This window comes from Anser anser, assembly GCF_964211835.1.
Source record: "Anser anser genome assembly, chromosome: 12".
Classification (NCBI taxonomy): Eukaryota; Metazoa; Chordata; class Aves; order Anseriformes; family Anatidae; genus Anser; species Anser anser.
Window position 1 is genome coordinate 13,316,778 of NC_139733.1, and position 119,768 is coordinate 13,436,545.

The window sequence follows — 119,768 nt, forward strand, 5'->3', positions numbered from 1 at the left end:
ATAACCAAGGACAAGATATTTATAATGCACGATGCCCTTCTACTCCCAGTCTGCCATTAGATGGCAGCAACTGAATGTGGAATGAGAGCGTGCAGCTCTGCAAGTCCTACTTACCGCACAGCTTGTGCAGAGATTTCAAGCTTTTCACTTCTAGGTCAATGGTTCAAATCTGGCCCAGGTCAGGAGGGGCCAGAGATCTTCACAATCCGACAGCTGCTCAGCCTCCTCTGCGAGAGCAGTTTGCAGGTTTCTGTTTCTAATCTTGTGGATGAGTGTCTGTCTCATCACTGGTACTAATTGGCACCTCCACTTGACACATAACGAAGAGGCGGAAGATGCTCCAAAAAGACTGAATTCTCCTCCCGTGCTCTAGACAATTCGACAAAGGGATCTTGTGCATCTCGGAGCACAAGCCTACCCTCAGTAACAAAGCCAGAAGAATGCATTGGCTCTGTTCCCTCTGCGAGTAAATAACTGCCCAAAATGATCTCATTCCGGACAGGAGTGTGACAGTTGGGGTCTTTCAGCAGATAAAATTAATTTGTTATTAATTTAGGATATGATATTCAGATAGACTAATGATGGCGCAATGAAATCCCATCAAACATGTTGTAACACACGTTATTTACAGCCTCTATAACTGCAGGGACAAACTCCATCCAGAATTGCCTTACAAGGTGACCTAATTTGGAAAAGAAAACCTAGAGAATTTTCTCACATTAGAAGATACCTCACTGTGACTCCTTCCCTTACAATTTTAAAACCCTGTGAGGGACTGGAGCAACTGATACTCTCCAGAGAAATCCATGAGATAAGAAATGAGCCTAGCGAGCATGTGATTGTGATATAGTTCAAGCCTGCATGTGTATCACTCAGCTCGTTCTGTTAAGATTTGAGAAGCATGTCACTACGTAAATCCCTTTGGGCAGCTGGGCACCCCTCCAATGCGCAGATTTCCCTTGCTGCTAATGAATCAGCCTCTTTTGCTAACTTACCTCCAAAGCTCGTTTACTTGGAAACCAAGGGAGCGTAGGGAACAGAGCCCTCTCCGTGCATAACAATGACCTATTTTAGATACTTCTCCTCACGCGGTCACGGAGAAGGGGCAGCAAGAGAGTGCTTCTATCCAAGAGGCATTTCCTGGAATAGGTCCTAAACAATGTCAGGCCATTTCCATTTTGAGACCTGACATTTCGTGGTGCCAATGCCTCCACACAACAGAAAATGCCAATGAGAGTCAGGGATGGGATCCAGCTGCCTCATTCCAAGAACGCACACCCAGGTCCCTCAGCACACGTGGCTGTTATTCTCACAAACAGCCCCCTTCCATGGAAGCTGATAACACAAGATGGGAACGCTCCCAGTGCAGAATGTCAGAGGAAACTAAGGGTATGTTTTCTACCTCCAGGCATGTTTACATTGCTAGGCTTTCTCAGTCAACATGAGCAATCCAGCATGGGAAACAGACGCATGCATCATGGAATCTGTCCTTTCCCAAGCCCTGTGCTGCTAGACTGTTTCCCGTGGCTGAATTAGCTGGTATAGCTCTGCATGACGCTTCAGGAAAGACATACCTTGTGCCTCAGGAGGGAATGCTTGACCAGAGGAAATGTTTCATGTATCATCTCTTCTCTAAGACGTGGGCAACTGCATATGCCTGGGAAGAAGCAAAATCTTTTGTGGTTTTTCCACAGATAGCTTTCTGAGGGAAAATCAAAAGAAAAAGTACACTGTAACGCATGTGTTTTAACCCAAATCTCACCAGCCTGAGCATAAGGCTCAGATCCCAGGCTAGAACCCACTGGTTTCAGTCCATCTTTGGCTGATTCCTTGGCAGGCCAGAAGGGACTGGCCTTATCCTGTGTGACTCAGCAGGCATGGTACAACTTTAGAACTGCAGCATTTCTGTTACAAAAGTACCTGACCTACATAAAAACAGCCAGTGGTGGAGGAGAATCAGCCACAAGGGTTAAGAACTCATCCAGTGTACATTGCTTTATGAGGCTGAAGTTGTCTGGCTTCAGCTTTTAGCCCCTGGATGCGCTCACATCTTTATTATTAAGTTCTTTTCCAAATTACCCTTTCTCTTCTTGTGGTTCTCCTCAAGTCCCCCACCTTTAGGCAGGCAGATAAGCTCCCAAAAGTTTCCAAACAGCGTACTACTGAATGGGGCTCAATATTGGGCAATAGCACTGAATGTGGATAAAACCGAACCTTTCTGTGCCAGCAGAAGACTCCATCAATCCAGTGACCACTGTAGCCCTTCTGGACCTCTAGAGACCGGCACATTGTTCTGTGAGGTTTCATAACTGAAATGTGCTGTGGTTGCATGTTTGACAGGAGACCAGTGTATCACAGTGCCACTGTCAGCCAGTCAGTAGATTACTGCCTGTAAGCTGTCAACCCTACTGGATACTAGGCTAATTTAAAGGGATTTGTGGTTCTTAAATAAACCTTCACTGCTACTGGTTGCCCTATTATTTTCATTCATGAGTCACCTGTAAGCTCTTCCATTATTTTGACTAATGATACTTCATCAGCTCTCTTAAATGCTGGCACACAGCGCAGCTTTCTTCCCGTTCTCCTGGAACTTCCCAGTTATTTGCTGCTCCCGCAGGGTCCATTTCTTACCACCACTGACAGTTAAGGCTACTGAGTAAGACAAGAAAGAAAAAGAAAAAACAGAGTTTTCCTATCTACCAAGGGGCAGCTACTCAGGCTACATCACCTCCCAAACATTAATGGTGCTAACCAAATATGCTCTGTTCACTTAATGCAATTTTAACTATTAAAAAGGAACATTGTTCCTGACCCCTGAAAATTAGTAGGATATCATGATGAATGACTACTCGTAGCCATCTCAGCATGCTTAGTTTAACATAACTGCATCTACGCCAAGAAACAAGATGGCTGTATTTATGTGGAGCACTCATATCAATTCCCTGTAGTGCACATCAGGACACTGGGCAAAAGCTGGCACTACTCAGTCTTTCTGTGGTTCTTGGTTTGTAGTGACCACTTCGAGATAATTTGCAGAACCATTCAAGAATGTGTGACACCCAAACTGTCTTGATGCAGGACACAGCCCTGTGAGTGGTAAATCTCATCTCTGATTTCTTAGGTGCTTTGAGTATGAGGGAGATGACAGTAGGAGATCTTTCTCTTGGGATGGAACAGCTCCAAAAGTAGGTAATGGGAGCATCATCTCTACCGTTCAGTTCTGCCTGGGAGTGATTTCTTAAAGTAAGGTAGTGATCCTTTTACTGTATTTTTTTATTTTATTTTTTTGTTACTGTTAAAATAAACCACCTTTCAAAAACATAGTCCTGCAGAGAATGTTTGGCACTGCTAAATATATTTGGAGACACGTCATTGCTCCCAAGGAAAAGGAACAAAGCTCTCATCCAGCATCCTTTCCCCACAGATAAATGGCTCTTACTTAAGAGGAATTAAATCTAGATGGTTATTCCTTAGGGCACAGCTGTGCTGAAGTGATTTTATTAAGTGACTCAGAAATGATCATTCTGAAACATCTTTCTGGTTTGCTAGAATATTTTCTTAAGCAGCCATTTCATTCTTGGATTTTGTTGATCTGTGTTCTGAATCTTTGCATTTGACTTCTTAGCTATTTGCTGCTGCAGACAGCAGCTAACATTCCTGTCTGAAAAGCTGCATCTTGGTGGAGAAAGGGTCTGGGGACTCCAAACAATATTGTTTGGCAAAACAGGGTATGCAAACAAAGTGATTTGGCAGGTCTGAATGGCAGAGGAAATTAGTCAAGGAATGAAGAAACCCCTCCACTGCAAAGTTACCAATTATAGTTGTATTCAGAGCATTAATGGCTAGGAGTCATTAGAAGCTAAGGATTGCTTGGCTGCATCTGGAATGAATTGCTGGTCTCAGTCCAGCTCCTGCCTGACAGGTGTTCCAGAGATCACCATGAGAAATGGCCTCAGGCTTGGCCCAAGACTTAACAGAAAACACAGGGCTTGAATGGGATTACGAAGACTGAGCACAGACACGTTTGTTACCAAAAAGCAGCATTTTAAAAGGACGGTTATAGCCATAGGCTTTCAGGGGCACCTTTTCAAGGTCATTGTCTAACAAAGCAGATGCAGTTTTGTGTACCCTGTCTCAAGACTTACCAAATGTGTGTGCAAACTGCACAGTTATTGCACAAATGCATTTTAACCCCCAGACACCCCAATACAAAACTCCCATAAAATAGCATTTAGGCCTTTTGCAAGCCATGGGAGGCACCAAGCTCAACTCAATCCCATGGATTTTGAGATTGACTTAATAGCATGCTTGTACTTCTCAGGCAGGGATGGATCAGAGCACAAACTCAAGCAGAAGCCTTCTTGGAGAGGAATGTGGCTACAGCCTCCCTAACCACAGGACCCCTGCTGCAGCTAGTGAGAGAGCCACTTGTCCCCAGCATACCCCCTGTGCAAGGAGATGTCTCCTTGCTAGTGCCCTGCAAGAAGGCAGCGATGAGGGAAACAGAACGAGGAGGATTTTGCCATTTGCCTATGTCCCTATTACTAGAGCCAAAAGCCGCTGTTCAGTTTCCACCCTCACGCATGTGGCCTTTCTCCTCTCCACTCCATGTCTGAACACGACCAAAGCCACACACCAGTACACCTCTGCTAACACCCCCAAATACTATGTTCTTTGCTCAGCCAGCCCCTGGTCACCTGGGGAGCAATGTGTTGCTATTGCTGAGTGCAGAATTGTTGTAACTTACTACTTACGGGCAGAAACCATTTGTGGGCTGGGTAGCAGGGAAGACGTATTAGTAGAATATAAATAATAGATCAATACTGTAATGCCTTCCATCTAGTTTACGGGCTTCCTCAAGCAGATTATTTGTTAAGTAGAATTCTGGAGAAAAAAAAAAAAGTTATATAAATGTCCCAATTCTGCTGGTATTAGACCCAAAAAAGCAGGTTTGGATCCAAACTCAATCTCCTTCAAACTATGGAATGCTTCAAACCCTGAGTTTTTGTTTGTCCGCATTAATTACCAAGTGCTCCTTCCCTCGCTTACCCAGGCAAAGGCCTACACACCTCTAAATTCTTGCTCGCAGTACCATTTATTTGTGCAAGCCCCAATCTGACAAACTCTCCTCACTGCGAAAACTGCAAGTAACAACTTTTTCCAGCACTTTCAGTTCTATTTCAGTCCTGACTTTTCTCCCACACACCAAGCACCAATTTCCTGCTGTTTTGTTTTTTTTTCCCCCATCAGTGCTATTTTCCTCCACAGGCAGAAGAGGACAAACACAACAGTCCCAGCAGAGCTCATCCTTAGCCCCTGCAGCCCTGCTCAGAGCTTGGCACATCACCCACAGGAAGAGAAGCAAGGGGAAAAACCTGCGTCCCTGCTCCGTGACTGAGCCGCAGCTTGTCAGCTTTTTCACAATGTGGTAAGGAGGCTTACAGCTCTCTGTGACAGCTCTGCAATACAGGCTGATCAGGTTCACTTGGGGCCATGCCAGGCTCTCCTCAAATATATATATTATTTATTTATATCCAACTTGTGAGATGGAAAACTGGTTTCTATATTTAATAGAAAGTGCTCCCAGCAGATTAACCCTGGCAGTGCTGGGCTTTGGGACTTGGTGGGTTCTTTTTGAGTATGTGCTACTACACTTACCTTCCTTCTAGGTCTAATCCAACAGAGAGCTAGTGTCAGATAGCAGGATTATTTACTCTTTAGAGGGGAGCTGATTTATTTTCAACCTTTCAAAAGAACCAGGCTAAGAACCATATAGTTCTGGAAAGAAAGGCAAGAACTTGCAAGGGTTTTTTGAGTCTATTTGAATTTTGAAAAATAAAAGTTGGTTTTGGATGTAACTTTGAAACTGTGCCCTAGATACCACAGGAACCCCTATCCTGTGCTACTTTAGAAAGATCACTTCTGCCTTTTGAAGCCAAACTAAAGGGCACGTTCCCATCCAAACAGCAAGGTTAGAAATGCTGCATCAGCTGTGCTGGGGGATGCACTCTTCAAAGCACATTTGCCTGAGTGCTTCCCATGGCTGGAAAGCCACTAGACACATCCAGCCAGGCGACCCAGTAGCTGTGGTGCCCACGTGCATGGACAGCTGGATGCAGCATACACTTCACCTACAGCTGCTTGTAGAGCAGCCCTGCAAGCACAAGGCAGCATCTCTGGAATCAGTCTTCTGCCACCAGAGCATGAAGGACAAAACACGACAATAGGAAGGCTGTCAAACATGGGTGCAGACTGAAGGAATAAAGAGCAGTACGCTGTTATCCCCTAGCTCCAGCCTGGGTAAATTACATTCTTCAAATCTGCATTTTGACTCCTCCTTCAAAGGTATGCAGTGCCTGATCTCCCTACCCTGTTCTGAACTGCTGTGCCAGGCTGTGAGAAAGCACTGCGGTAACATTCAGTCCCAGACATGGGTACATTCCCGGAGCAGGGGGCACTATTTCTGTGCATTTCCTTCAACCCAGACCAGCTGAGCTTGTTTTGAACCTGACTTTCTATTTGTGAAAGACTTCGGGGATCCTTGGCTAAAAAAAAAAAAGAAAAAAAAAGACAGCTCTCCCTTTACAACTCGGGTTGCATTTCCCTTGTGGTACGTTGAAGGAAACTGAGACACGAGACACTTTAGCTAGCTTATGCAAAGCTACAGAGATACCAGCAGAAGACTCCAAGCAGAAAACCAGCTGTCCTTAATGCTGTAACCACTAGATAGCATCACCTTCCATTACACCCTGATCTCTTCTTGTCCAGACCTTTCTCCCTCTTAACGAGGAGCATTTTTCCAGGCTCAAACTCTAACTTCAAGCATTTGTATTCACCACCATGCAGGGAGATCTTGTCCTGACATAGCAACCACAGCAAAGTAGTTTAAAAATCTGACTGCATGCAAGTGTGTGTATATGTATACATGCATACATATACATATATATTACATATACATACATAAATATATATAAGACATTACAACAGAGACAAGTATCATACTAGGAAATCCTGATTTTTCACTGGCAGGCTGGAGAAGGGGAAAAGACAGCCCGTTATTGCTTGCATGCCACCTCTCATTTTGTGCATGGAAACACTCAGTTCCTGAATGCAAGAAGTGCATGTGTTGTTTTTGCAAGAGCTGGTCCAGAGCCTGCCCATGGGTATACAGCCCACGTGCTGCCTGTGAGTCTCATACCAACATGCTGAGAGTAGCCATCACACGCCTTGGCTTTTCAGGAATCTGTACACTCGGTATTATCCAACCCTCTCTGTGCCTCTGGCCATAAGCAGAGCTATTGCTTCCCTCTATTAGCAGTGAGTGATTTATGTTAGATTCAAAGCCCCGTGGATTCAGAAAGAATAAGAAGTCGTAGCACATGACGCATGCTAAATAGATATTTCATCTGTTTACCAAAACCTTTGATATGACCCAGAAGGATATTGGCAGGTCTGCACACTTCAGAGGCAGCACGGTCTTGCCTTTCAGAAAGGAAGCTTGGAGAAGGCAAGGCAAAGCTTACATCTAGCTTTATGCCATGCACTGCTAGTTTGAGCAGCAATTTAGTCTCTTGTGTCTCCGTCTCATTTATACTATGGAGATAATTACAATTAACATCTGAGCATGGTCTGGGGTAAAGCTTTCTGAAACACTTGGGTGAAAAAAGCTGCAGACACATGAGACATTGCACTTATGGATTTTTATTCCATTAGCAGCTCGCTTCTGCCACAAATAGGACCCAAACCAGCTCTGATATCTTAAGGCAAGATCTATTTATGTATCTGTGTGCTAAGCAGAAAACAGAGTCCTTGAAATGACGGGCAAACAGGCTTCTCTGTTTAGAGGTCTGGGCTAATAACGAGAGCCAACCCGCAGAGCACCTGGGCTTTTAATGCATCCACAAGAGAGGGATCTCAGGAACAGACCCTGGCCTGCCCTGCACCGCCTGGAAACTCGGAGCTGGCAGCAAAGTGGTTCGGAGTAATGAGAACCATAATAGGTACATGGGCCCTGCACTTTCCATATTTGTGATGGTCTGCTTGGAGCCCGCAGCAGCAGCACTAGCAGTGCATTATGTCTTGTGATCTGCTCTGTAATAATAAGCCTGAACAGACGGTGACATTAAGACTGGGGGAAATGTTTTTGCAGCGTGCAGTCGAGGATGAAGGTAATAATTTAATGAGCTTTTGAGGAATTTGCACCCTCACAGAAAATTCTGGCCACGAATGAGGATTAAAACAACTTCCTTTCTATAATACCAGGGGACTATCACTAACTGAACAAATACCAGGTCACAAGGCTAAACAAAAAAAGTCTTTTACAGGTGTAAAAAAGATCTTGCTGGAGTTCTCCCTATTCTCCCTTATATTCTCCTTTCAAATCATTCTGATTGAATACATTTCATTAACTTGAACTGGGTGAGCCCTTAAAAAGTCTTTCGCGGTTTGTTCAAGCAGACCAGCCTAAAAAACCTAAATGCTTCAACCTTACTTCCCCAGACAGAGCAGCCTCCAAAGCACCTCTTTAATATCAGAGACAGCCGTTAACTTGCTGCTGCCAAAATTTAGCTATGTGCTCAAATGTACTACAAGCCTCCCTTCTCCTCTCTCACCCCCTGCAATGTTTTTGGGAAATTTTTGGTTTATTTTGTTGCTCTTTAATACACTAATTGTCTATGCTGAAACACTAACAAGCACCCAAAAAGACATGGGAAACTGGGCTTCAGCTTAAGAAGAGCTTTCAAACTACAGAACAACGAAGCTTTAGGCAGCATGTCTCCAATAGTGGAGATCTGTAAAAGCGCAAACACCTACACGCATGTAGCTACAACAGAGGATGGATGAAATGGCTTTCAGAGTTCCCACCCCCTCAACAATTTACTAACTGTGAGAAATACTGACTAGTTACCGTCTGAAAGTAACAAACTACCAATGCTTGTAGATACATCCTCAGGCGCTTTATAAATTGCAGTTAGCTGCAATTCTCATTCTCAGGCACTCAGCTGAGCTCCTCTGGTTTTCTGAGCATCAGCTCACATCAGCTCAGCTACGTAAATCTTTGCCTTTCACAGATAAAAGGGAAAACGTGAGTGGTGAGCACTATTAAACCAGCGTAACTTTGACTAATGTCTAAAGCCTCTGTCTGAATATGTCAAAATGGAAACAGGCTGGATGCAACCCATTAAACATTAGGCAGGTAAGAGTCAGGCACCTTCAGGGGACAATTCGTTCCATGCATCTTAAACACGTCTCCTCAGATGGGACCCAGCTGAAGAGCTTATCTTTCTCCACTGACTACTGCTACCTTCAACTGGATTTTAAAGGACAGTAAACAGACAACGCAAATCCTACTCTAAGTGTCTCTTAGCAAAAAATCTTCAGCAGTAAACAAAGCCTAACATCACTGCCCCTTTCTGACTGCAGACGTCTCTGCTCATACAATTTTTTTTAGGTTTTTACCACAGAGTGCAGCGACCACAACAGCCGTATGCCTTTGGGGTTCAGCAAAGCCTGTGCCTGTGGATGAAGCTGGGTTTCTTCCCATCTGGTTAACAACTATTTTGGCACAACCACTCATCTCCGCACCGCAGCTGTGCAGGGAGGTTTCCATTTCAGAGCAACACTGGGAGGGCTGGCAGAATCACAGAACGGCTGAGGTGGGAAGGGACCTCTGGAGATCATCTGGTCCCACCCCTTGCCAAGCAGGGTCACCTACAGCACGATGCACAGGATGGCATCCAGGCGGGTTTTAATGTATCTGGAGTAGGAGACTCTACAGCCTCTCTGGGCAGCCTGTTCCAGTGCTGTCACCCCCACAGCAACGAGCTGCTCAGGGGAGATCTGTCCAGGCCAAGTTAAAACCTTAATCCTTAAACTTTGCACAGTAAGTGCCTCTGGCTCACTGGGTCTACTGCATACACCGATGGATATTGTGCATGGAGACACTGAAATCCGAGGGGTAAGCATTCGTTTCCCCACACTCACAATGTTAAATCCAAAGCCCCCTTCAGAGCAAGGGAAAGTAAATCACGCAATGAGATATACTGACACTGCTTAGAAGAGTTTGCCATAGTAAAACGTAGATCACTTACTCTTCCTTGTCCCCTAGCTGTTTTGGTTGCCAGAATCTGCCCAACACCCTGCCCCAGCCCAGGCAGGAGCAAGCTCTCCGTCTACCTGTAAGTACTGGCAGCCCAGCCTCCCCAGAAGTACAGCCACTTTCTTAAAACACTCCTTTTTCAGTGCATTGCATCTTCTCATTGCTTCTTCTATGGCCACAGAAACTAATCCTCAAGCTCTGAATTCATCAGAAGCTACAAACACTGGGAACAGCGTACAGAGCTGGAAAGGGATTAATGAGTTTCAGCGCAGCAGAAGGCAAGCTGGATGTCAAAAGCCAGAGCTGCAGCCCCAGCGAGCATCGTGGCACCGCAACGGGACGCGGCGCGCAGCAGCTCGAGCACAAAGTGCCTCTGGGCAGCAGCTGCTCTGCAGCTGGTGCAGGGCTGGCTCCCAGCTCCGGCTCTCGGCCTTCCCAAGCAGGCAGCAGCTGCGTGTGTTTTTGGCAGGTCTGCGTGGCTGACAGGGGACACGCTATGTTTGGCCGCAGCGCAGGTGCAAGCGAAACAGTGGCGGAGGCAAGAAGCAGCCCTTTTCTTTCTGCCTGCAACCTCTGCGTATCAACATGAAGAAACATATTGCCTTAGTTCAAGACTCCTCAGACAGAAAGCCTAACTTGTCCTCGAGGAGGACAATTCTGCCGGATAAGGCTGGCTGCAGCCAGAGAGAACTGAGACTGGCTCTGTCTGAGGTCTTCACGCAGCCCCGCTAAAGGGCTCCCACCCTCATCTGATCTCACACTTTCCCAAAACACAGAAAGGCTGCTCTCAGAGGTGTATGTCTGTCTACAGAGATAAACATCTTTCAGAGAATAAAATTCATCCCAAGTTTCTAGATATGCTGGGCTAACATGCTAAACCACTTGCAGTGGCAACATCCCATACAGGGGACATATATGCCACAGGGGGAGGAGATGGGGCAGATCATCAAGTTTTCCCCATTGCCTGGGAACAAACCCCAGGCTAAGAGAGTCTGAAGAAAACATTTTTATTTAGCTGTTTCTACTCAAAAATCCTTAGGAAAGGGTACAAACTTCGCAACACTCTCACCTCCTGCCCAACTTTAAGTAAGGAGTTAGGATCGAGTTGTAAATACGATCCTATCTCGAACCTCAAGCATGCACTCCTGGCTCTAACTCCAGCCTCTGGCAATAGTCCAACTGATTCCAGTGAGACCAGGGATTTGCCCCCAGGATGGTCACACCTGGGGTTTTATTCACTCCATGATAAAAATTTGCTAAACTTGGAACCCAATTGTAGATCAGCTTCCAAACAACACCCATGTTCAGGGTGGTTGGAGCTGGAGCTTCAGTGCTGGCCCTTCTCCATGGAACTGAAAGCCAGAAGTATGATGATGACAATAAATATTCAGCACTTCATCTTCAAAGCACTGGGTGGATGTTTCAGTCAGCAGCTAGCTAATCAATGGCACGATATGAACCATGGCATCAATTATTTATGCGATAACCTTGCAAGCTGCATACGAAGATAGTCAGTGGGGTTGACAGGTATAATCATATTTATTTTGCCCTAAAGACTCCATTATTGGTAGATCCCCAAACCACAATAGTGGAAACACTATAAAACTGCTTATAAAGGGTGTTATGACCTTGAGGCAAGTTGGTGGAGAGGTACAAATGGATACTCCTTAAGAGATCACTCATTTGCCTGTGGCTTTCTGAGAAACTCCAGTGTTTCTTTTCCCTTCTGCTAAGGGGTTTGGCTGGAAACATCCTCATCAGCTGCACTGCCTCCTCAGCTGTTGAGATCTTTGCTTTGTGACCAGAAAGTGGCACAGGAATAATTGAACATGAACCCTTTAAAGGTCAGGTTACACTCCCAGTAAATGAGCTATCAGAAAAAACAGGCTTCCAAGCAGTCTGTGGGAGGAATGAGCACTTTGCAAAGCAAGCAGGATATGAACAGAGACGCTGCAGGACCTTACACTCTGGTTGTTTCAAGTCTGAAGCTTCTTGTCCGGAGCATCAAACTAGGTGGAGAGAGAAATGCAGAATCAAGATCAAGAATGCAGAATCCTCAAGATCAAGAGGAAGCTATTCCACCTATATCAGAGCCTGGTTTAGAAGACTTAAAACATCCTCAGTAAACTCTGGCTTAATCCATCTTCTTTCCCTCCTTTCAATGGGCAGTTTTCACTGATTTCTTGAGCTACAGTCAGTTCACAGCCATCTCTTTGAAACTCTGTGTTTATTTTCTGCTTTGACCTCCTCCTCCCAAAACTGTTTGTAGCGTAAAACGGTCATATTATAGTTGAGCCCTGCATACTTTGGCTGGGGACAGAGAGTTATCATGGCTTCAAGGCAATTACTATTATCAGAAAGACTTCTCCATCATTTGTGGTATTTAAATTAAGATTCTTATAACAAATATCCTCATAGCTCCCATACAAATGGAGGATTTGCTCCAGGAATTTTTGGATATGATTCTCTGGCCTGTGTTATGCAGGTCAGAGGATTTGGTCATAATGGTCCCTTCTGGCTTTAACACTTAACGATCTATGATTCATTTTATTTAGTCCCATGATCTAGTCTCTCTTTTCAAAACAAAGGGGCCCATATGCTCTTGCAGAATGGAAAGATGATCATGAAGTAATGAAGAGGCAGTCACAAGCCTGTTATCAGGTACACCTCATCAGGAGAAGATAACTGGTGACTTTTTTTTTTTTTTTTTTTTTACAATATTGAATGAAGTGAATTTATTCAGCATAAGTGCCAGTTTGTAGTTAATGTGGCTTCCTGAAGAGCTGTGACCTTGCAGCAATGTTGGGTTGATCTAAGTGATAGACTTGGAGGAAGCCTGCTGTATACATTTAGGCCTGCAGCTGTGCTTTTTAATAAGACGTCATATATATCACAATTAACTCTGTGGACAGAGTCATGGTTTCTGTTGAGAAATTACAAGGAACAAGAGTTCCCAGGCACACACAGAATTGCTGGAAACTGAAGGAAGAGCTCTATGGGGCTCCTTACCCTGAATGTAAAGTACATCTTGTGTGTATACATACACATTGAGTCTCTTGCTCTAGCACCAATTAATAAAATTCTCCCATGCAGTCCAACATGACTTTTTACCCTTTTAACGGGGTAATTTAAGAAGGCAAAGCCAGTCCTTGTGGGTAATGAAACTGGTCATTGCCCCACAGTACAAAGCATGTCTTCCCTTAGAGATCCTCAGGGGCAAGAAAGTTAGGATTTGAAGCTCAAGTCATACTTCATTCCTGTCTAACACCTGCCTCTTGAGATCCCAACCAGCAAATATTAAGAAATGAAGCTTTACAACACTACCTTAAGGTAGGTCATAATTATCCACAGCTTAAAGGGAAACAAAAGTTCTCACTCTGGACAACAACTTATTTGCTGGTGCTTTCACACACCAAACCTGCAACCCTGCAGTAAAAACACAGAGCGGAGGTGGTTCTGGGCAGGCTCCTGGGCTGCCCACGCTCCTGGACATCCCTTCTCTGGCTGTTCTGTGCCTCATAAAGGGGTTAGGTGTGTCTGTGTCTATGAGCAGAGAGCTGCTCTCGCTCCTCACCCACCTGTGCCACAGGGCAGGGAGTATTAGATCTGGCTCCGCACTCTGCTAATGCACTTCCACGGCACCTGGACCAGAACCAGCTTGTGTCTGGCCAGCTCGGAAACAGGGAAGCAGGACTTGGTTCTGCCTGTTCCCATCTGCATAGATACACCCTGGAAAGATAAGGGAGGAAGCCAAGGATTCTTGGCAAGGATTCTTCTTCACAGAGACTTTGCGATGTGCACATCGTCCCACATGAAACACCTCAGCTCTCCACTGCGTGGAGTGCCCGCCTCTCCCTCCCTGAGCCAGGGAGCAGAAAGAAACATCCACCAGCAAAAGCCCCTAAAGCTGCTCAGCTGCAGGTAATGTCAAAAATCCTGAACAAAAGTCCTAAATCTTGATTGTTCAGGTTGGCTCACAGCTCCAGCCCAGCTCTAGGAAAGTCATGCTTTGCTTACTCCACAGTTATTTCAGAGATGCTCTGCTGTAGGCTGAGGCACTAAAAAGCATGAAATAAGCCTCTTACAAGTGGTAACTCAATTCCGTTTTCATCAGTAACAGGGAATTAATGGCTAATGGTATTTCACCTAACTGTAATTACATATTAAGTATAGTAATGAATGAAGCTGAGAAGCATGAGGGGCTCCTTATTTAAATTATCCAAATTACTCAGCCCTCTTGGCTTGCTAAACACTTGATCAGCAACCTTGAGAAACGGCTTGTAGCACAAGGGATTTCTACATTTTACTGCGTATGCAGATATCCCAAGAAAGGCAACATGTTCTCCCCAGAAGTTCAGGAGTGCATTTGAAGCCAAATTTATCTTTTGCAACTGAACCAGCTGCCTGGGCCAACCGTTAGGATATTCTGTTGTATCAAAGGGTAAGAAACCTGAAGTCTCTCCCTAAGGTTGACTGACAAAAGATAAATTTCATGTTCCACTCGCGTTGTCAAGGTAAATTGAGGTTTAAAGAGAGTGTATATTTTAAGCTCATATTATACTCCATTAGCATTTAAATAAACAGTGGTCGACACAAACAAATTGTTAGGATGAACTGTCTGGCCAGATAATGAGCACCATGTAAAACTGGAAGTGTATTAAGTCCGCAGAACATTAAGTCGGTGTAGCGGTCCTCCTTCTGCTATCCCCATGCAGTCACTGAGAGCAGCCGACCTGTTTTCCTCCTAACCTATTCACCACCTTCTCCTGAAGGTCATAGTGGCAAGATATCATTTCTCTGCTGCCACAATTAATGGGTCTGGGTGCATAACAGGGATATATCCCTTTTCTTGAGAGATTCAGAGGTTTGACATTTACCAACAAACAAGACTATGGCTTCTACCAAGTGCCACAGTGCAATTTGGGAATCCCTCCTTTGCAGAGGCAGCAAATAAGCCCTTGGTAACTCTTCCACCACCACTTTTCTAATAACAAAACATAGCTTTCATCAAAACACAGCTTATTTTCCAGGACCAGCATTGTGGCCCAGAACACAGCTTTACCCACTGTCTCCAGGAATAGCTAGCAGATGGTACAATTAGTAAAAACCCAAGGTGGGTCAGAGGATGGTAAGAAAGCAATTGTGGGTGTTGGTCCCAAGTTCCCAACCTGGTTTGACTGGTAGCATGCACCAGGAAAGCGGAGCTCAGGATGTGGACAGAAAGCAGAGGACAAAGCCTTTCACTGTGTTGGGTAAGGAGCTGCAGCTTGGCACCTCTCATCAGTGCGACTGCAGAACCCAGGAAGCGCCTGGGATCTTTTACAAGCTGCTTCTTGTGGACACAACTTTCCCGTACCACAAGCTACCCTGCTCGCTTCAGGGGCCGCTTTACATCATTTCTCCCAGACCTGCTTGTGCCTGCGTCACACATCCTCCCTCTCTCCCTGTCCTCGTTTCACACCCACTCCTCCATTTCCTTCCACGACTCCTCACTGCCACCCTTTTTTTGCAGCACCATCTGTCTAGGACGGCCTCGCCTGTGCTCTTCCTCATCAAGTCATTCCCAGGAAGCAAGTGCAGGATTTTAGCAGGGCTAAAAACCAAAAATCAAGTTAAGGATAAAAAGAAATGATTCTTCCTTTCTGTCTGCCCCCCATTCAGAGGTTCCACCTGACATCCACTTTCAATGTGCTGCCAGAGGACCCTTTCCTTTCATCCGCTGGATATATTTCACTCCCCGAGCCAGTTACTCCCCAGGTGTCTTTCACACGGGGCCTTCCATGCCAGATCCCAACCTGCTGCCTTCGTGCTACGGAGTGGCACCGGTTCAGGAAGAACAAGCTCGGAAGCTGCAGGATAGGAGGAAAGCAGCAGGGAGGGCTTTGAGATTGGAGGCAACTTGTTTGAATTCCTGCCAGCACGCTCCAAATGTTTCCAATGATGAGGGAGAAAAAGAAAGAAAAAAAAAAAAGATAAATATTCTGCATGCCAGATCCATAGCCAGTGCAAGTCAGCACAGCTCTGCTGCCATCTGGCTGGCTTCACCCACATATCCCCATCCCCTTCCATGGGGAAAGTCCTACAGAGGACAGACCCCCAGGACACTTATCCCAAATGGCGAGCAGAAAAGATCCAAGTGACATTAAAAAAAAACAATGTTTGGCTATAGTACTGCAAGGCCAGCTTGCACCGGCCGACGATTTGCTAACGCAAGCTTAAAGATACAAAGACAAGCCTCAAGAAAGGGAATTTCAGAAGTAAAAAAAAAATGAAGCTGAGTTACAGCCAGCTTCTGAATTCCCTCAGAGCCCTTTACTTAGGCAGCTTTCCAGTTAGTGTCAATGGAAGTTTTGCCTGAGTAGCAACCGAGTAAAAATAGACTCAGAATATCAGGATTTGACCCAGAGCCTTTAATATACAGAAATAGAAAGACACACACACAAACGCACAGAGAGGGTAAACCTCAGGAGTGATAATGAGCTTTGATTTTTCATCAGCCACAAAAATGTGAACTATGCTCCCAGTACATTCCACAATAGAGCAATATTTATATTTGATCTCTGCAATGGTTTCACGCTGCACGTTACATAAGCCACTGATTCCCCATACAGTAATGGAAACAGACGGCACTTGCCACGGTTTATTTTTTGCATCAGGCATTCTTTGGCAGATACTCATGGGAAACAATATGGCAGGGGAATGGCATTAGACTTCCCCTGTGCAAACGCCAGGAAGGCTGTGAACAAGCAGTACAGGACTTTTGCTCTTTTTTTGGAACTGTTGCAAGAGCTAATGGGTCATTTTGTCCCCTTTGCATACCTAGAAGGACTCATGTTATGAGAGCAGATTCACTAACAGAACAAATTTGGCCCCAGTGCCCAGGAAACAACAGTCCCAACAGTGAGCTCCCCTGCTTTTCCAAGGCAGGAGGCCACCAAAGCTGTCGCTGCTCCTGCTGCCTCTGTGATGGGATTCAAACAATCCACAAGGAAAAGTCACACTTCCCACCAGCACCGCTATTTCCCCAGGATCTGTGCTAGAAAACCACCACGCTGCACAGCAGGAGCTCAAAGCTGGGGTTCAGTCCTTAGCTGAGCCTAGGCCCTGAAATAAATTAACTCTCATTTTAGTCTGCCTAATAATGTTATTAAAGAGGACGGAGCAGTTAATATCAACACCAGCACTAACTACTCAGTGACACAGTGCTGCACAGCCTGCCTGAGTCCATCCACCAGCACACTGCGGTCATATAAATGCAAGACTATAGAAGAAAACCTGCATCTGGAGTTGAAATGCCATTACCAGCCTGGTGTCAGCCTTGGTTTTTGACCCATGCCAGTGGAATGGGATGTGGAATTATCCAGCAGCTTTGCTCGGGCTTAGCTTTGTTTGTATTTGTGCTTCAGGTTGAGGTTTGGACAGGTTCTTTCTTTCCTACTGGTAGATATCCTCAGGGGGAGAAACTCAACTATAAAGAACTTGGTGGAAGCTGTAGCATTGTGCAGTCTGTAGGTTCTTCAAGCCCTTTGGAAACAGGCTGAAAGAAGCCACCTAGGTTGTCCCTCCCACACCAAAGCAGGACCACCTCAGCCTGGCTAAAAGCATCCTACCAGATCTGTGCAGCGGGTACTGAACGTCCTGAGTGCCACGGGCAGCACCATGGACCCGGGAGCACTCAGAGTTTGACAGGCTGGGCCCAAAGCTCGTGATTACACGGACCAGCATTGCTCCCTGCATCCCACCCCACACCTGCACAGTGCTGAGAGCCATGCAGAGGGCTTGGCATCCAGGGGACCCCGTGCTCTGCAATTCGCAGGTCCTGCCCAGCGCTGCCCGGGCAGAGCATCAACAGCTGATTCTGCAACGAGGGTCAGTGGAAAAACCGTGACAGAACAGCTAGGAGCATGCCCCCCGATAAGCTAGCAAGAGCTGGATGTAGTCTTTGCATGTTTTATTGCCAGGGATCAGAAGACAGCAACGGGCTTTAAATCTGCCTCTTCTCTCCAAGCCATGGTAAGCTGTTTTTCTGGGTGCATAATTGCCCACAAACTCTGACGGAATGTAATGGCTGGAGTACTAGCATATCTTCTGCTCCCAGCAACCATGCATGATTATTTTTTGCATCCTTGCTGGAAAGAACAGAGCAGACTGTACTCCAGGACTTTGTCACCTTAGGACATATGATAAACATTCGCATGTGTCACACTCAGACTTACGCCAACCTATTAGCAGTGCAGGAATAGTAAAGGCAGCAAGAGATGAGCTGCATTTCCACAACCCTCCAGCTGTCAGAAGCAGAGACTGACAGAAATAAAGCTGCACAGGGGAGACAGGCCAAACCAGAAATAATCCATCATGTGCCACGGTTCCCAGATTCCTCAGGATCTTTTCCGAGGAATCTGATGTCAGGCGTTGAACATGTCAGTACGACTTGCACTTTGGTGATTTTCCATCTGCGGCTGCTGTTTCTGATATTACACGCGGGGTTACCACTGACACGTATCACTTCACGAACAGCTGGAGGAGCAGTGGCCAACCTTCTTTTGCATACTGAAAGTCTCGGGCAGCCAAAGCCCACGAGACACACCATGAATTCTGCAAGCCTGGGAATACGCCACACAGGCAAGGATAGCAGCTCCACTGGGGTCTCGCTGCTCTAACACGTGTTGGCACTGGGCTGTGCATGCAGTGACAGCAAATTCAGCCCCCTCCTGGTTTAATTCCAGATAGATCTGAAGTCCCCAGAGCCCCACAGGCCCCACTGCTGGTTATGGGGCACAGCAAGTGCATGAGAAGTTATACTCAAGAGGCAGCTCTGGTCCAGAGCCACACAACTACCTTATGAAATAGCAAGGGATTAGTGAGGACAGTGAAGAAAGCAGCCAGAAAGGCAGCTCTGTAGCTCCATAGACCTAGTGCAACATCTGGGCCATTTGTGTAGGGAAGAGTTGCTCAGAGTTTTCAATACCTAGTCTGACCAGCAAAATTATAACCCTTGGAGAGAGAATTAGCAAAATGTCCAACGGATAAGGACATCCATCACGCTAGACACGTTCAATAACATGGCAATCACAGTCGTGCATGGACAGACCCTGCTCCTCCTCTCCATCTCTCTCTGTCCCCAGCCTCCCTGCACGGTAGCAAATTCTGCTGGAAGCAAATTCTCCCAATTTTGGGGAGCAACAACGACTAAAAACTAACACAGGTTCCTCCATCAGTATACAGCAGAGACAACACTTCTCTTCTGCCCCAACCGTGGTCATTGGTCTTGTCCTGCTCCTTCATTCTAAGGCAGATGCCAGATTCCTGCAGATCCACCATGGCACTGTCTGGGGCTGCCAGTCCTGGCCAGGTGTAGAAAATAGGAAGGAACCTGGAGCACACCCCTGCCCTGCTGACACCAGTCAACAAAATAGTGCCACAGAAACTGAACTCTGGATCACTCTTAATCCAAGCATGTGCATTTCTCCATCGCTCTCGCACTCACTCTTCATCACCATTTCTATCTATTCATAACCACGTTAGACATTTATACCAGTTACAAGGAGAAGAGGATCCACGTGAAGGAGGTGGTTAAAAGTTAACTGAGTTGCTACAGATAAGATTATTTTGGAAAGCAGCATGTCGTCAGGAAATAATAGTGCTAATGACGAGCCAGCTTCATCTTGTTTCTGTTTGCTGTATCGCTGGAGCTGCAAAGCCACAAGCATTAGAGATGCAAAGATGCAACTCTTCCATGTTCAGAAGTAAAATACGCAAAGTCAGCTGAGTAGCCACTGAACAATACGCTAAAACAAGAAGTTAAAAGGTACCCAACAAATGTCAACTGGCAGAGGAAAACACAGTCACATTTCTCAGCCACATGTCCCAGCTGAACTTTCTGTTCCCTTCTGTCATTTAATCCCAGCTTTTCCCAAGTAATCAAAGGGTGCTTCAAAGGAGACTGCCCACCAGAGTGCCCAGAAGCTGCACAGCGCTCCTGTTCTGAATTCAATACCTCCTGAGCTACTGCCTTTCCTACCATCACAAAAGGGTCTTATGGGCATATTTTAGGTGCTAAGCAATCCTCTGCAGCATTTACAGCAACGGCAAAGTTCACTGCTTCCCCAGTTCTTGCCTTTATCCTTTATCTAGGGAACTTTTTTTCTTTTTTTAATGTTCTTCTCTGATTTCAGTGGTTTTCCTTCCCCTGCCCACTCTGCTACTGATGTTTAATGAACTTCTACAAAGTCATGCCACCCTCTTCTGTTGCTTTTTCCCATTTCCAGGTCAAGCTGCTTTCCTACCATTCTCCTCCTCCCCCCAGGCCTTATATGCTTCTTTTCCGTGTTCTCATTCACTTGTTGCCAGCCAGTTCCTTTAACCCACCAGATTCAATGGGCAGATTCCTGCACGGGGCTGTCCTCAGATCTCTCCCTGCTCAAGTGCGCTGCCTGTTCTCACAAAGAGAATTAGGTCATCTGATAGCCAGGGTACAGAACAAATACTACAGCAACAGCTCTTACAGCAGCACAGAACCACGGGCTGCTCAGCAATCCAGTTTAGCATGACCCGGTTTTGAGTCACTAACTATAACACCAGCGTTCTGAAAAGTAGGGGATGGCTTAAAAAAGGAAAAAAAGCCTGCACATATACAAAGCTCTGTGCAAGGCTATATGGCTGCAGTGCTCACGCAGCTAAAGAGAAGAGCAAAAAGGGCATTTGTGAAGAACAACAACATGCAAAGTTGCAAGTGCTGGCACTGACTTCAAGCCATAATGCTGATGTGTGCCACCTGAGAACAGGCACACTGTGCAATATGACAACAAAAATACAATTGCTCTAGATTGGGGTAGCCAAGTCACGGTATGTGGATCACCAGTGGCTTGTACAGCCCAGTTTCATCACTGTCAGCTACTTGCTGCGGTCATTGGTGCCAAAAGAAAAACGTTTGTGGAAGCCTGAACCAGAGCAGTACAAATTGGTGCAGACTAACCATAGGTGCCACACTGCTCAGCCAGCAAAAGGAGGTTTATGCAAGGTAAAAGTGTCCCATGTTTAAGAGAGTTATCTCATCAGTGCCTCACCTGCTAGCAGAATGAAGGTGACAGTAGGGCCATGACTACAGCAGGACCACTCTTATGGAGGTTATTCAGCTTTTTCTGATACAGTTCTCACACTTCTGACCATAAGAACCGTAGTTTTCTCTGGGCCCTGCAGCAGAAAGCTGCCACTCTCCCTGCCTCGATACCTCTCCCCTAGCAGTGCTGTGCAAGAGCAGGATGGGTCAAGCCCTCCCCATCTTCCATTTATTGTCCCCTGTACCACAAGCCAGCAGAGATGGTCACAGAAGCACAGCCTTCTAGCAAAAGTAAATAGTAGCAGGCTACTCTATCTAGAAGTGGTTTTGCAAACAATTCTTTCACCTCACAAGAAACCCAAACATCCTCTGAATCAGCCCAACTTACTGCTGCTATTCCCAGCTCTGACAAAGGAGCTGAGGTTCGTGTTTCTGATCAAGTCAAACACCAACTTGATTTTTCATAGTGACTCACTTGGACCAAGCAGGGGATCCCAGAGGAGAATCCAAGCGTGGAGATCCCATAACACCAACATCCTTCCTTTTTTTTTTTCTTTTTTTTTATAAAGCATTTTTATTTAACTTTCTCCTGCCCAAACCTTTCTCCTTTTAAAAAACTTTTCAGCAGCCTAATTGCAAAACCAACTCCTTTCTCCATCTCTTACAGGGCCCTTTTGAAAATCTTGGACTTGCCAACATTAGGGATTAGACTGTACATGGCTGTCCTAGCACAGAACAGAGAGAACATCATGTAATTTCCATTTTTCTCCCGGTTGTGCTCTTTCAAAGCCCCACACTACTTACGGTTTCCACGCCACATATTCTTCTGTCCGTTGCCATGGCGCAGCCACTGGTTTGTCATTAATATTGTGGGTAACTTCAGATCCTTGACCTCAGGGCTTTCAGAGCTTTTCATGGTGTATTTTCCTCTTGATTGAATTGCTCTGCATTCCCAAGCACAGCTAAAACAAAAATAAAACGCTGCTGCTTTTGAATGGGGAAAATTCATTTCACGAAGACAGGCTAGAAAAGGCTGGAGACCCATTGAAGAACAGCAGATTAAAAGGAAAACAGCCATTCTCTGCAGACGTAGTGACCATGGCACGGATTTAGATTTACCTACAGCATCTGAATCAAGCCATGGTCCATGCATGAACATAGTATCTGGTGCAGTTCTGACTCTAATTTAAATATGTCACTTCGCTACCAGAGGACCTCAAATTATTTTATAAACTCTCATCCGTGAATTTTCCCAACAGTTTTGAGAAGCGTGGTGTTACTGTTCACAGACTGCAGATGGGAAGACTGAGGTACAGAGATGGTAAGTTACCCCACAGCTAAACCACGGATGTAGCTCACGCTACACTTTCCACGCGTTTGTCCTACCTTGATTTGGGTTCTTGCCTTAGAGGGCTCCAGGGGTATTTCCACATCTAGAGGTACGTTATTTGTACAACACATCTGTGCAAATGCTTTTATGTCCATGATTTTTATTCAGGGGGATTATTACCAAGATGTCAATTGGTAAATGAAATGCTATCTGTCATTCTCTCTATGTTCAAACCTTGGATTTACTGAGAGCAGAAATTCATCTTCACTAATTTTAATGCTAGTGATAATTCTTATTTCAGAAAGCAGTCCATTTCTGAAGTCTGTTAGAAATCAATTGGTTCACATGTACCAGACTGACTCTGTGGTATCCCTGCTCAACAGAATTACAGTTTTTGGTGGTGGTGGTGTTTTTTTTTTGTTTTTTTTTTGTGGACTGAAGAAAAGTAACAGCCATTACCATGGAAAACACGGTAATTGTCACACCAACGGTCAATTGCCAAAGCTAAACTACCCTTCAAAACCTCAAAACCAGGTTTTAAGAACTGCATATACTTAAAGATGTTGCTTCCATATGAGCTTTTCTTGCTAAATGAATTTCCAGAGACATGAATTTGAATTAAAAAGGCCTAAGCCATCACATTTCTGAGGATCAAACCTTGCTGCCCAGTCTGGTAGTATTACATTTGGTGAGGGGTCATTCTGGATATAAAAACCCCAAGGGAACAGCATCAGTCATTTTCCTTCTTTTTACAAATAATACCTTACAAAAAAGGGAAAAATGGATCTATCAAAAGGTAAAAATGCATCTACTAACTATTTTGGGAAGAGGCTTCAGAAGTTGCAAACAAAACGCCTGAGCCTACACGTGACAGTCACTGCACACATCAGGCAGGCAGTTCTGTCCGCATACACACACTTAAAATGCCTAATAGCAGGACTGAGGATGACAAGAACCACTTGATTATTTCTGAATCAATACAAACCCCTGTCTGGAAAAACAAAGAGCATCAAACAGACAGTAAGATGCAAAGCCTAAGGACTTTTCAGCTGACGCTGGCAGACAAAAGAATAAAAGCAGCATGAATGTACATCCTTCCTCCGCAGATCTGGGGCCTGTTCGAGCTCCTGTTGCTAGTGAAGTGATTGTAGGATCGCTCTCAATTCAATTGTGCCTTCCCTAGCCCCCCCAGCCAGAGCCAAGAAAGCCCTGTGCTGAGGAAGGAGTGTAGCCATACCATGCAGACTTTCAGTACAAAACCCTCTCCCTGCTGCGGACACGTCCCTCTTGCCAAAGGCTGAGAGTAAAGCCAATCCCACAACTTCTTCCCAGCAGAATAAGGACCCCCTTTACGATTTGCTCAGTCAAGAGGACACTCCAGCTGGCTTTGCTCCCTCGAGAGGCCTTTGCTTCTGTAAATCTGCTTTGCTAGGCCAGCTACATCAGAGCCGCTCTTTTACTACTGCAGAGAGGGCAAGTTTGTTGTACGATCCCCCAGGCAGCCCATTTGAAAGCCCTTCATTGGGAAGGCCAGTCACATCCCACTTCAGACAAAAACGCTGCCTGACAAACAGCCTTGTTCCTCAGATCCCCAGCTGGAAAAAAGGGGAAAAAAAAAAAAAAAAGTGCTGTGAAATCCCATAGCTCCTCAGGGAAAAGCATTTCTGTGTGCGAGCATGCTATATGGCTTATAGAATGGCCGTACCTGATGTTTATTGTCATAAAAAACATATAGGAGCACAACAAAAATAAGGGAAAATGCCAGATATCCCTTCCTGGGTTAAATCTTTTGAGATGCTGAATGCTACCACCTCCTTATGGATAAGGCACCGAGAACCCTAAGATCATAATTCAGTTTTCCTCGCGTTGTCACCCCACACACCCATTCACAACGCTGTCTGTGGATCTGGGTACTGTCCTACTGCTTCCCTATGTCTGAGTTCCTTTTCAACCCATTTATGAAGAGAATAATGCTGCTAGTAGGATCTCTGCCTGTGTATTGCAAAAAGCCACATCTGTTCCTGTGCAGTGTATCATGCTGGATTAGCCTGATATTTTCTGCTGTAACTCAGACTCAAAGGTACTATGCTTAAAAAGAGTATACCTACTACTTCAGTATACCTACTGAAACCAGGTTGCCCGGTCTTTTCCAGGCCCAAATCCACCCCAGAGCACAGCCAGAGCGATCATGAAGCACACAGGGGCTTTCTCCAGTACTCGAGCTGTGTCAGCGTACGGAACAGGGACCTGACACCACCAAGTCCAACTGAGAACAGGCCTGGACCGAAACCTTCCTTTACTGTACTGACACACCTCAGCAGCTTCGTTGTCTGCTTTTCAACAAACTGACCCAATTACAAGGGATGAATGGAACTGATAGCATCACACGGAACAGTCACTGCAGTTGCCAGTTGACGCCTTCAAGAAGCTGTTCTTCTATCCAGGGTTATGTGCGGCCCTTAAATATAAACAAATGTGAACCTAACATGTATTTCATTTCCACATTGCACACAGTTCTGCTACCACCTCTGCACCAGAGGGGTCAGGATTCATCACGGACATATAACTGCATCTCCTTATCATAGAGGAAAGAGATTAATGAGCTTTGGAACATAATTTTTCACTTGGAAGCATTTCATTAGGCAAGCTTTCTCCCACATGGAGAACATGATGCTAGAATGGAAATAGCTTAACCCATTTTATAAATTGGCATGAGTCAAGGTAAACAGCAGGCGCGGAACAGATTCCAGTCGCAGTGTTTCATGCTTCACTTACTGGATGATGATATAATTTTACCACCGTTGATTAACTAATTTTGTTAGCATCTACAGTAGTCATCTATCAGTGCCTTGAGGTCTGCAATTATTTCTCTACCAAAGCTATGACCTATTTATACATCATCCAATTATCTAAAACAGTGACAATAAAAACGACACCTGGTAGTTAGGCTGCAACACTGAAAGTCAAGAAATGGGAGTTCTGTCCCGGCTCTGTTACTCACTTGCTGTTTGACTGTGGACAATTCACTCAGGACATAGTTTCCTCATATCCACTACCTGGGGGAGTCCTGTTTCAGACATCTGACATCAAAAGGAAACACAGAAAAGCCTTCAGTATCTCCAAAGGATCCCTTAAATGCAACAGAGTCCTAACATTCAAACACGTACAAGTCTAAATATTTAATCAGATACCACAAACCTCACGCACCAGCTGATTCCTGCTGGATGTTTCCCCAAAAGGAGGCCTCAAACACATGCATTCCAGGTCCCCCTCTCCTGATCCATCATCCTATGCATGAAAAGCACTCTGATAACCACCCTGCTACATTGTCTATGCGGAGTCAACAGGAGAGGCCATAGCTTTGCAGTGCTTAGGGTTGGGGCCACATAACAGCCCCCCAAAACCCATGCTCAGATGCATCTGTATGGTGAAGAATGCCACAACGTGCTGCTACCTCACAGCATGGGGAAAAAGAGCTCTGCAAAATGAGGACAATCAGTATGTGTGGCCACCTACCCCAGATTCAGCAAGATCTAGTGAATATAGATTTTAGCTCCTTTACAAAAAGAGCTGCACAACTCTCCACTCTTAACACTGTTCCCTAATGTAACAGAGCAGACACAATGTTTTTACAGGTTGTTTTTAATCCTGCAGCCTGGTTAAAAGGATACACTGTTCCACCAGCAGCTATGTGCCCTGGACAGCGGGTTAAAAGCACAACTTTGTGCTGCAGCAGGAACAAGGTGAATCCTTTGTACGGTGGCACCTACCCACGGTATAACGTTCAAGCATGCAAAATGAAACCAGCTGAGTTCTGCACAAAGCTTTTGTGTGCGTCTGATGAGCTCTGAGAATCTTTTGTCACAACTCAAAGTGCTGTCCCCAGAGAGGGACAATTTTTTCCTTTCCCTCAACTCTGTTTTATGGTTTTCTTCTAATTTTACAACACAGCCTGTGACAGCTGGTCACACGGTGTGTCTGGGTTGAATAAAGCCCAGGGACCCTTTGCCAAGCCTCTACGCAATGTGCTGAGCTTAATGAAATGTGTCAGCTCCACTGTGAATCGTGCATTCATGGAAGTGAATGAATCTGAATTTTCAAGGAAAACTTACGGGATACAAAACTGCACACAGCAAACCCCAGGGGCAGGGGTGGGAAGATGGGGGGAATCCCAGTGAAACACGCAGCAGCTCTCTTAACAGTAAAATAGATCCATATAGATGGAATTCAATCAATCAGTTTGAGGAGTAATTTAAAATGATCAGTCACCTCTGAGGCTCAGGGGAGAACGAGTGCAGTTCAATGGCTAAGTTAAATGCCAGGTGCCAGCAGACTAGGTTATAGCGCAGCTCTGTCACAAACACCCAACAAACCCAAGAAAACTGCATCATTTTCGCACCTTTCTCTCCCAGTCATATAACAGGAATAAAATAACAAAAAAAAAATGCTTCCTCCTGGCTGAGTTTGCTTCTCTTCTCTTGTCTATAGAGGTTATCTGCCCAGGAGAACACTGACTATTCCTGAGCAGAGCGGCCCATCAGTACAAAAGTATCCCCATCGTACCTGGTACTTGACGCTTTTATCACACACGGGACAGGTTAGCCAATCTATATGGCTCCTCCACATGGTGAACGTCCTAAGGTACACAAAGCAAAGTGCACATTAAAAAAGAAAGACCTTGTTTTTTTCCTCCCTCCCACACTGCAGAACAAAGAGAACCCTAATGAACGTGAAAAATGCAATTTTAACAAAAAAGATTTTCAAGATGTTTAAGATTTTCCTGCATCATGTCAATTTGCGAAACTCACAGTCACGTTGCACTTCCCCTTCTTGGGGTTTCTTGCTAGAAGTCAGCCAGTCGGTAAATAAATTAATGTCATGATTCCATTGGACACAAGGAAATGTGAGTGTTCATCATCCTTGAAAATCATGCGGCATATGCTCTGGGAATTTTTGTGACATATGAGAGCCACAGGAGGAATGGGTACATTTTTACCCAAATTGCTGTAAAGAAATTGCTCTTCTTTTTCCTAGTGTTCCCAGTTACCCGTCAGCTGAACTGCACTGAATCTAGACCTGGCTGTATCACCCCTGAGCACTCTGCTACAGAATAGGGAAAATTACAACAGGGCACCTGATGTTGGTGGTTGGGCCCCACTGCAGTTTGCTGTCAAAGTCGATCTGACATCTCTGTATCAGACAAGAAGCCATCTGACCTCGTCACATGAGTTTAACCGGGAAAACAGCAAACAACACTTGCACAAACATTGTAAAACAGGAGAACGGATGCCAAAATGTGGATGTCCTATGGGGTAAGGGTTAACAGTCAAATACTTTTAACAAAGTCCCAGATGTGTGAGCATTGCTGTCAGTTTTCTACCTCTCACCAGCAATTTTTACTTCAGATGTGCTTCACTAGGGAATTAAGCCTTAAAATATCCTTACAAGATAAAAAGAGGTTATTATTCTCTTCTATATTAAGGAAAATGGGAGGTTAAATGACTCCTGCAAACCTTACACCTGTGTTGGGACCAGAAATAAAACCCCAGCTATCTTTCCTCCACTCCTTGGCTTTAGCCCAAGATGACATTTTCCCACCTCCTAACACCAGCCCTGCAGAAACACACTGGAGAAGAAAATCTTCCCCTGCAACCAAGAGCCCCAGGGGCTGGAAACATGGCTCTGAGCTGTGCCAACCTGCCACATGCACTAACTGCCAAAAAGAGTGACAGCCATTTGAGAAGCCCACTTTCGAACATGGCCCAGCACCCACCACCCCGTCTCCAGCTGCCTCCTTTTTGCCCCTGAACCAGCAGCACCATCCTCCTTGACCCTGAACTCTCCTTCTTCTCCACATCTGTTGCTTGCAAATCTTCCTGTCACCACCTCCTTTTTTAAACACTAAGTCCTTGACCGCATCTCCATTCCTTCAGGCCACGACTGCTTCTTGCCATAGAGGATGGTGAAGTCCCCTATTCATGGATCCTCCCCAGCTGCCCATGGCACCGACCTCTCCAGTGCAATTCCCCAGCTTCTTGCCCCATGCAGAAGGTGGAGATGAGGGCTAGCCCCATCCTGGTCAGAGCAGGCACGTAGCTTCAGCTGCATCAGGAACCGGAGACCCCACAAGCTGTAGGATGGAGTCTAGTGCAGTGCTGCTGGGATCCAGGTCCCCCAGCCCCCTGATTTCTCTGATCCAAGACAAGCTTGCCTGCAATATCTTATCTACACCCCACTGTTTCCAGGATCAGTTCAAAAGAACCTTCCGGATTTTCTACTCATCTCTCTCATCCCTCCCCGTTTCCAGTTCCTCTGTCATAATGTAAACGCACTCCTGGTGCAAGACCCTCCCGTTGTCCGGAAAGTCACAAGGTCTTCCTCTCATCTTCTGCTAACGAGTTTGTGAATATTCACATGTATTCTATGTAGTTTTAACCAAAGTTTTATGTAATTACCAAAATCTATTCTCCTCCATGTTATACAGTGCTTTGGAAATGGTTGGGGTTGAGATTTATTGTAGGCCACTGCGGCGTGCTCTTTGCTGAGCCTAATGAAAGCAAGGTTTACCCAAGAGGAGGGATACGTCTCAGTGTCCTGCATCTCAGCAACAGCAATAGTTTTAACTCATGTGCTTGTAGACAAACCAACATATTCAGTTCTAATAACCTGTGCAAGAAATACATTTTTCAAACAAAGTCTCATCTCACCTTTCTTCAGCTTTTCTGGCTGGAAGGGGCTAAGTGAGGTTATGGAGCTCTGAATCCCACATCTTGTTCTGGAAGTGCCCATAATGATGGCTGGGTTCTGAACATGTAGAAGTGTTTTTAATTACTAAGGGGAAAAAAATGAAGTCAAAGCAGAGACAGCTGCCAGAGCTTCCACAGGACTGACTACATTCACAAATCTTGTAATCTTTTTATGTTCATTATGAGAATGCTACAAAAAAAGGGCAATCACATCTTGGCCAACAAATTAAATGCTTATTCGGAGATTAATTCACATCATCTGTACTCCATTAGATGTTCTCTTTTGCCAGGGAATATAATGCAATATTTGCAGGGGGAATAGTTGCTGCTATTGCCAAGAGCTTGCGATTTACTGGCTCTTGCAGCATTGACATGGGAGTCACAGGGCTATGGGCACAGCTAGAGCAGATAATGGAGCAACATACAGTATGAGACATACGGAGCAAATCTGCTTCATTCTGGTGTTAAAAGGTAATGATTATGACTCTGCAATGCAGCCAAGTGACAAGGGGGAAACAAATCCATAAACCAATAAAAGTATATCCTTGTATCATGAAGGGAACAATTTGTTGCTGCTGGGTTTGGGTCTGTCTTTTTCCCCAGTCTACAAATACATTGAGATTTCATTTCAAGATCAGAAGATAAAGCTGAGGGAAGTATAACTTTTAACTTTGGTGTGTCTAACCTAAAACATCATAACACGGCAACCTTTCCAAGAATAAATGCATAACATGGCTAAAGGCAGATCCCCAGAATCATTTTTTTAAAAAAGCTTCCCTAATCAATTTGTGATTCTTCTTGGAATACACAGTGCCAGAAAGCAGTTCTACTATCCTGCCTATTCTTACATTTGCTAAATATTAAGATATTACCTTTTGTTTTTCGAGCAGAACCTCAAAATGGAAGATCACTTTGGGATAAAATGCTAGGTATAGACAATAAGCTAGAACACATTATTTGTAGTAAGTACCCAAATATACCATCAAATATGATGGACTAAATTCTCATGCTTCCCTGGGTAGACCTGTTTATGTGGACTTGGAAGTTAACACTACTTTGAGAAGGAAGTTGGACCAGAAACCTCCAGAGGTCTCCTCCACCCATAGTTACTCTATGAGTCTATGACAATGGTACACATCTGCTCCTTTCTCCATATGTGTCAGGCACAAAGTACTGTAAGGTAGGAAGCCCTGTGGTATCAGTAACACATGAACCAGGTGCAGAGTGCTTTGTTGATAGTGAAGGACAATGCTATTGAGGTTGCATTGTTTGGATGAAGTCCCAAGGCTTTAGGGACAGGCTATCTATCCACTGATCTGTTCTGCAGCTCTGGCTCCTCATGGCCTTAGTACCAAAAGCTGTGGCTACAATAATCCAGTTCTGGTAAAAAGACCTCTTGGCCTTCTCTGAACTCCTGCAAATTATTTAGGAAAAATGGGGTTGCGTCCACATTTTATCACCCCCAAGTTTTCCACCCTAGAGATGAAGACAGAAAAAGCAAGGTGACCATTACAGGTATCCAGCACATTCCCACACATCTCTTTTCTCCTTTGCTGATGTGGAAGAAGTCCCCTTTCCTATTTTACCATCTTCAGGGTCATCCAACAGGCAAGGTGGACCTGAGGAGCCTGCAGATGTAGTATCTGCCTTCATTTACCTGCTACTCTCTTCCCACAGCCCCAAAGGCCAGCTGTGTGCTACCCACCTTTAGGGACTTTACGGGTCCTTATATATTGCATTAGATGAGTGCACATACAAGAGTGAGATTTATGAAAACCACCATGCTCGGTTCAGAATTCCTTACATTAGCTCATAGGAAATGATAATTACTTAGTTTTTGCCCCTTTGGGGTTGTTAATGCTGAATTTAAATAGCTACAAGGAAAATTACACAACACATAGGTATTCGCATCTTTTACTGGATTTAGCTCCCAATCCTTTTTCTGTGCCAAACACTACAGGAGACAACGTCGCAGTAAATACCGCAAAATAGTGGTTAATTATCCAAACCCCATCATCTTTTTTTTTTTTTTTCCACCCAAAGAGCTCAGAGAGGTAAGTCTAAACATTGACAGCATCGAACTCACAAAAAAAGCAAACAGGGCACAACTGAGAGAACAGGTAGAAAATTCCAGCTGACAGGTTGGTACACTGTACCCCAGGTCTAGGTAGATGGTCTTGCTAGTGGAACATGCAGTCCCTTCCAGATGTTCCCAGCTATTTCCAACGCTGCATCCACGGCCATTTTAAACCACCAAAGAGCAGAACTAATGGAAAGTTTGTTTGTTTCCTGCAAGATAGTGGTTGGCTATACGTGATCTAGGCTATACCTGATCTGGGCTACCTAATCAGCCTTTCAAATACAGAATAAATAGTTTCTTCCCAAAGTAGTTTTGCAGAAAATGTTCCTTTCTGCTAGATAAAGGGAGAATTAATCCCTTCTCCCCGCTACAGACTGCTTTGCTTGTTTCTCCCACTGGCCTCTCAGAAGTAAAAGAGGGAAATGCAACTGCTCTGTTTAATGAGCTGCTATTACTCCTATTTTTATTATGATGCCCAATAAATATTAAATTTTTATTTTCCTGAGCTCTTCCCTTCAGGAAATGTCAGCCAAACATAACCCAGCAAAAGCTAGCTTTGTGTTTGCCTTGGCTTCTGGGACTCACCATGGTCCCAGAACAAGGACAGGATGAAATACTGGGGCACACCACCTGGCTTCAAAATCGGGCACTGTCTAGAGCTAGCTTGCACATACTGGGAGCCAAACCTGTATTCTGGGCTTTGCCAAGTCTGGCACTTTTCTGTCATTTTCCCAAGCCTGTGGTAGCCACATCAATACAGAGATTTGAGGAAAGTCTGAGCACATCCAAGGCATTATGCAAATATCCCCTCTTGTGCTCTGCTGCAATACATGTATTGAAATAACCTCTTATAAACTGCATTGTAAAGGCTTTACAAATGTCATCATTTCTGAATTAATTATCAAGCAAATGCCAACAATTTTCCTGCCTTAATATACATTAACATAACCCACTAACAATGTCTAGTTGTCAGGCGATGTCAAGAAGAGGGTGTCATGCCTGGTTTGTGAAAAACAACTTGGACACCACGCTCTCTGGTTTTGGCTCATGTATTGTAAATATGAGGACACCCTTCATACTTCTTCAGATGTGCCCCTGATGGAATGGGTTCATACTATAAATCACTCCAACTTAAATTACATGTTTTTCTTTTCTGCATTAAAGATTCCAGAACATGATTCATCCTCTCATCGCTATATTTTGACATGAATGCAACTCTTCCACAAACAATGAGAGTCACACCAAATTGGGGTACTAAAACAGGCTCTTAGACAACACTGTTTTTACTAAGTCCATCCTTTAAGCAACTTCTACTTTCACTGAGAAGTCCGTGCTGAATTGCAAAATGATTCAATTCATTCCAAAAAAAGTGTTACAGAAAACTAGGGCCACGTGCACTGTCCCATCACAAATGCCAGCCCCACACCAGCACCATGTCCCGCTGATGGATTGGGTCCACTGACAAGTGCCAACAACTGGACAAGACGAGCAGTTTTCCATCGAAAACCAAGTTAACTCTTTCCTTTCTAGAGAGTTCTTAGTTTTGACACTGATGAGAATTAGTATCTGGATACCTCATGTGCTTTTTTCTATAGACTGAGCACCTTTGGAGGACTACAGCTCCCAGCACACTAAAATCTTCTCTCTCACACAGGTGAGTTTTGGCCTTGATGTGCTGTGGGATAAAGTTCTATTCTTTGTTGTCAGTGAGCACATGGTCTTGCACTGATTCTGTCAGTAAACAAGTACTCTTTAAAAGCTTGAAGAGCTACCTGATTTTCTTTCTTTTTGACAGAATTTGCTGCTGCAGTAGTTAAAATTCACATGCTTGTTGTAGACCCTCCGCTAATGCAAGTAAGAAAATCACTGCAACGCCTGTGCCAGAGCAGTTCTCCTGCTCCAATACCTTGGTGTACTGGCAATTAACTCAGGTTAGCTGTCTTCTACTCAGGAAGCTTGTAAGATTATTGGCATAAAGGACTGTGCACTGTTCTGCTGTCCTACTGATGTTGTACTTAGGGAAGCAGTATGATGTTTATTTGTGGAACTCAAAATTCAAGTGTGGATTCCTTGAGACGGTACAAACCCACACATAAAACCAAGCAAACTTCAAACCGGGCACAAATGCTTTCCTAGCCCAAGATTTTCTGTCGTGAATGCAATCTGTAAATGAGGAGGGTTATAAAAAATGTGTCCCCAGCCAGCTTGCTCAAGGGACAAAGAAAACAAAGATTTGATCTTGTGCGCTTGGTTTTCCAATATCTGTTGTTAAAGCAACCCATTCCTACAAATGCTGTGGCTGTTAAAATCAGGATATATTCATTACACCCACAATTTCCAGGATATACAAGCAGAATCTTCTAACCCTCTGTTTATCCCTAACTTAATCAAGGTAACAAAATAGATACTGATATGATAACAAAATGGACGTGATTGCACACACTGCCTTTTCCAAGGGACTCAGCAGTTTCTTGGCCCCATCACTCACTGCTCTATGGGCAGTCCCTTTTCTGAGCTGTTTTCTGAAGACTGTTTCACTGCTTTACCTTTTCTTCTTGCAGCTCTCTGAAAGCCACTCAGATCTGTGCACTTCAAGAAATCTAACTCGGGTCAGGGCTTGAGGGTCTTATTTGGATCTTTCCAAGTGCATGGCCCAGTGTCTACGTACATTATAGCACTACACCAAAAAGCTTTTGGTTTAGTGACTCGTTCCTAGGGAAGAGATCTCCAGTCTTGTGACACCAGACTACTTTTACCATATACCATTTTTAAAAACAGAAATGTTTTAATTGGCACAATACTGACATGAAACACACTGGGACTTTGGAAGGAAAATGTAGGGGGAGAAAAGAAGAGAGGAAAAACAAATCTCATTCCTCTAACAGGTTACCTCACAAGCAGTCAGCTTTCTGTAGCTGCTCAGGACCCTGGCACACTGGGAGCTGTTCTAGGGGAGAGAAGCGGATGCTGAGACCTGCATGCAAAGTGCAGTCCCATCACGCGGCAATGCCGTTCATCATTCACATTCCCCTCCCATACTCTTGGTAACACGCACAGACGCTCAAGTTTATTGGACTTAATCAGCGCATTTCTGTTCCTTACACATGCTACCATCACCAGAGACCTTTGGCAGCAGCTGAAGCTCTGAATACAAAAAAGTACTGATAATCCTGGGCTCTGCAGTTTTTTTCTTGAACAGCTTTGACAAGACTTGTTGAACAGGCAAGAGTCCTGAAACTTTCAAGATGAAAGCAGAAATACAAGAGTAACTGCCCAACTTCATTTAACACCTCCACCACCGTGACCAGAAATACTTCTCCAGAGAAATGCGGTCAGGAGACTAAATATGTAAGTGAAAGACATTGTTCCTGAACTGTACTCCCAGCTCTGCCACTGACTTGCTCAGGGATTTTTGGGATATTAAACTGCTGGTTACAATACTTTCCCTGCTGGTAAGTGAACAAAAGGATAGTGAATTTCCTGGGCAAGGCAAAGTTGATATGATCTTTCATACATTTCTGAGGCAAGCACTGTATTTGTGTAAAACATTCAATATGCTAAGCATACATTCATATCTGCCTTCATTTTTGCTAGTGTTGGCAACTCTGCTATTTATTTCATATGAGAAGCTTCGCATTCCCTTTTTACAGATGCACAAAGTACACTACACATCATGGGAAGCTGCTCCTAACAAATGTCTGTAAACTCACCTCATTCTTGCTTCAAATTCTTAACCACAGTTCTGTCATGATAACCCCCCTAAAACATAACGATGACCAGGCAGGCTAAAATCTTGCTGTATTATGCCAATACCAGCTATGCCTGCGCTACACATGTGACAGCGAGACGTCTGATCCAGCGCTGCGCCACATTCACACGAGCTGGCGTGTTCCTCTGTCACTATATAAGATGATGTGGAGAAAGTAACCTAGGTCCAAGTAAGCAGAGAGCATATTTGAAACAAACCAGAGGAAAAGGTTTTCCACATGGGTTTGAAACAAGCCAGAGGAAAAGGTTTTCCAAGCAACAAACTGAAGGCTTATGACCACATGATAAGAGCTTAAATGGGATTAAACATGTTCAGAGAGTCACAATCTATGAAATCTCCATCTCAGGAGATGGCTAACCTGCAGGTCAGCATTGCTCCAGGGGACAGACCACTCAACACATGCCCTGCTCCCTGATCTCTTTCTTTCAGCCTTCCTTGCCAGTTGCTGTCAAACAGGACGCCAGGCTAGATAAATCTTTGCTATTATCCAGCAGAATATTCCTTACAGTTTTTGGTGCATTAGCAAGATCTGCTTTATTATACAATAATATAGCACAGTATCGTGTTATGTTGCTTCTAGCACTGTAGCAGCCTTCATGGAGCTGGGTGTCCCTGTACACCACCTTGTTACAGCCCTGTGTTTCTTGTCGCCACTTACTCTCTGAAGCATTTTACTTACTGTGCATGGTATACAAAGTGGGGCGCTTGCTTGGTCCTGTGTTTACTGAATGTGACGCTGTATAAATATTAGGCACAGGAGATACTAAGGTAAGCTGTCAGAAAGCCCCCATGGAGGGAAAACATGGAGACCTGACCTCCAGCCCCCTCGATCCAACACACAAGGTTAGCTGATATGATAAACACCGTAAATAGAAATGACTTGTTCTGAGCAATAGCTGTTAAACCAATAAACAGTGAAAACTTCAGAGAAAAAACCACTGTTTTTCCTCATTTATCAAATAAGACTCTGTATCTTTTTTTTTCTCCCCCTTTTTAAACAAGTTCAGTTTGTGAAGATTGAAGAAAAACAAGACGTCCTTTCAAATCCCTCCTCTGGATCAAACCTCATTAGGTTTTGATGTCAATGGTGCATAGAAGGCTGACTGCTGCCAGCAGAAGTATTTGGCAGCCGGGCTGTTACATAATACAATCCTGTCTTTCACAGAAGAGAGATCTCTGTGCTGCTAAATGTGCTAAAATTTAACCCGCTGCTTTGCTCCATCCAGCCAAAACAGCTCTGTGCATTTTCCATAGTACTAACCAATGGTTGTAAAAAAAAAAAAAAAAGTCAACTTTCTGCTTGAAAAATAAAATACCCAAAATACTAAAAACACATATAGATATTTATTTAAGGAAGTACACATTTCCCTTTCCCCACCTCTGACCAAAATCTACTCTGAGAAGGGAGATGTTTGTCCCAGAAAGCAAGAGTAGTATTAAAAAAAACAAAACACACACTTGTACAACTCTCAGAAAAAAATTATGTTAAAGAAAAGAAACAAAGTGTGTTGTTACCCTCGAACTGTGTCACTGCTTCATGGAAACGTTTGGACTCAAAACTCCGGAAATGTAAAATGTTTTCCAAGGTTGTTTACAGTGAGCTTGAATTTTCAGCTCCCACGAGTAGGAACAAAGTGTTTAAACTTCAAAATTTTTTTTCCAGAATGGCTTTTTAGCTGTGCCTGTGTATCCCTTGATGCTAAAAGAAAACAAAAATACAGCTTTGAGTGGTGTAGATCAGGGGCATTTCTGGTCCCACTCCTAGTTTTCATTAACATTTGTCAACAAACTGACCCAGCAATTTATCGTGCCAGATGCTGACAGGTGATATTCCCACTGAACCCAAGTTTTAAAAACCCAACTATCTTCTCTAAGCCCCCATATAAAACCTCCCAGCCATCCCTGGACCAGCCCCAGTAAGTATCTTGTGTTCAGCTAATGAACACCCTCCAGTGACATTGATATTAGAACGTCTTGGAAAGAGAAATTCAATTACAGGTCTGACTGAAACTGGAAGAAAGGCCCTCAGGATTTACCCCAACAGAAACCAAATAGAAAGGGCTCAGGAGGCACAGCTCTCCCCAGTCAGCTCACAGTCACCAGCAATGATCACCCAGTAAGCCTCTCAGAGCTGGAGAAATACTTTGGGGATGCAAATCCATATTCAAGCACAGAGTTAAGGGGAACTGGGGGGTACATCAGAGGGATGGGGTGTGCACCCAACTCCACACCAAAGACGTCTCGCGTGGTGCTACCAGCCACCTCTCTATTCCCTGGCTAACATCAGGCAGACAAAATCCTTCCCCAAAAAGCCTCAGAGTCGGCTGTTGCTGCAAGCAGAGGTTAGTGTTACAGGTATCTCCTTACAGAGCATGGACGCAGGCAGCTATAGACATCCTACACATAGTGCATGCCAGAAACAACCATACCCCCTGTCCTGGGTTCCTACTACAGCGTAGCACGCTTTATTTAACTGACCGTGATGGAGGGAAGGTACTCACCAAGGCGGCTAAGGGCAACAGCTATCCATTCACCCCTCTGGAAGTCAGAAGACAGCAATTTATATACTTGGCACTGTCCACTGAAGGAGCCTCTCCACCCAGAAGACCAGAGATCAGCACACCTGGGTCTTAGGGCTCCAGTTCACCTCTGAAGGCAACCCTACCCCAAATGGCCCCACTTGGCCAACAGGACAAGCAAGGCACTGTCTCCCAGCGGATGCTGGTCACGGTGGCCTGGGGCACTGCAGTGCTCCCATAGTGTCCAGAAAACTTCTCAGTATGGTCTGAAGATCATTCCTTGGTGCTCCTCCAAACCCCAGCTGAGCACATTATGTTTTCAATTGAGCTGCATGTTTCACGGGTGGCTGCTTTATTTATTGTACACAGGGAGGAGTGCACGAGGAGAGAAAGTAGGTGGGAAGAGTTATGCAGTTTTAGGAAAGCTTAGTTTACTTAGAAATTTATCTTTTGATTCCCCAAATCAGGAATTAATTAGCCCACATTGCTCTCTTTGTTTAGATGTTGCGCATTACGCTTTGCTAGGCAAATAAGGGCCTAGAGCAAGCACTGTATAAACAAGCACTTGTTAATTGCGACTTGGAGCATGACAGAAAACCTGGGGATATAAACCAGCTCAGAAGAGAGACAGACCAGTCCCGAGCTGGTGAACAGGCATTACACACGCATCCAAAACCCTCTGTGCTCCCCTTTCATATACCCTGATCCCCAACACCATGGTCCCAAGCGGCAGGTCCTACAGTGCCAACACGGCCTCCCCCGACAGGAGGCTTTGGGGAGAGGGCAGGCCCTGGGAGCCCGAACCCTGGCGCCTTCTGCCGCCTGCCCGATGCCTCCGAGAGATGACAGCAGAAACCTGGCTGCCACCGCCTGCTGTCACAGCCAGCGAGTTCAGAGGTTTCTCTTGGCTCACTGGCCTGCTTGCGTAAGCAGGGCGAGGTGGTGTGGGGAGCACGAAGGATGAGAGGCCAGATCCTGCAGCGCTAGGGGGCGTGGAGCGGAGCTTAGCTGGGTTTTACTGGGTGTGAACAGCATGATCAGCAATTTGAAGTCACTGCGGGTGCTAGGCTAGGCACAAACAGGGACTATATGGAGAGAGCTGGGGTCAGCCTCTGTGGGCAAGGACATGCAGAAAGCTCGATCCAACGACCCCCGTGCTAGTTCCCTTCCTCCTTTACTCAAAATCAGCACCATTCTCCCTCATCGTCAACATTTTACATTGGTTTAAAGGCAGACTCCTTGCATAGGCCCCCATGGGGGCATTATAGGTATTCTGAAAAAACATAATTTCAATGTCATCTTTATTTGGTTTCCTTACAGTCACAGGCAGGAATCAAACTGCCTTTTCTTTTTCTTTAACATGTAGGCATTTGAGTAGATTGAGAGAAAGCGTGCTTGCTCACACAAGGGACACCAGCCTCCTATGACGTGCCTGTCTTTCAGAAACCACACTGCCTGCCACAATTCAGCACTTTTCTGCTGAAACCACAATCTCTATCATCATTTTATTATTACAACAACAGCTCATGCTCACTGTTTATAATGATAGGTACTGAACTGTAATCTTAAAATCGTCCCTTGATACAAATAATCCAGCAGAAGTATAATTGCACATTATTCATGCTTGGATACTATTAAGCTTCCATTATCAGACTAAATCTTCATGACTACACATCTAAAAGGGGAATTAATTCAACTCTACACAATATTTTCTTATGCAGACTCTACAACCTACGTGTACCACACAAGGTTAAAGCATGCTAAAGATTATTCCAAAGTCTTTGGTGTCTAAATTGCTTAAAAATCACTGGATGAAGTGCTTAAGCCTCACTGAAATCTAATGTGTTTCCAAAAGATTTTTTTTCCCTTAATATCTCCCATTTTCCCTGTGGAAAATTCTTCCTCAGAGTTTTTCTTCCTCCTACTGTGTTGTGACTGGCAACAACATCCAGGCTTAATATAAGAAGTCTTCATATCACCTCCTTCGAAAGCTATTCAATTCTGTAAGAAACTGCAGCTTTCACAAATAGACAGGCAATTTATCATACTGTACATAACGTCCAGAGTCCCTGGGCCAAAGCAAGCAGTACGGTGGGGAGAACAGCCTCGGCACCCTGTCCTCCAAGAACCTGTTGCGCACTGTGCAGCTATGGAGTGCAACCACTACATACTGGTGTAGCCTACCGACGTGCCAGGCCCGAACTTCAAGCTATGCCAAGTAAAACTCTGATCCACTTTTGAAAATCTGCGACCACACAAGAGGGCCCTTCTCATGTAAAGCACTGTTTGCTGGCTGAACTCATCAACATCTAAAACCTCTGGTCCACCAACGAAGTCCTCGCTTAGCCACAAACCAGAAAAGATGGCTTGAGTTGCATTTAAAAACCATGAAACGTCTTCGGGACTCACATGGCAACTTAGCTTCCTTCCCATCTGCAATCACACATGAGGTTAAACTCAACAGATTTATTTACGCCCTCTGAATTCACTGTGATTTGGGTTTTGTTGAACACATCAACCTACAGACACATTAGCTGAGCATAAAGGTACCGTATAAGCAACATACTGTTATTATTGGCTGGTATTGTGTTTCCAGGTAAACAACTAGAGAGCAATGACTTGACAAAAGCATTTTTAAAATAGTCTATCATATCATCCAAATACTTCAGAAGCACTTGAATTAACCACTGATTCATTCACTGCATCCTCAAATTTGGATTCCTTTTCTAGGCATATCGCCTTATAATTATATATGCTCTTCTTCTTTCCAGATGGCATATTCAACCATGTCCACACTAAAAACAGATAATCAAATATTAATTCATATCTCAGAAAGCCTGCCCTGAGAGATGGCCTTTGGCTCTATCAGTTCCTTCAAAAATAAGAAATCAGGCTTTTGGCTAGTCCACAGGCACGGTAAGTCACAGGCTACTAGTTTCTTGCCCCTCAGGGCAAGAAAACCTTCACAAATTTTCTCCCCCTCCCTCTCCCCCCCCAAAGAAAATCTGACTTAATTCTAATTTTGTGGGAAAAAAAATCACATAAAAATGAAGCTTAGTATTCAGGACTTCAGACCGGAGGCAGATTCAAACTGTGCGGAGACAGACATTGCTACATAAATCTTAGGTGGAAAGACTGGTAAAACACTCACTTTGACAAACATAGCAGGGATCAAAACAAGATCTTTAGAGCTTAAATCACTAGCCACTATAAATCAGTTTGGAAGTCCAGTTTCTTTGAGCTAGGCCTGTAACAGTCTGCCTCTAGAGACTGAGCAGAGGATGCTACCCTGCACGCCCCATAGATGATGTTCTCCCCATGGCCTGAACCGAGGACCGAAGTGGTGCCAGGACATGGCCTCTCCATCCACGTAGAGAACTCCCCACTCCACCCTCAAAGACAAAAACGTCTCTCTGAAATGATTAGTGCTAAAAATAAATTCAAAATTAAATTAAATTAAAAAAAGGTTACCAGATTGGGACATTTTGTGCTACAATACTACCTAACTACTTTTTTCCATTTTTTCTTTTTCTTCCACCGCCCCCAAACTTCATTTGGCAAAGCAGCCCATTTCCTAACATGGACCAGGCACCCTGGGTTACTTTAGAGAAGATGTAAACAAGCCAAGTTTTTCAGAATTGCAAATTAGCTACTGAACACGTACATGTAGCATTTGCAGAACAATTTCCCAACACGTACATTTGTACAAAGAGTCTTAATGTCCCTATGGCATAGAGTGATTTATAACTGAAGCACGTGTGACAGATTCGTGTTACCCATCCAAAGAGGCTGTGGTATACGCCATACATCAATTCTCAGGCTTGTTTTCTTTTCATTTTCTTTATTAAAAAAATAAAGAAAATGAATCAGGGAATTAAGAAATTCAGCTTGCCAACCTCCCAGATTTTTTCACAGTGGTTTAAATAAATCAAATTGAGATTATAGAGGGCCAAGACCAAGCATAACTATTGCATTAAAGAACACTGTTCTGAATCTGCAGTGACTAACAGGATAGCCTTGTGTCTCGACTCTTTTCTTTGAACTCAAGCTATGCATCAGAAGGCTTCAAGAAATCAGCACAAATAGAGAATTGTCTTCCTGAAAATATATAAAGCACCAACTTTTTTTTTTTTTTTTTTTTAAACATAACAGTTGGGCATTTACAGCTTTGCAAAGACACCACAGTGAGCCAGACTGACTCTGGCCATTACATGGGACAGGCATGTCTTAAAAAAAGAGGACGCAAGGAGATGGCACAAAGACAATCTCAATCCCTCTTGCAAGTTCTGCTTGGGAACATAACCCCAGGGCTCTGCCTACATGGCACATTCATAATCAACTCACACACGTGTACATCCAAGCACTGCATGGTCTCACCAAGGGGAAGCCAGATTTAAACACTCCTGAGTTTTGGGATGGTCTGGATGAAAAAACACATGGCCCAGGTCCAGTTCTCACCGCAGCCAAATGCCCAACTCTGATCTCATTGAAAACAATGGCAAAACTCCTGGAGAACAATCTGGCTCAGAACTGGCCAACTGTCTATCATTTTTCTCACTATATAAGCTCTTATTCCTATTATTATACCTGACTACACGCTCCAAATTGTGGTTTCTTTTCCCACCCTGATCTCACTTGAATGATGTCAGACAGGGATAGGGAGACAAATACAGAAATGCAGTAAATGCCAAAGCTGGAACCAGCAACTCCAAGAAATAAATATAATAAGTACATAGAGTGCCAAGGCTGGATACAGCAGCCGAGGAAAAAGGGAAATGTAAAACTTTCTTGGCAAGGGCACATGGATTCATCTAGCTGAAAGAGGCACATTCCAGCCCACACCATTGTAAGCAATAATCTATGTCTCCCTTGAGAAAATACAGATGTTTGTAATTTTTTTGATTTTTTTAACTGCTCATATGAAATAACCTTGTTGTCTTGAAAAATTCCTCTAGGACTTGGTATTGCAAATGTTACTTCTGTACAAACTGTAAACTGCTGACTCAAACCAAACATACAAACAAAATTGCATTCAGGACAATTTTGAAATGCATTCTAATAATAAAAATGTACTTGAAGATTAACTGAGGCTAATTAATTAAAAACACATTCACAATAGAAAAGATGTTATTAATAAAGAAATTGCAACCATCTTTCCTTGCCCATAACAGCGTCTTCCTCTTTTGCATCATCTATTTCAGAATTTTCTTTGCAGAAATGATACCCATGAAAACTGAAATAATATTCTAACCCTTTTATTTCAGCTGAGCTAATACTGAAGTAACTTCATTGTCCTTTAATCAGATGTTGCTGATTTACAGGAGTGTAAGTGGTTGAAGAGTACAGTCATCACATTCTTAGCGAGGCTTACTGAATTTGGCACCAAGTCCCTCGCTGGCAACTCCTATGATCTGGGGCAAAAAAATATTTTAACTGAAAAGGCCTGATTCTTCTCTGCTTTCCACTATACATCTACATCTGCATACGGTACCTGTCAGGAGCAGCCCTTCAGATTTTAACATCTTGTTGATGTGAACAGCTGTGTGTTCTTGAGCACACTGGCGAAAAAACTTCAATGTGCAAACACATTTTAGAACAGTGAAGACTGAAAATTTGTGTGCTTTCTCTGCATTAACCAGGTCTCTGTTTTGATTGTTCTCTCCACCTCCATTTTCTTTTTCTTCCATTGGCTTACAAGCGCCATAGATTCAACTTCCTGGCTGAAAGTCAGCCTTTACTTTTTCATCTAGGGAAGATGACGAATTGGAGAATTTAAAATACCTCTTCACAGAAGGGCCCAAGAGCACAAGAGTCACCACTCAATCTGTCAGCCTCAGAATTCAACCCCAAGGCAGTCACTGGGGAGATCTGTCAAATCTGCAGCTGCTGTAAATCCTCCTGATGTTGTTGAATACTGCCAATTTACATTAGCAGAGAATCTGGCCCAAAATTTGAAGTAAGTCCAGGATAGACCTAAACGGGCTTATTTTTTTAGTTAGCACATTTAAAGAAGGGCAAGCCTTTGAGCCCTCAGAGATGGTAGATGCCTCCTCAAGATTAGATCATGAACATCAAGAACATGTCAACTTCTGTATGGACATGGATACCGACACTAGTAGCACACACTCCCACTGAGTAGTACGTGCATCCTCTTCCATAAGCATTGACAACAGCTACAAATGAATTCTAGTCCTTTCTTTGAATGAGCCCTAAATGGGCTGAGGTGGCAGGTAATTCTCCAGGTAGCTTGTAGATGCTTTGCATTGTATTCCCTTTTATGTATTTCATATATGTTGTACTTGCAATACATATCTCTTCACCTATAGGGCAAACCAGGAGGACACAGGTGAACAGAGAAATGGTCTTCCTCCTAATGCCCTTCATTATCTTGCTACCTCAAGCAAATTTTAAGTGTTTAATCTTTTCTACTTGAACACTTCTCTGATGAACCCTCAGTGATCTCCTTAGCAAACAACTCTATTTTTTCATTGATCACAGAATCAACATGCTTTTCCAAATTTCTCATTTAAATGTACCTGTGCTTAATTTCAGGATTTAAGTCTTTTCATGCATCACCTGTCTACCTCTGACACCTCCTCCTCCTGGCTTGTTTTTTTTTCCCCCAAACTCTCAATTATTCATATTATGGTCTCACCCCTAAGTCACATAGGAAATTGAAAGTGGCCATTTAAGATACACTATAAAAACAGGACCACTCCTTCCTGCTAAGAGGAGACATGGTTTTATTGTTTCCCAGGCTCTGCTGTGTCAGCAGCTCGAACTGGCAATTATAAAAATGAAGTTGCCAATGTTGGTAAAAAGTCACTTTCTTATGAGTGCCTAATTATCTACCAGTAGGTCTGGGCCCAGCCCTCAGTGCCCATTCCACACATGGGTATTAGCTGTGACAAGTGGAAATTTTCTTATGTCATATTTAAACAGTCTTGCGAATAGAAATGGAGAACAAGTTCGAAAACACAAGGAAAGCAAAAAATTCCGATGCAAACTTTTTTGTTGCCAGAATTCATCCCCTTCAATTTGTTTCACCCCCTAGATCATCCATTACATCTAACAGACTCACTTTTCACATAAACTGCATGTCCCACTGGTGTAAGCCCCATCAACACATCCTCAGCACAGCCATTTTTCTTCTTAAAATTAGGATATATTTAAGAATAGAAGAGATGCAGCTGCTATATTTTGGGTGTATATCCTCGTCCTCCTCTTTGGCCCAACACTGATCCATACCCTGAGCCTCATACCTGGAAAGCAAACACTACCCCTGCCAATTGAGTTCCAGATGCAAGCAGATGACTGGCCCAGTGGTACACAGTTTTTGAAGTATTACAGCCTTGAGGTCCCAAGCTTCAAAATTCTGTGTTTCCAAGACATCACTCACACAATGATTCTAACTTTGAGTGCACTTCTGGGCCCAAACCTCCTCTAACCACCTCCTTCTGAAGTCCAACTCCCCACAGAATGGCAAGGAAATTCTTACCTCTCCTTCCCAGCCTATTTCTCTGCAGTGTCTTACACATGCCTTTCTGACCTCCTCACACTTGTAAGCCCTAAGATGTTCCATTTTACTGGAGTAGGTCTTCAGGGCAAGGCAAGAAAACTAAGGATGAGAAAGTGAACAGACATTTCTGAAATCAGTAACTTTTACCCTTGAAGCATGCAGATATCATAGCTTTGCCAGCCAGAGCAGCAAACACCTCTCTGGTGGATCCCAGAAGAGCCTTCTCCACATCCTTCATGGGTTTAACACTTTCAGACCATGAGTCAATAAATGTTATATATTAAAAAAAAGCAATTATTAAGGTATATAGGGAACCACCGGTAATAGTCACTGGTAATAGTCAGTGCACAGTAATGTAAACTATATTCGAATAAATTGAATAAATTCAGGTAAAGTAACAATGGCTTCTCAGTGCACTGGGAACTCAGATGTTTAACAAACAGGGGCTGTTCTCTATTATGAGTAACTGGCTGGTTGTTAAGACCATTTTTTTTGTTCCTCATCAGCAATGGATTCAAGACAGTTTAGGTCCAAACCCAAGCAATCCTGAAATTCAGGGAGCTTGCATCTAAGATTTAAGTTCAATTCAATCCTGTCTTTTTATTTCCTTATATTTTAGTCTATCTTTAAGCATTACCAGGGCCAGAATAACTATTTCCAGGATCCAATTCAAAAGGGAGCCCTCAAGCTGCTAAGAAAGGGATTTACCATTAAATTACTTCCTCATCTTCTAATTTTGCTGCCGAATGAAATCTGGGCAGCTGTTGGGAGTTTCTTCGGGGTCCTGATTTGTAGAGTTACAAAGTGAACATTGTGTTGCTTGTACACAACTGCTGTAACTGAACGCCTGTCAGACAGTTCTTATTCAAGATCGGTTATCCATCAAAAACTAGAGAGATACTCTCCTTCCTCATTATGAGAAAACTTGTTTTTCTTTTCTGAATTTGTTGCATGAAAAAGCCTGGCCAACAACTGTAAAAACTTAACTCTCCAAGGATGAAGAAAATTGTCTACTTATTACTTTGTAATTATTTGAAAGTTTTGGATGAAAATACCTTCAGTCCACTGTCCACATTTCATCCTGGCTGACAAAGCTGGCAGATGATCCGGTACCAGGAACAGAAGAGTAGGAAACTACTTGGAAACAGGCTAAATCTGGAAGAGAAGCCTTTGAAACCGCAAAGGAGCCCCTGATTAAGTGGTCACTCCGAGTATTCGTGACTGAGTCAGGTTAGAAGAAACAGAACAAAAAGCCACCTCTTTTGGGACTTTTATTGTGGGCTGAACTGAACCCAGGATAGGGAGTTGTCCTCACCCTGAGGGTGCCTTACCAAGTCTGGATCTGTGAGGACAAAGGGGAATGGGAAAGCCAAATAAACAAAAAGTTCTACTATATAGGAAAGAAGAACAGGGAATTTAATCTTACTGTTTTAAATTTACTTCAGTTTATATCCTTGCACCTCCGTATTGAGGCCTCAGAAACTCTGGCTACCACACAGGTGTTTGCATTAATCACATCTCAGCAATCCACTGTGGGTGCAGGAAAAAGGTATGGTGGGTAGGTCACTTGGAGCTAAACTTAAATATTGGTTCCAGACCCTGAATCCAGAAAGTTCTTGAACATCGCCTGGAGTTCAGAAAGGCAGGTCAAGGTCTCCTCATCCTCTCCATTCTTCTTCTCAATGCCATGAGCAGCACTCGGAGAAAAAACTAAACTGTCAAGCCAGGTATGAGCAAGAGGAGCCTTAGGGGCCACAGCTCACCCCCGAGCCCCTTCCCACCGATTAGCACATCTCTCTTTGTCATCAGATGCAGTTTTCCAGTCTCCGTCCAGCTCCCAGTGCAGTTGTATTTCCCCCCCAGTCTGGCAACTTGTCTCAGCAAGTTACACGGACGCCCATCGCAGCTCAAGACAAACACAGAGCAAGCCCACAGCTTGCCCTGGGGACTCTCTCTTCCTTGTTCAGTCGGCAGATTTCTCAGTTTTGTTTTCTCATTCCCCTTTAATCTAATGTTTCCCACGTATCAGCACTCTCACACAAAGCCCTCTCTTTCAACACTCTCCATCCAGGCTCGCTGCCTCTCAGTGCCCACAGGAAGCCTATGACTCAAACCAGATTTTACAGCGATATTTGTCTGGCTCCAGAGAGGGTCTACCTCTGCTCTCCATTTTCTCTTTCAGATGACAGGGACAGCATCTTGTGAAGTGACCCCTAAGTACACTAACATGGAGTATTATAACTAATAGCCCTGAATCCCCCATCCCAGTTCCAGACACACAGATTAGAAGCCAGGCGTTCACACACGTACAAACCCACACTGCCATCTCATTTGAGGAACTATTCTCACTTCTTTGCAAGCCATTAAAGCCCAGCTGCTTCTCCAGCATCTTATTAAATGAATCCAAACTGTTGCTAAATTGTGAAAAACTGAGGGAAATTTGGACTCTCAAAAGTTTCTGCTGGAAATAACACTGAAGTTCTACCCATAGCTTCCTTTCATTCCTCAGGCTGCTGTAGGAATAACCAAAGCAGGGGTAAAAAATGCTATTTTTCATAGAAAAAACATATTATTTTTTTGTGTGTGGCAGAAAAACCTCTTGTTTCAGAATTGAATTGGCCAGTGTCTCCCCGTGACAAAGTAAAAACACATTCATGACATGACATTCATTTATTTTCAAACTGTTCACTTCCAGTTAGTTCCATGGAATATGGATCTCATTGAGCGGAGTGGAAAACAACCCAAGTATCTTTTGGAAAGAATCATTTTATTACAATTATGGGGTTTCAGAACGGACTGAAATCTGATGACTTCCGAGCAAAAGGACACTAAAGCATTTCCCTCCAGGGAATTAGCTTTTGTTTAGGGACATTCCAGGAAAAGAGCCTGAACAGATATATTCTGTTGGCTGTAGCATTTTTGCAGACATAGTTCTGAATGCCACTAATTGAGGGGGCCCCAAAAAAATGAGCCTATTCCACATGAAAAGAGCAGCACACCAGAAGATATGCAACCCAGAGCTCCATGATGAAACTACTATGAGATCCTATTCAGCTCTATTTTGCACCTTCCATATCCACCAAATTTTACCACTGCACAGAAGAGATTTTTTTTCCATGAACCAAGACTAAACTCAAGTCTTGCTCTTTTTTTTTTTTTTTTTTTTTTTTTTAAACTTTCCTTCAGTTACAACACTTGTTTTTCAGAAGTTATTTTGAAGGAAAATCAAACAGGGCCTCAGACCTATTTTAACCCCCCCCCCGCCTCCAAGTGACCAACACACCAAACTTTCTGCATCTCACTACCAGAAAGAGCCCTTGGGGCTGCTGGGTTGACTATTCTTGAAAACATCTGCCTATGGGCCCACAGATGTGCTAACCATAAGGTCTTTGACCCTTTGACACTCAGGAAGAGTAAGTTGTCTCAAAACCTGACTTCACCTTCGTAAGAGGCATTCATCCTTTCTTCCAACGGTACAGAACGTTTCACTCAATGAGTGAAATAGTGAACATTAAAAAAAAATAAATAACAGGTTGTATTCTTTCATCTCTTACAATTTTGCCTTTGCATGCATGAACACCACCTCCACTATGAGGGCTGTGTGTGTGCACGGTTTTGCTGGTGGTTTTGTCAGCAGATGTATCAGTCTGTCAGCTCCGCTGTTAGAGAACAGCTTAGTGCTGCCCTTCATTTCTCACTTTTCAATTTAGGCAAACCAGTTTTACCAGGACTAAAGCTCAGAAGCTTCTTTCTCCCAGTTATTTAACCCAGTTACTGCAGACAAGAAACTGATGTTCCTTATCAGACGTATTGCTTTACCTTTTTAACTAATTTCTTTAGAACTCTATCAGCACACAGAGGGACTTCCCCCACCCAAAAATAAAGTCAATAAAGGAATGCCTGTACCTTGTCACAAATGTTATCACCCCATCCTTCAAATACCTATTATCTTCAAAACGTGTTAGGAAGCTGACCCTAAGTCACCATTAACTGACAGATGGGCTGCATCGCCTCAAGTTCAAGAGCAAGTTTGCAAGCACCAGCATACGCCAGATTCAGGCTTGCCCCAGGCCACGTTTTATTTCACATGGTGGCGGTTTCTCTTTGATTGGACAGCACAATGGGCTCTCTGTACAGCCAATGAGTTCTGCTTTTCTGGAGATAGCTATGTCTCCAATAATTCGAAGAAGAAAAAAAAAGAGCAACAGCTGAAATCCAGATGACTGGAGTACTTTGCAAACAAAGACAGATTGTTGGAGGCCAAATGAGACTGATCCTTCCTAGAAAGATCTACAAACAAGCAAGTGCTGCATGGATAGATGCTAGATTAGGATTCAAATGAGGATTTCTGCATAGAACATAAATCAAACTTTGCAATGCAAAGTGTTCGTAGAAGGGTAAAGCAGATGTGGCATGACTGCCCCAGTGTTCTGCTATGCCCCTCATAGTACAACAGTTCTCCGGTTTGAGTGAAATTTGGAGTTCTTCGGATTGTGCCAGCTCCCAGTCAGCAGGTAACTATGGTGTTTCCTGGAGATCAGTACCTATGAAGGCCCAAAATCTCTCTCTCTATATATATATATTTATTTTTTTAAAAACAAAGTTTAATTACACAAACTCAGCTCCACATCCTAACCTCTGGCTTCAGTCTCCCAAATGACAGGCCTCTGACACAGAATGAAAGGGAAATCTCCCTCATCTCCAGCACTCCCAGGCTCAGCTCTTTGGGCTTCCTAATTCGAAATGTCACATTTGTCTGCCACACCTCAGAAGACTTCCTTTTTCCTTTCCAGCTGCCACTGAACAGTGCTGGGAGTAGGCATTTGACCAGTCCCTGCAGGCAGTGCCTTCAGTTACACACCTGCTGCACTGACTACAGAAAACGCAAGCTTTCTGCTATATTTGGTAATAAAAAGCGCACAGAACCCACTCACCTAGACAGCATTAACAAAGCAACTTTATGCTGAGGTGGCAAAGTTGTTTGTGTGAATCTGATTTGGTCACTTTGTGCACGTACAAAAGAAGCTGGTTTGCTGTCACACGGTCCTACACACCCCTTCCTCAGGAGCCCAGTGTGCAGAGAACAGCTGGAACCCAGCACCTTTGGGGAACTCCACATTCCGGAACTTTCCCCCACCAAGAGCTTCCTTCCACAGGAAGCCACTCATGCAACCCAGAAGTGAGCCTGTGCCCTTTCTTCCTTTCTTACTACATCAGGTAACAGCAGACTTCGAGCACTTGTCCTCAGCTGACACCCTTTGCAGTGAGCCCCTTCGTCCCCTGACTCTGAGAAGCCACGGCCCCAGCAGAGAGGATGGGGCTTATTAGCACCGGCTCAGTCCTGCTGTCACACAGCAACACGTCACCAAGCCAGTTCAGGATGTGGGCACAGCTCACTCTGCTTCCAGCCAAAGATCTGTCGGATGGAGCGTCCAAATTGCTGTCTGCATAAAAATTACAGCTCCTCTGGACTTAGTTTGGGGCTGTAACCACCAGACTAACACCACCAACTTGAACTGATCAACCCACAAAGTAAAGAACACACCATTAATGACCATCCACAAGAAATCTAGTGAGACCTTTTGGGGCAAAGGCTGGCGTAGACTCCAGTGCAGCTGGGTCGTCTTCAGCTGCCTTCTAAGGGCGTCTTCTTGTATCATCTGCACCCCTGGGCCTTGTTCCAGCTCAAAACATACTCCTGCCCCTCTGCCCCAGGGTACAACCAACGTGTGCCTTAAATGAAGCAGAGATCTTACGCAAAGAGAGAGAACTGAACCATGAAAGACATTATTGCATACTTATTCATAAAGTAGCCAAATGGAGCCTTACTGTCCTATAGGGCATACATGCTGTAGATGAGGAATTGTGACTTAAGAAAATTGTCCTTCCTTGAATTTGTCCCCTATATTAGTCAGAAACAGTAAACAGAGATGTAAAATACATATATATATATATATATATATATATATATATATATATGTTTGTGTGCTTCAAGACTAGATTTTGGAAATCTACCAGTAGACCCACTACATCATACAAGTTTGATGGGTCTCCATTTCCACACACACACACAAATAGCCACATATACGGCACTTCTGCGGAGACAAACACATCTTTCTTTTAGTTACTGGAGCCCTCTCAAAAACGCGCCTATAAATCCTCCAGGAGCGGGAAGGAGTTACAATGGAAAGACTGATGGATCTGCAACACTGCAGCGGCTCACACGCTTCGATTGTCATAACAGCTCCTTTGTGGACACAGCGCTCGCCGTGTGGCACCGAGCCTTAAACACACATTTTGAACTGTCATATCCAATACAGTGGGTCCTGGTGGATAGTTAAAGACAAAGGAGAAAAATAAAGCAGAATAGAAACATGATGTGGAAAGACTCACTTCTTGAACAGCAGAATAGGAGCTGTTGTTGAACATGGTGCCTGATGCCTAGTATGCTCTCCTGGCCTTGCGAAGATAAAGGATTTAGTAACACAACCTTTGTAGGTTTACTTAGTTGTATGCTCTGAATGAAGAACCAACATTATTTGGAGGCTCCCCTTCTCCTTTTTTTTTTTTTTTTTTCTTTTTTGTGTTGTCAAGAGTAGAATATTCTCCAGCAATGCAATTTCCAGCTGACCTATCTTGAGGGCACATGGAAACAATAGGGAGAGATTAATGGCCTAGGACACTTTGAAGAGAACAATGCCATGATCTTGGGATGAACTAGAACGCGTAAAATGTAGCAATCTTGGGGAAAAAAAAACAGTTCTGCAAACAGAAACCTTTTCCATGGCTTATTTAGCAACGAGCATAAAGGAAAACGTGTCTGACTGTTTTGATTTAAAATTTGCTGGCTATAAACAATAATTTTGAAATAGCGTGAGTCAATATTATTTTTCTTAAAATGTGACATAAGGTTTAAAAGCCAAGTTCTCCTCTGGATGAGGCTGATACCAGCGTGATCAAGAGCAGAATTTGTGTTGATTGCATTTGGCGCCTGGTGATGCTCACCCATGAGACACAGTGACAAGGGACTGTATGCGGAACTCCATGAATGAACAGTTTTGATCTGCAAACAGCTACGGGTTGTTCCAAGTGGAAACGTGCTTTTATTATCAGTACAGAATTACTCTGCGATAAATAAATCATCTGTATTGCAACTGAAACATTATTCCATCATACATTAAGGAAACATGCAACCTTTCCACTTTTCAGTTTATTTCGTTCTGGTGTATTTTCCAGATTGTTAGGTACCTCTCCAAGGATCTATGAACTAGCAATTGGAGGTTAAAAAAAGGCAAAACAAAAATACCTTGAGATTCATGTTATAAAGAAATCCCTCCAAATCACAGTAAAACAGCTCTCATGGAACACAAAATCTCTAACTAATCAGCTTAAGTCGTGTTCCCTCTATATTCCCCAAAACTCACCCTTACAAAAGTGTCTGTGAAAAAAGGTAAACTTTACAGAAGGCAACCAAACCTAAGCATGGACTACCCAAGAAAACCAATGTTTTCAAGAGTCTGGCAAAAATGCTTCCATAACCTCTGGAACAAGTCATGCACAGCTTTCTATAGCACTGAATCCTGATGGTCGATCACTCAGTGTCACTTCAATCGTTTATGACACTTCTCTAATATCTCTTATAATATCTTCTTATGCAACTTCTGACACCTTTTCAGAGGTGCTACAGACTTTCCTCCTTCCCTGCTTTTCTGAAGCAAGTAAGAAGCCAACAAACACCACCTCTCTGCTGAATGTAGCTGAAATCAACCAAAAGGTTCTGGCAGGAAGAGGAAGCCTGACACACAAAGACAAGTGCTTAAACCATATTGCTTCAGAAACCTAGGTGAAAAACACTATATAAGAGGTTGTATACAAGGTTTCTCAGCATAGATACTTCTGCTTATATTAAACGTGCAGAAATGAGAGAAAAGATCCTGAAGTGTTTTTAAGTTAAGACTGGAAATACTGGAAAGCTCTGAAGTCAGAACAGCTTCTGAGGTTCTGCTGCTCATGTGCTTTGCATCATTTACCATTCAAAGCATTAATGAAGACAACAACAGAGCAAGAGGAGAACCCCAGCAGACACAAAAACATGGGCCAGATGCTGATATCCAGCTGTTGCTGATATCCAGCTGTTGCTGATATCCAGCTGTTGAGGCCTCCTGAAAGCAATTGAAATCCAGACCTAAATGATCAGCACGCTCCCTTCGTCTGGAGCACAGATATCATCGTCCCCTGATCTTCTACTTGCCTCTTCCAAGTCCAACAGACTGCGTCAGCTTTATCTAGATGAAGCATGAGCCAGCTTACCATTAACTAGGTGCTGGAAAGATACCAGGTTTATTCTTCCACTGCACCTGTTGCGTTTGCATAGTGGAGTTCAAGGCTATTTATGCACTTTCCTGCTGGCTTTTTTTACCCATGCTAAGAGACTCCAACTGTCACTCAGAAATGCCTTAGAGTAGTCAGTGGGTTAGGCAGACACACTACCTTCAAGAACTCCCCAGGAGCAATGAATTCCCAAACAACTTCATCCGTTTCTACCATTATACCCTGTGGAACAGAGTTATACTTTTTATACAACCTACCATTCTTGCAAAGGAACTAAAAAGGAGAAATAAAGTAACATTGGGCTTACTTCAGCTCCCAAATCCCTGCCAAGTCTGGGTGCTCACTTCGCTAGCCTCATACACCTCAAGAAACAAATTCCTTTCAGCAGTACTGCAGCTCGACACACAAGTTGCGGGGTGGGCTGCAATTCCTGACCATCCAGCACATGCTGTCCATTTAGGATCTGGAACCAGTAGCAGGAATTAAATAAAGAACATGAACAACAGCAGAGACAACAGACAGAGATCACCCTGCAGTTAGGAAGACAAAGGCAAGGCCGGATCCAGCATATTCCCAGCAACACCCCAGATACTGGCTTACACAGCAGCGAGCACCAACATCCCTTTGGGGCTTTTGGCTTTGGGGACAGTAGAGCCGTGACCAGCAGATGGGTGCTTGCTCAGGGCATGCTGTGATGGAGGGGGAAGCCATGAGGGTGGGTACAGGTTTTGCACTGTGTGGGAAGGTGAGCTTGACGTTGACGCTTGAGAGGAATTTAGTTGGATGCAGAGCCAAGAGGCCACACTGGGTGGAGTGCTAAGTATACAAACTCAACCTGTAGACGAATGCCTTGCCTCATCTGAGGATTACTCTCTCTGGTGCAGAACGGTCCCAGCCCCATCTTCAGCTCCATGCAGCTTCTCCTCTACTCATCCAATGAGCACTGAATTAAACAGCCACACCAGGCAGACACGAGGCCTCAGCATCATACAGCTCTTAAATGAGAAAGCTTGCTTTTAAACAGCACAGTGTGATTACTTCAACATACTTGGCATAAGAAGGAACTAAGTTGAGGCATTTGGTGGTTATGGAGAAACATATGGCCTTATTTCACCATTTTTTTATTTTTATTTTTTTTTAATGGCAAGCTTTTTCCTTCCTTTTGGGGATGTTATGACTGGAATGTACAGATTTCATGAGTTTGTTTTCTTCTTCTGTTCCTTGGACATTCTCCCTCAGCTGCTTTTTCCATCAGAGGACTTGCAGAACAACTTTGAGTGCCTTGTTTTCTATGTGAGTAAATATATCCTCTGGCATCCTGCTTAGCAGAGATGCATGCTCCCTCCAACACCCAGACTTACACACATTTAAAACAATTAAGCCTATTTATCTCCTAAATTGTTGCCGCATTCACTTCCGGCTCGATGCACTTACATGCTTGCAGAGATCAGCTCAACCACATTGGAAATGGATCTTCTCTGCATGTGCTTAGAAAAAAATAAAGTTTAAGTTCAATGAAGATAAGACTTGGCCAGAGCCAAAGGTTCTGTGCCTTCCATTCCATTCCAGCACAGAAAGCAGAAATAAAGGAACACTAATAAGTAAATTGAACATCCTGGCTGCTTTGGTACGTGTGTTCCCTGCTCATTTGCTTTATAGTGCCTTGGCTTGCTACTCTGTCATGTGAACAGTATCGAAGAAAGCCAGATCCTTTTTACTTGGAAATTGATGATGTATGTACCCAAGTGTTGATCCAACTGTCTTCATGGCCCAGGAGTAACATGTTTATCTTTTACCTCCCCTCAAGCTTCTTAATATTAATAGGATGGGTCTGCACAAGACCTGGCATTTATAAATACCTTCAACTCAAGCTTCCTTTTCCAAGGCTGCCACGCATTTGAACATAATCCCAGGCCAACTGTTTCCACATCCAAGCATCCCACCCTATTCTTACTTTTATACCACTTGCACTGCTTATTGTAAGTTTCTCCTGGCTGATTTCCCAGAATATCCTTTGCCTCTGGCAAGATAATTGCACAAGACTAAAATATTGTCGCCACAGACCTTAGCTACATTATATGCTGCTGTCAATACAGCTGGGGAGGGGGGGAAGTCTGTGGGACAGAAGTGCTAGGTCCTGAAGAACTAATTCTTTCATAGTCCAGAAATCACATGGTTTAAAACAGTTGCTCCAAGATTTTGGTTTTGGTGTTTTTTTCCCTCTCTCTCCTGTGTGGGTTTGTGGTTTTTTCTATCGTTTGTTTTTTGCCGCTTGTTTTCATGTTTTTTTCCCCCCTTTTTTTTTCCCCTGGGGGGAAAGTTCAGGTCTCATCTACCAAATGCGAAATAGTGAGCAGGGTAGAGGGGAGTCAGTGTTTTGTCAGCAAGGAAAAAAAGCAGTCTTAAGAGAAGTGGAGATTTTCCCACTCTTCATTTCATCTAGTTCAATATCTACTCATCTCCTGAAAAGGCAGTCAAATGGAAAATTTTACGCTGATGTCTTAAAGTATTTGATCCACTTACACTACACCAGCCGAGAACGAATGTTACCAGCCAAAATGCCAGCTGATGACACAGCAGAGACCAAAACCTCAGGTCAGTGACCTTTCGTGGGCGCCACAAAAAACTTCAGTCTTCCTCCCAAAATTAGAGGGTGGGGATGCTGATAGACAACACAGGCATGCTGGCAGGCAGCATCTGAGAGCTGGGAATTTCAGCCTTTCTTGGAGACAATACATTACCATCAGCCACACCTCTCTGCAAGGTGGCAGCCACCAGCTCCTGTGACTTCTGAACCTTGCCAGAGTCTGGGCTTCACTTTGCCTTCTGCCCTATTAAACACACATGATTCCTCATCTTCTCTGAGGAATCACACTGGTGATGGGGATCGCATTCCCCAGCATAAAGTTAAGCTAGTGGTAGTCCCACAGGCTTCTTTAACTCATGAATTCCTCAACCTACTATTGTGAAAGTCTTTTTATACTGGTGTTGTGCGCTTGTATCTCCCTACCTTCACCATTACAAGATGCTCAAAAGCTGACTCTCCTTCTGCCAGGCTAAAACATGCAAGTCCATCTTCCACAGAAGAAAGTCTGTTGGTTTAGAGCTCCTGGTGATCACAGTTCGGTCTGGTGTTAACGCACTAGAGCTGGGTCACTATCAGCTCTCTGCATCCCTCATCCTGTTATCTCAGAAAACAGACCAAGTTAATTCTGTCACGCACAGATGCGCACACTGGCATTTAAAGGAAAGCACTTCACGTTAAAAGCAGAGTTTAATTGCAGTGGAAAAAGAAGTGGTTTGCTTCAGCAGAAATCTCAAATTTTGAAATACCGAAGAGGAACTTGTTATTCAATGAAAAGATTAAACAAAGAACAGTGATTGCCACACTGCTCAGCAGCTGATCAAATGTGATTGAACTCTGTCCAGGAGGATATTGATTATAACCGCTTGCTATTCACTTTGAAATTAAAGAGGTTGAGTTCTACTCTCAATTACAACACAAGCTTCAGTGAAATCACTTTGAATTTGTACTGCTGTCACAGGACAGGGCTGCACACACCCTGACTCTGTAGTTTTCCTCCCCGGTGTAGCTCCTCTCACGTAGCCCATGGCTGAATCTCCGCTGCTGAGGTTTAACAAGTACTGAATGAAAAAGGCAATTCTTCAAATACACATTCAGGAAAATGTTAAGAAACTAATAAAACATCCAGTAAGTCAGAAGCACAAGCTTTTTGGTGTGTCAGAAAAGCAAGTTTTATTTGGAGCTTGGGAAAGGAAAATATAAAGCAATTCCATCGGTTGGTAGAAACCCAAAGGACAGTTCTATGTTAATACCCAAATCCAGAATTGCAAATTACACTACACAGTCCAGCATTGCTGGCTGGACTGAACAAAGCACAAACAGGAAAAAAAAACTGAGTTAAAACAACTCTCACAAAACCCAACAACCCTTATTCTTGCTTTACTCATCCAACATGAGCAACACAGCTGAGGACAGTATTTCAACAATCTGTGTAATTTTATCTTTCCTGTGTTCTTCTACTTTGGATATTATGTGTCATCTCTGTTTGTACAACAGCCAAGTGCCTGATCCTGCTTTCTTTGCCAGCCATACAGATCATAAATCAGAGAGCACAGCTCATAAATCACGTGCCACTGAATACTGAATCAAACTGAGACACCCAGAGACTCCACTTGGTAGGAACTACAGGACTTTAAGGGGGCTGGGGGCAGCTGGGGTATGCCCTGACATGCAGGAATAGGTGCAAACACAGGTGTCCTCAGCAGCAGGCATCCCCTGGTAGGGGGCCTCAGCCAAGCTGTCTGCAGGGCAGCTGGGGCACATCCCACCCTGCTCCTTCTCCCTGGACCATTTCAAGCCCATTTGTTGTCCCATGCCATGTACATGAACTGGGAATGAGACTTTTCCACTGTGTCCCTATGAGCCACTTCATAAATACCATTAGTGAGGGGAACGGAGCCTGTAAACATTCAGAAATCTGTGACTAACAGCCTTGTGCTTTCAGTGACATGAAGGTTTCTTTCAGTTTTCTTCTAAACCTATACTTGCGTGAAGGCAACTAATTCACAAACAGCCCAGTTCTGCTCAGCAGAGCACTCTAAAAACATCCTCCCCAGGCTGTAACGTGGCCCTCAATGTACCACAGCTGCTCACAACACCCAGCCAGCAGGGCTGCTCATGAGCACTCCTCAGTCCAGGCAAAAATGAGCCAAATCATCTTAAAAATCAAGTCTTTACCACCCTTTCCTTTTCCATCCATGGCCTCTGCAGTGCATAAGGGAGCACCTGTGCAGATGTTGTGCCTCAGCTGGAGAGGACCACGCAACGTGCAGCTACAAAAACCATACACAAGGGCCACCAGGAATGGGCTCAGCATCCAGCCCGCACCCCTTCTTACAGCTCCTTGCAGCAATACATCTCTGGGTGTGGGTGGGGAACATGCTTATGCTTTGGGGAAGAGCAAGCTTGGAGTGACTCAGTGTTGTTTTTGGCTGTTTTTAGAGACATGGGGAGGAGAAGCTAAAAACATCCCCAGTGAGCCGGGAAAGTTTGCATTGTAGGTCTTTCTTAGAGCCTGACCTCTATTGTCCTGAGAAGTGCTGAAATACATGGAAGAAGGTCTCTTAGAGAAGGCCCTACGTGATACTGGATGGTAGGAGAACGAGAACGATTAAAAAGCTGGAGACATGGGCACAAAATCATTTGCAAAAAAAACATTACTTTCTCCCCAGAAACCTTTACCAGGCAATGGACTCCACCATTCCCGTGCACATTCAGCACCACGCACATACACACCCCTTTCTACTTGTGCACCCATACAATGATCTCAAGAGAGCGAGGCAACTACCTCATGGTAGTAACACGGCAATAATTCTTACCACTACAACCACCCCACTCCCTCCACATCCTGACATGAGCTATACAGGGATATTGTACGGACAGGGAAGATGCAAGCTCTGAGTAGTGTCCAGATGTGCACGCTCCCACCATGCTGCCAGGAACAGAGCCCACGTGCCTCAAATCTTCTCATGCCCTGCTCAAACTGCTCTGAACCGTAAGGAAGAAAATTAAAAACAACACACTATAAGGTAAAACATGCCAAATTCCCAGCTGGTGGAGCCCCACTGAAACCTGGGGAGTTATGCAATATCAAAGTGGGCCCAAAACTGAATATAAATAATATTTCCGTAAGTGAAGGCATAATTTTGTTCCCAGTAATCTTTAGTGCTAACCAAGAGCCAGAAAACTCTGTATTTGCTTGTGATTCCTTCCTGCCCTCCCCTCCCTCCCCAAGTTCAGAAGAGTTTGGATCTATGGGCTTGGTTCAGTTCTGAACTCGGATTAGGAAAGTGCTAACATTACCTCAAAGGCTGCCAACAGAGGTAATACTGAAACGCATGCACTGTCCTCAGAAGGTTAATCTCCAATGGTAAGGGAATTAGGCTGAGGCAAAAAATGACTCTACTAGGAAAAGAAGTTCTGCTCCAGCTGTCATACGGAGTTATATATATGAGCAGGCTTACTGTTAATCAGTATTTTATTTGGGGTTTGAAATGGTTGGGCCTTCAAGATTTTTTTTTTTAAAAGTTTTGTTATTTCTTTTCAGAGGCTGAATCAAGCTCTGCTCTGCACCTATCTGTCAGTTACACAAGGGACTCATTTGGAGCTATGCTGGTTCATTACTGGAAACGCAGACCTTCCCTCTGCCGAGGCGGGCTTCAGAACAAGAAGTTGGCTCCCTCGAGATGCACAGAGATACACACGCTTCATCCAAGAGGTTTCAGAACCAATATTCAGAGGCTTGAAGCCCAGCTCCTGCTGGACGCTCAAGGGTGAGAAAGCCCCAAGAACAACTTCTGATTTGACCCCATAACTAAAAAGCCAGGCATAACGGTAATCTTTGGCCCTACCTGGGCCCTTCTCAAAGAGTGGCCAGCTGTGAAGGAAAAGCACAGCGCAGTCTCACTGAAGGACAACACAGCAGCTGAGATCCTCCGGCTTTTGTGGCAGCTCCAGGAAGCACCCCACTGCCTGAAGACCTCTTTGAGCTCCCTCAGCACACAGCACACGAGCTCACCTGCGCCCTGTGATGTCTGACAGACACCTCCTGCAAAGCACTGTGTCTAACCAGCAAACATTTTCGTGCTTTCAGTCAGTAAGCAGAACACCACTGTCACCTTTCTCAGTTTCTCTTGCAATGACTACTGCAGGGCACAGGCCAACCAGAGGCTTTTACATCACATTGTTTTCAGGACGTCACATAGCAGGAGCTACATGGCTAAAGGCCACCACCATGGACAAGAGACACAGAGTGGGGCCTTGCACACTTGAGTTGTGTCCAGCTGAAGTGCCAAGAAGTCATACCCTCTGTGCATGGGTGCTGGCCAATGCATTTGATGGGCTGGCCCCAAGCACTGCAAGACCTGATGTCCAGCTTAGCAGGGGCCCACGTCCCACCTAAACTTTGGTGGGAGTTTTGGAAGCCAGAAGAAAGAGACAGCTGTTTCCCCTCCCCTCAAAACCCCATCATGTTGCATACAATGAGCACAGACATCTATGACAAGCTGCTGAAGGTTTACACAACATTTGGGGTTTTCCCACCTTACATATAGAGACAGCATCTATATCACACGACTTCACTGAACCAAGGTCATTCATTCATTCATTTCCCAACAGCAAGTTAAACTCAGCTGAAGATGATGTTCTGGTGAATTAAGACCAAAAAAAAAAAAAAAGCATGGTTTAGCCACAGTCCATTCATGACACACTCCTGAAGCTGAGTGGGAACAAAACAGAGCCTATAGGATATAGTGTAAGATCTGCAGGTTCTAGAGCATGGGTGAGACCCTTCTCACTCTACAAGTCAAAACACAGTACCCCCAAACACCACCACTCCATTTTCTTATCTCCCTATAAACCGTATAGAAATGAAAATATGATGGTAGCTGATAATCTGCACTGCAAATAAACCTTTTAGAAAACAAACAAATAAAACAGATCAACTGTTTTCTAGGTGCTATGTATCCACATCTCAAGATAGTTCCCAGGAAATAAGGGACCAAGGGAAGGATGAACCAGAGGAACTTAGCTCCTGGAACAGATCAGGATCAGAACAAAGCAGCTAATGAATGGGAGTGGAAAAATGGGAGTAAACTCCTGGTGTAATACCAACACATGCCTGTATCCAGCTTGCTACTTGATTGCAAGGTTTTGCTTTAAACTACTGGTTTATACTGAAGAAATCGTAGAGTGCATACAGTTATTCTGGGTACGTACTGTGTAACTAATTGCTTCCAGTACTGGATAAACACTTCTAGATGCACAGAAGAGATGGCTCTTGCTCCTTACCTTGTTTTTCTTAATTTTTATTATCAGCTAGCTAGTAAGAAAGAACATTAAGTAGTAGCAACAGTACAGTGCTTTCCCGCAACAGTATTCTGAAGATGACACACTCGTAAACAGTTCCATCAAGTGGGGAACAATAATGCAATTTGGCAGAAAGAATCTTAGAAGCCAAGTTACACAGAGAAATTATTGTTAAAATTACATTAATCAAAACCAGTTAGGAAAAGATGAGAGGAAGACTCTGGCAGAACATGTCTGGGATGTTACCAATTAAACTTGTTTTTCTTCCTAAAAGGCAATAGCATTCTTTTTAATTAGCCTCTGTCATTGTAATTCTAACAGTAACCCACAGCACAATTACTATTTGAGCTACTTGAAAACTTAAAGCATGCACCCAGTTTCTTTTAAAGACTCCTAAGTGGACAAGCAGTGTGGCTGTGTAGGGATGAATGAACAATTTACTTTGTCGTTTCTGAAGCTAATTTATAGCACAACGTCTATTTGCTACAAACACACACAAAACTCACATGCTGAGAAGTTGTTCTAGGAATAGCCTAAAGCTATCTACACCATAAGTCACCTAGCTAGGGGTCAGAAATAAATAGAAAGATGTATCTTCCCAGGTTTAGCATTCATGTTCTCTGTGAAGCAGCACAGCGGTGTTTACGAACCAGCAGAGAGCTCTGCACACACTGTGGCATTAGATGAGCTCACACCAGCAAAGGCACACGCTGACACAGCTCCTATTGCTGTTGATGCCATTGGCACTGAAGAAGTTAATGCCTGTAGGCTGCAATGCTAACCCCAGCTTGGCTAATCCTCTGGCATTATTACACTTTGCAACAGGAATGCTCAGCTGAAACGAGATTAGACATCTTAATGGCATTAACGAAAATCTGACCTATAAAAACTGCTGAAGAACACAAACGCTGCATTTTTCAAGTTCTCTGGCTAAAACACTGAGATTCTTCTTTGCTCTACCGATGCAAGTTCCGAACCAGAAGTACAAGACTTCAAACCTTCCAGAAAAATCTGTGATTCTGACAAAGAAGGCTCATTAATAAGTTACATTTTGTCTCACTGAACTATAGAATGAACTAGATTCCAGTCTTCGTAGCTCTTTGCCTTTTCCACCACCAAGGAGGCATCGCTTTATTTGTACTCACTGTGGTATGCGCTGTAGGACACAGGGAGTCGGGGAGAACAGGCAAGGTGACAGTTTGATAAGCGCTGCTCTATACAGCATGTGAAAATCTCCAGTCACAGCTGATAAGACCTGCTGTAGAAACACATTAAAGCAATTATACACTAAAGTTGTGAAATACACCTGTTCTGGCTGATAATTCCTTTTATACCCTCATTCTGGCCTACCCTCTAGGCCAACAAGGAAATCTGCAGTGTTTTCAAGTTTCTTCTTTTCTATGGAAGTAAGTCATTGCTAAAAAGGCTACAGAAAACAGAATGCATGGCACAATGATGTATCTACTCCCCAGCTTTTTCAGTGCTTTTCCTACACCATACAATTAATGCCTTCTCCTTAGAAAAGGTGATCCTCTGAAACCCATTAAGTATCTAAATAAGGCTTTTAAAATCAGCTCTACAATGCAAACGCTCATGGTGGCAGCTTTTGGCTAATTCTTATACTAGGGCAAATTTCCGCATGGTCACTCTTACTTTCCTTCTGTCATTATAGAAGGACAAGACAAACCAAGAACATGGGTAAGAAGAAATGGCAGACACCTCTTTTGCCTTGACAAAATATATCCCCTTCCCTCCCACCAGCGAGATGCCACCTTCCTGCACTCCCAGTACAAAGTACAAGACAAAAGTAAAACAAGTAGTACGAGATATAATGAAGCACATCAGAGGACTGAGAGAAGGATTCAACAGTTCCACAGATGAGAAAGTATCTCCAGTTACACTAAGTAGGGTATGAGAGAACCACCCTCAGGCTCCAGGACACAAGCCAAACTTTAACCACCAGGAATTCAGAGGAAAAATTCTCTAGGTAATGATACCTGTAATTATTTAACAGGATTTTACACCTTGCTCTGAAGCATCTGGTAAAGCATAGCTCTGGGTGGAGTACCTACCTTGACCAACTTGTTCTAAAAGGGTGGGCGTATTAGGCTTTCGCCCTACAAATCAGTAGCATGTTACATACAACACAGGCTGTACCAACCATGCTTTACAGCTTTGCATATTCTAGTCATGTGTCATTTCCATTACACTTTAGTAGGTACGTTAAAGTGTCCCAGCTCTTCTACAGAATACAGTTTTAAAATAGCCCAGCATAAGACTTGTGGTATGCTGGCAAACACTACGTGTTGGCAGCCAGTCTAACATCACTGCTGGCAAAAACAGGACACCTGTTGTCAGTATTCTATCAAACACGATCGTTTTAACACTGGGAACGGTTGGAATGGTTTCATAAAAACCTGTTTGATGTTAAATTAGCATCCCAGCCAACCAGCAACTGAATTAAATCTTCAAAGTGTCGATTGACTAACTTGGTGCAGACATGAAAAATTTAGATAGAGGTGAAACGTATCCCTGTTAAGACTAACTATAAATATTTACTTGTAAAAAAGGCATATGCTGAAAGCAACATTTGAAAGACACCCCAATGCTGCAAAAAGGTATTTCTAGTGAAAACCCCAATGAATGAAAGGGAATCACTAGGAAAGCCTGCTGGAGCAGTCAGAAGAACATTAAAAAAGCCACGTCAGAGATTGAAGTCACAGCCCCAAAGCTCCTGTTACTAATCTGGGCACCAATTAACAAACAAGAGGAGTGGAACAGCCAGAATCCCAACAGCTAGGCTGGTTCTGCCCTTTCATGCTCTCCTAGAGTGCTTTTTTCTATTTCCTTTTGGATACTAGCGCCATGACTGTTTGTCTGTACGAGTCAGCACGATGGTTGCTCAAGAGCAACTTCCAGCTAAAGCCAAAGAAAATGAGTGTGTGAGATGCTCTGGAGAACAGGCACACTTGGCAGAAGTGCCTTGCATCAGCTACTGCAGCGAGAGGACGTTTGAAGGAACGTGGCTCAGGCAGAGCAGGAACACCCTGTGCACCGCACTTTCCATTGCAAGGGATGCCAAAGAAAGCACCATTTATTTATAAGGCTACCCAGTTAGAGATGTCCCCCAATGCCAGCACCTAGAGAACCTGCCTCTTCCAGTACGTACATTGCTGCAAAACCACCTAATGCACTGCTTCCAGAAAGAACCTAAGAAAGGAAACTTCTGATTCAACTGCAGAGGTTGCAAAATACATCACCACTGATGTCATCGTGATCTGTCAGTTATGTGGAACTGCCCAAGACTGCCAATTCTTTCTTAGCATTAGAGTTATATTAAACAAACTCAAAGCCTGTTTTTTATAGGAACTATACTTAAACCCCAAGACTCAGCTCAGACTGAGGATGCAATGAGGTACTCTTGAAAATTAAACCCTTAATGTAAGGAATCTCTCTCACAAAAACAGAATGGTTTTGGAAACGCATGAAAAGAAGAGCAGCAGAAAGAAAAAGCTTCACTATTCATCTTCCCAACCCAATGAAAGCCTCGATAGCATGCCCTTGGTATAGCACCTAGTATCTGATGGGAACGATCACGTTATGTGGCAGAATCAGTTCCAGTTCCTCCAGGCACTGGATGTCACAGGCTAACACTCTTACTGCCATCAGCCTGAGCTGGTACCCTGTGGATAATGGCTTGCAGAAGCAGACTCAGTTAGAGAGGTGTAACCCAGTAATGAGTTCACTCATCTCCACGTTTAGGTTGGCACGGTAAAAGCTAAAATCAGCGCCTTGGAAAGAGCTCAAGAGGAAATACTGTGCAGAAGGGTAAGAGATCTAGAACACAGCAGAAACAGATGGGCACCCAGCACAAAATAAATACAAAAGGAAATTGCTTTCCCGTGCTTTTATTTCATCTCCTTTGTTGTTATGATTTCAGTAGCACCTTCAGGCTCCAGCAGAGATCAAGGTCTCATTTCGTTAAGCACTGTATAGACATGCAGGGTAAAATCCAGGCTCCAGCATCAAATGAAATACAGTTTTATTATTTATGTAGTAGGATTTCTTCCAGAGCAAGAGGCCATCCATGCCCTAAGGTGTTTTTAATTTAAATAAGCAAGACCAGTAAAAGGGAGAAGAAGGAGCAGCAGTCAGAGATAAAGTTCAAAAGTCATGGAGCAGACAGAGCTCTGCAAGTGGGGTAACAGAACCAGAACTTCAAGCCCTGTTTCAGGTGCTACAGCCCAGCATGATACAACAGAAACCCTGCTAGGCTACATGATACCAGCTATAGATAAGATGGGGACAAAACCCTCCCCTTCTGAAGCTAGTACTTTATTTCCAAGACAAATGGCATAAACAGTGTTCTCAAAACAAGAATGAAATTACTACAACTCTGCTATGCTGGTGAAGGCAGCATTAAAGGACAGAGGACACTCTGTCTTTGCACTTTGGGGACTTGCCAGCTCCCTACCTGGAGCCTGATGACCTGCTATGGAAGTATATACATTCAGGAACAAGGCAGGGTGAGCATCATGGAAAAATACACCGCTGTTTATTTTGGATAGGGAAGATCAACATGATTTTCATGCACTTTCATGTGTATCCACAATCCCAAAGTAAAGAGTCTCTTGATCTAAGAACCTGGAATGTGAACACAATCAGCTGTTTAACGTAGGGGGAAGGGAAGGGAAGGGAAGGGAAGGGAAGGGAAGGGAAGGGAAGGGAAGGGAAGGGAAGGGAAGGGAAGGGAAGGGAAGGGAAGGGAAGGGAAGGGAAGGGAAGGGAAGGGAAGGGAAGGGAAGGGAAGGGAAGGGAAGGGAAGGGAAGGGAAGGGAAGGGAAGGGAAGGCTGAAAGATGCTCAAACTCTTTACCTTTTGCAGGCAGCGTTCCCAAGCACCTGATTTAATTCTGGTTTCATTTACACCAGTGAAATACTGCAGCAGTTGACGTTTGCATCTAAAGCAATGCAAGCTTGCGTTCAGGATGTGGATTACAAGATTCCTTTGGAAAACTGTGCAAGTTTTATTAGCGTAGACAAGGAGATGCTGCTCTAGTCTGAGCTTAATCTGGAGATCTTTATAAATTAAACACCATACCCTAGCTTTGTTATAAGAAATCCCATCTTTGCACGTGAATTTTCCACTCCACTGGCTGACCTCCCTCTAAAAAAAAACAGTTCCCCACGTTCTTCTGCCTTTGGTTTGATACTTGCTTACAGATGAAGGGACCTTTCTTGACTTGAATGGCTGAGGCAGGACAACAACTGCTCCACCAGAACCATGCCAGGTCTATTCCAGGGCAACTGCAATCAGAACTTGTTACCAGTCCTGTAGATTATACAAGCAGCCAAAGTAAATAATGGGTCTACAGAAACCAGACGAGCAATGTAGCTGTCTTCTGACACCACAGATGGAGCCTGAGCACACCTGAAGCAACACAAGAGTGACAAAGGGGCAGCTAACGTGAAAGGAACACAAACTGTATCTTTACCCTGATACCCTACAATCAATGAGAATATGCTGGAATTGAGCTCATTCTACAAATACAGCCCTAGGTACACAGGTATCTACACTGATGCCTATCAAATGCTTGCAATTTTGCTGTTATCCCTACTAGGATCTGTAGTGGGCACCCTCACTGCAACCAAGTCTCACCTGCCTCTAGAAGACCAGGTCAGGACCCAGCAACCCACAGCCCTGCAGGGAGGGAAGCAAACGTGCCAGTTCTGGCCAAGTATCAGGGACAGCGCTGAACGTGGGGTCCCGTAGCACTGGGTCTGCTACACCCGACAGCCCCTATGTGTCTCCCCACTGCGCCAAAGGCCCTGGTGATGTGGCTGACCACCACAGGCATAAGGAAGGGGCCTGGATGAGATGCAAGTTTGCCAAACTGGATCCAGAGGTGATGCAGCTCCCCATCAGAAATCAGAATCCCTCACATTGAATCACGTCTCCCAGCTTCTCTCAAAACAGGGAGCCAGGTCTGTGCCTCAGTCACCTGCCCTGAACCACTGAACAGAAGTCTTAAGCTGAGCAAGCCACCGGGATTGTAGCGGTATTCTTTTGGATAGCATTACTTTAGCCTGTATGACCCGCTGATAGGGCAGGGTGAGCGCGCTGCCTGGTGCCCACATCTCAGTGCCATGACAGCGATTTTGCTCAGGCGACGGGAACTCCGACTTTCAGCCCTTAAGTCCCCTCCGTTCAGTCCTCAGACTGCTTGGGAAGATGAAAAGCCCTGCAGATGTATCATCTCTAACTTTTCTTACAGCTGATGACTCTATCAAAGCCAACAGCAGTGCTTGCCAAGTAGAAAAAAACACCGTATGGAAGTGAATAGACTACAATAAGGAAAATGAAGACTCAGGGAGGGGGGGGACACAAGTTAGTAGTAGCGCAATATAAGTGGAAAGAGACTGGGGATATTTCTCTTACACCACTTTTACACCAACAGACTTCAGTTAGTACTGCTCCCTTTGAGCAAAGGTTCAGTTCTGTATATATCAGATTTATCATCAGGCATTTGTTATGTAATGACGAGCCTTTTAAGTAAATAAATTCATTTAACAAGTAACATTATGCCTCTTTGCAGTTTGCTTTTTGCACACTATTGCCTGTTGACATTATCCCTTTAATTCCTATGTTTAAAAACTTTTTACGAGGACAAATACTAGAAGACTGCGCCTAGTTTTACATTTGTGGTGTGAAAGTGAAGGAGAGAAAGGTTTCAGTGACATACAGTGCTGTACTTCTTTCTTTAGATGTATTATGAATAACCAATCCCTTAAACAATTTCTCAGACATTATGTTCCAATTCTTCACACGCTCAAGGGCAAACTACGGCCCAGGTTACCTAAGTTGCTATGGATTTAGACAAACCTGCTGGGGTGCACAGAGTTGTACCACATGCCCACAGCACGATTACTCTCACGATACATTTCTTTGCTTTGTAATGCTCTCAAATATTTCCAGTAAAGCATATGCTCCATTTCACAAGAACAGTTACAGTAACGTATACGTAACACCGAATGGAAGTACTGAAGATAACCTTCCTAATGTCAGGATACACACATTCTACAGATGGATGTTTGACAAAAGGGCTGGTCAGCACATCTTTGTGTTGCCCATAATTTAAAAAACACGCTGAAAGTAGCAAGAGTACCCATGACAATCCATGACACTGATTTACGTCTTCATCTTCTGGCAATCTTCACATAAACCTAGAGTGAAGAGAACTCCTAGAAACACTGCCACACGCTTTGTTTCAAACCAAAACATTATTCAAAAAGTCACTCTCCTCCACTGTGCCCTGCATTTGTTTCCCTTCCCAGTTCCACTGTCAACTTTTTCCACACAAGGTGGAATCAGAGGAGTAGACTGAACTCCTAGCCATTTCCTTGAGCCCAATCCACTGTCCAGTTCTGCCAAAGCTGACCACATTGCCACCATCCTTGGCATTTGGAACTCAGCCCAATTTCAGAGTTGGAGTCATCCTTCCTACACTTACACCGCTGCATATAACATCCTTTTTCTTCCACGGTTTTGGAAGTTCAATCTTGCCCTTTGCCCACCATGAAGCGCTAGATTTGGCAAGCTCAAGTATTTAAGCCTCTTTCCTCCTATTTCTATATAAATGGACAACTCTTCTGTTGCGTTAATGCCCTCTTCAACCTATTTCATTTGCATCCCCTCCCCTTCCCCTCAGCCGAATCCTCTAATTCCCAACCTCTAGCCCATACTTCAGTCTTCAACTTTGTCCAATTCTCATCTCCTCCTCCTCCCGAAAATTAAGGTGTATAGAAAATGTAAATGGTTTTAGAATATGTGTACAGTATGTGCAATGCTTCCTCCCTCCCAGTCTCTTTTTGCTGAGTAACTTTAATTTTGAATAAGGAATTCAAGGACACAACACATCTCACAGGAATTATGATTATTAATGCTACACTGGTTTTACACTGAAATATCACTGACTGGACCAGAGGTGTTCTTGATTAATTTACTAGCATAAGCAGAGATGGAGGATATTAAAAGTACAAGGTCTGATTTTCTTCCCACGTAGGGGCCTGCTCTTTAGCAATGAGAACTACCGGCACGGGAGCCTCCCCCAGCCCTACCGTTAACTCACTCGTTTCAACAGACCGGTCACACCTCTGCAGACTGATGCCAAGGAGAGCTAAGAGACCAAAGAATCATTTGCAAGAGCGTTAGATGGCCAACAGCATGCCAGGGACAATACCTATAATATAACTGTACAGATGATTGAGTTCCCATCTCCGAGAAAAATTCTATCATGCTTTACCTAGAGGTACACCTACGGATTTCAGTGATTTTTCTCCTGCTACCTTGTGTAAGTACAGTACCCATGCAAAATAACAGAGGTAATACCCACTCTGGACTAACAGCTCAGCCACTGCTCTCATAAACAATATATAATGCATATATATAAACCTACATATCGGATATCAAAGATTCTGTACCTTAAAAAGTCATAATAAGAGCTAGACTCATTCACTGCATTTGATATTTTTTCAGATAAATATTGTACTTGGAAGACAACAATTCAAAAGAGCTAGGAGCTGCACACGTCTAGGGAGATTAAAGCTATTAAATATACCCAAGCATACACTGCCCAGCGATGTGCTCGTCTGTGCTCTATAATAAGGCAACTAACCGACTGCTCGGGAAAAGCTTTAACAGCTTGCATGGGACTCAGCTGATATGGATACACTTATGTTGGAGCCAGCTTTTTGTGCTTCTCTGCACAAAAGGTGATATCTATGCAGATAACAGGGTATGTAAAAAAACCTTGGAACACCTCACCTGCCACACCAGGTAACCAGTGACTGAAAACATGCACGGTTCACTTCTAAAGTACCCTCAGAGTATGTGTTTAGGACAGGACTCGAGCAAACTTTTGCACTTCTCTCCTCCATCCCCAAACTATTAATACCAACAGTCAAATGCTGAAGGACAAAATAACAGAATTTGGCTTCAGTCAGACTGGTGAAAATCTGGAGCAACTCAGCTGAGGCCAGCGTAACTGAGATCAGAATTTGGCCCCAGCTCAACAAACAGAGCCAAATTCATTACCACACTCTTTCCCTACATGTCTGCATACTAAAGAGCACGTTTTTGGTTTTGTTGTTTTTTTATTTATTCTTGTGTGCACATCTCAGCCAGTCTAAAAGTACATTCTGTAATTGTGACAAAAATGCCAACTGACGTAAAGAAGTTCCACGGATTTAATAATATTTTGCTTGGAAATGTGTGCAGAAATGCATGCATTTTCAGTGTGCCTTGACTCTGAGCTGTAGGAAACACCTTTCTGAGAAAGAAGAGGGAACTTTTCTTCCACGCAGAAAGCTTCAGCAAAGACCTCAGCAATGACGATTGTTTTTATCAACTTAGACATATGCTTCAGTGTCTGGGTGAAGACAATTTAGTCAAGATGGACAAATGGAAAGCATACAGAAAGATGAGAAGGTTTTGGGCACAATATATGAGAACTTCCTGACATCTTTTATTGTTATCCAGTAAATATTGTGCTAGGCCCCAGACTACTGAGTGTCAAAGCCCTGAATGAAATGAAGTAGTTATCTGTCTTACTCTGATCTTCTTTCAAGAGCAAAAGTGAAAGACTTGCCAAGTTCCCTCCCCTCACACTCCACTAATCAGTCTTTGTCTGGATTCACAAACATGGGCTATAAAAAAAACCTGGGCACAGCTTTGGATCCCAATGAAGCAAGGGAAAGGGGCCACGCTCTATGAGTGTACCAGATGGAGTGCAAAAAGCAATGGTGGAAGGAGGAAAGATGACAATCCCCATTCCTTAGCATCACCCATCCTGGTACAGTGTCATGATCGGATTCTGACCGTCCTGTCAAGTGCTAAGGCAGATCTATACGAGATAGCTGCTGCTGTCTGAATCAAGAATGTCTAAAGTCAGAGTCCAGTTCTCAGAGCCAACATACAGTTTCTCAGCAGCAACAGCATCATTCAGTTTGCCTCTCCAAGAACGAGAGAGGTCATCTATTTCATTTTCTCACGTGGTGTAACGAATTCTGGAGGGGGTGATTGGAGCCTAAGGGAATGTCAGCTGAGGAAGCATTCTGGGAAACCTTCATAAGAATCAGATTTATAGTCAGTCTCTCTCTTGCTTTATTCCTTCAGTTTTTCCCCATTACCTCAAGGCTTCAAGCTTCTTATGCATACGGGACCTATGCTGCAGGAGATTCATCTCTCCTCTCCATACCTCTGTCCCTGCAGAAGCTGCCAACTACTCCGCTCCTCCTACGCATCTTCACGTTCCTCCTTTCCCATCATCAGCTCCCAGTCTGGACTTGCTAAGTTGCTCAAATGGAAACAGAAGGCATCCAGATCTGACAAAGAAGGGAACCCCATCTATGCCAGAGCAGCAGGGAGCACAGGCAGACTGCCAGTTTTGATGTGTGGAGGAAACAAGTGGCAGAAGCACCAAGCCCTCTACCACTCCTTAGTCCCAGCAGCTGCAGAAGGAGACGGATAACCTGCAGCAGCAACCTCTAACTTTTCCTCTGGCTCAAAGACGTGATCTGCTGCTCAGTCCAGCTCCTGAATCTCCTACCCCTGAAGCAAGCCCCGTTGTCCCACCTGAGACCATTAGCACAGCTCACATTCACACTGAGGCGCATTTACACAGCTGTGGCTGCAACATCAGCACTAGCAACTTTTTCACTTTAAGGCTGTTCCTCGCTGCCAGATGTTGCCAAAGTGGCTTTGGAATAAATTAAGTCTGGGCTTAATAAAGCCTATTTATGCTGTCTCATTTAGCACAGCTCATGTTTATGGGGATTTATTAGGCACTTAGCTGCAAGAAAGAGGAAAATATTTGCTTGTAGTTTCAGTTGCTCCGTATGGCTCTCTGACTCAGTGGCCTCTGAAAGCACACAAATATTTTCCAGTAAACAAAGAACTGGTTCAAACTGTTGCCCATTGAAAACAAGACTGAACATAAACATTTGATTCATAAGCCTTTTTTTTTTTTCCAAAAATTGGAAGGGGTCCAGCTTTCTTTTTCCTGTAATGTGACCAGAGTCTTCAATTCGGATGTGTACGAAGGGCAGCGACTCCTTCTCTTCAGTCTTCAAGGAGCAAATGACTTAACAGGATTGTTAGCAGCCAGCCTAATGCTATGATCTCAGAAGTACCACAAGCACAGTCATCATTTTGATCCTTGCTACTACACCAGCTTCATTAAAGTCTGAACCAGAGAGTTCTTGTACGTCAGCATCTTCCAGACTGAATCCAGGTGTAGATTTATTGGCAAGTGATTTGCCTTTGTCGGTCAAATTTATACACACATACACCCACGTGAACAGGACCCAAGGAACTCTCAGTAGCAGAGAGCAACTGGAAACCGTAAAACCAAGCAAGAACTGAATAACTGAGCCATTGTGTCACACTAATGACTAGGCTAAACAGGCAAAAATCACAGTTGAGGGAACTATGCCCACTTGTATCGAGAACAACCTGTCTTGTTATTGTTAAGGTTCCTCGTTTCTTTGGTCAACTGTGACCACAGTAGTTGACTCATCAATTGCTATGGCTTCCAGTTTTCAAGTTGTCCAAAAGCTTTTTAGCACTTTGTCAGCTGGACTGATTTCTCCTATTATTCAAATAAATTCCTAATGGTTCTTGCTTTGTAATGAATTCACATTTGTTTCCCTCTAACTAGAGAACAGCCACACCACAAGCCAAGATGTCCAGCTGCTTGTAGGCTGGCATGCTGAATGGTGCTTTCTCACCAGAGAGACAGAACTTGTGGAATTGAACTGGTATATACAGGTATTCATGATGGACTGTACCTTCTCCCCCACTTTCTGTATATTTTTTTTTATAGACATCCATCTCAACATGCCTTAAATCTTTCATTTAATACCACTGAAACCGGTGGAAAAAAAAGTTCAGAAAGTCAGACTCCATTGTCACTGTTTAATAACCATCTACTTATTTGGGGAGGAATTTCAGTAAGAATCACATGCTAATATACAAACTGAGAGAAGTCTGAAGTGTTAAACTTTATAACAAAGTGGATAGTCTCCGTATACCTAGCAGGTCACAGTACGATACACAGAATTCCTGAACATGGATATACAATAAAGTGACTTGATCATGGGCAATGAGGAAAAAAATATTTAAGAGGGCAAACCCTGCAGAATACCCTTACTTTCAATAGCTACAGTCAAACACACAATTGTTCTCTTCCCAGCCATTTATTTTATTATAGCTTACACAATATTTAGAAAGCCATATATAAACACAGGCACTAGTGCCTGTTGAACAGACTCAGATGTCCCCTAGGAATGGATTTCTGTATCTGCTTGCTCTTAATACCACATGGCATCTGTCCAAAACTGTGTACTGGGAAGAATGTGTACGTTTTTGCATCTCTGATAATTGTGAAAAGTTTTCTAGATGTTAAAATTCCATTTCTAAACTATTTTAATCAATTGGTTCCATTAGTATTTTTCTGGTTCATTTCATTTTTAATAAAGGAATTTTATATTTCATGAAAACCTTGCTCATCCCATAATTAAAGCAAGCTGCCTCTTCCTCTTCTCCCAGATGTTTTCCAATGAGAAACAGGGTCTTTAAGTTGATTTGTGTGAAAGAGTTGTCCATTACAAATGACCTAAACCAGCTTCTGGATCCAGAGCAAAAAAAAAGCTATTTTTTTTTTTAAACAAAAGAATCCCCCCCCCCCCCCCCCCCCCCCAAAAGGAAAATTTCAAAACTCATTGCAGCAGTAATACCATAATGCTGAATGGAGAGAGATCTTATTTCTCTAGAAATACTTTTCTCAGGGGAGGGGATGTTTAGAACAAAATGAGAAATTATATTTAGAAAGAAAACAATGAAATTCCACAACACAGCTTCCCACTCACTTCCATTTAAAACACAAAAGGCAAGTTTCTTTTATATAGTGCTATTTTCTGTTGAGAAATACTGTTTAAGGAAACAAGATTAGCTTCCCACTATGTGACATACATTTAACATTTTCAATACAGAAAACAAGAGTGGCTTAAACATGACCTGCCTGATGAGTGATACAATTGTCCCTGTTCAGAGCTTCTTTAAGCCCAATTTCTTCCCACATCTGTTGATTAGTCAGGCAGCATCGTTACTGGGGAAGCAGAATGGCATCAAGAGACTGTAGGGACTTGCACCTCAGTACATCAGGAGTCATAGCACCTTTCACTTCTAAACTGCATCCATCAAAATATTAGTGTCATACACTCATTTGGATTTCTCACAGGAACACTATTACCAGTAATATTTAAACATGTCCTTGGGTTGTTGTATTATTATTAAGCCTGACCCTGAGCTTTATAGTTTATAAGCCATACAAAGCATTTATTACACATCAGTTTATTAATATAAGTGCCAAGGATGATGTGAAAAGTCTGTGTCAAGATTAAGCATTGCAGACAAACATGAAAGGAGAAGACTGGTATGTGGAGCTCATGGCTGGCACAACCCCATTGTTTCGGGCATTGCCTTTGATTTTAGGGGACCACCACCATAAGGAAGATTCACTCAGTTATTTGTTTCTTCCCCTCCAGAGATTACGACAAATTGGGATCTTTACATCACGGACTATGAATCATAGAAGGCTATGCTACATTCGGGGAAGTCCTTTATCTCATATGAACACAGATAAAGTATTTGAATCCTGCTGAAAGAAGGGAAAAGCGTCCCCTTGCTGCACTGCAAATCTTGTGATTTCATCTGGGGAGCTTGTGATCAGTTCTCAGTCTTGTGATTACCAAAAAGTTCCAGCTTCCACTTTAGAATGCGAGTCTAGTTTTGCTGTTTTCATAGAGAACAACATAATCCTACGATACCTTTAAATCCCATATGGTTCAAAAACTAAGCCACAGGATGCAACATTTAACACTTTGTGGGGGAAAAAGACTTTTGACTGTACTTTGGAAATGAAACATCATCTTCCCTGCTTTATGGGAAAAAAATTAAAAAGTTAAGTTTAGATTTCCTTCAAAACGGTAAGGTATCATAGTACGAAGAAACTGTAACTTTTAGAATACACATTCCTTTATTTAAAAAGATCCACAGATTAATAGGACACACTGATGTGTCACGTGGCATTTCTTTCCCTTTTCTGATGCTTCAAACTTAAATCTTCACTATAAACTATACTTAGAGCTATCAGAATGGACTTATTCTTACTCAAGCAAGTGCATCACTGTGCACTTCACTGACTAGGAATCGCAGGAACAGCCTTGAATGGCATAATGCTTTGGGCTTCCCCTGCTTCCAGAGCAAATAGAATTGGAAATTCTCTTTTCCATTTACAGCCATTGTTTTGAAGACTCAATTTTCTCCCAAAGATAATTTAAAAAAATAATTTGGAACCCTCGCATGAGATATATTTACCTTAATACCGTTCTCTCTACAGGACTTCAGCAAAAGTGACCAGAGCCTTAGAGTTATCTTATGTTCCAAACTGTCACTGTTTAAGGCTTAGATGGCAGAGATAAAATTCTTCCTTCACTTCAAAAAAAAGTTATTTAAGATTCAGTTTAGTAATCAAAGTTGTACATGGAGACTGTTATAAAACCCTAGTAATAATGATTTAAAAAAAAATTTTTTTTAAACTGTATCATACTAGACTGGGGGCAGGAGGGGGATTGCAGTTCTGAACAGGTCCAGATAAGACTAGAATTCCGGGCCTGATGAAAGTACATACACAAGGGAAATTAGATATTAGATACTCGCAGTGAGTAGTCCGGTCTCTAAGCTTGCTCAGTGGATGACTCAGTCAAACGTTGTACAAAACTGTCAGCTTTATACTGCACAGATCAGTTAAAAATCTTTATGCTTATAATAATAGTCTGTGTGCATCTATGCCACGACATTCTTTCTAAAGTGCTTTTGCAAGCCTTCCCCATGCAGGGATTATTCTTCTACCTTTAAAGCAATACAGAGCAGATCATTAACACAGAACAAAAATCCTCTATGGCAGCTTTTACAAGAAAGCAAAGAACACTCAAATCAACCGAAACCATAGAGGGGAATTAAAAATGGTATTATACAAACAACAATCAGGCCAGGGCTCTGGGACTAGACAGAGGGAGAGAGCTCCAAGCCTTCATTCAACTCCTTATCTGCTGATCTCATCATTGCAATTCCTCCCAAGATAGCCTCAAGATATTGCCTTAAAAAAAAAAAAAGAAAAGCAATAATGAGGTCATAGCCAAAATGCATGCTTGTTTCAAAACTCTTAATACAGCCTTTACATAAACAGTTCCTGTAGAGACTACTGGAAATTCCACTTTTACAACCAGGAAGGAAATCTCAATATTGGACTCTCCAATACCGCATCCAGCAGCTTTCAACATCCTCAAAATGTTTTCCCTGACTTCTCAGGACAGAACCATCTTTCTTTCCACATCCTATAGTAAGTGGGAAGTCAACTGAATGAAAATTGAAGTGGCCAAAATAACTCACTCCACCTCCTCAAGAGCAAGTACACTCATTTCAGGATGAAGGAAGCTCTAAGTTAAAGTCTGCTTTCACAATGACCTATGAGTGGCAAGCAGGCCCCTTAGACATGAAGGAAGAGGAGAAAAGTAAAGGAGGGTTCAGAAAAGTATCATTATCACCTTAAAAGTAGCCCCAAGCTGTCTTTAAAGAGATACAGCTGTGGTGAAAGGTGAGGAGGTGAACAGCTTCCATACTCCAAACAATGATATGGTCATTTTCTTCTTTTCTCTTGCTCAGGGCCTAGTATGAAAGGAATGCAGCTGTCTGACATCTAAACAGTCGTTTGGTTTTGCACCACAAAATTTGCCTTTTAAGTTCCTATACCTCTTTTTGTGCTAGACTACTGTCCAGAGTAGCATGCAGAGTAACATACTGTCCAGAGCTGGACTGAAACCTCAGCCAACTCCTTCTTTGCAACTATTCTGAGATGCAACGCAACAGCAGAGAGCACTCTAGCCCTACAGGCTACATTAAACATTCCCAAATCACCATCAGGATCTTTCTTGTGCCATCTGCAAGCCTTCCTCCAAGTTCCACATTGCTAGATGTGCATCTCGAAGGAGAAGGTTTCAACCATCTCTAGTGGAATTAACAGGGGAAACGAGATTCTCATTTCACACAAGCCATCTCCAAAGCTCTGGTCTGCCAAAAGCGCTGGCCTTGTTGTTCCTGGAAAGAGGGGACAAGCAAGTTGAATATCCTGGGAAGATGGTGACAGCCTGATAATACCCACCTTAGAAACCTGAGAGGTTGAACCTAGCAGCCATGACAAGACTCAACACTTTCCTGCATCAAACCTGGCTGTCAACTGAGGCCTGGGGAGGTGCTTTTATATTAATTACAGAGTAAATTCATAACAAGAAGCCGAATGGTTGCCTTTTCAGCATGGTTCCAATTCACCTTCAGGTAAAATTGTCCAGCTTAGTTCTGGTGAAGAATTTTTTTATGAATAAGAAAGATTAAAAAAGCATCTGCTTATGGGTTCTGCGACTTCCAGCCAGATTACTGGAAAATAAAACACACACCCCTCCCAAGGGCCAGCAGTCCTTCCCAGAGAACACCAGTTTTCTTGTCAAACTTATTCAAAGCATGTAACAGGGTTTGGATTTGGTTCAATTTTTTGTTCAGGTCAACAGAACCTTAAAAAACAAGAACTCACATTCAAGCCATGGTTCCACAGACATTGCCACTGCACCCTCCCTCCACCACAGCTGGCCCCTCCACTTTCCCAGTTATGCTGCCACGTCCATGGTCCATCCAGATGAACTAGATGAGGGGAACCCACAAGCATTAGACAGATCAGCATCAGCATGAAGTACTCCCATTTCCCAAGCTGCTCAGCTACACAAGCCAGCCTGAACAGGACAGCCACAGCAGGCACTCGGCATCCACAAGAAAACAGCTCAGTAGGACCCCACACCCTAAATAAGGGAGCTATTTTGAAGACTATTTTGAAGAATATGAATTTATCAGCTGGAAGGGTTTGTGCACTACATACCTAATGTATGTTTAAAAGGATAAAAAAACACCATCTGTCCCCAATTTTGTGGGTCCCATTGTTTACCCAGGTCAGGTACAAGCAGGACCTGCATCCCGAAGCCCCCAGGAACAGGCAAGCACAGCACAGGAACACCCAGCCCCTGGCTGTTGTACCACTATCAACAGGAGGCTTTTTTCTGCTCTTCTTCACAACTTCTTTCTATGCAAGGGCAACATTTGCAACTGCATCCTCAGGCCAGCTTCACATATCAGAAAACTACTGTCCTCACTTTGGGCCTCACTTTGTTTCTGCTACTCCAGTATTTTTTACTCCCCTTTACCAAACTCTGTGCCCAGAGATTTCAAGTCCTCCCTCTGAGCTAGAGCCAAAGGAACCATCTGCCAGCATGAGCATGCACGTGGCAACAACAAACGGTGCTGCAGCCGCTCTACTTCACCCTTTAAAACATGTTCTCTGGGTGGTTGCTGTTACTAAAACTATTCCCAATCATGGGGCACAACTTTACCAGTTTTTGTCTGGCTCATTGTTGCTTTTTTTTTTTTAAAAAAAAAAAGATAGAGGAAGAGAAAGTTGTGCTTAGACTGCATTTTAAGTGCTACAGAGGTTATGGACACTGTCAATAGTAAAGCAAGCAAGGCCTATCTTTCTAAACCTCTTACTTAGCATCAATTTCCTCATAGTCTGACTACTGGCAGATCAAGAGAGAAATAAAGAGTTTAACTTCTTAAGTTTAAAGGGGCATGAATATTTCTTACCACCCTGAGCTTTCCTGTCTTTCCCCTTTTGTTTAGCCCCATATCTGCAGCTGAGCCTGGCTTGAATCATCCTTCCTTTCTCTGCCTCCATTCCCTCTCACAGCTACTCCTGCGTAAAGCAGATTTCTCCTGAATACCTCCTGTTAATCTGACAGCTCAGCAGGGGCTAACCCCATCACTTCCTGCCTAAGGATAAATATCTGCCACGGTATAAAAACTGAACAGAGACAGAAGGGATGCTCTAGGTCTGTAACAGCTACCTTTGCAGTGCTGGGGTGGTAAGGAAGCAGGAGAGTAGAAAATACATCTGCAAATCATCTTTACCACCAAAACGGTAGCTCTGTGGTATGTGCAAGAGGTCAGTCATGACTACCTGGTCCCCTGGAGAGTACCAGAACTGCTCAAGGTGGCGTGCCTCTTGAGACCAGTGTAATCTTCACTATTTAGCTCTTTCAACATTTTTCTTATTAGCCATTATTATTATTCTAATTCACCTATTCAATACAGCATCCAACCAGCTATCACTGAACCTACATTCAATGTCATATATAACCTCTTCTGCCCTACACATAACACCCATTTCCAAGACTAGCAGAAGAGGTTCATGGCCTCATTTCTTTCTTACCTTCCACTCTTGATGAATCTTCCAGGAGGTGAGTTTACAAAGGGTGAAAGCAGGAAGTGAGAAGAGGACACAGTATTTCACAAAACACAAGGGTCAGGGCTTAGCCCCAGCACGTTCATGACCCATGTCACATCAGAGGTACCACACAGTTCACACTTGCATTCAATCTCTTAAAGCTGTCAGCCTGGGGCCATCCAAAGGAAACAAAAGGAAACCCAGGGTTATTATGCTTAGAGTGATCACACTTTAAGGTGAATCATAGCTTGACACATGATTTGGGAACAACAGGAACGGGTACTGTTAAAAATATTTAAAGAAAACAATTGATAGCTCTCAACACCTTCCCTTCTGGGAAGCTGTCTGCATTTGCTGCAAATCCTTCTTCTTTTTCATTCCCCTAGCAGGTAAGGGGAACCCTTATGCTCCAGGGGCATACCCATACCACTGGCTAAGCAACAAGGAGCTAACAACCCCAAATGACAGTGATACCTGGAATAGGCACCCCAAAGTTTCCCAAACCCAAAGTTTCCGGGCTTGCTGTGTGACTTCAGCTTTTTCCCCTCATACTCTGTTCTGGTTCCCAAACCCACAGAGATGCTGAGAAACAGCTGGCCTGGCCTAGAGAGACACAGGAGTTAACAGCAGTAAACAGAACAGTAGCCACAGACAGCGATGGGCCTGCTCATTTACAAGCAAACCCTGAAACCCATCAAAACATGCCTTCACACACAGATGAGGGGTTCCTGGGGGAAGCCGAGCAGAGGTTTAGAAGCTGGGGGACACCTAGTCCCTACCACAGCAGCCTCCAGTGGGCCCTGCCAGCCCACAGGGACAGCCTGAGACCATGTCTCAAAACATGCATTTGTAAAGGCCACACAGCAGGGAGGACTGTGCCAGCTTCAAGTCTGGTTTGAGGACTGAGGAATCCAATGCTTTGTTCCTCTTACCTGGCTTCAGTCTCTCCTTTTCTAAGGTCACATCCTAAAGGGAACAGTCAGCATCTCCCTTTGCTAGAAAAAGATGCTCTGAGTCTACTTCCACTTGCCTGGTTGTTATTCCAAGGCAGCCTACTGTGAAATCGTATCACGTGGAAAAACAGAGCCTCTGAGCTTGGCATCTGAGATAACAGTGGCTACAGGGGAATTGGACTCGGATACATCTCAATAGCAAGCTGATGATTTTGCTATGGCAGTCAGGCTGGACATGGCCATTTGAAGGAGATTACAGTCCTATCTCGGGCTCAAGTTCTCTCCCATCCCCTGGTACTCCAAGACACCGCCAAATATTGTGTAATGCAGCAGCTTCCCACAGAAATCGGGCAACTTCTGCCTATGGATTCCTGTATTGGTTATGGAAGCAGTTGGATTTGTTTAAAACCTTTGCATAACTGCCATGCTGTTATGTTACTGACTGCAAATATAAAAATACAGCAAGGGCCTGTATTGGTTTATCATGAAGTTAGTTTGGCTGGGAAGTTCACATTGTACATCTTCATCTTGGCAAAGCTCATGTGCCTTTGCTACTCAAGAAAGATGGCATAACAATAGCCTCGAGTCCACAGAAACACTGTTTTAACATTCAGTACCATCCGATACTTTTAAGATCTCTCATTTTAGGATTACACCAGGTTTGGGAAGTAAGACAAAGTAGACATTCAACGGGACAGCCTCTTCCCTCTGCCACTCAGCCCACTGCATCCAACAACACAGCCCTGGAAAGACGCTGCTTGGAGGGGGAAAGAGTCTAGTCTGGAAGAAAGATCTAAGCCAGTCTCCTATACTTACGCACTTCCAGACTCTGGAAAAGCTTATTTTTAGATCCCAGCTTCATAACCTGGTCCTAGGTGCGCATCTAGTTTAATCAAGTCCATCTCACCTCTTGGGAAATTCTGACAACCTCAGGGAGTTAACTGCCAGGAACAGCTTCTTGATATCCATGCTTCATTTTCCATTGCTTAATTTAACTGATTCCTCCAGGTTACAGCCTTGATCTTGGCTGCTCCTTGAGCAATCCTTTTCCTCTGTCTGGATGCTAACACCTTTCAGAGAGTCTATAAACAGCTATTAAACATTTCACAATCTCCCTGATCAGATTAGGGCAGTATCCTAGCTGTGTCTGTTTCATTACCTGCTAAGAAGACAGGCAAGGTAGTAGGCATCGAGGCTCTCTGGGGAAATAGAAGTACATACATAGTCAAGACATGGGAATAGAGAATAATGAACGTGGCAGGAAGACCGGATTTGTGTAAGGTAGCACTACTACTTGTGAGCTATTTTGCCATTTTGCTTCACTAGTTTCCTAAATTAGAAGAAGCTAGAAAGGTAACTTGCTAAATTTTAGAATTAGCCAAGAATCAAAGAAAGAATAAAGAGGGGCGAAGGGCACAATACACAAGCTATTACTCAAGCAATTAGAGAGATTTTGCATTTTGGAGTGCTTTGCACACCAGTTCAGTAGAGCAAGCCCTACCTATCTGTGGCTACAAAGGCTCTGCACGCCGCAGCAGTCTGAACAGCAGCCAGCCACGATGCAGACTCACGCACGGAGCTGCCTTTTGGCACAGTTAAGCATCTCTCTCCCCCCTGAACTGCACTAGGCAGGGTAACCCCAGGGAAGTTGCACACGCAACAGAAAGAACAGAAAGTCATCTGCTTCCTCCCTTAATGTGCTCTCATATCACTTTTATCATCTTTACTTTCCCTGCCTCATCTGACACATACATCTCACTTTGGCTAGAAGTAAAGAAATTGAAAGGAGCACTGAAGCAAGCCTCATGACAACCGCAAATAGATCAAAATTACCAAGCAGGAACCAGGAGCTAAACAATTTGACCTTAACAGTATTTGCTTCAGAAGAGTGACATAACTCAGACAGACCCCCAAAGCAACAGGTTAAGCAAACACTGGGTGTGATTTCTCAGCTGTTGGTTACATGTCAGTGTTTGAATTAATTTGCCTGACAAAAGCCACTTTATATACAATAGCAATCGAGCAAGGTCACAGCGACATCTGGCCCTCTCGGAGGGGCTGGTTGCTCCTCTGGCCGCATTGCTCACCGCGCTACACACACCAGCTTTGGTCTCAGGCACTCACATAATCAGCTGAGCTATTCTAAGCTGCAGGGCTTCACATAGAAGCAGAATCTGGCCTCAGACTTAAAAATATACCTGCCGCTGACTGAACGCTAGGATCAAAGGCAAGGAGCACTGCTGGAGCCTACGCTAATCATGGGAAGCTGGAGCATGCAGCCACACACCTCAGCCAAAATTCAGCAGGGTTACAACTCTGTAAGTGTTGTCACAAGTTAAATAACACAGCACAACATAACAAGAACCTTCCTGGTTCACCTCCTAGCACAAACATTGCTTCAGAGCTTGAGATGAACACGAAACCACAATGCACTGAAGGAGCACTGTGGCCATCTCTTTCTGCAGGGCTGAGTTTTCATCAAGTAGAACGAGGGAAGGAGGTTTCTGAGCCAGGACACCCCACAGTCACAAGGACATCAAGGTGGCTGCATACCTGAGCAGGGGCAGGACTAGTTATGCAATTTCATTCTGCTGCTGGTGATTGTAGCATTAAAAACTTGAGAGCAGAGCTTTACGCAGATGAACAAGTGCTTTAATTGCTTCTAACCTCATCTGTACCATACTTTCTCCTATTAGCTTTTACCACCTTCTGGTTGCTTATTAATACCTCAGTTTAATTCTAAAGATTTCAAGTTTTGACCTTTGTGTCATAGACAGAGGTACTTTCCTACTGTGTTGACACAAAGCCGTTCTTGCAGCATGTTTTCCCGTACCTGCCCATCTCAGAAGCGGCAGAACCTCTCAGGCTCTGGGAAAACCAACATCCAACAGGAGATCAATGGGAGAATTGCCAGAAAATCTACATGGGAAAGATGTTTGTATGGGAGAAGAGCGGCCGCTAATCACAGCTATTACAGCACTAAAAGCTATCAGTACAAGTACAAGTGTAATGGAACAAAGTGTTCTTGTACAGTGCACCCTACAATAAGATACCAAGGCCTGATCTGACCCAGTTCCCAGAAGCTGTACCTTCTTAATAAGAGTTACAAACTTCACTGCAATTACTCACACAGACAAGTGTATCCACGGGCAAGTCCTGATGCAGTAACCTCTATAGTTAAGACTGCAGTTCTGGTTATGAGTGTAGTCAACATTATTCAGGATGACTCAGGTCACTCTAAATGTAAGGTAACCATTTTGTCTCACAGCTTAAGAGGTTTTAAAGCTATGTAGAATGATCTCATCATGTACTGCTTTGCATCTTACTACTCTACCATGTATTGCTGAGCAGGACTGTTAGGTAGTCTGCCATACATAGAGCATGCTACATCACCGTACACAAGTACTCAACTCTAATTCCAGCAGCAGCTTGCTATGTAGCTCCTGACGCAGGCAATAAATGACCTTGTCCTTTATGCAATGTGTTCTTCACAGCCCATAGAATGTGAAGAATAATCAATGACAGATGCTACTAAGTAAGTTACCAGCCCATGATCCCAAATAGTGCCAATTTTGAAGTTGCCAGAGAAGCTTCTGGCGTTCGGCACTCAAATGGCCACTAGAAAAACATCCCCCTATCATTTGACATCAGGTGCTTTCATTAATTTCATAGACTCCACCACAGGAATTTGCCCTTTTTTTTTTCTTTTTTTTTTTTTTTAAATAACAACTCTTTGAGAGGAATAAAACACCCTGCATTTTCAAGATGAGTTGAAGTGTCAGAATTACCACTTCAGGTGCCACTGAGTTACACAAACACTTTCTTAAACTGCCTTTGTTGCTGAGGACAGTCCTGCCCTTTGTGCCTGATGTCTCCCTCCCACCCACCCCGAAAGGGCTTTTTTAGCCTAATTCATTCAGTAGTAGTCAGATTTACACTCAGGCCCTACAGACTGTCACTTCGGCACAACCCAGCAAGAGTGAGCTGTAGAAGAGCAGGTATTCCTTGGCTTAGTTTTGCTGATCAAAAAAACAACAACAAAAAAGCATTCTTTCAGAGCTGCTTGGGTGAAGCAGTTACAGTCTAGCAAGCTCCTCTGAGAAAGCCTGGCTCCCACTCAAGACAACACAATTCTTCCAATCCCAGGTTAAACAACCACTAAGTTACGTACTGTCATTTTATTCCTCAAGTAAATCTCAAGTACAATCTACCCAACTCCATAAAAAATTTGTTCCCATATCGATCTCAGCTCAGTCTTCCATTATTTGAAACAGGCCTGTACATCCAAGCAAAGAATTCAGTAGCAATTAGTGATAAAAAGGGTTGCACCTAATGGATTACAATCCAATTCAGTTAACAAATCTTTGCAGACACACTAGAAATAGCATAGATAACAGCCAAGGAGAGAAAGAGAGAGACAGCTTGGGGGAAGGTCTTGCTGGACTTTGCCACAATAGCAGGATACTTCCCCATTTTATTTGGGGAAAAAGATAGGAGAGAAGATATTTGATTATAAATAAGGTATTTGTATATATGTATAGAAGACCAAGTGCACTGGAAGACAGACCATACTCAGAGGTACTCCTCCACCTGCAGATCTGTACACAAAAACTCAGGTGACAGATGTGCCAGCTCCAATGGTGCAGACTGCAACACAGTTTGTGCTATCCCCTTCCCGATCTCTGAGCAGCTTTCTTGGACTACTTTGTCAAGATGTTGTTGTTGTCTTGCGTTATACACAGCCCAAGTAAACTAATATCGGTATCTGATGTTTTACTGACAGTGCCATAACAAGGAGGAATCAGAAAATCTCATCTCTGGTGGTACAAAGTCAACAGATCAAGGGCAATTCTTAACTGCTCTCGCTTTTCCTTAAGAGATCGCTGCTCTTGCTTGTCCAAGACACTTAATCATACTCTGTGAGCAACTGTCTTTAGAGATCAGCACGTAAAGGGCCAGGTACAGCATGCATGCAGCAAATGGGTACAGCGAAGGCAGGCTAGGAACAACAACAACAAAAAAAGACAAGACAAAACAAGCACCCTACACCAATCATCTAGTCCGTGCTTTCGTGAGGATATTTGTTACTTGATAGTAAGTGCTAAATCTTCTGAACAAACAGTTTCTAGCCTGAGGAGACCACAGACTGTTTGCTGCCCTTTATTTGTTCACGGATGGCATTATTTCCTCTCCACAGCTGAGTGGCAATGTTTTTTAAAAAATGATTTACCAGAACGGAGGGCTGCAAATACTTGTCTGGGCACAAATGGCTTTGTTTGCCTGAGAGGGAAGATGTTTATATGAATAACAATCACTCCTGTACAGGCATCATGGAGACAACACGTTCACAAAAGTGCAGCTGAGGTTCCACAGCAGTTCACGAGCAAGCATGAGCATGGGCAGCTCACTGGCCTCCAGTGATGTGAGTTGCACACCTTCTCAGGGTGCATTTCCACCCAGAAACCTGCAGAGAAGTGGCCCATCACCATCCATCTGTCCTACTGTTGTTGCCATTAAATTAATCGTGGTTTGTTTCTTACTTAGTTTACCTCATATTTGTGTGTTACTGGAAGACAGAAGTGTTCTGTTTGGGAAAACGACTCCTGTACGTAGTTTGTAGACTCGTGGTTGGACATAACACACTGTAAGGAAAGCGGATCCAAAGGTCATGGTTCCTAGAAGAACTCACCTCCGTCACCACAGGAGTTGCAATTTGGCAACACAGGCTGGGCTTTTATGATGGCATCTTTTGCAGTCCTGCACAGGGTCCCCTACCTCCTTCCTGCAACAGCTCCCCAGCTGCGGAGACACGTGCCACATGCTCTCACTGCCAACATCTTGCACAATCATCTTGCAAGTCTTTAAGGCAGACTCTGCTGCCTATTCTGGGCTCCTGGAGAGGAAGGGAAAGTGAATGCTCCCGTTTTAGCTTCAGATTATTTAAAACACATGACGACAGACGCTCTGAGTAGGAAGGGCCTTTGGCTGCTTCTGTGGCACAAGTACACGCAGATGCACACACACAGCTCCAGAAGATGGGGAGCAGAGTCAGCACATTTTCTTGCACAGCCAAGTGACCCTGCTGAAGCCCTGCTGAATGGTGACACGTGACAAGTCTCCTAGCTCTAGGTCCCACATTCCTCCCATAAATGCCACACAAGAAAACCATGGAAACAGCCACATATTAACACACAAGTAACCAAGAAGGGAGGGAGCCTTCAGTACATCTCCTTGTCACAATTACTGCCACATACTGGACACAATTTGTCCAGTATGACTGGAAACAAGCAAACACATCCAGTCATACAGCAAAGAGCTATACCATATCCTATCAAGTAAGTGTCACACTTCAGTGGGCCACTGTATTAGAAAGGATTTCCCATAGCTTGGGGATATTGCCTAAGCCTATAATCACCTCTCAACTCATTAGTCACCACTGAGAGTACAGTTATCAGTCTCAGCACAGAATGAGGTTGAAGTTCAGAGCATGAACAGGAATTGTTGGAAACCAGCATTTTTGAAAAAGTCTCAGAGCTACACTGAGATACTCCTGCTGAAATAGGCGTCCACTGGCAACAAGCACAGATGAGAAGATGGATCTTCACAGGCCATGGTCTGATCTCTACCACATGCTCCTAATTTAGGGGCAGTTATAACTGTTCCTCATTGCCTGCACAGATAGCCAGGCATATCCAAATATTATTTCAAAGTTCTTAAATCTGAACCTTAGCACAGGCTGGATCAGCCTGTGCATCCACAATTAGCCCTCACCAGTGACTCAATGAAGACCTAATGTGTAGCACACCCTGCCCACAGCTGGCAGGTGATGACCGTCATACTTGCAGCTATGATATTGCAGACTTCAGCCACTAGTAAACTGGAAGAAAAAAAGAATGCATATAAAAAAGGAAAACTTTTCCTGCTATTTTTGAGGTACGAGTCACCAGAATTTAGGACTCCATATAATAAAACAGCTCTAAAATACAAAGGTCCCATGGTGCTACCAGGAGAAATCTACATAATTCCCAATCTACAGAGCCCTACTAAAAAGCCCGTCTTCCTCACAGCTTTATCCCAGATTCCCCAAGACTTCCTTCAGTCCTTTTCGCAGCTCCAGAAAACATTTTGGGGCATGGACCCTGAGCATACAGTCTCTCTACACCCATGAAATCTGTTTGTCACCTACATAAGACAAGCATATGCTTATTTTTCAAAGCCTCTCACACTGCAGAATGACACTGCCTCCTTGCCTTTAAACATTTCCTTCAGGCAGGCCTTGGGAGGCCCCTCAATTAGCCATCCAAGGTGTCTCCAAAAGACCATTATTTTGCTGATACTACAAGCTTTATTTTGTTGCCATTAAAGATCTGTGCCCATAAATCCCCAACACACTGACAGATGCTTGAACAAGATGCTGTAAGACATAACAGGGAGTGACCCTGTCAAATTAGAAACTGATCCCACCTCTTGCCAAAAGCAACCATCACAATCCTGGAGTAAAACACTTCTGTTCTTCCTTTTCTTTCTTGAAAAAGGTCTCCCAAGCAGATACAGAAAAATGAATGCATTTCTAATACAAATTCAAAGAACACACACAGTTACAAATGAAATCACACACTGATACATCCTGCTTCTGTTCTCTCCAATTCTGTGCATGCCTGTGCTTAATTTTAGTACAGAAACCTCCCAGTTTCTGTCGCACAATTTATGGAAACTAGGGTAAGGACACTCCCATCTGTAGAATGGGCCCACAACCATGGCTTCTCACTGCAGCATCAGCTGGGAAGTATCTCACTCTGCAAAAGGGAAGTCAGCAGAATAAGGTCACTACTGGAGGAACCTGCAGGGAAATGTCTGTTGGTTAAAGTGCAGCTACCACAGCAGATGGATCTGCAAGACCAGTTTAATTTGATTCTCTACCTTAGGAGAAAAAAGCAACCATCTTAAGAGTGCTGCAGTTCTATCTGCACCCACTTGGGGCACTTAAAAAAAAAAGTATTTGTACAAAATAGTACATATTACAACAACACAGCAAAAGGATTAAGCCCGTAATCACACAAATTGGAACTAGGAAAGGACAAGCATTCAGATGGTAAAAACAAACCTAGAACATAGCTAATCTCAGCTGAATTATTGTAGCAGCCTCTTTAAGCAAGTGTTGTAGCCATTTGTCAGACTAGAATCAACTCAGCAGCATCTTGCCTCCCAGAGGCAGCTTTGTAAAGACTTTTTACAGTCTGGGAGGCACCTGCTCAGCAATTAACAGCATGGCATCCATTTAGGAACACCTCCTCCTTTCAACCTACCTCAAACTGGGCTAAATTTTGATTACCCCCACATTCTATTCATTCTAAAGAGTCATCAGCATGCAAACCAGTATTCAGCAGGGGTCAAGGATCCATCTTCTTTCATATGAATCATTACAACAAAAACTCACTATGTTAAAGACAGTCTCAATAAAGATATTTTGCCAAGAGGTACCTTTCAAGAACATGAATACGACAGTTGACTACAATGTCCTAGTCTAAGACAATCTTTTGAAATGCATCATTCTCATCAAATGCAGTGCCTGGCCCTGCAATATGTCAAGCTTCACTGGTAGGCTGGTTTGGGGAGTCAGGTGAATTGTTATTTTGTCCGACCGCTGCCTTCCCAGACAGTGCAACTTACACTGCAGGATTTTTTGCAGATTCATCACAACTTAGAAGTTTCATATCCCAGACTATTATCTATGCAACATTTTAGACAGTTTCACAATTTGAGTTGTACTGCCGGTCTAGAGACCTGGCATAACATGTCAACAGATGGTCTATTTGGCATTTGGAGAGCCCTGCTTTTTGCCCGTTGACCAGATTTAGGAATTTAGCCTGCACCAGATACCAGCTTATTTTACTAGTTTTCCCATTTTGATATATGAATCAAGAGTCTCAGTCATGAGCCCATGCTGAGCACAGGCTATACAAATGCAGAACAAAAAGACATCTCATCTTTTACTCCACTTTGAAATCAGTTTTTAGACATCTGACAAGATTTTTCTCCCTTGCAATGAGCAAACACATGGAGAGGTGTAAAGAGAGACAGCCTTTAGGAATTAAGACTCACCATGAAACTCCCCAGAGAAAGGGTTGAATAGATCAATGGCAGGCTTACATCTGAAACGTGTTGGGACACTGCCAAAAAGGAATGGCTCAGTGTGTTTTCTGCTTTTATTCATCAACAAAAAAAAAAAAAAGTTAACCAGACAAGAGTAAGAAAAATGAAATAATGTGTTTTTCTGTGCATTGCTTTGTTGTTGTTGTAGCAGTTTTATTTTAATGCCTTTTTTTTTTCCCCCCTCAGAAAACCAAGCGCAAGTATTCTGCATTTCAATCTTCCCTTTTGGGTTATGATTTTACCAGTATTGCTTCTACATGCACACACATTCCTGACAACTCAGTACTTCCTTGCAATTCCCCCCCAAAAAAATATTTCTGAGGACAAGAGAAAGATCATGCAGAGAGCAGTGAGACATAACCTGGTCAAAGTATGAAATTGCAAGGCTGGGAAAGTAGAAGTTGAACACATGCCTATAAACAAGGCTACACACATGCCCACACATGCCAGCTTTTACCGTCATGCACAACACACCATTTTCACATCAGCTATTGCTGAGGACCTCAGATCTAAAAAAGATGAAGAGGCCATTCGATGCCTAATCACCCATGATTAATTCAAATAGAGCCTTTCCATTCACAGGAACACTCCCTGCTTCTAAACCAGAACTGCAGTGTTCTCAATTGTGTCTCAACACGCTCTATGAAGTGTTACGAAAGAAGACGAGATTTATCCTGGAGGAAGACAACAGCCTACTACTGTTTTAATAAACTTGTACACTTAGTCCTTTATGAATGCAGCCTCCCGTTATCTGTGCCAAACCAAAACTGCTCACCACATGCCTCTGGGATATTCCCTTTAGAGCTCCCAGCCCCCACATTAACATGCCAAACACGCTAAGGTTTAACTTCTCTTTGTCCCTCTCGAAGACCCATCTGTGACTTCCTTGACGAGACCCTGATTTCAACATGTGCTAGTCACACTGAGAAAAATACATTCTAGCAGGTTTGCAGCCACACCTGCTGTTCTTTGTACAAACCCTTTGTATAAACCAGGCACGGTGGTAAATCATGCACAGTGGAAGCCCATTCTCACCTGTGCACTACAGCAGACAAGAGATGAGTATGTTCCCCTACGTTAGACCCATAGCTTCAGTTTATATGTAGATAGAACCATTTCCCATAGCTAATCTTTCTTACTTGAGGAAGAACTTGCATGCAAGGTAAGGATTTCTCAAAACCAAATGTTATTCCGGACGATTTACTTCTGCAATGTTCAAAGTCGTGCACTGTACACCTCATAGACAGGAGTCAACATACAGATAGAGGAGGCTAGGAGGCTGTGGGAGGGGAAAACACACACATTCACCAGACTTTATTACAGACCTCAAACTGAGACACCAAGACTCATCATTTCAAACAAGTCACGCCCAGAATGCTTGGATGACACTCCAAGCCTTTCAATGACTTCACATGTGATCTCAGTCACTCCCTGCCTCAGTTTCCCCAGTTGCACAATCACAATTTAGTTCTTATTTGCTAGCACTAAGGAAATAGGAGTGACAATGGAGTTTGTTACTTGTTTTCTTATTTCAGCCTGACACACTGCCCATGATTTACTGCTTGGTTTCATGCAAGAACACTGACTTTTTTCCACAGCATCAGAAACTCCAGCCTTGGCCTGGGACACCCTGTTCCACCTGAAAATGCCCAGAAACACTCACCCTACCCTCCACTGAAACTTCATAACCAAGAACCACATCAGCACCATCTGCCAAATCATTTCTGTGACCACAAACTCAAAACAAAGTGTGAAGAGAGGCATAAACCCCGTATGGAGTAACAAAAGCAGCTCCAGTCTGAGCTCAGGCAGCAAGAGACATGCACACACATTGCAGTTAGGCCTCTCCCGTGACCTCAGTTATATTAGCCAACCTTTTGATACTTCAGTTCCAGACAGCCAACAACACAAACACATCCCCTTACCTAAAAAGAGATGTTGCAATGACAAAGAGAGATGCTACAACCTTCCAGGTAAGCAGTGACAAATAAGAAACAAAGATGGATAATGCAAATGTAGGCAAAAGAAAGCAACCAAACACCAGAGAAATACATGCCAGGAGCTCCATGCACCTGCAGTCCACCCAAGTCTCTAGATAGTGAAGCACTTCCTCCCCACACACGCCGTGGTGAGTTTTTACAGCATTTACACTGTGCAAATAAGCAATGACACGGGGCACGCAGAGCCTTACCTGCTACCCTGGAGGCTTCCCCAAGTGGTGCTGCAGGCTGTGCTGGGACAGGGCTCTCCTCAGGTGCCCTCAGAGGATGGGGAACACACAAGCACTTCACTTCTTCCATCTCCAAAACTGCCAGCCTGCTCACTCCTGCAACAACAGGAAAAAAAAAAAACAAAAAAAACCTTTTAACACAACTGTGTTAAACACACACACAAACCCAAACACCTCCAGCCAAAAAGCAGGCCCATGAACTAAAATGGCTTCCCTGAGTTACACAGGGCACTTTCAGCCCATCAGAGATCCTGACCTGCGTCAGCTGAGCTCTCCAGCCTCACTGCTTCCAGGTGGCCCTCAGTGAATTCCTTCTTCAGCTGTGCTGAGGAAAAAGGAAAACTAAGAAATTGCTGGAAAATACATTCCTTCCAATGTTTCACCTACGAATTTACACCCCCTTGAAAGAAGCACAGTGATCCCTCATTTGTTTTGTTTGCAAGCAGACTCTAGAGCCTGTGGAGAAATGAGAGCTCTCCTGAGAAATGAGGTGGGGTAGGCAGAAATTTGGAAAACACTTTACCCTCCTAGTAGACCACAACATGCCTTGAGAGCTGTTTTTAAATTAACAGCGTGCTTCAGAAATCACAGGGCTTGTAGTTTCACAGCATACAAAAGCCCTAAACTGCTCCAAAATGGCCACCAGCTGAGGCGTGATGGCAGCTGAGGCGGCGTGAAAGTCATGACAGGGTACGAGCCTGGAGCTGAGCTGGGTCAGGGCTCTTAGTTCAGGTTCCTCAGGGGTAAAAACCCTGAAATTTGCAAGATTGATACAGGCTTTATAACACCACTGCATATCCATGGGGTATTGGACATTTTTAGCTCCTGCAGGTGCGCTGGCCATGCTGGCAAATCACCCCTCTACAACTCCCTTGCATTCCGGGACTTTGAAGGCCTAAAAAAAAAAATCACCCTTTTGAAAAAAGGCAAGGAAGCTGGATAAACACAATGTTAGCCTGTCTTCTGAGCCAAACCAAAGAAGTTGTATGTTTAGGTCTGTGAGTTTTCCTGATATACCGCAACGGTCATCCAGTGTCTTGAAAAGGACCACATAGCTGATAGAAGATTTCAGCCTACTTGATTTCCCAGTAAGAACACTTGGTGCTCATCTGTTCTAAGGTCTCTCCTCCTTTGTCAAAAAAAGGAAGCTGTAAGACTAAGACTTGATTCATTCCTCTCACTCATCACTCTTAAGTACCAAACCTAGGATGTCATAGGATGATACGGTTTATTCAGCTTCCTTCTCAGTTCCCAGCTTGTCCTTAAAGCTAATGAAGTCACTTGTCCTGAAACTTGATAGTAGAACTCACCAATACAATGCACGCAACTCACAACTGGCTGCCAGATGGCAGGAAAGCCATGCAATCTCTATTAACTTTACTAGATTTGAACCTGGGAGTTGCAGAGCCTCATATCTCACAGCCAGTCCTCGGCCAAGTCCCTGCTGCTTTCCTTTCTTTGAAGATTCAGATTTCATTCAGACAATGAGACACTCACTGTTCTAGCCAAATACCACCTCCAGCCTGCACTAAAGTAAATCCAACTATCCACATGAACGATGAGCACAAACTTAACTATGTGAATCTTCAAAATACGGCATCTGAGCAGACAGTTGGAGATGATCTCTCTATGACAAGTCCAAGCCACCTACGCTGCAATGGTATTTATACACCAGCACTGTCCATGAAAAGCGCTTTGAAGGCAGCAATGATTTTAGTTTCACAGGTAAATGTAACTGCTCACGCTGTAGATTAAAAGCCCTGCAGCACAGGTTTGTTAAGCAACCCACATCTATGGTAAAGCTTGGAACAAAAAACACTCTCTGCTTTATGGTGTTAAGCTGTAACCATAAAAACAATTTTCCTTTATATTAACACCTCCTCTGCCCAGTGTCATTGAGACTAATGAGATAAAAATTGCACCAACTTAACTGGAATGGAAATTAGTCAATAGTTCTTGATAGGATTGTTTTCATTGCAAGGTGATACTGCTTTGCTAGTGTCCAGCTGACACATGCAGAACCAGCAATAGCCTTGTGGTCTTGCATCAAGCATGAAATGGTTGCACTCCCAGTTTTCCGTATGAACATTAAATGACATGCATTGATTTTCTCCTTAGCCCAGAGGTGTCCCTCATGACCTAGTACCTCAGGCAGTTGGCCTGAGAGCTCACGCTAGAACTGGAGATTTTGACAGGAAAGCCCTGTTAGATGTTACACCATAACTTTGTTTGAAGGGTGTGGAGAAAATGCTGTCCAACCTGTTAACTAAGTAAAAAGCCCTTTGAACTGTAGTTACCTGTTGGCACAGAGTTCAGTTAGGCAATCTTAATTGTTTGCATTTGATTAGACATATAAAGAAAATGTGAAGCTGCGTCACTTTGAACTAAGATATTTTCAAAAAGACGTGAATAAACATCTCAGGAACACGCTGTAGGAACACCTAGAGGTCTCTACCAGGAGAACAGATGAGAGATAACAAAGGACAACCCTTCATACTCATTCATCTGGTTGTTCATCCATTCATACTGTCCCCATCCTCCTCTACAGTCCAAGTGTTTTTTGATAGAGAACAAAGGAGGAAAGTCTTGACTGGACAAAATACAAAATCAGTATCCTCACACAGTTGCTGGTCCTCATAGCTGGGCTAGATTCTCCCACAACACCTACAATTCAGGAGACTGAATGTTCACATTGCACTTGGACCAGATCTGGACCCACATGCATGCGTGCAAAAGGAGACACAACAATGCAGTTATTGAGGGTTTTTATGGGACTGGTGTTAATATAAAAAACACACAAAAGAGCACGGAGTATTCTGGTTACACAGCATACAAGAATCCCACACTCTCTGTGGCCAGGCTCTCAAAGGGTATTTACTATGCGTTGGGGGGGGGGGGTGTTGGTAATGGAGAAACTATCACAGCTACGGGAAAGCAGCTAGCTTGGTTCAAAGACAAAACACTGTGAATGTATTTTGGAGGAAAAATGCAGTGATGGCTAAGGGAGTGAAGACAGGAAGGGAAGAAGATATTTAATGTCAAGGCATCCAATGCATATCCTGATTTTTAGCACCAGACCTTTTGGGTCTACCCACATTTATATGAAACAATTCCTGGGTGGTGAGAGAGAAAATAAATGTAGGTCTGTAGGCTATATGCCAGAGTATTCATAGAGCTGTAGATGATTTATAGCTTACCAAAGACACTGAGATCAGTGCTTGGACCACAGTGGCTATTTTTCAATGACAAGGCACAGGTCTATAAAACACAGAGGAATGAAGGCCTATCCATCCATCGGAGTCACTCATGGGACATCAGGTTTCTGATGCCAGGGAAAAAGTTTCCCATTTGCTGCCTCCTGGCTCTGCTGCATGAGCTGCAGTGGGTCGTGCGCACTGCTAGTGTTTCAGCTTCTTTGTTTGCTTACAAAGCAGATGTTTGACAGGCACAGAGATAATTCCTTCAAGATCTCTAACAGCTGTGGCCAGCATTCAGATAAGAGGCCCTATATTTCTACAGCCACCCAGCCAAGGCCTTATGCAATGTGGTTAAATTGCCCTTTGAGACACTGCCTTGCCAGCTCGAGTAAGTGGCAGACACCTCTCTACGGGAGAAGAAAATCAGTCTTTTGTTAGACGTCAATTTGCTTTTCCTTTGGGCTCAAATTTTGAAACACTTTATTTTTCTTTTTGTATTGCTTTTGGGAGGTTTTCATAATGTGGAGTCTTCATGCATGCAAACGTGGACTGCTTCTGCCCCTGCCAGCCTTCAGTGCTTTGGTGTGGAAGCGGGTTAGCTCTGTTTCTGTAGGAACACCAAGTTTTCTTGAGGTCCTTGGTGTTGAGTGGCCATTTTCACAACCTTAAGTCCTCCTCCTGTCTGCCTGACAGTTTTTGCTCTGTGCAGGGCACAGTCTACAGTTGACATGAGGAGTTTAAAGGATTCTCCTGGGAATAAAATACGATTCTGTGACCATTCATTAAAGAAAAGAGAAAACAGGCTGAATTCAGTAGAAGCCCTTGGGTATCCTTCAGCAAGATGACAATCCCAAGACATTTTTGGACACAAAACAGGAAACATGAGAAGGTAGAATACAGAGGTACTCACGCTGCATGGATATAGCTCAACACAGGCCTGGTATTGTATCCAACTTGAAAAACAAAACCCAGTATCAAGGATCAGTCCATATCTATGGTGTCAGCACAGTATCTTGGTTCACTGAAATCCAGGCTTAGTACACCCAGCTCAGAATTTAAACACACACCCTGTGTGCCCCTGTTCACAAAACACCAAGCAACAGGAAGTCCACCTGGCAAATTTCACATGTGGTTTTGGTTTTCAGATCCTAAAAGTACTAGATCATGTGCAGACGGCATGGAACAGTTGACAGCAAAGCAGCCAGAACTAATTCATTGACCTTTAAATTAGGAAGGGTTTAGGAAAAAAAAAATGCAGGTGGAATAAAGCCTTCCATATTCTCAGTGAGGAACTGAGAATAAAACTGAGCTTCATCAGTCCAGACATGAATTTCCTCAGGGTTGATTACTGTGGGAGCGCTCATCACAAAGGCAGATCTAGGAAACAGAACAAACACAGGGTGAAGTTCAAAACAACAGCACATGATCACGCTTTGCAAAACAGGAGTCATAAAAAGCCAGAGGAACTACTAACACTTCACCCTCTGATTGCACCTCCCTTCGGAGGACTTCAAGGTGGTTCACTAAAAACACGTCAGATGCTGATGCCTTTGCTCATACACCTTGCTATATGTGATCCCGTACAATTTTATGATTTAATGCAATATAGTAAGTACAAAGGAATCAGACTTTTGCCCTGGCCAATGCAGTGTCAGTCATTTTAGGAAAGTTTTTTATTGATGAAAATGTTGAGTCAGAAATTACCGCCACTTTCTCTTGTCATTACTTTTCATATCCAGAGTCCAATGTAACATCAATTACAAATATAGAAATCCAGCGATCAAGATACTTGTCAAGGAAAAATAGAAGAGTGAAGTGTTAAGCACCACCTCAAGTGGTTGTTACACTGCATATACAACATTATTTACTGCATTAAAAGATATGAAGAGCTTTGACCTACTCTTACACCTGCTCCTTCAGATTCAGTTGCAGGATTGTCTTAACTCTTCCTTGCATGCATGTGGAAGGTCACTGAAATCAGACCCGTGGAGGTATCAGTAAACTGCAATATTTTGCTCTTGCTGAAAGGTCACCCACATTGGCAGTTCCACAGTGGGCAAAACATAACAACTGTCATAGCGTGGCATATTCCTATCGTTTTTATGGTGATCCTAGTAAAAACACTCACAAGGCTTCTCCTGGCCATAGCTGTCATTGACAAGGATTTCCTCTTGCAACATAGTGCTGTTCAGTTAAATGATAATTCTGCTAAGGAACAGTGTCTATATAGCAGTAATACATGTGACTTGATCCTGCAGAAGGTCAGCATTTAAAAAGAAGTAAAAATGTCTCAGATGCTTTTGTGGTGATTTCACAATAGTGAGAAATGAAATTAGATTAGATGAGATTGGATTCAATTAGATTATTTTTTGTTCTGGACCATATGCCAGGGGATTTCTGAGCACTTGAAATCCCATCATGAAGCCATTCTGCCAAATGCAAAAGCTGGAGTAAAATTTCCTAGAGCTTTTATGTTGTTTTCTTCAACTCCCACGTGCAAATTGTGTTGATTCTTCCCCTTTCTCTCGTTCCTCTGAATTGGCTTAAAAGAATGTTTTGGGAAAGTCCTGCTAAACTCTGATCAGGCTCATTGTGATAGGGACTGCCTGTGCATTACCTTCACAAAGACCTTGGGCTTCTCTGCTCTGCCATAATCCAACCAACATCACTGAAAACTCAGCAGACTCTTCCTGACTTTATGTCATGGCCAGCTGTTGAAGTGTCCCCATTAATACCAGAGATGCTTCATTAGTTTGCTGTGGGAATCAGATCCAATTAAACGCAGCACTTTCATGTTGCAGTCACCAGCCCACAGCTAGTGGGCTAGCAGAAGAGGTGAGCATTTCAGAGAGCAGCTGAAATGCTGAGCAAGGGGAACTGGATCCTCTCATCCAGCACAGAGCAGGTAAAGCCATGGTTGTCCAAGATGAGGAGGAATGCTTTGAAGCAGCAGTGTAGATCTGGGAGCTGTTTCACAGCAAATATCTTCGCTTCAGTGTTGCTCATTAATCAAGTATTTCCATTCCTAGTGGAACTCACTTCTTGGTTTTTAGCTTACGGATGTTGTTCAGAATGGTTCAGTTCTTCCCTTCCCCTGTACAATTGCTCAACGTGGTCACAATTTTGAGACAAACTACATTAGCCAAGGGCAGAACTTGGACTGCAGTGCCAGAATTTTGCATTTGCAACATTTCTGTAAGCAGATTTCTTTGTTTCAACCCTCAGGTCAGACATCTAGCTGATATATATAGAAATTACTTTCCATGGACCCAACTAAAATGAAGCTGAGTGTCCAGTGAGAGAATTATTGTTTGCAATTGATTGCACTCAGAGTTGCAACACAGGGGAGAGTGATTTTTTTTTTTTTTTTTTTTTTTGCTTTTTTGCTCTTTTTTCCCCTTGTCGTCTTTGGAAATTTCACAACCTTCAGTTAGCCAGACTGAGTCTGAGATGAGGACCTTGCAACACTCTTTTATCAATGCCACTGAAAAACAAATCCATATAGCGTCATAACTTTCATTGATCCACCAGGTTGGATCCAAGCTGATAGCAGCTCTGATGAGATCTCAGGAAAATGAGAGCCAGGCTTGTTGATTCAAACCGGCTGGAATTGCAGCCTGGCAGCCCGCTGGTCAGCAAACAGACTGCACCCAACAGAGTTTGTCAGTGCAAACTCTGACATAGCAGTCAGTCAGGTTATCTTCTGGGATAGGGCTTCTCTGGTCCAGGACTTTCTCTTCACAGTCTCACCTCTGTGAGTAACCAAGAGCCCAGTGGTGAGACAACTTGATTGATAAAAGGGACTTGAACTCAGGGAACAATTACCTGCTGTTGTTGCATGGGCAAAGGAATACATTCAAAAGTGCAACATACAACAGCATACTATGACGTACATTTAAAATAAACACAAATATATCTCACGCTGAGCCTCATGGAGCCACGAAACTGATTGCTGCAGGACATTATGTAGGCCAAAGGCATGAGTGTGTTCAAACAGGGGATCAGCCCATGGGTGATCTCTGGCATTAACCTGAAGTAACTTGTGGCTTAGAAGGTCCCTAATTTGCTGCTGGCTGTAGCTGGAAGTACAGGCTTTAGCCATACCCATTTCTTCTCTGCCTGCAAATAATCACCACTGACCACTATCAGCAAGAGGAACTAAGGCCCTGATCTCAGGCCGTATGGTGAATTTTAAGTTGCAGTCTAGACTTCAGCCAGTGAATCAGGATTTACTGAAATTCCTGAGCTTCCACATCAGGTGCTGTAGGTATTTACCATGCTACGGCTATGATTTTTCTTTTCAGAACATAGCAGCACATTCCAGATTTTACAGGCACCTGCGTGAATAACACCTAGTTAGTGTGCCTCATGAACAAAGACTGCAGACGGTACTGATTTTCCGTATTGCTTCTCCAAGTCTTGGATTTGCTCCATAATCTAACACCGATTTGTGTTGGAACGGTCACTGGAGCGTAGAGTACCTACCACTCTCACTTCACAGCAAAGGAGCGGCGGTGTGTTAACTGCAGATTTGTTGGTACTTCTCTCCCCTGCAACTTCACCACTGACCCTTGCAATACTGACACAGCGCGACGGGACTTTGTGCGGGCTGCCTGTATAGATGTGTGAGCTGGTTACACAAGTGAAGGATGTCTGGGGAGTGTTTTAAACCCTTGACCTGCTGCAGCTCTCCAGACAGATGGATTTTCCAGAAGCTTTGTGCAGTAATAGAGAACTGTTACAGGCTTGGTCCTGCCTGCCTGGGGCTTAGAGTTTGAGCCTGGATCTAAGACAGGACTTAAGCACATGAGAATCTTTGCAAGATTCTTGCTGAAACTTAAGCATGCTTGTACATGCTCTTGTTGGAGCTAGACCAGAAAAAATAAAATAAAAAAATCAGCACCACAAAGCACCAAGACACACAGCTACAGTACAAAAATCTAGACAATTGGAATTTCTGCTGTTAACCACAATGTTATCAGAACAAGATGAGTTATCTTTCATCACCCTGGGGTTCATTTATCAGCCCCAAAACCCAGTTGAGGGTAGTCTGCCATGGCATCAGTTGAGGAGAGACCAGTCTCTGACATTACAAAGTGACTTCTAGGCCATATAGGACTTTGAGAAAATGGTGGATGAAGGAAAACATGCTCTTAGCCCAGCTGGGCACTTTACAACAGCATGGCCAAAAGTAGAGCCACACACCCTAAGAAGGAATGGCATAGGCTTTTTCGGAAATTTTGTAGGTCGACCAACACACAAAGCAGAAATGGAGAACCTAAGGAAGCTCAACTAATTTATCCTGCTGCTGCCATCAGGATCAGAGGGATGGAAGCTGCAGCTGCAGCCTCTAGGAGAGATTCAACAGTAGCTCCCAAGAACAGCTAGCATCCCTACCTCCTTCATGGCAGCAATAGCCAAAATGGCCCTGTGGGTCAGGGCCAGCCACCTGACAGCTCCTGTAGGGATCTGTTTACCTGTCTTTTACCAATATCCAACCCTGTGAGCCCTGTCCTCCAGTCTTCCATTGGCTAGGTAACTAGAAATTTCCATTGCATTTTCTACCACTTGCTTCCACCATATCCATCATCATCTTTGCTGATCAAGGCATGTCAGCATTAAGTTTCAGCAGCACGTGTCCATCACGTGCCTTCCTATCCACAACCAGCAACACTGTGAGTGTGCCAGGAACCATGACTACAGCCTCCAAAAAAGCAGAGGGCTTCCCTGAGGAAGCCAAGGTGGCCCCATCACAAGGAGAGAGATGCTAGGGTCCTGGGACATGTAGTGCTGCAGACTTGCTATAGTACAGAGCCTTTGAAAGCACATGGCCAGGCACCCAGATCCTACCCATCCAGGTAACCCCAATCAAGGTTCACCACTTGCACTCGCAAAATGAGAAGAGCTTTAACAATGTTCTCATTGATGCTCTTGGTATGTGGGACCTGGGGCTGCTGATTTTTTTTTTCTATTAGTACATTTATGTGGAGTCCCCTGTAAGCAATGTCACCTGGATGTCTCATGTGGTCTTTTTAGTGATATCACAGCCAGAGCCATGACCAGTTGTGGCAGCACATGCAAAAATAACCCTACAGAAGATAAGAAAGCCACTGGAACAACTGACAGCCCAGGAGGCAGCAAGCCTGCTTCTGTGTGACATGTTCCATGTGAATAAACCATTAAAGAAGGGAAAAAAAAATAAACATAAGGACTAAGAAACTCTGCATTAAGCATTGAATTTTCCTTTAGAGCTGACCCTGGGCTTCACATGGAGACAAAGGATCAGGGACGTCACACCAGTTTTATCTCCTCCATCCTGTCTTTCTGACGGGAGCAAGTGAGAATGTGAGCACTGACCTTTCCTAGAACCTCTTCCGCTTTTCCTGGAAATGAGTCTTCAGTCACATGATTGTGTTTTGCTTCTCTTTAGGAATTCCAGATCCTGAATGAGGCAGAGAGTAAACAAGGAAACCTGATACCTCAAGGACAGAAGGAGGGAGAGAACAAGATGTCCATAGGCACACTGGAGTGTGTTCAAGCATTGCAATGTGTTCTGTGGTTTGTTTATGAATGTGCATGGCTCTGGGTTTACACACACACACATATATACACTCTTACAGAGTACGTACTGTGATCTTTATTTTTTTTTCATATCCTGCATCACTAAATGCTGCCTAGAGAGAGTCAGCCCTGTCCTGACCACAGCCCTGTCTTTGTGTCTGCAGCTCTGTGGTTTCAAACCCAGTTATTTTCTAGCACGAGGCAGGGATTGCAAGGCCTTGTTTGTGGGTGCAAGCAGGTACATGAGCTGCCACGCAATACCAGCCTCTCTTGGCTGACTGGCTATTAAAACCCTGTCTGACTTTTAAGGACCACAGCTGGCTTTGTGGGTGGTGGGGAAATGAGGCTCAGGGGGGATGCTGGAGAGCAAAGGGAGGATTTGGGGGGCAAATGAGCAGCATGGTTAAAAACCAGATGGGACAGATTCTTCCAAAAGCACAAGGAGAAAAAGAAACAGAGAACCAGGTGTAGCAGGTGGATTGGTATGCTGTGCTGCTGAGACCCTTGTCTAAAGGGAAGAAAATAACCACAGGGGAACCTGAACCTTTACACCAGAGCATGCTCTTTCTCCTCTGAATCAGACACAGTTTGCAGTCCCTTACTAAACACTCACATTAACTCCAAAGAGCTCCTTAATCCTAAGGCATTTTTAGCCTCCTTAATGTTAAACATTTACCTCTTCTCAGAAAATTAGCCTAAAACCTAATACAGCTGGAACCCATCTGTAAGTGGGGTCAAAAATGGCTTTTGCTCCCTTCACTTATTGCAGAAAACTTTTAGACAGTTGGAGACAAACCTCGCTATCAAATCCTTCTCAAGTGAGGAAACTCCTTGCCATATGCAAGCTGTCGATGAGGAGCCCTGTTTGCTTAATTCTTTTTCAGAGACACAGCCCTCAATGGTACTGCGAGAGGAACATGCACAATCGCAGCAACCAGGCCATGAATTACAGCCTTATAAAAACCTCACTGAAGTCACTGGAAGGATTCCCATTGATCCATTAGGTTTTGGATAAGTCTTGAAATACTGCAACTGAAGTGAACAGAGCATAGAGACCTCTTCTCTCTCTTAAAGGATTTTTCCTGATACAGGCATTTTTCTTTTTGTATCCAGTGCCATAGGAATCAATGATCAAAATCTCTGTCAGGAAGAAAAGGTGGTTTGTTTCGTGTGTGAGCACTGGTGCTAGGGCTTGGTTTGGGCTGCCAGGTGCTATCTCAGTCTTTCTACTGACTTTGACTGTAAAACTCTGTGGTGTCCCCAAAGTCTTGCAATACCAACACAGCTGTGACTTTAACAACACAGCACAGTGACGTGGGTGTAGCACAGCCCTGCAGAGTACGGAAATCGCCTACCTGCAGACTTACCCTACCTTACCAGTTGATGCAGACAACAGCCTGATGGTATTTAGCTAAACAATTTCTTGTAACAATATTTTCTACTTGTACGTGGAGCCTCTGTCCAGAGCCATTCACAGAACCATTCCTGGGTCCTCTCCTTTGTTATAATCCAGAAAACACCAAGACCAAATAGTGGAGTGGCTCAAGTACTGAAACTATTGGAAAGACAAAAACTCACTCATCTCATGGACTATGGTGCTATATCTTCTTGGTTAGAGGGCTGCTGGGGGCTTGTTTTATTCCAGCCCTGAGCTAGGCACCTGCTAAGTCACTGTTCTATTTCAGTGCTACTTTCTGTAAAGTAGAACTAATTATTATTATATGTCACTAATACTATTGGTACTCAGACTAAAAGGTCTAATAAAGGACTGGAAAATTCTTGAGGAAATATGCATAGAATTGCAACACAACATTACTGTTCATTATATAACTGAAAAATCAGCTCCCCTACCAAATCAGTGGGGCTATGACATTGCTTCTGTCCCCTCCTGCCCAAGCACAAACAACAAATCACGAGTTTGCCATCCCAGAAAGATCTACCTGTGTGCAGCTCCTACCCTTCAGTAAATGTCAGTGTGCTTCTTTGGCCATGAAAACCACCCAGGAAGATGCTTTCAGTCCTCTGTGGTGTCAAGGTGGGCGGCTGGGCTGTGACTGGGAAGGAACGGACAGGCCAGAAATCAGCCCAAACTCATCTCAGGCCAACTGGTTCATGCAGCCACAGCCTGGAGCTGCTACAAGATACTTCTGAGCCCGTGTTTTCATCTCTGGATCCTCCGGAGATAGTTCTAATGGGCTGAAACATCTCAGAGGAAAATTAGAAAAACAGCCAACAGTGGTATCGTGTGCCAATCAACAAAATGTTTTCCTGACAGTCCACCAGTGTGTGGATGCCTGATGGCTTATATCCCTTCTGATATTTCCTCTCCTATCACATAACTGTGAATCCTCTCATTAGCCACACTGTGCCATTTCCAGCAAATCGTTTAATCCTTCTTCATCAAAACACCACTTAAACAAAGATTAACCTATTTGAAAATGTGGGTGCTGTCGTCACTTCCCTCTGAGCCATATTTATTCACTGTTCTATTCTTTTTTTGGGTAGTCATGCCAGGTAGCTTTGGATGAGTAACATATTGTTCGCATGTTGCTGTCATGTAGCCAACAAAGCCCCAAAGAAGCCAGCAGAAGTAAAAATAAAGCCCATTGTGTGATACTGAAATAAGCTTTTCTACCGGAGAATGTGTGCCCTACCCTGTCAGACAGTTCTTTTCCATATCATTCTCTCAGTCCCTCTTTGGAAAACATCCTGCTTGCTTGCACAAAAAAGGCACAAATCCCCTAGATCTCACACAAAGGAGGCATATCATCTCCCTCAGAGTCACTTTATGAACCATCCAAAAAAAATAACTGCAGATACAAGGTGTTAGAGAGGGGGTAGAATATCCCTGCTGCAGCTACAGCCACTGTACAGAGGAAAATTGCTCCTATTCACATCAGTGCGAGCGCATGCCCATTTCTTGGCTAAATAGTTGTGCATACACCAGGGATATCTGCAAGTTATTTTATGTTAATGTTGCAAACATATTTGCAAGTATAAGTACGCAGCTTCAGAAATCTGACCTGCAGTCTTTCTGTGTAGAAATGGCCAGCAGAAAGGACTGTACGTGCAGCACAGATATCATTTGGCTCATTGCTCAATGCCCACAGGGCCAGGGTTAATAAAGCAAAAGGGAACAGTGCACCAAAGCGCTGTGATAACTCTGTGTGCACCAGAGACTATTTTACTGGCTTCTGTGGAAGAGCTTTCTATTGTCTAATTGCTCAATATTCAAAACAATACTTGATACTGCTCGTCCAGAGATCTACAGTTCCAACCAAAAATATATAGACTGACAGAAAGGGCAGTGTTGGGAAAGTCACAGCAGGAATTGCAGCGAAAAGACATCTAGCCAAGGAAAAATATAAGTGATCAAACACTGTGAGGTAAAGGTTGGTCTAAGATCTTTAATAAAACTCAGACTTTGCATAGGAAGGGTGTAATTCTGGAAGGATTAAGAGGTCTCCGCTCTAATTTGAAGTGGGCCGCATGTTATTCCCATCAGACAGGTAGGACTGAAGGTTAATGGTCTGCCCAAGGCCATATGGCAGAGGAGTAACCAAATGCAGAGCCTAGACTTTTCTCATGATACCCTTTCCTGCCAAGTCTGATTCCACACGGTGCTCAGCACCTCCTATTTATTCGCTTCTGCACATCCTCGGGTTCTTTGAGAGAGCTCCTGCACCTGCTCTGGGATGGCCAGAAGTCATTACCAAACAGACTAGGACACTTCCTCCTAGCTTAGGACAGTAGTTCAGACATCATTTGTGAGGACACCTCTAGGGGAAGAACTTGTGATAAGGGAATGAACTTAAACAGGAGCACAACAAGGAAAACAAGACTGAATTCCTGCTGTGTTTTGCTCATGGGAAAAGCAGAAGGAGCAGACTAATAGAAGTGTGGAGCTGCATGTGGAAAAGGAAACAGGACTGGAAGGAACAGGTCTGACAACGCAATGTCAGCCGGCTCTAAAGGGCAGCCCTGTAAGATCCCCCCCCATCTCCTTCTCTGCCACATAGGGAGGGATTTGAGGATCTGCACCAGAGGGGACAGGAGGAGGAAAGGGAGACACTTGCAAGCCAGATGCAGGCAGGATGTTCCCCAGGGGCAGGTCCAGCTGTGGGAAGGAAGGAACCTGGCTGATTTGGGTCCCAGCTGTAATTTTACCAACCAGATGGCAGAAGGCACGGGCTCCTACCCTCAGGCTGGGCATTGAATGTTTTTCTCCGACAGGTAGGTCACCATTTCTCAACCCAACCTGAGGATCTCCACTTCAGCATGATTTTCTGTCATGGAGAAACCAAGCCAGACATCGCCATGTCAGAGAGCTTTGGGTGGGCGTCACCACCACACTACAGTCCATGGAAGAACAGTTTGAGTCAGCCTTTTGCAAAGTGGTGTTTAAAAGCAACAGGACAGGCCTACTTTCTGAAGTCTCCCACCCTCCTTTATCTCTAATAAAGGGTTGAAGAGGGTCTCAGCTGGCCATCCGGGCTGGGCAGACTTCCCTGAGGCAGGGGGACAGCACCTGACACAGCTTGCTTTGCACATGTTTTAATCAGCAGAGCAATGCTTCGTCTGTACTCTCGCACATGCCAGGAACAATCCTCCTACAGAGCTGTCAGTGATATTAAACAGATTGAGAAGGCAACAGGGCCCAACCTCATCTGGGTCAGAGCTCCTATTTTCAGGAGCCTGACGGCTGGACTGTCTCAGAAGATGACTTTCCTCTCGATTCAGCTGAACACAGTGAACAGGCTCTGTCCTGGGGCAGAGGAGGGGACGGGGTGATGGGAACCACCTGCAGAAACCATGGCTTTTTATAATAAACCATTGAAGGCTGGGTTTTCACACAATTCCTTGAATGCACAAGGAACTGCACATCTTTTCTCTGATAAGTTCATATTTGTCCTTCTCAGCAGTGCTAGGTCTTTGCTCCAGTGTAGCCCTGTGACTGATGATATTAAGAATGCTGCACTTGGGCAGCTGGGAGCTTGTACTTACCTCTTTTTAAATTCTGTATAGTATATATAACATGTATCTATACATACATACATATACATCTATACATATATAGACATATACATTCATACGCAGATGAAGCTGTGGCCCACCTGTTGATAGCTTGTACATCCCCTTTAAGGTGCAGGGAGAGGAAAATAATAATTAAAGATAATAAATAATTAAATAATAAATAATTAAATAATTATTTAAAAGATAATTATTTAAAAGATAATAAATAATTAAAGAAAAAAATAATTAAAGACATTGAATAAAGAAATACCAGTTGTAGAGGCTTAACCCTACTCATATCATCACTGACAATCGAAGTCCCATTGCCTTCAGTGGGGTGGTAAGCCTGGCTGTCCTCAGGTACTTGGTGATCTGTGCCTAAAACACTCACAGATCAATAGCTCCATATTTGAGTTTAAATTTTAAACTCTTTTGGGCAAGAGACTCTCTTTGCAGTGTGTCTGTAGTAATATGAAACTTATTTTGAGGTCTCTCATAAATCCACTACCCTGATAGTAATTGCAGGGATGATCAGTAGCAAACTCCCCTGGCAAGATACAGCTGCCAACTCCCCCAAATGGTGGCAGGGAACTGCCCAGGGATGCTCCTAGTCATATTTTCCTGTCATTTACGCCATTGGAAGCAGGAAGAAAGTCCAACAGAGACAATGAACCACAGTCGAGCTGGGCGTTCCCCAGGACCCATACTCACCCCCAAATCAGACCACGATGTGCCAGAGCACGAACGGAGCCTGCCATGGGAGAAGTCTTACTCCCAGCCACTTCCCAAACCACTGGGCTGACCGCAAGATTTCTCACCTGGGGGTCTGATCCTGCCCAACACAAGTAGTTTAAGCACGGACTGCTAAAGATCCCCTCGCTTCTCATGGGCCCGTGATCAAGTTGTAATTGCTCAGCTATTGCATCTGTTTGCATAATTAAAACCAGCTGTCGCTGCACTAGCCTCCATCCAAGAAATAGCTGCGCAAATACATTTTTTACTGTTAATGTAAAGAGCAATTTTGTGGCCTCTGCCCTAACTGGCCCTTCAAAAGTAGCATTTGTGTTTCAATTCCTTCCAAGTTCACACAAAAACGTAACCCCCCAGAAAAGTCAGTTCCTGTCCATTCCTATTATCCAGCACAAGAGCTGAGAGGTTTCCCACTTGTATGGATTTATTGCCTGGTAATTATAGTTCATGAAACCCATTCACAGTAAAGTGTGTCCTGGATACTCCAGCTCTTCCTGGCAAACCAAAAGCTTAAGATCATGAGGGGTATAAAAATATAAGCAATCATGTTTGAGTCACTTTTAACACAACAGATTAGTTTGCAGGGTCTGGCAGCATTTATAGCATAAATCACACTTTAGAGATGGGAAAATACTCCTAGATTAGCTAGTTCAACTGCTTTTTGCTAGAATCTATTCTCTGCTGCCTTTATCCAAACCTAATTTGAGAAATATCTAATGTATGATATTTCCACCATTTTCCTTTGGGATTATCCAACAGCTTGACAGAAATCCCTGTTAGGAAATATACCCTGACATTTAAATCTACGGTTTCCATTGCTCAGTTTAAGCCTTTTACTCCTGACACTCAAACCTGAATTACTTAAAGTAAGCACCCTACTCCCTTCCCTCCCTCCCTTCAGTGTTCACCATCTCTCTAGATATTTTCAGAGGGTTCAAAGGCGCTCTTGTTGTTCACCATTTCTCCCAGCTAGCCCCTTGGCTGGTGGGGAGGAGGACATTTACCCAGCTCCGACTCCCTCCAGGTCAAGGATCACTCTGGAGCTCTCGGACAGTTTTGTGAGGAGAGAATATTGCTAAGGACAGGTCAGTGGCCAAGGCAAACAGCCACTCTTGCACAAGGGAGCCATTTCCAGTATTTCAAAGCATTCCACTTTTAATAGGTGTTTTCCATGCCCTGGTAATGCTTCAAATCACCTTTCCCTTAGCTGAACCACTCCTTGGACAAGAAAACAGGAGCAACCAACCGAGACATGTTTGGAGCGAAGGGCTGCCACTATTTACCTGCGTATTTTTCTTTCTCACAGAAGCACTTGGTACGTCGTGGCCTCGACACCGAGCAAGGAGAGACCGTGTCTATGGGGCATGTAAAGTACATATTACCCACTTTAGCCAGGACTTGGCAGGAGGCCCTTGGCAGTGGCAGCTCAATGCACAGCTGGGCGCCCTGACTTCCTCCTCCCAGCCCCCTGGCTTCGTTTGGGACCTGAGATACTCGAGCACCCTCCCCTCTGCTCGCTCAGCACCCTGAGGGGGGGGGGACACAAAAGGCAGAGGAGTGCCCAAAGTCAGCGACAAAATTTCCACTGACTCCTCTGAGGCTGAGATTTCACTTTAAGCGACTGTTCTTCAAAAGCAGTGAAGGATTAAAACTGTGCCACATGAGCGCACTGGTTAAAATGAAAGACTTGCTAAGCAGATACAGGGTCCAAAAAGAGTTACAGAGGTTCAAGTTTCCAGTTCAGTGAACCCTGTCAGCTGTCCCAGGGCAGTGCCTTGCTCAGGAGGAACGGACTTGCCGTCAGCACACACACCAGTGAGAATTAAAGGCTGAAATTTCCAAAGCTCAGCCTCTCGGAGGCACAAAATCTGTTTGCTCTTATGCTGGTTGGGAATGGGATTCCTACCAGACCTTAACCTAGGAAGGCACGCAGTCTCCTCCAGGCTCAGAGAAGTGAAGTTGTCTGGATTTGACAACATCTGGCATTGCCACGGCATCCTCAACAAATCCACTCGGCACCACAACCCACACGGCTGCAGGGCGAGGTGTGAGGTCTGCCGGGAGCAGCACCGCGTGGCGGCCCCTTCCTGCGCAGGGGGGTCAGCACCAACGTGCCACCAGGCTGCATCGCTCCCTCTGCATCCCTGCTTTTTGGCAGATGTACAGATATCTTGCTGCAAGCTCTCAACTGTTTCATTGCAAACAGTTTAACCGTATTTTAAATGAATGCAGAAGAGCCTCTCTCCAAAAAGGTTTAAAAACAGCATGCGGGCCAAACTAGACAGCCCCTCTCTCTCTCATACTTTTATTGAAGGCAAAGCTCCTGCCTGATCATCTTCCAACGTGCTGCAGCCTGCAGCAAGCACCTGCTGATGAAGTATTTATAAAAGTGACCCAGAGCGATGGTAAGACCAACTCAACAGGTAATGTCAGGTTCAGCTACTTCTGTGCCCACTTTCCCTGTGTGGAAACGTCACTAACTGAATGAGGTTGAAGCACAGCCAGCAGAGCATCTCAGCCCTTCCTACAAACCCCTATTTCTGAGGCAGTTACATTCTTAGATCCAGGACACATCTCTCCAAGGAGATAAAGAGCTGATTTCCCTATCTTAGAGCTTACAAAAGGTCCCAGGTGAGGCAGGTTTCAGCTGAGCTCCTGCTGACATCCCACTGCAGAGCTGACCCCACCAACACAACACAGGCATGGGCACGTGTCAAATGCCCCCCACTTTGAATAAAGGGCACCTAGGCATACACAGCTTTATGGGTCAAGAGGGTTTTGGTGGTGCCAGCAGGCCAAATGACCTTACGTTACCTCCACTCCTGATGTACACTTGGCACATTGATTGCTACTCTGAACACGTACCACAAAATGCCTTTGTGCTGGTGGGATCCCAAGCCTGTAGAACAGGGAGGTCTTAAGACAGAAAATACTAGGGTTTGAAAGAACATCGGTTCTGGATACAAACCCAAATTAATTGCAAGGTCCGAGGAGTTCTTCCTTGTTCCAAATATACAATCATCACCTTGTGCTTAGCATGAACATGTGGGTCAAAAAGCCTGAAGCTTTCTGACAGACCCCAACCCATAGCAACACGTGGCTGTGCTCCAAGAGTGCTGTGAGAAGACCTACACTCCGTCCTGTCATCTCTGCAAGCTATTTCATCAGTCACCAGGCTGTTCTGCAACACGCTGAACAGCAGAGTTGCGTAAGCTCAAAGAAAGCGAAGGCAAAGAGCAACTTTGGCAATCCCTGCCCAGGACAGTGAAGGTGATGAAGGCTGGGAATGGTGCCGCCGTTTGGTCACGTTACAGGTGGCGATTAGATATTTGCAGAGAGTTTTGCAGGTGTTTGCGATCCTGAGTCAAAGAAGCAAAGGCTCTGAAAGGAGATTTGTGAGAGCTCTTTTATTGCACCAAGCTGGTTGACTGAATGCAGCAAGCGGTGTAAAGTTTCATGGCTGTGGTTTCTCCCTTTGCTGGTACTGATACCACAAGATAAAACCGCGGTTTATAACACCTCTATCAGAAAAGTGATTATCAGCACTAATCGTAATCAACACTCCTTTGCAAAACAACAGCCCGGGTAGGGAGCTGAGCTTGAGGGAATGGATTTAAATCAGCTTCATTGACATTTGGCCTGATTAGTATAACTGGAAACGGTCTCCTATCTTGTTTAAAGCCTGGACACCTCACCACGAGGAGAACCAGTCTTCACATTAGGTCAGGGAGGGGAAACAACCCCACACCATATTTTCTTGCTCTTCCATGCAGCTTTGTCCTGTTCTGAAAGACACCTCACAAGTTGAGGGTGGCTTCTTTGGACAGACAAAAATGGTTTATTTTTGGCATCCCGTCCACAGTATTTCAATTAAAAGATGCCTTGCGCTTGTCACTGAGCTCTCTGAAAACCAATGCATGAAGTTATTTTACAGCAGGACCTGAGATGGAGCTATTGCATCCTCATCTTATTCCCATTCCTCCATGCCTGTTTTTTCCCCTTCTCTCCTACTTTGAGGGCTACACATCAAAAGACAGTTTCCAGGAGCAGAGACAATGCATCCAAATAGGAATCAACGCACGCGAGCAACCTGGACAAAACACTCATACTCCCCAGACTGTGATCTTGGGACACACCCGACCTGTTTCACATTAAACGCGAGTGAGGATAGTCCCAACGAAAGGTGCTGAAGTGGCGGAGGCCGAAGTCCTATATTGATCTCCCAAACGGGCAATGGCAACACAACGTGCCCCGACCCTGACCCCCACGACCAGCTGCTCTCTTCAGCCCTGGGCCTCTCCATTGAGAAAGCCAGCACAGAGGGCAGGCAGCGTGACCGGCCAGGCAGAGGACATCTACCTAGCAGTTATGTGCACTTATTCCACCAAGAGATGGTTGTGTTTAACGCTGCTGAACAACTCCAAAGTATTTTTATGGCCCATAACCTGGCCTTACATTACCCACAGTAAATATGCAGGGTGGGTGCTTCTTTGCATGAGGGCAGTACCAGGGTTTATTCCTAGCAGTTCTTGCTGCAGCAGCATCTTGCCTACTTCAGGGATGCTGGGGAGCACAGCACCAGTTTGCTGATCACAGGCTGTACTGCAGCTGGTCCACAGAACGTTACCTTCAATAAAGATTAAAGCAATTAAAAGCTGACTCAAAAGCTTTGTGACAGGATACAAAGTCTTTTTCCCTGCGATAACTGGTGCTATTTATATAGGGTGTTTTTTTGTTGTTGTTGTTTTTGACTAAGTCATAATAGTTCAGGTGTTTTCTAGGTAAAATGAGCCATTTTCTTGCCACTCGGGGCTTCAGGCAACGAAATCCCAACAGCAGTTGCCTTCAGCCAGGTCTCACCTTCAGGGCCAAGGCTTGGCCATCCTGGGATGAAGGCTCACTTTCTAAGGTGGCATTCCCTGCTGAATCACAAACCACGTTTCCATTACCCTCCCAAGAGCACGCTGGTGAGAGGTATTTTACAGGCAGTCTTGAAGACAAAATCCTTATGACAGATTCAAAGTCAGAGAAAGAAAAATAATGCAGGAGGAGTTAAAAAGAAGAAATTAAAAAGCAACTGCAGTGCACTGATTGGGGCCCTTTGGGATGCTCCAGCCCTAGGGGCTGGCAGATAATCCCAGGGCTTTGACTCCAACAACTTTTGCCAACAGCATCCTTTGGTCCTAGTAACATAACCAAACACCTCAGAAAGGGCTGCTGGAGACATTCGGGTTCCCTTGTGGCTAATTATAGATTTTAAAGCCGTGGAGGGAGCGGGTGTTTCCCCTATCAAAAAAAAGAGTAAAATTATACAACTCCACACCCCCATGCTTTCTAATGCGACACACATAGGAAATCTCGTACATCAACTACAAAGTGTGTATTGTTCTATGTCAGCAGATAAATAATTCACCATCTGAAGACTTGGAAGCTTTTCTCTTAGCTCAGGATTATTGTTCCACTTGATGCATGAAGTTGGCAGCTTTTCTTTCTTCTTCTTCTTCCCAAGAGAACTGGATCACTCCAAGACTTGAGTAACATCCAGGCTAATAGCTCACCAAGATTTTGAGAGAGAGAAAGAGAGAGCGAGAGAGAGAGAGAGAGAGAGAATGTGTGTATGTGTGTGTGTGTACACACATGCATGCCTGTGGAAGAAGTTAGGTGGAGAGGTGATTTCATTCCTCTTTTGTCGTTTGTTTTTAATTATGTACTTTTCTTCCTTAAGCGATGATGTTGCAACTGTTGTCTCTTGAACATCTTCCAGACATGTTTAAGATCTATGATGCTCTATCAGCCAAAAGTTTTGAGGGAGGAAGAAAAGGCCATGTTTCTGGTTTACGAACTGTTTTTGTTTTGCCTTTTTTTTTTTTAAATTCAGCATGGATTTATATTAACACACATCTGACCACAATATTACTGTGTGACCAAGGCTGTCCTTTGCAGCAGGTTATCCTTGCTTGACTATTCCAGGAGGGAAAGGAACACAAGCTTTCTGGCAGGCATGAACCCGTCTCATACCCCATTTCTTCAGACCAAGTGGAAGTCCAGACCCTTATCTGATAGCCCCATTCCTACTTCTCATCAGTGCAGAAAAAAAAGATCAATATGGACCTCTGTCAAGAGAGCAAATTCCTAATGTGATTATGCTTTTATTCTGATATACTTAATAGTAATTAAAATTCCCTTGAAGAGGAATGTTTTTCATTGACTTCAACAGGCTTTGGATGAGAAACAGTCTGGAGGTTTTTGACAAAAATGTTATTTTGACAGAAAATGCAGACTCACAGAAATTGAAACAGTTCCTGGGAATAGCTTTCATAGTGACAGCTCAGGAAAAATGTTATCTCAGGTCCAGGGTGTACTTTTCAGAACCAGATCAGGAAGTAAAAGCATGAAGCAGCAAAGCACTGTTGGCCAGGCCATCCACCCCAACACAGGAGACTGATTCAGGCTGCCTGGATTCAGACTGCCGATTGAAATATGCTTAAGCTTCCCCAGAAGAATCCAAATGACCGGACCTTTAGCTAGTTCCAGTGAGCTGCTTCTGCCCTCCAGTTTGGGAGCTGTCAGTTCATCTCACCATGGAGCAGGACTATTTTAGAAGGCTTCAAGTGTTCTTTAGGATAAGGAAGAAAAAAAGTTTCCTGCCAGCTGTACTGTAAATTAAGCCATAAAGCTTTACATTTAAAAACAATTGTGAAACACAGCTCAAACAAGATGCCCTCAGGGCTGTGCTCTAAAGACAGCTTTGCCATCAGCTTTGATGAGTACTCAGCTAACCCCACATCTCATTAAAATATTGCTGCCTCTCAGGGAGAGCACTCTTCCTAGAAAGAAAAGTGCATACTGCTCCCCCTCTAAACTCTGGACCTCTGCACATGTCAGAGATGGAGATGCAATTGCCCAGACATAGCAATACAAAACAATAGTTGTCCTTGAAAATTAGAGAGAGGAACTCAAACACAGTGTTAAGAATAAAATCAATAGAAGGCAAGAGAACTGAAAAGTTTCTACTGCTGCAAAACCAACTAGCCAAAACCTCATCTGGCATTAAATGGCACAGCTGCAGTGTATTTAACACAGCAATATTGATTTACACCAGCTGAGAAGCTATCCCAGAACTTGTTTGTAAAATAAGATCAGCATTTAGGGTAAGTTTCAAATGCTTTAAATCTGGGAGGGCTCAAAGAAGAAACGACCTTCTGGCTATAAGTTGTATTTGAAAGGGACAGAAGGCAAGGCAGCTGAGATTTGGCATGGTGCTGCATTCAAACACATGCTGGGAGGAGATGCAGATGAAAGCTGTCCTTCTAAAAGTCAGTTTGCATCGCACTTCACTCACTGGTGCACAGCAGATTGAAGAGGGCATGCACGTTCTTGTGCCAGAATTACATTGCGTACAACGATAACTCACCAAGAAGAACAAACGAGTCTGTTTGCTTTCTTGAAACAGCATCACTGAATGGCTTAATGCATGTCAGAAGGGCAAAAAAAAATACAAGTTTTTTTTTTCTCAGCTGTGCGCAAGAGCCGATGGATTGGGATGGGGTTGTGCAAGGATTGCATTAAACCCCACGGTACATTTCCAAGCCTTGTTTGTCTGAACAATTGACTCTGAGCACAGACACTTATCAATAGAAGCCTGAACAAATTTCAGAACAAGCTTTATTTTATTTTTTTGCTGACTTGAACATCAAGGTGTTCCAGGGTTGCAGTTGCTGTAGCAACAGGAAGGAGCTTATTAAATGATCAACCTGAAGGCCAAAGCTATCAGAGCTGAAATGACCAAAAGTTAATGTTTAACCTAAATCCTCTTATTTGTTTAAAAACATGCAGCTCACTTTGTATTAGCGGTTGCCTTGTGGAGGTACTTCAGAAATAGCTGTGCAGCCATGAGACCATTGAAATTTTCATGTGTATCCCAAATAACGTCCAAATCCTCAGTGGCACAGGCTCCGACAGCTGCTTCCTACCAGAAATCATGTAACACCAGACTCAGGCAGGGAGCTGCTTCCTCTGATCTTTTAGGTCTGACAATCACTTGAAACACATGTCTAAGGATGTTCTTCTCAAAGATCTCCACAAACTAATGGCATTACACATTATTTTAAGAGGTAATGAGAATGAGCGTGAATCATTTTTAACCTCATTAGAGTCTGTCCTTTGGACAACTGTTCTGGGATGAGTTACGCTATGCCTTGGGCCCAGCAAGTAGAACCAAATGGAAAGAGATTGCTGCGGCAAAATTAAGTGACCCATCCCCTCCTATTGCTTCAACATGTCTAGCCTCCCTTAGTGCTTTTTCAAGTGTCTGGCAGGTTATTCCTTTCCCAGCTTTCAACATGAACTTTTCATCAATGAAAACCTGTGAACAGCCAGGAGGGACCCCTTAGCTGAGGCTACTTTATGCTTGCCCTCCAGCTGAGCAAGGACACTCCAAGGAAGGCTGCAGAGATACCTCACTTGGTCAGCTCCTATTTCAGGATCAAAGCAACACATCTTTGGCAGTCATATACTGAAGGAGGACTTCTGTAGACCACTGCTTTCAGCAATTTTCTGCAGTTCTGATCTGCCCAGACCAGGTCCCATATGTCTCTGACTATACCTATCCCTACTGGACACAGCTCTTAATGAAAATTAAAAGGAAAAATGCTTCTCTACTTCCTACTCCCTAACTTAGCTCAAAAAAAAAAAGTTATGTCTGACCTGGAGATACTCCTCTCCCAAGAGGGAACTGCAGACAGATCTCAATTGCAGATAGCAGTCGCTATCACAACACATTGTAGTCAGGAAAATCACCATGTAAAATAAAGCTGTGAAATATGATAATACTGACCAACAGTTTCACAAAAACAATCTTTATTGCCACTGCTGGTGGAAGAGGGGAACCCAAAGCTCTATAAATACATTAGAGGAGCCAGCTCCAGGTGCAGCTGTCTGTCATGTGCTCAGATCATGCTTTGATGAAAGCTTGTCATCACCTTTGCACCATTACAGCTGGAGGTAGTTGATGGGAAATTTTGTCTTAGTCTAATGCAAAACAATTTGTTTAATTATAAGGAGGTATCATCCTTGCTCGAGCTGTTGGGTCTCACTTGCAGAGCTAGGAAACTGCATATAAAGACTTGAGACACCCAGACACAGTCCTGAAATTTGCCACACCTCAACACATCCCAGTCAGATATTACCTTGCTTGCTTTTTGCTATCCTTCTGTCCCTCATTCAGCATGTTCCAGCTGACCTTGTGAGGGGGCAGAAACACAAATGGGACAGCCGTGCACCACAGCTTCTAGCAGTGAAGAGAAAGCAAGAGGAGCCATCAGGATGGTCACATCCAGTTGTTTTTGTTTTTTTTTTTCAGCTACCTCTATCCTACAGCAAGCATACCACACTCACCATCAGGGCAGCCCAACACACACACACACCCCATAAACCCTACACCAAGCACAGTCATTTTCAGCTTCCTCCCTGCCTCCTTTGTCCTTTCCCCCCACGTTACAGCTCTGCCAGTAAACGAACACAGGTCCCACCAGAAAAGGTTCACCGTGGGTCACCTCTACGCTGATGCTGAGAAAGGACTGCTCTGCAAGGCAGCAGAGATATTTCCACAAGGGTGAGGATTAGAGCACATGCTGAGCCATCCTGCGGAGGAACCCTCCAAGTGGTAAACCCCAGAACATAAACAAACCCACCAAAGCTCAGCTTCACTACTGCACCATCCCCTGGCTGTTTTCTGAAACCAAACTCCAAGGAGGAAGTGCACTTGGACTTTGCATGCATACAGTCGGCGTTGAAAGAGGCTGGGAAGGATGCCTGTGAGTCCCTTCTCCCAAAAACACTGCCCATGTTTCAATCTAGCTGCAATCTGCAGACCTGCAGCTGTCAGAGTCAGCTCTCCCCGTGCTTGGTAATCCGAGGCTCTGCAAGCAAGCGCTCACTGCTTGCCTCTCCTGCCTTCCTAAGGCAACACTTGCTCAGCAAACACAAATATGTTTACTGTGGAAACTTTGTACTTGCCTTACTGCCCTCGCTCTTTGCCAGGTGTTTTTCTTTTTATACCCACAGGAGATGCAGAGCCATGTTCTAATATAGAAATATAGATTCGGGTGCAAGTGTTTATTAATAAACAGGTGGGCAAATCTATTTGCTTACTGCCTCATTTGAGTGATTTATTCAGTTATTTTTAGACCTCTTAGACTCAAAGCAGCAACATCAGGGACTGGCTATTGTAATAAAACCAGGCTACAGCCACAGACTAATTTTTCCAGAGAATAAAAGATAAGTACACACAAGGGCACCCAGCACCAGTTAGCCTTTTTTTTCCCCTCTCACCAGCTTTAAACTGGTGTTTTCCATGATGTTGCCCTGAACTGCTGGGGATAATACAACAGGAAATTCAGTGGTTAGGTAGACCAGAATCTCTTCTAAGGGCTGCAGTACAGAATCACGTCTAAGTGTCCTGGTAGTACAAAAATATACTGCTCTAAGCAACCATATGTATAGAAAAAGAGTTATGTATGTACACGTATGCGTGAGCATAAGACATCAAATTTTTATTTTCTGACTTTAAAAAGGAGTTTGAGATACTACTTTAAAGGAGTTTGAGATACACCTTAAAACCCACTAATATCACTTGCAAAGTGAAAAAAAAAAAAGTGCAAAGCCTCCTGTCCTCAGGGGACTGCTCTCACTTCCTGAGGGTGCAGTCCTATATGGACCTGAAAAGAGGGGACCTGAAGGAACGTGGTCAGATGAGAGAAGGCTCATGAGATGGGGCCCAAAGAATTCCTCAACTATTACAGGTGAGGGTCTCCCAAAAGATTTCACTCTGATAAGGCTGTTCCTGGGCCCTGCCTCCCTCTGCCCACTGTGTGGAGCCTCCCTGAGATGACTGTCATGGGCTTCACGTCCCCCAGGGATGTGGGCTCAGCTGAACTGGCATTTTTGCTGTTCCTAGCATCCTCCTGCTAGCCTGCTGCAATAAGCAGAGTTGATTGTTGACTTCAGCCAAATAAGCAAGCATAAATGCCAGTAAAACAAGACATTGCATACATCCCTCATCTGGAAGTTATTTTTGTTTGTATTTATGTTCCCGCATGTTGTCAGGGTGATGTCTGGGCTCAGGCCCACATGTGGAAAAATCTGGACTGTGCCCTGCACTAGGAAACTCTCTAGCTCAGAGGCTAAGTTGCATTTGCTCCTCCCCACTTCCCCAAAAACAGCCTATATGCTTGCCTTTAAAGCTCAGCGTACAGCCTCCTCTATCCCAAGAGGAGGAAAATAAAGAGTTGAGAAGAGGCTTGTTTTCACAGTATGACAGTGGAGCAGGAGGAAGTCCTCAATTCTGTGCCAGGAGAAGAGAAACAAGCACACGTCCAGACAGGAACACGATCCCCTAAGTCACACTTCAGGGTGCAGCCTAGTTCTGGCCACCTGAACAGAGCCAGGGGTCGACCTTACATACCCCTGGGCTAGGCCAGGCTCAACCCAGGCCCTGAGTTCAGATACCTTGGTCAGAACACCTCAGCTTCCTCCCAGCCAAGCACGGTTCATCACTGTGTGGGCTCAAACACAAGAGAACAGTGTTTACCCTCAAGCCACTTTCACCCCTGCAAGGACCCTCTTTTCCTCAAAACAAACCTCAAGGGGTTCAACTATGTCAGTGACGCCTTCCCCAGCACATTACCTGCTGAAGGCTCGTTCCTCAAAACATCTCTGCACAGGCCAGCTGCTCCTCCCTGCAGACTTTCCTTGAGTAGTCTTGGAGAGGCCTGCACCCAAATAGTTACCCCTGGCCTGCCACAAGCACCCCATTACCACCCCACCCAGCCCCTGAGCTCCTCCCCTTACAGGGGCCTGGAGCTGCCCTCTGCTGAGGTCTCTAATTAGCCCCAGGCCCTGCGGGGAATCACACATCCCACCTGGGACCAGCCTGAAGTCATCAACCCTGAGCAGGGAGGTGCTCAAGCACAAACAGGGTAAAGCCAAGGCTCTGATAAATTCAGTAAGACTTTAGCCTTTGCTGACAGAGCCGAGACTTCCCTTGAGTGAGACCATTTTTTTGTCTTGGTCTCCGCACTCAGAGCCTGAATGGGACGGGCTCCAAATCCGTGTTCTGCTTATCAA

The 119,768-nt window shown here is 44.0% G+C and overlaps 1 protein-coding gene across 1 annotated transcript; it reads right to left on the minus strand.

Annotated features, from left to right (window-relative positions):
• Nucleotides 1–22,476: 22,476 nt before the first annotated feature.
• LOC310880010 (uncharacterized protein) lies at nt 22,477–119,453 on the minus strand. The gene is made up of 10 exons (XM_083795128.1): nt 119,329–119,453; nt 101,676–101,760; nt 93,432–96,695; nt 92,378–92,446; nt 92,083–92,217; nt 86,514–86,631; nt 86,288–86,380; nt 62,489–62,601; nt 27,052–27,124; nt 22,477–25,568 (listed from the first exon to the last, which is right to left on the minus strand). The coding sequence occupies exons 6-10, from the start codon at nt 86,586–86,588 to the stop codon at nt 25,512–25,514; spliced, it is 411 nt and encodes a 136-aa protein (XP_083651254.1). The 5' UTR covers nt 86,589–86,631; nt 92,083–92,217; nt 92,378–92,446; nt 93,432–96,695; nt 101,676–101,760; nt 119,329–119,453; the 3' UTR covers nt 22,477–25,511.
• Nucleotides 119,454–119,768: the final 315 nt, after the last annotated feature.

Excerpts from the sequence above, each read along its gene's own strand:
- LOC310880010 (XM_083795128.1), bottom strand. The coding sequence starts at position 86,588 with ATGATTGTGCAAGATGTTGGCAGTGAGAGCATGTGGCACGTGTCTCCG. Across the intron at positions 62,602-86,287 it reads CAGTAACACACAAATATGAG|CAGGTCTTATCAGCTGTGAC; the intron begins GTAAACTAAGTA and ends GTGTTTCTACAG. Across the intron at positions 25,569-27,051 it reads ATAAAAGCGTCAAGTACCAG|ATGTCTGAAACAGGACTCCC; the intron begins GTACGATGGGGA and ends TTTTGATGTCAG.